Source organism: Salvia hispanica, chromosome 4, assembly GCF_029641045.1.
Source record: "Salvia hispanica isolate PSC_SH4W2 chromosome 4, Shi_PSC_v1, whole genome shotgun sequence".
In the NCBI taxonomy this organism is placed as follows: Eukaryota; Viridiplantae; Streptophyta; class Magnoliopsida; order Lamiales; family Lamiaceae; genus Salvia; species Salvia hispanica.
In genome coordinates, this window is record NC_142695.1 from 21,861,796 (window position 1) to 22,005,974 (window position 144,179).

Here is a 144,179-nt window from a genome sequence, read left to right on the forward strand (position 1 = left end):
ATACACTATATAGACAGTTAGTTCCTAAACCTTAATTTGATAGTTGTTATTTATTTTTAATTGTATTAAAAAATAAAAAATGAAACTACACATGACAATTTATAGGTCATTAGATCTCTAAAATTCATAATCTTAAATTAATTGTAGTTAGAAATTGATCACATCTCACAAGTCTATAATATAGTTATGACAGTACAAAGTATCGCATCCACAAAAATAAAAAATCTAATTTTAATTATTATAACTAAAATTCTTATACTGTCAAGACTACCTGATTAATTATTAACTACGTACTCCTTATAAATTGAAAGACAAATTGTCGTTTAAATCATAACTTTTGATTGGCTTCTGGTCTATTCCATAACTTATAAAATTAGCTCATTAAATTATAATTTTTGCACATTTCTCAGTGTGTCTCCGGTGACGCCCTTCCCACTAGGACTTCCCACACAAACTTCATGCCACGTCATCACTAGAACTTCCCATTTCACTAGGACTTCCCATTGCACTAGAACTTCCTGCAATAAAATTAATAAATTCACAATTAAAATTAAAATTTACGGAATTAAAATTTCGACACGAGCCGTATTTATAGAGTTTTTTTTTTTTTTTTTTTAAATTAATTTTCGGTGGGACGTCCGAGTGAGACGTCCTACCCACGCCACAGTGGCGGACGTCAGGTAGGACGTCGGGCTGAGGGGCGAGGACATGGGACGGACGTGGACGCCCTTCCCCTTCACTACGGCGGACGTCGGGTAGGACGTCGGCGACGTCCTATCCGACGTCCGCCATTGGATCCGCCATTGGAGACACCCTCAATTGTCACGTACAATTAATAATATGATTACAATTAACAATATGATGCTTAATATCTGATACTAAATTAAATTACAAGAATAAAAAAGACAAAGAAAGAGATCTATAGTTCAAACTCATCGTTCTCTTTCTACAAATAAAAAATATAACTATGATTAAACATAGAGATCTCCAAATAAATTTCATTGTGAACTGTCACATACAATTAATAATATGATTACTGTTGGTTTTTAGGACTTACAAGAAGGAATACAAGAGCTAACTGAATCGAAATTACAAAAGAGGATTCGAAACCAAATAAACTGTAAAACAGGAAATGGCCGAGTCGAGGGTCCTCTTTCCGCGTCATACTGACGAGGTGGCATCCCGCTTGGCTCGCTGACGTGGAAACGGTGGTGGTCTAAAAAGAACTAGACCCACTAGACTTGGGCCAAGCCCGCAACTAGGCCCAAGCACCAAGCCCACGACCAGGCCCAAAGAACAGCCCAAAGACCACCCAAAGACCAGTTGCCAAGATCCAAGATCCAAGTCCAAGTCCAAGGACACGGGCTCGGGCTCGAGGCTCGAGGCTCGCGGCACGCGGCTCGCGGCGGGACGGGCGGCGGCGGCGGCGCGCGCGTGTGGGCTCTACAGCCCATCTTAGTCCACTATAACTATTCCATGTAATAATCCTTCTTATTAAATACTAGTTTAATAAGGTTGTAACTTCCAACGTGGGATAATTAACTCTCTTAATTATTCCCTAAGCTTCTCTCATAGCTCATTAAGTTTGCAATTTTGCACAACTTTAATCCCTTATTTCTCACTCACCGGGAATCAGATTTGAGAAAATGAATATACCACGGTCATCTACTCCGAACGTAGATCGACGCTATATTATTTAATTTCATAAAATTAAATATCTCGTTGAAATTATAATTGGTCAAAGTTCATTGACCGCATAGATTCCAACAATCCCCCACATGAGTGGAAATAGCCAAATGCAAATGCATGCAGACACAAGCTCAACCCTTGAGAGGTATGTAAGCATAAGGATATGTAGCTTTTAGCTTTGAACCTTCCATAGTCAACGCCATTGGATACACAGGCGGCCTAGTAGCGCGATGCTTTGAACTAGTCCCCCACGGCGTGCACCGAGACAATGGTGTTAACACTTAAACACCTCAACCTCATCCGTTCTCACGTTTTTGTGTCCTTTGCGGCCTTGGACACCACTTTGGATTTATAAGTGTGTAATTTGAAGCGGCCACACTTCACACTTACATAGGTGATTCCTACTCGAGTATCTTGCCCTACTTGGTCTCTTTGAGAACTCAATCTCCTTGAGATCCTTAGGAATCATTAAAAGTCATAGACTTATCCTCACCACAAGGCAAGTTTTCAAACACTCTATTGCTCTCTAGGGAATAGATGTAGATGAGTGTTTCTCTCGAACTCTCATAGCTTAGTTTTCCCATTGAACCAAGTTCTTGGGATCTCCAGTCATCATGGTTGGGTTACCACTAAGACAATTCTTTAGTTTGTGGATTTCAAACCCATTCCCACTAGCAACTTATTCATTTGATCACGGTTTAACCCTTTGGTTAGCGGATCCGCTAGATTATCTATTGACTTCACATAGTCAATTGTAATCACGCCTGTTGTGATCAAATGTCTTACGGTATTATGTCGTCGACGAATATGTCGAGACTTACCGTTATAGAAGCCATTATTTGCCCTACCGATAGCGGCTTGGCTATCACAGTGAATCAACACTGGAGGTACTGGCTTACACCAACCTGGAATATCCTCAAGGAAGTTCTTAAGCCATTCGGCTTCTTCCCCAGCTTTATCTAAAGCTATGAATTCTGATTCCATAGTTGAACAAGCTATACATGTCTGTTTCGTGGATTTCCACGAGATAGCACCACCCCCAATAGTAAAGACGTATCCACTTGTTGAAAGTGAGTCCTTATTGTCGGATATCCAATTCGCATCACAGTACCCTTCAAGTACCGGGGGGTATCTCGAAAAGTGTAGCCCATGATTTCGAGTATGTTTTAGATATCTCAAAACCCTTACAAGAGCTCTCCAATGCTCTTTGCTTGGATTACTCGTGTAGCGACTCAACTTGTTCACGGCACATGCAATATCCGGTCGAGTACAATTAGTTAAGTACATAATGCACCCAATGACCCGTGCATATTCTTCTTGTGCAACGGGTTCGCCCTTGTTTTTGCTCAAGTGAACATTGAGTTCAATTGGAGTCTTAACCGGCGCGCCATCATAGGCATTGAATTTCTTCAATATCTTCTCAACATAATGAGATTGGGTTAAGATGATTCCATCGGATGTTCTTAGAATTTTCATTCCAAGAATTACATCGGCTAGACCCATGTCTTTCATGTCAAAGTTTCTCTTTAACATGGCTTTTGTCTCGTTAATCACTTGAGTGTTACTACCCATGATTAACATGTCATCAACGTAGAGACACACTATAACGTACCCGTTATCAGTGCTCTTAATATAGACACATTTGTCACACTCGTTGATTTTGAACCCATTTGATAACATCACATTATCAAACTTCAAGTGCCATTGCAACGGCGCTTGTTTTAATCTATAGAGGGACTTAACCACTTTGCATACCTTCTTCTCTTGTCCGGGCACTACAAACCCTTCGGGTTGTTCCATATAGATTTCATCCTCTAGTTCACCATTAAGAAACGCAGTCTTAACATCCATTTGATGAATCTCAAGATTGTGCAATGCAGCAATCGCGAGGAGCACTCGGATAGATGTAATCCTCGTTACAGGTGAATAGGTATCAAAGAAGTCATGTCCTTCCTTTTGTTTAAAACCCTTTACAACTAGTCGGGTTTTATACTTATCCACTGTTCCATCGGCCTTATATTTTCTTTTAAGCACTCATTTGCACCCTAAAGGTTTGGCACCTTCGGGCAAATCAACCAACACAAAAGTGTGGTTTAGCAAAATTGAATCAATTTCGCTTTGAACAGCTTCTCTCCAATGTAACCCGTCTGGGCCATCGAAGGCTACTTTTATTGACGTTGGCTCTTCGTCCAACATAAAAGCAATGTAGTCAGGACCAAATGTTTTTGGTGTTCTGACCCTACTACCACGTCTTAGTACTGCATCACTTGGATCAGGCCTCACTCGCTTGATTTAGGCTCTTCATCCGCAGATTTAGAACTAGTGGCTTCATCCACTGTTTTAGAACTAGTGGCCTCATCTTCAATTCTTGTCTCAGAATTGTTTGGGACTTCTTCTTTGTCCTTGCAGGAAAATGTATTTTCGAGAAATACGGCATTCCTTGACTCGATTGTTGTTCCTACTGTGATAGTCGATATTTCAAACTTGTGAACAACAAATCTATATGCACTCTGTTAAGTGCATATCCAATGAAGATACAATCGACTGTTTTATGGCCAATTGTAACTTCTTTGGGTGGGGGAACCATCACCTTGGCCAAACACCCCCACACTTTGAGGTATTTGTAGGATGGTTTCCTACCTTTCCACAACTCATAAGGAGTGATGTCTTTTCCTTTGGGTGGAATTTTGTTTAGGATATAGTTGGCTGTCAAAATAGCCTCTCCCCCACATGTTCTGGGGTAATCCTGAACTTAGTAGCAACGCATTCATCATCTCTTCTCGAGTTCGATTTTTGCGTTCTGCTACACCATTAGATTGTGGTGAGTATGGAGCAGTTGTTTGATGAATTATACCACTTGCATTGCATAACTCCTCAAACGGGGCTACATACTCGCCTCCTCTATCACTTCGAATCGCTTTGATTTATAACCAAGTTGATTCTCAACTTCGTTCTTATAATTTTTTAACGCTTCAATTGCTTCATCTTTACTTCTTAAAAGATAAATGTAGCAATATCTTGTGCAATCATCTATAAAAGTGATAAAGTACTTTTTACCACCTCTAGTTTGCACCATCTTTAAATCACATACATCCGTGTGAATTAATTCAAGGGGTTTTGTTTTTCGTTCAACTGAGTGAAACGGTAACTTAGTCATTTTTGCCTCAAGACATATTTCACATTTGTCTTGGGTATCTGCTTCAATTGCCTTTAGTAAATCTAAATTTACTAATCTTTTTACGGCTTTTGAATTTACATGTCCCAATCTACAATGCCACAAATTTGAAGACTCGGTCAAATAAGAGGAAGTAGATGCTTTATTATTATTGTTAGCCAAAGGCTTTGGAACAAGGCGCGTATCCACACTAAGCTTGAAAAGTCCGTCGGTTACATAACCTTTTCCGAGGGACTTCCCAAACTTGTACAAAACAAACCTATCGGACTCGAATACAAGTTTAAACCCCTTATTAACTAGTATTGATCCTGACACTAGGTTCTTGCGGATGTCCGGGACATGTAGCACATCCTTCAAAGTGATCGTGACTCCAGATGTCATCATGAGAATCACGTTGCCAATGCTGAGGACCTCGGACGATGCTTGATTCCCCATGTTGATCTTCCTCCCTTCCACAGCAGTGTAGGAGGCAAACTTGCTCCGATATCGGAGCAAACATGAGCAGTTGCGTCGGTGTCGATGTACCAGCCGCCCTTGTTGTCAACAATGTTGACTTCTTCAGTGACCACGGCAACGAGGTCATCTTCATTCCAATCCTTGAACTCTTTCTCAACGACGTGGGCTGCCGGCTTCTTCTTCTTGATGCGGCAGTCTTTGGCAAAGTGGCCAATTTTGTCACACTTGTAGCACTCGCCTTCAAATTTCTTTGCAGGCTGCTTGCCCTTCCCCTTGTCCTTCTGATTTGGGCGAGGGCGTTTGTTGGAGGGACCGCCCCGCTCCAACAAGTTGGCTTTGGCATCAAGTGGGCTAAAGCCCTTAGCCTTTTGATCGATCCTGCGCACATCCGCTTCAATGTGCAGCTTCACGATCAAGTTTTCAAGACTCATTTTCTTTCGCTTGTGCTTGAGGTAGTGCTTGAAGTCCTTCCAACTAGGAGGAAGCTTCTCAATGAGTATGCACAGCACAAAGTTGTCGGGCAAATTCATCCCTTCAGCCGCGAGTCCGTGGATGATCATTTGGAACTCTTGAACTTGTTCCATGACCGGTCTAGAGTCGACCATTTTGTAGTCCGTGAATTTGGATACTACAACGTGTTCAGTACCTGCAGCATTATCGATACTATACTTTTTCTCTAGGCTTTCCCACATCTCTTTAGATGTGGTTACAAGGGAGTATACATTGTACAAACTATCATCTAATGCACTTAGAATAAAATTTTTACAAAGATAATCTCCTTTGCGCCATGCTTCATAGTCCGCCATGACCTCAACACTTGTCACTTGATCACTTGGCGCGGGCGGCTCGTTCTCCGTGAGGAAGTTAGCGATGCCCAATGTTGTCAAGTAGAACAACATCTTTTGGTACCACCTCTTGAAGTCAGCTCCTCCAAATTTAGGTGGCTTCTCGGCGGGTGGCATCATTCTAGGTGCCAACGGTGCCGCACTTGGTCCTTGGAATGAACCATTCATGTTGCCCCCGAAGGAGCCAACAACATGGTTGGGCATAAGGCCCCCACCATTCATGTTGGGCATAGAGCCCGTCATGGTTGCACTGGTCCCCAAGGAGCCAATACCCGTGCTGAACCCGAAGGTTCCAACACTCGCATGAGACCCGAAGGCCCCAGCAGTCGCGTGAGACTCAAAGGTCCCAGCATTCGTGTGAGACCCGAAGTCCCCAACCCTCGATCCATTAAAGGATCCGAAGGAACCACTAAATGTGGAACCAACCGACCCACTCGAGGTGGATCCACTAGTGAGCCCATGGGTAGTAGTATGCACCCAAGGGGTTGTTGATGAAGATGGATAGAGCTCGGGAGTTGGCATCATCGTGGTGGATGCCATGGTGGAGGAAATGATGGCGGCGGTGGTGGCCGGAGTGGTGGAAGCGGCAGAGTTTGATTCGGTCGACATCTCCAGCAAAGGTGATTATAGTTTCGAAAGTTTTAGTTTCAGTTTTAGGTCCAGATCCCTTCAAAAGCAAGTTATATCTCGTCTTGCGATTGCTGGTTTTTAGGACTTACAAGAAGGAATACAAGAGCTAACTGAATCGAAATTACAAATGAGGATTCGAAACCGAATAAACTGTAAAACAGGAAATGGCCGAGTCGAGGAGTCCTCTTTCCGCAAGACGAGATACGCCCCGGTAGTGCTCTTCGGATTGGCGTTTCGTCCCCAAAGATAAAACGGCTACGTCTCTGGTGAAGCAGTACCGCTATCAACAGAGCTCCGGCGAACTGGATGGAGGAGAGGGCAGAGTTTCGACAGAAGAACAATGCAGAGGGAGGAGAGAGTGTATGATGCAGAGTGGATTCTAGTTTCTGATATGAGAATGCTAGAATGGCTAGCCTATTTATAGGCTCGGTCCACTGCAGGGGGTCAACGGCCATAATGGCCGTCATTAATGCAAGGACAAGGACACGGGCACGGGCACGAGCACGGGCTCGGGCGCGGGCTCGGGCTCGAGGCTCGCGGCGGGGCGGGCGGCGGCGCGCGCGTGTGGGCTCTACAGCCCATCTTAGTCCACTATAATTATTCCATGTAATAATCCTTCTTATTAAATACTACTCCCTCCGTCCCGGCTAAGATGACACATTGCTTAGCCGGCACGGGGTTTTAGGAATTATTGGTTAAAGTGTTTAATTGGAGAGAGAAAAGGTGAGTGTAAGTATTAAAGTAGAGAGATAAAGAAATATGGATATTTTAATAGGAGTGAGAAAAAGTGGTTGAGTGTATTAATTGGAGAGAGAAAGTTACCAAAAAAGGAAATGTGTCATCTTAGTTGGGACAAACTAAAAAGGAAAACGTGTCATCTTAAGCGGGACGGAGGGAGTAGTTTAATAAGGTTGTAACTTCCAATGTGGGTTAATTAACTCTCTTAATTATTCCCTAAGCTTCTCTCATAGCTCATTAAGTTTGCAATTTTGCACAACTTTAATCCCTTATTTCTCACTCACCGGGAATCGGATTTGAGAAAATGAATATACCACGGTCATATACTCCGAACGTAGATCGACGCTATATTATTTAATTTCACAAAATTAAATATCTCGTTAAAATTATAATTGGTCAAAGTTCATTGACCGCATAGATTCCAACAATTACAATTAATAATATGATGCTTAATATCTGATACTAAATTAAATTACAAGAATAAAAAAGACAAAGAAAGAGATCTATAGTTCAAACTCATCGTTCTCTTTCTGTAAATAAAAAATATAACTGTGATTAAACATAGAGATCTCCAAATAAATTTAACTGTGAACAAACGTAAAGTAGTTTAAAACTTTAAAAGAGTCTCGGAAATATATATATTAGAAAGAAGAAGAAGAAAGGTAGTTGTGGACTTTGTTAGACCATCTCCAACCATACACCAAAACTCATTTTTGGTGTAGATAATTTCTTCAATCGTATACCAAACGCAAACCCATTTTTGGGTTTTTGAATGGATTAAGACCAAATATGGTGTTTACTCCAAAATTTTGTTAGACAAATACTCAAAAATGGTGTAAACATAAATATGGTGTAAATGGTTGGAATAAAACTACTTTTTGGTGTGACATATACTCAAAAATGGGTTTGAGTTTGGCGTGAATGGTTGGAGATGGCCTTAAGAACGATATGATATATGGTTCATTCGAGAGGCACGTGGGCTTTGTTATAGGTGATATAATTTGACAGGCTTTACGCTCTCCGTGCACTAGTCCCTAACATTTCCAAGGTAACCAATGTGACCGAATTTCTCTTCTAATAGCATAGTCTTTTTTGATACTACGTAACATTGATAATTTCATTGAGAGGCCGATGACTCAGAGTGGTGGCTTGTGTAAAAAGCCATTCGTGACCAACAAGGACGTTGGAGGATTTTGTTTACAAACATAGTTTGGTGATGTGGTTGGACACAGCCTCGATCCTAGGGGATGCGATTGCGTATGTGAAGGACTGCAGAAGCGGAATTCGGTCGGTTCCGTTTAGTCGGTTAACCGACTCCTACATTTTTCCAAAAATTGAGAACCGAACCGAAATGCTCGATGATCTAATTAACTAGGTAATCAATGATGGCAGCTGTTGTGACAGAATAGAGCAATTGTGTAATTGAGACAAATAGAAACGTAAAGAGACACATAATTTACGTGGTTCACCATTGTTGTGTTGGCTACATCCACGGGCAGAAACAGAGAACAGATGTTATTCAAATTGTTATTAGATTACAGAGTTATGTGCCATAGACTTATCGTTCAACTAGTGGCAAACTATACAGATTCAAGACATACTAACAATATCTTTTTTTTCCTCCGTAAAGTTAATTGATAAACCAGATAGAGAAAGAGAGAGAGCGCGAGCCGTTCTAGATTTGTAAAATAGATTTTGGGCTTACTTGTGTTTATAAGGAAAGTGATGATATATACTCAACGCACGCTAATCACATATGGAGTAGTATTTAAGAATCTATCTATCCGCTACAGCTTTTATGTTTGAAAGAATGAAATAAACCATTACTTACAAATAATTTTCCACTAATTATATTTCTAAATTTTGCAATATGCTTGTATTTAGGAACTAAATTACTTATGATCACTCTTAAGTTATAATTAAAGTGTAGGCAAAGCAAAGTATATAGAAATCCTTGTACTGATGTATTTTATTTCATACTAATGCATTTTGTTTCATCAGACTCTTTACAATTTTTTATTTTATTAGGTCTTTGTATCAATGAATTTTTATTTAAGAGATTCTTTGGTTAGATATTTATTTAGCAACATAAAAGTTAATAAACTTTTTTGTGCTAATTAAATTTATTTATTTATTTATTAGTAGTTACTTATTTATTTTGAAATTAATTTTGTTGCAATATCGACTTAAAAATTACTGAAAGATTAAAAAATTTATAAATTGTGAATGGGAAATATCAATAATATTTTTTTTTTTTTAAGTTCTTGAATCGATAATGTAACGGAATTAATTTAAAAACATAGAAAAAATAGAGATTTAATAAATTAAATTCTGAAGTTCGTTAAATAAAGATTCAACCAAAATAAAAATAAAAGTATAAAACATCTTCAATCAAAATACATTAGTATAAGGACATAATAAAATAAGAATTGTAAAACGATATAATAAAGCAAATCTATTAGTACAAAAATCTAATTTTGTTTGTAAAATAGCTAATGAAATAAAATGCACTATTAATACAAGATACATGTGAGAGTGATCAATTGATAACTCATCATTTAATTGCTAACTACAATTAATTTAAGACCATAAGATTTTAGAAATCTTGTGGTCTACAATTTGCCATGTGTAATTTCGTTTTTCAATTTTTAATATTAAAAAGCTAATAGCAATTATCAAATTGGGATTTAGAAATATAATGTCAATACATTGTATGAAATACATCAACACAAAGACATGACAATGTCAATACAATTTCATATTGACATAGTACAAGCATTGTATTGACATATTATGTGTCGTGTATTGATATAAATCTGTTAACGAAATTTATGAAAATTTTTATTAAAAAAATTCAAATTTTTAAATCGGAACATATGCAAGTGAGATCTCGTTAGAATCCTTATGAAATTATCTTTAATTTGATATATGTTGTGCGAAAAAATAATTTAAATCGAGAAAGTTATATGCGTTTTAAAGTTATGGGATATTTTTCAAAAGTTAGTTATAACAAATTTATTGTAAATTGACCGTAATACCATTATTGGCATTTTTTTTTATCGCATTACATTCTAGGGCTATGATCTAAGCCCTTGATTTGAATATCTAATGTGCTATTATTTAATTGAAGTTAGCAATTAAGTATATATTAGGTTAGCAATATAACATTCCCCTTGATACATGTCTATGGATCTTTATAGTTTTAAATTATTTTACTAATTACCTATTGCTATTTGGTAACTAAAATATTAAGGCCGCGTTTGGTACACGGAATTGGAGGTGTAGAATTGGAATTGAAGCCTTCAATTCCAAATCCATTGTTTGGTATTATAAAAATTCATGGATTTGGAATTGAATTCCAATTCCAAATCCTCCAATTCCACAATTTGAATTCCATATCAAAAGTAGTGGAATTCCAAATATTCACACACGCTACACATATTTCACACATTTCACACACTACACACATTTCACGCATTACACAATTTCATACATTTCAAACACTACACACACAACACATATTTCACACACTACACACACTTCACACATTTCACACACTACATACACTTCACAGATTTCACACACTACACACATTCCAATTCCAATTCCAATTCCAATTCCATGTACCAAACGAAACCTAATAGAATTATGCTATTAGTAATTTGCATACTTTAAATTATCTTTTTTGTACATTAATTTTCTGAAATACTATATTTATACACAAATCAATTCCTAGCATCTTGTCTAGTTATCTTATAAGTACTACTCCCTTCATCCCACAAAAGATGGCATACTTTCCTTTTTAGTTTATTCCACAAAAGATGTCACATTTCTCTTTTTGGAAAAAAATTCCCTCTCACATGAATATAAAAATTATATTTTCTCTCTCCATTTAACACACAAAACAAAACCTTCTAAAATCTCGTGTTATCCCATAAATGTGATATCTTTTAGAGCATCCACAATGCCGGCTAGCCAATCGGCTAGCCGAACCATTGCAAGCGGCCAGCCCGAAATCGGCGAGAAAATCGGCGTGGGCTAGCCAATTGGTTGGCGCTGGCCGATACGCTGGCCGCCATTGTGGCGTGCCGATCGGCCAGTGATCTGCCAGCGCCCTTTTTCATTTTTTTTATAAAATTTTTGAAAACCTATATAGACGCGATTTTAATTTCATTTTCATTTGCACCACTTGTTTTAACGAGTTTCCTCTCTCTCTAAATTTCTGTACAAGAGCATCATCGAGCGATGGATCACAACAACGAGTCCAGTCTAGCGACGAGTGGATCTCAGACTCCCCACGGTACCCGCGGGATCTGGATGGGACCAGATGGGCGGGCAGATGGGCCCAGGGTTTAACGTCCCTTGCAATCAGTTGATGGGGATGATGGCTAGAGCGCGGGGGGGGGGGGGGAACCGGGGGGATGCCATGGGGGATGTCGGGCGGCGGGCAGGCCGACGGCGGTCAGGGGTGGGGAGGTATGCCCCAGATGCAGCAGCAGATGATGCATCAAATGATGGGGATGATGCCTGTCTGGCAGGGAGGGATGCAGCCCGGGATGCAGGGGTCACCGGGGGGGGGGGGGGGAAGGGAGGGGGGACACGGTCTATCGTCCCTCTCTGGATTTTTTGACCGCTTCGTCTCACACGTCGACCCAAGTGGAGACACAGTTCACTGGCGATGACCTTTTGTCATTGCATTACATGGGGATCGATCTCGGGGATCCGGACACTCCCGTTCCAGCGGGGTGGGCCGCGGCGAAGAAGAAGAAGAAGACGAAGGGGAAGGCCAAGACGGTCGGCGAGTCGTCGCAGCCCGATGTTGACGACACCCCCGCTCGGAGGAAGTGGACGGAGGATGAGTACGCCGGGGTGGCCAAGACGTGGTTGACGGTGTGCGATGATCCGCTAGTTGCGAACAACCAGCGGGTCGTCAACATGTGGGCAGAGATTAGAGCTGCCTACAGGAGGAACTGCCCGCACGGGAAGGACTACAGCGGGGAGGAGTGCCGGAAGGGGTGCGAGCGCATCAGGGCCGCGGTCGGCCGTTTTTCGGGGTTGTACGCCAACGCCCTCCGTCAGCTCACTAGTGGGCAGAATGAGGATGACGCCCGGAGGATAGCGGAGAGTCAGTTCCCCTTGGCGGGGAAGTATAAGGATTTCAACTTCTGGGAATGCTATGTGTTGCTGAAGGACTCCGAGAAGTTCCGGACGGGGTGCGACGCTGGGTGGCCGAAGAAGCAGAGCTGAACTATTCCGGCGACTACAGCGGCAACAGCGGCAGATCCCACGACCTCCCCCCGGATGCTGAGGAGTTTCCGTCCCCTCCATCCTTTGCTCGTCGCCCTCGCCCGGTTGGACAAAAGCGAGCGCAACGGGTAGCGTGGGGAGGATCCCCCCTATCGCCCCAGGAGGTCATCTCGGCAACCCCCCCCCCCCCCCCCCACACGCGAGTACACCTCATTCTCGCGTCAAAAAATGGAGGAACGGATGTACAAGGTCTTCCAAGAGTGGAAGGCCGTAACTGATCCCACGGAGAAGATGTTTCTCCACTCGATGCTCGAGAACATGCGGGTGGATTTGAATGCCTTGAGGGCACTGGTGGGGGGTTCCGACGTGGGCTCAAATACCCCGGGTGACGGCGACGACGACGAGGAGTAGAGAGTGGCGGGGCTCGTGTGTGGAAGCCCTTTTTTTTAAAAAAAAATCATGTATTTTTTTTTAATCTTTGTACTTTTTTTTAATGAAATGAATTAATTTTCCCGTATATGTGTCGTAAATTTAATTCCGTAATTTAATCGTAATTTTAATTCCGTAAATGTAGTATTTTTTGAATTATTTTTTATTGCAGTTGGCCTATGGCTGGCCTAAATCTGATGTGGCAGGTGAATTTTTAGTGCTGCTGACGTGGTAGGGAGAGAGAGTGGCTGACCTATGGCTGACCTAAAGCTACTATGAATGCTCTTGTGGGACGGAGGGAGTACTTATTTTTGAGACCCATGGACTAGCTAGTCAAGTAGTCGGTCGGCTCACTTTTATTTTTTCGGTTTTGTCTAATTCGTTTTTATTTCCACTTATTATTACTTATCTTGTTATTATAGGAGCTTCAGAAATTGACAAGTTTCATTTCGACGTGTTTCAATTATTTTTATTTTCTAATAGTATTGCAATGAATATATATGATCCAAGTAAATAGAATGGTGTAAATATCTTGAAATGCACATTTCTAAATTACTAAATTATTAGTATATTAAAATGATGATTTTAGGTGCCGTACTAAATCACCGAGTGACAAACTCGTGGTTATATGTGCTGGGGTTTGGTGCCCCTTGCACAGTGAAAGACTTGTACAAAACAAATAAATCAGACATGGATTTATTTGACCGATTATGTGATTAATCAATTCACATGTTAAACAGATAATTGCATGCTAGAACGCAAATAATTCATGCTTAGAAAAAGTAAATCCTAAACATGAATTCTATGGTTTAGAGTTACCGATTTGATTCTCCAAAGAATCGTCGATTGCTCGCGCCTTCTCCACGTGATGATCTTCAATACTAGACCACAGATCTTCTGACTGGTTCCCGAACTGTATCCCGATATCAGGGTGGGCTGATCTTATCAAAATACTAGGACTCGAATAAAGAAGACAGAAATTCCTCACGGAGGAGGAGCTGAAATTATCACGGAGGAGAAAATCAAATAAAAAATTTCGCCCTCCTTTAGAGAAAAGGAACGAAAATTATATTATGAGAATAATAATAATTCTGTCTCATTTATTCTCCTATTTATATTAAGTTCATATTGGGCTCAGTCAGGGATCTATGGAAGGTTTTGGATATGGGCTCCCCCAATTATTTTTTTACTAATTAAATTAAACCCACAATTTAATACAAACTTATATTGGAATATTACGAGCAGCCACTACAGAAGTAATATTGCACTCCCCATCCAAATCTGAAATTACAAGTAATCCGGGTTTTCATTATTTATATTATTTATTTCCCGCGCTTAAGATATAAATGTCCATTAATTAATTAATGTCTGCTATGGACTTAATTAATTAACATCTTATTAATTCCAAGAGTGGACTTAGCAAGAAACACTTATTTATTATTCATAGAGTAATAAAACTCCAACTGGCCAGTTTCCCGAATAATAAAACCTTGTTCGAGCTCCTCTTGAGGACATTATCAAACGAGACTCACCTCGCGCACGATTCAACATAATAGCAATCCTAGCACCGCTAGATATTAATCACCACTACCCAATATATCAGGATTATTGGGTTGCGAAAAACCCGCACCATTTGATAAGTCAAAGTAGTGCATAATCAATACCGTATGCTCAATGCTAACGTATGTAGATTAAGAAATAGTTATTTATCAAGACCTAGTCTTTCAGTAGATAGCATAAAGACACGTCTTGCTGTTAGATCCATTCAGTGCTATACCACACCAACGTCATCTTGTTTCAGTAAGGCTTAGAAATAATCGGACTGACATTGCAACCTTTCACGATAGGTAGTCTAAGCCTATCTGGGTTGTGAAATTCTTCTTTTTCTTTTGCAAAGCATTGCATAGAACCGACTGTGTTACCTTAAAGTGGACGACGCCCACAACTAGTCTACTAAGCAAAAGACTTAGACTTTCTTTGCTTCTTATACATTTAAATGTTTATAAAACATCTTATAAATGCACAAGCAAACACAATGTAATAATATACTGATTCTATTCGTGCGAAATTGCGCGAATAATACTGAATCGGGTTAAAAGTGGATTATAGAGTTTTACGTATACAAGCAAGATTCTATTCGAGCGAAACTTGCTCGAAACATGCTTTTCAGTATACCAAACCTAACAATATGGATGTTCGGAGATGTTGTAATTTTACGTAATCGATGACTTTTGCTGCATTAGTTGATGTTGGAGTAATATTTTTTTTTATATCTATTGAATATTAGTACTTTATTAAAATGCTATGACATTGCATGTGCACAGGCTACACTTTAAGCCTTTTTTTTTTGTTGAAGTGGTTAGATCTCCTTGAAAATAAAACTCACAAACCACTTTTAAATCAATAATGCATAAAATAAATTGCATAATTATTAGTAATATTCAAACTCTAAACAGTAACTCAAGATTGGGTTGTATAGGTTGTATAGAGATTTGAAATCAAAAGTGAACAATCTTCCAAATCGTACGTTTGTACGTAGTACTTGAATTAGGGTTTAGACTTTAATTCGGGCAATTTGTTGGGATCATTTTTACTTTCGCAAGAACTCAATTACATCTTTTTTTTTTTCCAAATATTATCACAAATTATATGAACACGAAGAGATCCATAGTTTTATTTAAAATTTTGAACTGGTCGTGATAGATGAGATTGGGTTCATACTATTACAATCAATTCTATAATTTACGTGTAAAAGTTTTCTAAATTAGTTACTCCCTCCATCCCCGATTAGGAGTACCCGATTAGGAGTAGCACTTTGACCGGACACGAAATTTAAGAAATGTAAAGAAAAGTTGGTTGAAAAAGTTAGTAGAATGTGGGACCCACTTTTTTATATTAGTTTTATAGGAGTAATAAAATGTGAGTGAAGTGAGTTAGTAGAATGTGGAACCTACTTAATATTTATGGTAAAAATAAAGTGTTACTCTTAATCGGGGACGGACCGAAAAGGAAAAGTGCTACTCTTATTCGGGACGGAGGGAGTATATATTATCGGATACTTAGTTCTTTTTCTTTTATTCCAGCCACTCACACATTTCTCGTGCAATGTGAATTTATGACTGATTAAAGTAGCTCGTTTAATCTTTAATGTAATTAACCCCACACGATTTAATAAAGTACTACTTAAGTACTATAAATACATGTCCCTATGTCTTGAATTTTGCATCACACAGAAATCAAGAAATCTTAGGAAAATGGGCATCACCAAAACCATAGAAAACCAACCCAACACACCATCATCAGATGAAGTAAGCCAAGAATGCAGAGAATTGCTCACCACACTCCCAAAAGAGAGAGGGTGGAGAACTTCAAATATCTATCTATACCAAAACTTTTGGTGCCAACCAAAAGAAATTGATGCCATAATCTCCATGCAAAAGCACTATATAGCAGAAGACACAGATATCATAGTCTCCACCATCCCCAAGTCCGGCACCACGTGGCTCAAAGCGCTGTGCTTCGCAATCGCCAATAGGTGCCTCTACGCCCACGACTCGACCACCCACCCCTTGCTCACTTCCAACCCCCATGTGCTGGTCCCTTTCCTCGAGTATAAACTATTTGCAAACCAGGAGATCCCTGACATGTCGCGTCTGCCAAGGCCCCGCCTCGTGGGGACCCATGTCCCACTAGGGGCCTTGCCAGAGTCTGTCATGGAATCCCAGTGCAAGATTGTATACATGGTGAGGAACCCGTTTGACACATTTGTTTCCATATGGCACTTTATGAGTAAGTTGAGGCCCGACTCCTTTGGCCCGTTGTCGATCCAAGAGGGTTTCGACATGTATTGTCGGGGAACCATAGGGTTCGGCCCGTACTGGGACCACATGTTAGGGTATTGGCATGAGAGCCTAAGAAACCCTAACAAGGTTTTGTTCTTGAGGTATGAGGATGTGAAAGAAGACGCGGGCTTCCAACTGAGGAAGCTCGCGGATTTCTTAGGGTTTCCTTTTAGTGCTCAGGAAGAGGAAGAGGGGGTTGTGGAGGGAATAGCAAAGATGTGTAGCTTTGAGCAGATGAAGGAGTTGGAAGTGAACAAGAAAGGGAAGGGTGCCATTGTTGATTTTGAGAACAAGAATTTGTTTAGGAAAGGTGTGGTGGGAGATTGGGTGAACCATTTCACACCAGAAATGGTGGAGAGATTGAGCAAGATCATGGACCATAACCTAGCTGGTTCTGGTCTGTCCTTCAAGATTTGATTAAGTGTCATACATTATTCATATTGTTATATGTTGTATCGGTGTATCCTCTATCATATAATAATCAAATTAAATAAATTGAATTTCTTTCTCTAGCGTGTTATATTCTTAAACACCACATTAATTGATTAGTTCTTTTTCGGATCATTGTAACACGCGTGAATTAACGATTAATTAGTGTCAATCTATATCGTTATCATGTTCGTGCCCTTATCGGATTGATAGGATAAGAACACGAAAATTTGGTTCATGTTGGGATCGGGTTAAATTTGGATCAGTTAACAGATTCTTGCCGTGTGTGGGTTGTGGCGTTGTGCCTGGGTTTTCGTTGAAGCAGGTCAAGTTGATTGAAGATTTTTTTAATAGATTACGTTTGAATTTGGCCTTACTAATTGAGTCATTATGTAGTTCATAGACGTCGGCGACGCCGAAAATGTACAAAAAAACGTTCTATGTTAGAATTACTTGAAATTCGCATGGTGCTTGTGAATCGGGCTAGAAATCAAAACATGATGTCGCAATGATAGACGGTGGATATTGTCGTAAAAGACAATATACTGTTTTTTGGGTTCAATTTTAATTTTATAGCTTTTGTTTAGTTTTCTTTTTTTAAGTTTTTAGGATTTTATAAATGTTTATAAATAGCGGATGTTTGTTTTGACTATAATTTTAATTTTATAAATATTATTTTCGTTTCGAGGAATAAGGATTTATTGAAACTTCCTAGACGTTCAGTCATTTGTATACATCTCTTTCGTCATTATATATCTACTTGGTAATGAATTAACAATATGACCTAGACGATTTGAAAGCGAAGGATGGAACGTGAAATTTGTAATTTCAGCCAAAATAGTGTAAATGGCATTTCTATTTTCTGGAAATGCTGGAATATCATAATGTCAACACCACTCTACATGTATTAATTATTGGCGTTAATATGTTAGGTGATTATACCCACCATGTCTTTTTAAAAATTTAAATGAGGTGCATTTATTAATGGTCGTTTACTTTTTAAAAAGCTCTTAACAGCAAATTTATTATATAATAAAAATTGCATTATTACGCGACTATTCTTTGTTCCCCACGTAGTATTTAATTATTGGATGGCTTTTTAATCAACTATTGCAACCTTTGCAATGTACCCTCGTATCCACGAGAGACGCCTTCCTATTAATTACTCATTGAAATTTGAAATTTAGATAGTTGCGTCGGTTCACTTTTTAATACTATTATTTATATGTGATAATAATTATTTAAATTATGAAATTTGGACAAATTTTGATTTATCCTATAAATTTTGAAATTAAAATATTAATCATAAGGTTTCAATATAATTTTTTTAATTGTCACATCAATATACAAATTGACATCTTTTTGTAATGTTAAAAATGATAATATTCAATAAAGTAAAAAAGATAACTGAGAAAATAAAGAAATGCAAAAAAAAATATTTATTTATAATGAAACACGTCATTTTGAATATCATTAAAAGACATCATTTTATGCATGGATAAGATAATTGAGAAAAATTGAAACTTCATGCTTTAATATTTTAATTTCAAAATTTATAGAACAAACTAAAATTTAACAAAGCTTCATGATTTAAATCATTATTAACCCTTTTTATATTTATATGATGAAAGGCGGTATAATTTGGTAAACTAAAAGTACATATGTTATTCAAGGGTCATGTTAGATTGACAACTATCTTAAATTGATAACTGGCAACTATATCAACAACTTATGCTATGAATGTCAATACGAAAGACATTTGTATGTCATACTATGTCTTCTGTTGACATCTATATTTACATGTGTACAGAAAACATACGTATGTCAACTATATTTAGTTGACATACAGATACATTCAGTTAACATCTACAATATAGATTATTGGCATAATTATCAATTATTAATTTAAAATAGTTATCAACATACCATATCCCTGTTATCCAAAATAATTACACTTTTAATAAAGTCGCAATTTAATATTTACAAGTTATCCCTTCTTATTGATTATTATTCGATTAGCTATATACACCTGGTCCCACATAAAATAGGGATAACGATGTTTGAGCCTATTTTAACATTATCAATGGGCTCAATATTGAACGATGCTCGTGGCAATATTTTTATAGGTAAATAGATTAACATTACAAATATACTCGTCACTTATTCAAAATTCCGGCCAACTAAAGTTGACATGATCATTGGAAGCTGATTCAACGTTCAAAAGATTATATGTGAATAAATATAGTGTATAGGGATGTCAGTTCAGTCTAAATTCAATAAGATGGGCCAAATAACCCGCTAAACTTAGAGGATTAGGGCTGAAAAAATTGCAACCAGATAAGCAATTGGTCCAATCGAGCCAGCCCGCTTGATTACGAGATACTCCCTCCGTCCCAAGATAAGTGACTCATATTCCTTTTTGGGACGTCCCAAAATAAGTGACTCTTTTTTTTTTTGTTCTCTCTCTTACTTTTTCTCTCTACTTTATTAACTCTCTTACTTTATTCACTTTCCACTTTACTACCAAAACCTCATTTCCTTAAATTTCGTGCCGAAAAATTTGTGGTTACTTATCTAAGAGAGTATTAGGTTTCAATATTTTTAGAACTTTTTTATTCGCTCTTTCCAATAGTTTGCGATACATATACTAGCAGCCGCAGGAGGTCACTTTTACGTAACTCCCCACCTCCCTTACTTTTCTTCAACCGCAAACCCAATTAGTGAAGCAGTTGCAAAGTTATAATATCCGCACATACATTGGATATTGGCAGTGGCGGACCGTGGAGGTATGGGGTTCCCAGCCATTTTGAGCTTTAGTATATACTTGTATCACCCTCGTGCCATGCACGACCCATATTATTTTTCTCAAAATATGAAAAATATATTTGATATAAAAAACCATAAGGATGTATTAAAATGACAACACTCGTTATTATGACACCATACCACAACCATTGGATCTGAAAATCGTGTGCTTGTCAAGCTGCCATGTGGCAGCGTTATGCTGAATCAATTAAAAACGCGGAGGGGTAAAATAGGAAATCTTTAATTTTTACATTACCAGATTGCAGTGTTATTCATTGAATATTGCAGTCTTACCACAACAATATTGCATCTTACCACGACTGCAATATCTAGGTGGCGTTCGGTTGCCATGACTAATTATCATGAGACTATCCATTTAGGATTAAGTTGGAGGATTATTTTAGTTGGAGGGGGGAGGCTATGACTAATTATCATGAGACTATCCATCTAGGATTAAGTTGAAGGGGTCGATCTTATGAACCAAACATGATACATATTTAATCATGAGATTTAGTCTTGCCAACCGAACACCCCCCTAATATACTAAGTAATATGTAAGAAAAAAATTGAGTCATTTCCTTATATGATAATTTTTTTCTCTTTTTTTATACTTTACTCTCTCTTACTTTATTGTCTTTACTCTATTCATTTTATACTTTATTCTCTCTACATTTTCCTCACTCTTACTTTTTTATCTATTTCCAATATTCATTTTTTAAACTCCGTGTCAAAAAGTTTTGTCTCAACTATGGCGAAACGGATGGAGTAAGTAATATGTACTCATACATTGATGAGAAAAGAGCACGGGCGAAGCCAGGATTATAAATGAAAGAGAGCAAATTATATATATAAAAAAATATTTGAAAATTTGATAACGGGCAAATATAAGAAAATTTCAAATTTTTTGCAACATGGATGTTGAAATCGACCATTATGCTGTTCTAGGACTGCCTTCAGGTGAGGAAGGTGCCCAACTATCGGACCAGGAGATTACCAAGGCTTATCGGTCTAAGGCGAGGGAGCTGCATCCGGACAAAAGACCGGACGATCCTGACGCACATGCTAATTTTCTAAAGCTTCAAAACTCCTATCAAGTTCTCAAAGATGAAAAGGCTAGAAAGTTGTTTGATGATCTACTTAGAATTAAAAGGGAGAAGGTTCAGCGCCAAGGACACCATGATTCCAAGCGCCGGAAGATGATGTCAGATCTTGAGGAAAGAGAGCGGTGTGCTTTTTCTGTTGACCCCACTATGAAAGCTCGAGAGGAGGGAGAGAGAATATCTCGGCAGCTGAAGCAGGAGATTGCTAGAATTATCGCTATGCATTCCAAGCAAGATGGAGCAGCAGATGGTGGGTTTAGGGTTTAGGGTTGGACAAGGCCAAGGTTCTCAAAGTTTCATGGGAGAAGACTGGTGAAGGTTACACTGCTCAATTTTCAGAGAATTTGGTTTTGTAGAAGATGTAGTCATCAAAAGTGCTAAGATTGTAGTTATGGAATCAGAAGATGCTGCCATTGCTCTCTCATATCCTCTCCTTGTAGTGCCTCTTCAACCTGCTTCGTCACCAGCTGTATTTAGTGCTGAGAAAAATGAGCATGAGGGCCCTAAATTGGGCAATCTTGTTGGTTTTGAAAATTCAGTGTTGGAAAAAATGAAAAAGGTTAGTTTCAGAATCCCCTCTCCTTTGTTTGTTTGTTTGTTTGTTATTTATATCAACTGGATACGCTAGTGTAATACTGGAAACTTTAAATCATATGAAATTTCCATGTAATAGCTTTATCATTTTTTGGGTATCGCAGGCTGCACAGAAGCAAAAATGGAAGAAGAAGAATTACATTGTGGAGCATTGAGAGGTTGCGTCAAACCTACACTTCTATCTGTTTCAGTCTCAGACAGAAGGTAAGTAGTTTATATGTCTTCTTAACAGTTGGGTAGTGTTGTAATGTAATGATATGCTAAGATCTGAGAATGCAAACGCCGAGTTCCTATTCTTAGGGTGGTTGATGAATTGCTTGTTTAACACTCTGATATTTGTTTCTTTTCTCTTTATTTGAACACAAAAGCATTCCAACTAAAAAAGAGAAACAAGATAAGTCTTTGGAAATCTATTACTACAAGGCAAATGTTACTGACCTGACAGTTAGCCATTCAATTCAACAACTAAATCTTTATGAACATGTATAGTATTGGCTGGTGATGATCATGCTATTGTCTGAATCCGATGTTGATTGATTATTGGGGTCCTGGCTACGCGTTCAATTTGTTTCCATCTTACATAAGAGGGACTATTCAATACAAGTATATCACACGCTTGTTAGTCCTTCGCTTTTGTATTAGGACAAACAGCTAACTTTAAACTCATTTCATTTTTAAATTTTTGATCACTTACACTTTACAGAGTCTGTGATTTATATCCATTCAGATAACTTTCTCTCTTTTATTTCGCTTATGAATGGCCTATTTGGGTGGGGTAGGGCTAGCAACAGATGGTGGCTACGTGTGGCTCTATTGTAATCTTAGTAATAGAGGCTAATCATTTAATGGGTAGAAGAAATAATCCTTTAAAATGCATCACATGGCGTCATAACAAAAAATGTCATGATTCCGACAACACAATGGATTAGTGCCACAAGCTGCTTTTTTTTTTTGAAAATTCATACAAAACTTTAGTAAGTTGTTGGATATGATGTGATATATGGAATGCATTTTGGCCAAAGAAAAACATAGGGTGTTAATTTGGACAAGATGAACTTTATTAGCACAATTTTGACATTTTATAAGTTGAATTGAAATGCATATTATTAAATATTGTGATAATTTAAAAATCAATTATTTAATTTATATACTATAAGTTGTTGGTATGATGCAATGGAATATGAGTCCTATTTTTATTCTATTCATTTGTTAGGTATGATGAAATCAAGAAGGGATGAAAATAAAATGTAAAGAAATAGTCATTTTATTTGTATCTTCATTCCATTCCAATTTCAATCTCTCAGCATACTTGACTGTAAAGTGAGGATGCTATTACTATCTAATCACGGAACCACTTGTATCTTTGGGCTGTTTTTTCTTCTTGACAGATATCTACCTGATTTGACAGATATACCCTCCAATCAATGTGCTGCCATCCTTGTCTCGTGTAATGAAGGTTGGCAAACGTGGCAGTGTTTATTATAGTATTAATCTATGTTTGAGAAATTTTCTAGCATTGCTGCTGGAATATGTTGTAGAGTGCCATTGGTGAGGGAATGACACGTCTCTGATGTATCTCACCAGGTTACTACTTCCAAAAGTTTGTTTCACTGACTCTGGTTTCCCCAGACTGGCCCAAGGATAACACTTGAATTCACACTAATTTTGTTTTCTTCCACTATTCTCAGCTATATGCAAACTATGCCATTGGGAAGGATGTCCAGGCAATGAAAGTCGTGATTGGAGTTGGAGAGAAGACCTGGTCTGTACATGTACATGGCTACTTGTTGTATTAATTCTCACTGGTAACTAGTTTTGTTACTAACTCCATATGGTTGTACAGCTGTATCTTGATAAATTCGAGACGAAGTTTGTGTCACAAGGAGCCTCCTATGTTACTCACAACATCTTCTAGCGCGTGCAGGTTTTAAGAAATATAAAGGAAAGTTGGATGAAAATTAGACCATTATTTAATAATAATCCTTTAACATTTTGACAAAAAGATCATACAAATACAAGCTATTCACAAATAAATCGAATCATAAGAAGAATAAGTAAATAGGTTTATACATATGCTATTTTCACTTACTACTGACAAATCGAGTCTCGTGCTGCTGGCATCAATGCCCCTTGTGGCGCATATTACAGCAAACTGACTGGTGATTCTTATTGCAGACCACTGTAACTGGATTTCTTCTGCAACGCTAATGAGCTTTTTTCATCAACTTTTTCAATGCATATATGTAATAATGTTTCAATTTTCGCACGTACGATATTATGAAGGCCAATGTTTTCAGATTTTTGCTGAGATTTAGCAGCTTCTTGATCCAAGAGTTCCAACTACGCTCATTCTAAACAAATTGGAATCAAAGTAGCATGAAACAATCGAACCTCCAAGGACCAAACCGCAACCACTCTCCGATTATATTAGCTCATTTAGAAACTCCGGGGCTTATGGAAGGTTGTTGTTCTCTGGAGTATTGCTCCTGTTGGCAAAAAGCAAACTATCATTATAATCCTACAACCACTCTCCAATTATATTAGCTAGTTTAGAACTCCGGGGGTTTGGATCCCCTGCTGTGGCACAGTGGATGCTGTGGACATCACAGCCCCCATTCATGAATAAAAGGAAATAATCTAACTTACATAAAAATCAATGAAGGGTTGTGATGTGCACATCATTCCCCATGGTGTTAGAATTCAAGGATAACTATATAAGTTGATAACCTTGATGCTTATGTAGAAGATAAGAGGAAAATGGACATTGATTTCTTAGGTAATTGAGAAGGGAAGGATAAAAATATTAAGCTGAGCTCAAAACAGTTAGAGAAGCAAGAATGTATATAGTTTGGACAAGACTGGACCAGGCTCATTAGCTTCAACTATTGCAATGAATTCAAATTGCAAAAATAAAATGAAGTACTTACAAAGACCTCACAATGGAAAAAATCATATTTCTTGACTCAATTCCAAGGGTTCTAGGTGCCTTTGAAGCTGAATAGCAGGTGAATGCCGTGAATTCCCTTTCTCCTCCAACGGAATAAGTTGTCCGGCAAATAAGCACTTTATGATCCAGTAAACCGACTGCATAAGATTAAAAAATCATGTGTCATTATCCCTGTGGGCATTTCCTAATACGTCCTTTTCATTTTCCTAATACGTCCTTTTCATTTTCCAATTCAAATGAGAGTTATTGCAGCATGAGATGAGACCGATGGCATCAATAACTAACCGTTACATGTATATTCTGGTCCATGGCACATTGTCTCAAGTGACGAGAAGCACAACTCTCCTCCTCAGCAACAAGTACAGCCATTGAAATTTTCCCAGTCTCAAGAGTCTGTATCAAACCTTGCAGAGTTTTGAAAATCTGCCCACCACCATGCTGACCAGGATACAGATCAAATAAGGATAGAGCCATGAGTTTTCCGTCATGAAAATGAGATAGTAGCATCTTATCATGCATGAGTAGATAAACCACATTCAAATTACTGCCAAATTATGAAGATGAACAGATTTATGCTGTTTAAACCTTATGGACCTACTACGAGTAAACAGAAAAATGAAGGAATCTAATATCAAGAAGGAATATATAATTGTCTAGGCAATGTTGTCCATTAGTATATTTCGGGCAATTACTTCCCCAATCCCACCATACAATTTCACAGGATGTCGTCGGCGACAAAAACATAAAAATTACAAGAATCCAAAGCTCTTTGGCATGCATATCGTTTCAAAATAATAGTATACAAGCATATGTATCATACCTTGAGAATGGTAGTAATGTTTGTAAAATATTTGGTCTTTCCATGAAGCATGACTCCAAGATTGTTAAAAACAAGAGAATGAGTGTTGTACTTGACAGCTGTATAAACTTGGTCATTTCTGCTTATATTCATGGGCAGGATCATGTACCTGAAATTTGAAACATCAGAACATGATGAAATGAAAAAATGCAAAGAAAAATTAATAAAGAAACCATAAACAAATTCAGAACGGACAAAAAGTTAAGAACCTTAACAATAAGGGATTGGTGGCACGTAGTAATTCATAGGATACATGTCAAATTGATTAAGATTGAGGGAAAAGATACAAAAAGTTTATTAGTTACACAGCCAAAGCACTAAACCCTATACCCTAAAAGAAGAGGATAAAAGCAAAACCTTATGTACATATAAACATAAGGTATCCGATACTAAATAGCATGCTGCTTAATAAGATGGGCCAAGTATAATTATGTCCACTGCTATTCATTGATAGGTGATAGGTGAGTGAGTATCTACTCAAGCAATGTACAGAATGCATAGGTTTGTAAGGAAAGTTGAAGCAAAGCCTCTTAAGTCTTAAATGTTTAATCACTCGACATGTCCATTTGTGGAATGTCAAAGTGCACAAACCTACATACCTTCTCATTTTGAGAAAATTGTCTAATAAATTAGCAATGTTATTTTACCAATAGATATACTGTGCACAGAAGGCTTCCTACTAATTTAGAACATGTAATATATTTTATGTCAATTTTAATTATCCTACTCCGCTGATCATGTGTCTACTATAAATTCTCCTGGAGAAACAACTTTCAGGATCAGAAAAATACATATAGATGCAGCAATCAAATGTCATTATTATTTGGTACACTGAAGTATTTACCTGAAAGAAACATGAAAGGAAATATTACTCTTAACAACATATCACAAACATACCTGTTTGGCTGCACGACAAAACCTGCTGCAATGGAATCAATAAGCCAATTAACTCTGAGTACATATGCATTCACAGCACATCCATACAAAAACTTGAATGATTGTATCTGAGATAGCAAAAGAACAAGAATTAGACATTTCCACACTGCAAGAGAATATTAGCAATTACTATCTCCGTCCTTTAAAATTTTTAATGCACAATTGGTAAAGTAAGAGAGAGATGGAAAGAAAAAGTGATTGAAGTATTATTAGTGGATAATGGGTCCACCTCATTAGAGAGAAAAAAGTTGCATAAAATAGAAAGTTTCTAATTTTAAGACATGAACCAAAATGGAAATAGTTATATTTTTAATGGACGGAGGTAGTAGTAGCCATCTTTTAGGTGTAGAATAAATTTATAATACAATGTAAAATGCAACTCAATATTTATGAAGGGCAATATCAGGTTTTGTAAAGTAGATACCTAATGTAGGAACATATTCTGCTTTCGAATAAAACTTGTATGCCACATATTAAATGTCAAAAGACAAAATAACATAGTTTTGCATTCAAATAGTGGCCATTGCTCCCAATATTATTACTTAAATTTTGCAACTAGGAAGAAATATCTAATACTCAAAATGTATAGAAACTAAGATGTTGAAACAAAACAGAACCAGGTGCTGAGTCCTAGTTCAGCAAACTCAACTTTCACTAACTCCTCTTCTAATTCTAATCCAGAAATATGAGCTACATTTCTAGTTACCAATTGTAGGAAAGACATTTAATAAGAAGTTATGAGCCTCTTCGTATGTCATGATCCTTATAATGCAGTTTTTCTGAGTTCATCATTGAGAAACTCCCCTAATAATTTCCCCCTCGACTCCTAGTGAAATGATTAATCTACAAACCAAATTTATGTCCTTTGAAAGTTTGTCTTCTTTTCTTGATATTTGATGGGCAGCCTTCCAAACGATGGGATGAAAATTTACGCAGAAAAATATATACATGCTTTATATACAGCTGAAGATTGAAAGAAACATTAAAGTCGGCCCTAACCTTCTTTAAACATAAAACAACTGGAAGGGCCCGAGACTTGGACCTAGAGCTTCTCTTTCCCTTTGCGTTTGCAGATGGAATTTGAGAGAGAACTATGCCACCATATTTTCTAATGAGACCATCAATTTCCTTTTCCTTTTGCTGAGAGAATCCAGTAAGCAAAAATTCCATATGCTGAAATATCAACCTTTTTTTCTTCTTATCCAAGTTCACTCTTAAATATCTGTCCATCTGTTGAGCTCTAGACTCAAGATGAGCACTGGGTCTAGTTAACCTTTTCGCAGCTTTAGTAGAATAGCCTGCAAAGATGTTAAAAGTCGTTAATATAGAACTATCAGCGACTCAAATTTATGAGTCATTTGGAAGTCAGGGTTTTAATCTTACAAGGTTTTGATGCAGTTTGCAACTTCCGAACTTTTTTGTTGTCTGGAATGTTTGTTTCCTTTTCAGAAAAGTGAACTCGTTTCCGCGTTGGTTGCTTTTGGGTACTTTGATTTTCACATTGTAATAGCTTTGGCTGCAGTTTATCACAGGGAAAGTGCTTCACCAAGCTTTCTAGTTGTGTTTCTTCAACAAAATTTTGCCTACAATAAATAGAATCCTGGAAGTGGGATTCTGTTCTATGGCCAAATACAGGAGATAGACTTTGAGCAGTATTTTCTTTACTTAGAATTTGTAGGTCAGCCCCAGCCTTCACCTCTATCAGAAATGAACATTTCTGAAGACTATCTTTTCCAGAAAGAATAGTGTGACTGGGCAACGACACACTATAATCCCTAAGAGAGGCTGATCGCCTAGAAACTTTATCCTCTGAGACATCGTTATCAGCTGTTTGCCTGGCAATATTTTCTTCTTCAGCTGGCATATTGTAAATATAAGGGGTATGTAGCACATTGTCTTTCTTAGGTTCAATTGTAATAGGAACAACTGGGTCTCCATAGTTTAGATTTGGTAAAGAACACAGATTTTCAGGAATACTAGATGGCACAGCTGAGCAAAGGGGGTCCACCAAGGATGCACTTGAAGATCCTACATCTTGAGAAAGCAACATAACATCATTTGCTCCAGAAAAATTTTCGCTGCGTATGCTCAGCTGAGAAGCTACTAAGGCCTGTTTACCATGATTCTGGACAAATGAGTTCACATCTGGAGCAGTATATGCAGATTCTGACAAAAAGCTAGTTTGAGCAACAAAAGGTTTTGGAATGCTGCATTTCTTAGTTGCACACTTCACTTCATTCTGCAGACATAGATGTACATAATAAGAAATGCAAAAGAGGGAAGGTCAAAACTAACTCACAGATAAAAAGAAGAGACAAACAAACACACTAATCATTTTTGAGAAAAAAAATAGAGATGACTTGTCACTCTCCTATTACCAAATTGTTGCTTCAGTTTTACCAAAGCATGTCTTAAGACTTTCAGTTCAGATTAGTTAAAGTTTTTCTTGAGGTATTAAGAGCTTGTTATACTAATTCTATTAAGTTTTTTGCTAGTAAATCATATACTACATGTTACTATAGGGATACCAAAAGAAAAATTGAGTTCAGATTAGTTAAAGTTTTTCTTGAGGTCATTAATAGCTTGTAGTTCTAATTCTATCAAGTTTTTTACCAGTTACTAAAGGAATACCGAAAGAGAAATTCAGACGATTTATTTAAGGTAAAACATATTAGAAGGTACTAAGTGAACACTGGCAAAGTACGCAAAGTGCTTACGTGCTAAATAAATTACTTTAAACCAAAAAGCACTTAGTAGAGGAGTTTCTTTAAGGTTGTGCAAAGTTGTTCCAATAGAAATTTTTTATCATATTAATACATGTATCAGAAATCGTAATTTATTAATAATAGTTTGATGAGACAAAAATGCAACATCAACATTTACTTACATTGCTTGACCATCCACCAAGCCAACGGCTCTGGAACCTTTGTTGAACAATGTTTGGTATACAATAATCGTTTTCTGCAAAGAGAAGAGAATTGACTAGTTGTGCTCGGAGTTGTTTTCAAACGAAATAAAAGAGAGGGAATAGGTAAAAAGAACTGTACCCCTATCTCGAAGCCTCATAATAGGAGAAGAGCTCACATAACTTTTATTTGGATTGCTTTCTGGTGTGAGTGTATTGACTTCCTGAAGATTGGACAAAACAGTAATCAGTGCATTGTACAAAACTAAAGGTGCTGAAAGTTTACATTAGCATTTGAAAATTTTATAAATAATTAAATCACATTTAAACAAAAGGAAAAACTCAAATGCAATCAAAATTTATTTAAAACATCACCACAGAACTTTGATGTTATCAGGAAGATGCTATGCTTCCAGCCCATTGCGTACAGTTTTATTTTAAGTCTCAACAAACATTTGAGCCTATCAACAAATTACTAACTAAAATGCATAAAGTTACTATGCAACCCAATGCCGATGATTGCCATGGAAAACCAGGATAGCTGCAGCCAGTGGGTTAAATGGCAATGCAGAAGCTAATGTTCAGTATGCATTGAAATTTTCAGAAGTGACAACATTTACTCAAAACTGAAACCTACTCTTCAGAGGCTGCGGATCAAAAAGAGAAAAGGAAAAAGTCATCTGGATCTTGTGAGGCAGGATAAGTTATATTGCCAGGGAAACTTTCAACGCTACAGCTACACCAAGTGCATGTGCATCGGAGGTGTTTCACCAAAACAAATAATTCAGTTACACTATTATAATGTTTTAATATGAATCTTGCCAACAATAAACTAAGGAAAAAAATTGTGGGAACAGCCTGTGTATACGAATTCTCATTTTGATATCATATTGCTTTACTGTGTTATTGCCCTCCCCTGAACTTTACAAATCAATAGCCTGTCTAACATGCAATGCATATGGTTTATTGAAACATAGATGGAAAATTGTCAACAGAGAAATTTGAATCAGGATTACAATTTTCCGAACCTCTGCTGAAACTGAAGGAATGCAGTTTTCCTGAAATTTAACAGCCCTCGAGAAATCATTGCAGTGACCAGCATCAGTGCCCACATCACAAGATAGACTACAATTTACCATCTCTTGTGCATCACTGCCACTATATACGGCAGCAAAAGCCTTTTTCAATTGTATGCCATTGTCAAAATTATAGTTACCTGAATTTTCACAAACAGAAGCACTAGTATTCTTGTGTTCAACTTCATCATTATGCTCAGATTCCAAAGTATCCTTAACTCGAGATACACTTAACTCATTTCCAGGCAACTCACTGAAGTGAATACCAGCATCTTCATACACAATTTCCATAGTTACATCATCCAAGTCAGATAAATTATCCATGTCACTTGTCATGGAAAATGAGTGAGCAAAGGTGCTTTCCCAAACTTCCAACCGTGCTTGCTTTAGCTTAAGGGAAGCTTCAAGTATAGCTGAAGCTGAGGAAGATTTTTCAAGTGAATCACTGTTGATTAATTCATTAATGACCAGTGCTTCAGATGCTGCAATACAAAGCTCTACGGCATCAGATGCAGCTTCAGAGAAATGTACATTGTCATTAAACTTCAGCAGTTCGATCTTTTTATCATCCCTCTCCGACTCTTCCATTAGAGTGCAATTTACTGCACCAGCATCCGGATATGTACTTAAATTAGCATCCTTCCGAACTTCTAAAGTTCCAATAGGTTGAGCCACAACAGGATAATTACGCTCTGTTTCACATGCATCATAACTTAGAACTGCATTTTCTGAATCACTATCTGATGACAGACAAAGACAAAAGTGTTCTACCTTCAGAAAGAAAAGACATAATGTAAGCCAGATTCTGTACATAATATGTTTTCAACTGGTAAAGAATGTACTGTAAAGCATAGATTTCACAATAATGGACAAGAAAAAGGTCCTAGGATACAGTCAAAAAGTGTGCAACAGCTCGTGGGACAATATGAGGAAGATAGCCACATTACGATTTCTCAGTTCAATAGTTACCAATGTTTCTTGACCTTATTTATTTTTCACTAGAAACAGCATCATAACTTGATAAGCACAAATACCGTTTTAGCATTATGTATGAAAAATAATATAATGTCAGACGTAGTCATAGTTACAGTCTAGAACATTTAGAATCACGAACAAACACTCTATTTATCATCTAGCTTAAGCTGGACAAGGGATAGGTACATAACATTTTCTAACCTATTCAAGCAGCCTAAAATAATGCATCTTTTTTGGGCTAGTTAATGATGATGATGCATTATTGCATAGATGCCATAACAGAGAAAATAGAGGAAGAATAGGAGAATAAAAGTTTCAGTGTAGGATTATCATTCATCATTAAATGCACACAAAGTCTACCTCTTTACCACTTTCTTTAAATAGATTTCGAACATAAGATTGGGAATATAAAAAACTCACAGTCACGGACAAATCCCCATCTATCTATTGTAACGAAGGTAAAGGAAAACTGAATCCATTTTATCAGATGAAACTTACATCATTAGCAGAGTGAGCACAACTGAAGGGAGAACTATCAGTTCCAGAGATAAATAATTGACCAATATCACATCCACCTTTGTCCCTCAACGAATCTCCACTGTTAAAGTCTCTAAATTCCTGTTAAATACATTCATGAGATTATGGCTCCAAGAGATAAATTTTCTAGTAGAATATGACATAAATAATTTTCACTGCATAAGTAAAAGATATCTGGCATTTGTCTCCAGCAGAAACAACAAGCTGAAATTGGTTGTACACTACTTCTTTTAAGTAGCAACAAAACCATTTAATTCCTGTCCATGTTTTTGCTCCCCATTTAAGCATTTCAATACTGACTGCCGCCTGATCTGATAAACTCCCCTATTGCAACAGCAACTTCAACAAATAGTATACACTTCACATGTACATTTTAAAAGTTGATCTATATTACTAAATCGAGCTAGCATTGACCAAATGAGAAACAAGTGAAAACACCTAGTATATGCAGCACGAAGTTTAACAAAACATATAAGAGAAATTCTGCTTTTACCATACCTCAACCCGCTTCTCAAATGTTATGTAATCTTCCTCCATGGTCTCGGCATCGAACCCTTCCTCATTGCATTGCTGAAGCCAGACAGGCAACCACGTATCCTCCTGCCATATGCCCAAGATAAGAAATACGAATTCGACCATACAGAAAACTAAAAATAAATCACAATTTCGCAGAAAACATAGATTGCAGTGGCGAAGCAAAGGGGATGGAACAATTGAAAATAAATAAATCTTACCTCGGAGAATTGTGGAGGGCGAAAACCAGCTAATCTTCCCATAGAGTAATTTAGGCGAAAGAGAGATTATTATGCCCTCCTAAAAGTGCAATTCCGGCGATTTTTTGGCGCCAAGGGTATTGTTTCCCGGGAAATTAAGTATTGAACACAATTTATATTCATTTTCAGCAAAAGAATTTAGAAAACAAAAATAAAAGTGGAAAAAGGCCCAGCCCAATAACTAATTTAGGGCAACCATTATGGGCTGGGAATCAGGTGACAATTCCAATCTTTTTCAAAAATTAAAGAAGAGGATGTAGGCCCAGCCCAACATCCAAATTTTTATTCTTATAAATCGCGTAATCAATTAAAATTAAGTGGATAGTAAAATATAGTTACTCAATGGATGATAGATGAAATTGAAATTTAGTGGATGGTAAACATATTTAAATACTTTTATTAGATACTCACTTCGTTTCGTCCCTCACTAAGTGATGCACTCCTTTTTGACACGAGATTTAAGAAAATGAAATTTTATTAGTTAAGTGGAAAAGAATAAAGTATGAGAGTGAATAAAATATAGAGGAAAAAGCAAGAGAGAAAATGTCAAAAAAAAGGAAATGATGAATTTATCTTGGGAATTTCTAAAAAGGGATATGTTTTAGTTTTTCAGCCCTAACTGTCTAATTTTATCGGGCTAATCAGACTAGTTCATTAAATTTGGGTTGAATTGACGTCTTTATATTTTAGTACTTCTTCTGTCCCATAATAGATGATATACTTGGTTAATGATAAGAATTTTAGGAGATATTGTTTTGGGGGAAGAGAAAATAATAAGAGTATATTTATACTAATGTGAGAGAAAAATTTAAAAAAATACCATATACATATAACATTTTTTATGTGATAATTAAAAAGAAAAGTGTAAAGTGCAGGAACTCTTGTTTAACGGACAGATTGTGTATATAATTGCAGCTAGTGCATGTATTCCTTGTCAAAAGTTTCTATAAGTTTTAATTTCCCGCAATGCTCAAAAGATAAATTAAATAAATTAAGGTGGTGTTCAGAGTTCCTAGATAAAATAGTACTCATTTTCATGTTATTTGAGGCGTTTCTTTTCAGTACGGGATTTAAGAAAGTTGTGTTTAATGAGTTAAATAAAGTAGAAGAGTATAAAGTAAGAGAAAAAAGGGAGAGTAAAGTAAAAGAAAAAATAAAGTAGGTGAGCTTAGATGTTTTATTTTTAGCTAAAAATAGAAATGACTAAGTAACTTGGGACAATCCAAAATGAAATACGACTCAAGTAACTTGGAACGGGAGGAGTATAAAGATATATGTTAAAATTTTAAAATCTTGTCCCACATCGACTTGATGATGATTCTAACTTTTCTATATAAATATGGACAACTCTTTCCCTTATAAGGTCTTTTAAGAGGTAAGTGACTCATTTCTAATAATACTACAATCTAAGATAAAATTATGAGATTATTTTAATTAAAAAGTTTATTATGATTAATTATCACATGATTATACATCTAGAATTGAATTGCAGGATTTAATACGGTCTAGGAAACCCATCAACTCATAAACGTACTTTGCATAACTTTTCCGACAAAAGCAAATAACGAAGACCCCATTTTGGATCCTATTTCTGGAAATTTTCTGTCGCAATGTCCGTCACGCTTTTAAAGCTCTTTTTGCCAAAAAAAGGTGCTTTAATAATTTATACATAGTGCATTGCGTGCAGCGTGAAACTCGTTTTAGGAGATCAAAAGTTGAATACTCCCTCCGTCCCAACCCAAGATAAGTGATTTGTATTCTTTTTTGGGATGTCCCACTATAAGTGACCTATTTCCATTTTTAGCAAAAAGTCATCTCTCTTACTTTATTCTCCACTTACTTTATTCTCTTTTCTCTCTCTCATACTTTTCTCTCTCTCATACTTTTCTCTCTCCACTTTAACTTATTAAAATACTATTCCTTAAATCCCGTGCCCAAAAGAAGTAGGTCACTTATCTTGGGACGGAGGGAGTATAATTTATTACTCCCTCCATCCACCAAAAATAGATCACTTTGTGTATGACACAGATTTTAATGTGGAATTGGTAAAGTAAGAGAGAGGATGAGAAAAAATAGGTAAAGTAAGAGAGATAGGGAGAAAAAGTGAGTAAAGTATGTGAGAGGGAAGAAAAAGTGGGAAAAGTATGAGAGATAAACTTTCCATTTTTAGAAAGTGATCTATTTTTTTGTGGACGTCCCAAAATTGACAAAAGTGGTCTATTTTTTGTGGACGGAGGGAGTATTTGTTATATAGTTAATTTAGAATTTAATAAATAGTTAATGAGGATTATTATTTCATAACTATAATTACTATCTAAATTAGAACTCATCAGTTTAATATTAGGATTTATTAATTCATAACCTTATTAAAAGGAGCTGTAATTTCCGGCGTCTCCCCCATATTCACAGTCCTTCATTTTATTTTCCTCATTTTAGACTAATTAATAGTAGTATTAAGATGTTATTCTAAACTATTACTAATTTCCTCCACTATTCAAGGTCTTGTCATTTTGAAATGTCAATAATTACATATTTTAATTTATACTCCACTTATTATTTTTGATAACTTATAATATTCAATTAATTTAAATCATTCATATTTTATTATAAGTTTAATATAAAAATAAGATTTATCTTCCATTGATTTTTTCCGCTTACTTTTTTACAATTTTTAAAACCTGTATGAAATCAAATTAAGACATTAATATCAAATGAAGGGAGTATTATGTTGTGTATTTTATCATAAAATTATATTGATCAAGCAATCGCAATAGCTAATTTTATTTTTGTAGAAAAACGGAGGCTAGAATACCCTTGACATTATATTTATATAGATGAGTTTCACTATTATCAATGATTTCTTGAGATTTTGAAAAATAGTGGAGTACTTGTAAATTCTTTAAGTAGCCCAGGATCCGATGTTTAAAAAGTAAACTTAGTGAAGGGGGTGAGATTATTAGATAATAACCCAATTATATAGGCCGTCTTAATCAACCAAATATATTATTCAAAAATCTTTTGTACTAGTATTAATTTTTACAGTCTTAAATAATTATCATAATTGACTGAGGAAATGTGAATCCTCTTTGAATGGATATAGCAGTAAGTGGATCCACATACCTAACAAGTTGAATTATGATTTGTGTTTTATAAAATGAGACATATTACAATATATCCAACTGTAAAATGCATTTGTCATGATTAAATTATAATTATAAGTACTAATTTTTATTTGCAACTGTTACTTTAAAAGGAAAAATTACGTTAACTCACCTTCATATACATAATACACAGATGGATGATGCACAGGGGTTTACTTTTGACTTTTGAGAAAATAATTTGTTTAAATGGTTTCATTAATAGAGACATCTTTTTTAGCATGAAAATTAAGAAATAAATACACCCACTCTGTCTCAAGGCAGTTGGATATTTTTTCTGGCACGAGATTTAAAAAATTTACCATAAATAAATATAGACTAATTTTTTATGACAACCAAAATTAGAAAAATAAAATTAGTTTTTTATGGAGAGATGTCGTACTAAAACAAATTATTTCTCCGAACCCTTGGCGTTGCCCGTCGATATATATGAAGGTGAATTACGTAATTTTTTCTCCAATAACAGTTTCAATTAAAAATGTCTTTTTTTCCTGGAAGACTATATTCCTTCCAAATGGAGTAACATTTTAAATTTTTGTGTTTGGAAATTGGAGTTATAAAATTACATAACAAAATGTAGTAGTAATAAGCGATTTTGCCATTATCCTTACCAAATGTACTTTCCAAATCTATACCGAATCTCATAATTAATACAATTCAACTAAAATAATTTTTCCACAAAACCCAACACGTGTCTTGAAATCTCTCTTATATATGTATAATTAATTAGTTATTAAGTTCATTGTTAACTATACAATTTACCAACGAAATTTTCCGTAAGCAATTACAATTTTCCCATTGGAAATTTTTTAAGCTGCGGATTACCAAAATTCCGTCGGTAATCCATCAAAATCGTCGACTGTTATCCTTTGGTACCATCAGAAGGAATCGGCCACAGTCGATAATTACATCAGTAATTCAACTTTATTTAGTGATAAGACTCGAATAAATATTAAGTCAATAAATCACAATGTTCTTAATTATCCTTTATCAAAATTAATGGAATCGATAAATTGAGCTACTAAGTTCCAACAGTTAGTACTAACTTTAGCATAACTTTTTTGATATTGGTTCACCTTTAGCAGATAATGAAGGCCCCAGTTTGAATTCCATATATCTTCACTATGGTTTGTCGTTTCAGGCTTTAGGCTCTTTCTTGCCGATAAAAAGGGGTCATATAATCATTCCAATACATATGCGTGAAACTCGTTTAAGAGTTAGTCACTATTTAATTAGGATTTATTAATTCAAATTTAACTAATTATTTATAATAGTTAATTAGAAGTTAGTCAATATTTAATTAAGATTTATTCATTTTCAAAAATATAGTTTAGTGTTCAAAATCAGAAATATTTAGTTACTATTATAATTTATTAATTTATAGTTAGAGTTTGATAATTCATTTGAATGCTTGAACAACAGATACACAAATAAATCAATTTTTTTGCTCCATCTAGTTTGAATCATATAAGGATTCAATAAAAATACAAAGCGGTAGATATTTGTGAATAAAAAGCTAAAAAATGTTCCTCTTTTCTACTTGCATGTAGCATTATAAGTTTCATTTGATCTCTTTCTCTTTATCCCTCCGCCCCAAAGAAGATAACCCGTTTTCTTGGATGACATAAGATTTTATGCAATTTATTTTATATTTTAAATGGAGAGAATAAAGTATAAAAGAGGGAATCAAGCAGAGATAAATGTGCTTCCATTTTTAGTAACTCCCTCCGTTTCTCAGCAAGTGAGACATACTTTTGGGCACACCTTTTAAGAAAATAGAATTTTGTTAGTTAAGTGAAGAGAATGAAATAAAATATATGAAAAAATAGAGAAAAAAAAGTAAAAGATAATCCAAAAAAAGAAATGACTCGCTTACTTTGGAACACCCCTTAAAAGGAATATGAATCACGGAAAGAATGTAATATAACCTTAATTCTTCTCTTTAAGCATGCGTATTGTGGATTACACACCGGACCAATTCTTCATAATGATTATGAACACTGCAGTGAATTATTCGATCAGGCCAAACAATCAAAATCATTAGGAATATGAATAATCCTAATAAAATAAGATATAGATATTGAATAATTAATCAAAATATCATTAGAGTTAACTACTTTTGAATCTTAAAATTCAAAGTATTTAACTATTAGTAATAGACAAATAAACTAAAATAGACAAATAAACTAAAACAATTATAAAAGCGAAAGCATGTTTAACATAATTTTGTACTCCATTTGAATAATTCAAACTAATTCGCTCAGTTAACCACCCACAAGAAGTCAATTATTCCCAATCCAAATAATAAGCTTGGGTTAGTGACGTGTGTTTATTTAATAAGCTGTAGATAAAGTGTTACTTTCGCAACCCATGGTGCTGTCACGTTATTAATAAACTAATGCCCTCTTAGTTTTATAGTAATAGAGTCATTTTGTCATTTTTGTATGTTCCATAGTAATAGAGTCATTTCCTCTTTTAGTAAAAGTCAACACATTTTTCCACACCTACTTTACTCTTTCTTACTTTTTTCTCTCTTTATTTCTCTACCTTTTTCATTTTTCACTTTATTATCTATTTACTTAATTCACCTAACACAATTTTTCTTAATCTCCGTGCCAAAAAGAAACGTCTCCATTACATGGAACGGAGAGAGTAGTAGTTATAGGAGTACATCTTATAACGTCATAAACTCCAAAAAAATTTAGTGAAATTTAATGTTATATACTATAGGAGTAGTAATTATATTCCACTTTATTTCATATCATCAAGCAAATGGTGTACAATAGTCAGTTGACTATAATACGACATAAATAAAATTTAAAAATAAAACGAAATCATGGTGTATCATATCATAATCACCTATATAAATTTAGTCATGCATTCTCAAGCAAAACAACACACATCCATTTTCTTCAACATCTAATCTTCAATATACTACTATATCTACCATGTCGCAAGAGAGAAAAGTGGTGGAAAAGATTTCCGGTTGGCTCCGAATATTCGACGATGGCACGGTGGACCGGACCTGGACCGGTCCACCCACGGTCAAGTTCATGATGGACCCCGTGCCGCCCCACAACGACTTCATAGACGGCGTCGCCGTCGCGGACGCCACCACCGACTCCGGCCTCAAAGTCCGCATCTACCTACCCGAAAAGAAGCCCGACGACCCCGAAAAGCTCCCCCTCCTCGTCCACTTCCACGGCGGCGGCTTCTGCCTCAGCGATGCCGACTGGTTCATGTACTACACCGTCTACAAGCGCCTGGCGCGTGAGGCACGCGCCATCGTGGTCTCGCCCTACCTCCGCCAGGCCCCCGAGCACCGCCTCCCCGCCGCCTGCGACGACGGCTTCTCCGCCCTCGAGTGGCTCGCCCGGGCCGGGCCCCACCACCCCTGGCTCGACGGCGCCGCCGACTTCGGCCGGATTTTTCTCATCGGAGACAGCTCCGGCGGGAACATCGCGCACCAGGTGGCGGCGCGTGCGGGGGACGCGGGGGTGAAGCTGGCCGGGGCGGTGCTGATGCACACGGACTTCTGCCGGACGCAGCGGAGCAAGTCGGAGATGGAGAAGGCGGAGACGCCGTTTCTGACGCCGGAGATGATGGACAAGATGCTGGAGATGGCGCTGCCGGAGGGGGCCACGAAGGAGCACCCGATCACGTGCCCGATGGGGGAGGCGGCGCCGCCGCTGGAGACGGTGAGGCTGCCGCCGTATCTGTACTGCATGGCGGATCATGATCTGGTGAGGGATAGGGAGATGGAGTTCTATGAGGCGATGAAGAAGGCGGGGAAGGAGATTGAGCTGTTTACGAGCCACGACGTCGGCCATAGCTTCTACCTCAACAAGGTCGCCGTTGATTCAGACCCCAAAGTGGCAGAGGAGACTCGGAAGCTGTTTGAAGTGATCACTCGCTTTATCAACACCCATTGACTTTTCTTGTCCGTTTGTCTTCTTCTTGTTGTTTGCCTGCTTTCTTTGTGTGGTTTGTTTGGTGTTGCTTTTTATAATGCATGCATGCCTTATGCATGTGTGTATTTTCATGATCATGTTATTGTGAATGTTTGTTTTCATGTTATCTGGTGGTTGTTTAATCCACATATTCCAGTTTGTTAGTTTGCGTGGTCATTTAATAAACTTAATGTTAGTAATCTATCTTCACTGGCTTGAATAATTAGGTGACTCGTCCTAGTAACTCTATAGTCGTTGTTTGGATGTCTTAATTGTGTTTTAATTAGATTAAGTAGCAAAATCATATCTCTAAATATATCTTGTATCCTCTTATTGCAACATCTGTTTACTTACTTTAATTTGTTTAATTTTAGTTACTACAAACCCCGAAACCATGTTCCTCCAAATAGTATATGGGGTTGAGTATGTGGTGGTCAATCTGTAATCATATTCCTCATGTTGGATATTTGGTACTGACTTTTGTTATAGTGTGTTCCGTACATTGTATATTTGCAGTTAGTTTTAGTGCTAAAAAAAAGTGCATCAATATTGCTCGATGTCTTCGTCTATCCTTTCAATTTGTTCATTGCTAATCTCGGGCTCCCCAACAATTTAAAATTCAAAAGTTTCTTAAATAATTATTTCTTAATAACTATCATATTTTTACTTTTTTTTCTCTACTTTAAACTTCAATATTGTCCATTAACTAAATTATACTCCCTCCGTCCCACTTTAGTAGTTCCGGTCACTTTTGCACACTCGTTTTATAAAAATCATACTAATATATAGTTAAAATAGAGAATAGTATTAAGAAGAGTCTTCAAAATCTAGGCTCATTGGTAAATTCATTATTCATGAAGGCAATAACCGTTCACGCTAGTTACGTATCACACCATTTTTTGAAGACACGGTAACCACGTACTCATTGCCAATTCCACGGGCCACTCAGAAATTCTAAGAGCATCCACAATAGTGGACTAGCGCACGGATTGGAGCACGGACTAGCCGCTCGTCCGTCGCGCTAGTCCACTACTGCGACCAGCTAGCAGGTGACGGACGAGCCCGATGGACAACCTCTTGTCCGTCGGATAAGGAGCTAGTCCGCTATTGTGGGCTCCCGACGGACTATCAGTTTTTTTAATTTTTTTATTATGTAATTTTTTTTTAAATTTTTATGTATGTTTTTTTTTATAATTTATTTAAAATGGTTGCATTTTCCCGTATTCATGTCGAAATTTTAATTCCGTATTTGTGAATTTGTGAATTTATTTGTTGGGATGTCCTAGTGCTAGTGCTAGTCCTAGTGCTTGTCCACTATTGTGCAGTGAGATGTCCTAGTGATTTGACAGTGCAGTAGCTAGTACTAGTGACGTGGCAGAAAGTGTTTTTGGCTAGTCCTAGTGCTAGTCCGTCGGAATATCCATCATATTACGGATGCTCTAAATGACAATGCAAACATATGAAATTCTCATTTAATAGGCCCTAACTACTCCTAAATGACAATCCTGACACCTCCTCATTATACTAAACCCCCCTAAACCCATAATAGATGCTATATGTTGGTTTGTGTGTTAAATTGGGAGAAAATCTATAATTTTACCTGTTGATATGTGAGAAGAACTTTTCTCGAAAATGAAATATAATATTTTTTATGGACAAACTAAAAAAAAAAGTCCATCTATTATAACATGGAAGGAGTACTTTATTAGATAAAAAGTATAGTAATATAGCATATAAACACTATGTCAATAAATTATTTCATATATAAACATATTGTGTATGAATAGGACTACACTCAGATTATTCCCAAGATTTGTTCTCGTCTTGTAACCAATTGCGACATTATCAAAAACCAGTGTTAACCCATGTCCATTGCGCACTTAAAATATTTTGTACTATTATCTTGATATCATGAATAAATAAATTAAAATAAGTGACAATATCATTACATAAGATTAAAAAAATATAGGAGTATATATCAAGAGTATATAATCTAATAAAATATTGAATATACAAATAAAATATTAGGGGGCAATAATATCTTCTTAAAACGATAAAATGATGAATTACAGAACAAATAAAAAGTATAAATAATACTCCCTCCGTCCCACTTTAGCAGTCCCATTGACTTTTCTGCACTCGTTTTATAAAAATAATAATAAATAGTTAAAGTGAAGAAATGGTAAAGCAAGAGAGAGAATAATGTAGAGAAGAGTCTTATTTACATTATTCTTTCTCTTACTTTACCATTTTTCCACTCTAACTATTTATTATCTTTTTTATAAACGAAGACAGAAAAGTCAATGGGACTACTAAAGTGAGATGAAGGGAGTAATAAAACTAAACATTAATAAATAAGAGATTTGATCACATGGGCGACGATATATGAGCGACTGCCAAGTGGAATAATATTTTTTTTAATTTATTATTCGTAATATTCTCTCTTCAGATTCTTCACCATTTACTCAAGTCTGTCAAAAACAATTCCCAGATCTAATTCATCTTCTCTCTCTACAGTTTCGCACAATTGCTCTTTTTTTCCTCCGTGTCTAACTCTCCATCAACATTACGCATAACCCAACAATTCCATATTTCATGATTTCATTCTCCAAATTGAAATTCCTTAGTACATTAGCTTCCGATCTCTTATTTCTTCCAAAATTTTAGAAATCATAAAATTGCGGAGCACGAGATGTAAAACCCCTTCCACTCTCTTCCTCCTCCTAAAATTGCATAATAATTGCAGAGCGTGACAACAAATTTCTTATATCCACTTATCCCTTTTTCGATTTATGGGCGTTGGGGATTTTCATTTTTGTTTAGCCACCGCCCAAACTTGAAATCAATCAAAAAAATTTGATGCGGGAGTGATAAATTCCGCAGGGATGATGTTTGGGAGTATTTGAAGATGAATCAAAAAATTTGTGATGCAGGTATTGTCCATACTTCGGAATATGTAGATAGGTTTGTTCACGGCCGTGGATCCTTGATAGAGATGATATTACGTTTACATGGTAGAGAAAACATTAAGAATAATAAATAAATAAGTTATTACTCCACTTCGGAATATGTAGATATGTCGCGCATATATAACGTCGCAGAGGAGATCAAATCTCAGTAGATAAAATAATAATTCTTATATTTGTAAACAACCGTAAAAGTACATTAATAAAAATAGCAAAATAAAAATAATAAAACAAAAATTCACAAAACACTCACCATCAGCGCATTGTAACTTCTTTCCCCTGCTTATTTATACCCGAAAGGCTGAAATTATCTTTGACTCTTTACCTCAGTCTTATTTTCCTCTTTAGTCTCCAATTTGATGATTTATGTACGTGGTTTAGTCTCCAATATGATGATTTATTTTCCTCTCTCCTGCTTATTTATACTCGAAAGGCCGAAACTATCGTTGACTCTTTACCTCAGTCCTATTTTCCTCTTTAGTCACCAATTTGATGATTTATGTATGTGCGCATAAAGAATGTGGTATTTTATGTTCTTCGTCTTCTTTGCTTCCTTTCACTATTTCGTTGACTTTGGGTGTTTTCTTTGCATGAAACCTATGGAAGTAATAAAGTTGGCGACAAACGTACAATTTTAGCTTCCAAATGTCATAGATAGTCAGCTTTTGCGATTTCTTTATTTGAGAAAAAAAAACTATTATAGCTAAGATGAAAAATATTTAAACAAAATAATAAAAAATAAAATAAAACAAAATAACGTTAAAAAAAACTTAACTACGAACTAAAACACTCAAATAGAGAATGATCTTCAAACTATTTTCTTTTCACCTCCTCTTACACGACCCTCTCTCCACAACATCCGACTCGCGTCTTCGGCTCTTCACCTTTTACAGGACTATATCTCCACCGCCTCCATCTCCATTAACCGTTGCAGAAGAGCTCCTGTTGTCAACCGCTGAAGTTGAATCTTTGACGAAGCAATTTTGAAATTTATCTAATGTTTAAACTGAAAAGATAATTCTATGATGAAAAACATGTATTTATAGATAAAAACTAAAGGCCACCAATAATTCCTCAAACGTTTTAAATTCCACTAAACATTATAGAAATAAAAATGCATTTTCTAGGTAATCAAAAATAATTAAAATGAATATTAATTTATGATTTAATCAATTGGATACATTTAGTAATAGATTTGAAAAATCAATTGGATATATTGAAAACTCCTCATAAATCATTCAATTAGCTATATCATAATCACACTATAATGATTGGCCATATGTGATTGTTATTAAAACATTATGTAATATTACAATCATCACCCGAAGTTTCTAAATTTTTAGAATATTGCCCAATACTTATTATATTCAAAATAATGGCCAAAACTCGATAATTAAAGCCTTAACTTGTTCCAGACGTTCTGTTTTAGAGTTAAGCAATCGTTTGGATTAAAGATTTGATTTTAATAAAGGAATACATACTTGCTATATGGAACATTTACTTCATAAATAAAGCCGCAACTTCATAAAAAAGCGTTAAAATCCAAGACGTGCGACGATTATTTGATCCGCTTAATTTTGAATTAAATCACTAACAAACATTTTTAGATACGAATTTATCATTAATTTTGGATTCAAATTCATTTAGTCCCTCCGTTCCATTACAAGTGAGACGTTTCAATTCAGACGCTGTTTTGCTAATAAATAATTAGAATGGAGTAAACAAAGTAAGAGAATAATATATATATAACTATCTTCTATATTATTCTTTCTTTTACTTTACTTTCTCTTTACTTTAATTATTTATTATCATATTCGCAAAACAGCAGCTGAAAAATGCCTTACTTATAGTGGGACAGAGGAAGTATTTAATTCAACATGTTAACTTAGTTTTCACATATTTTTATAGTAAGATTTTTTAAAATTCCAAACTAAAGACAGTAGTGTTAGCCATTGAAACTAAAAATTAATGATAAATTCGTATCTAAAAATGCAACATTTGGATTTCGGCACGAGATTTTATGCAGTGTTGTTTTGTGAGTTAATGAAAAGAGAGTAAAGTAAGAGAAACGAAAAAGTAGAGATAGTGTTGTTTCAATTTTATGAAACGTTTCATTTTTATTGGGACAACCCAAAAGGGAAACGTTTCATTTCTAATGGGACAGAGGGAGTATATTACAACTATCTCACATTGATTGGTGTACAAAGATAACAGAAATCAATATATAAATCTCACCATAGATTTCTATCATGGTATCAGAGCGGGTCACCGACTGTGGGTCAAATAAACCCAGCAGTATATCTGGGTTGAAACCGAGAAAATGACTGACTCAGCAGTATATCTGGACTTCTTTAGTGCACAACCCATGTTCATTACTCCCTCCGTCCGCGAATAGGAGTCCCGCTTTTCTATTTTAGTCCGTCCGCGAATAGGAGTTCTGTTTTACTTTTACCATAAATGGTTTTAAGGTTTCACCTTCCACTGACTCATTCCACTCACATTTCATTTAAAATTAATATATACAAGTGAGACTCCTATTTCACTAACTTTTTTTTCCATCCACTTTTTTTAACATTTCTTAAAATCCGTGCAATCAAGAAATGAGACTCCTAATGGCGGACGGAGGATGTAATTTTGATAATTCACACCCATAGTACAACCTTATTCACTCACTTGAGGTAGAAGACTAAAGAAATTTAAATCTAGTTTCATCTTAATAACATGATATTAGTAAGCTTGCTAATTGAAATAATCAATAAATTTACAACAACAACTAATAATTAAGTATATTCTTTACAGGAATACACGATCATCAAATTAGAAAACACAATCAAAATGGAATCGAATGGCTCAAAATCTCCAACAAAGCTGTATAAGTACCAACTAGAAGCACAATAATACCAATCACTATAATCCCACACAACACAATCAACTCGCTCCCGATTCTAACATAGATCCCCGAGATCTTCATATAGCACAAGCAAGGCAGTATGATTGAGGCCGTGACGCTCAGAAACGCCCCCACCAGTGACATTAGATACCCGAAGAAAGGCACAACCAAGGCCACAAATATCGTGCTCGCCACCAATGCAGTCCTAATCAATATGCTCCACCGTCTACTACGCCCCACCAAGAATCGCCTCTCGAGAGTTTTCACAATTGGACACACCATCAAAGCATACTTAGCCAATGGATTGACCAACGTAGTATAGATGGCTACTTTGGAACTGACCAGGTTAGTAGGGAGATTCAATGTCACCTGAGACTGCACCTTTGACCCGAACATCAGATACCCTAGGACAGCCATCGAACCATAGCTCATGGTGCAATAAAGGAAGCATACGAGCAAAACCTGCAACCATCATATATGTCAAGATCAATGACAAAAGTACTACCGTTGTTGGCGCCAAAACTAACTGTTTCATAACCTAACCTTAGAAAATTGCTTTTGGTTTCTCATGGAAGTGTACAACGTTGGAAAAACCGGATGTGCGCAGTAACAGAACGCATATAGGCTAATCGCGGTAGGGATTCCTCTGCTCTGAAACATAGTGCCCTGCTCCTGAAATCCGATGCCATCAAAAACAGCAGACCACAAAACAGAAGCGATGAGCAAAAAGGAAGCGACTACTCCAGTGGCGGATATGTAAGAAAGAATGGCCATGTTGTCTAGCCACACAGTAGGTAGCACGATGAGTCCAACGATGAGAACGAACGCCTGTTTCCCGGTTACAAAATCTCCTCCAAAGGACGGAAATAAATTTTGTTGATTATCGCCCTCAAGAATCACAAAACCGGTTGCCACAAGATACAGCTCCATGTTCATTGTTACTACTACGAACATCCTCCCATTCAACCCGAATGCTCGCTCCCCTATATCGGGGTAGCTTCGGATGTTTGTGTCCAAGTCCATGCATCTTTTGATTAGTAGAGATGTGTAGTAGGTGCAACCAGCAATGAGGAAGAGCAGTATCAAGCTCAACCATCCGCCTGATGACAGAGCATAAGGAACTGATAGTATTCCTACGCCTGAAAAAAATAAAATTTTGGTCAAAATTCGTAAACAAGAGTATTCATTAGAACTTGGACAAAGGACTAGAACAAAAAAGAAAATTTGTGTCAATTAATAGGAAATGGATGAAATAATACATACATATATATATTTTTTTAACTATAATTAAACATCCTTAGACATTAATATAATATTATAGGAAGTATTTTTGCATTTTCTAAAACTTTTTTGATCTAAAATATTCCCAAACTATAAGAGTTACTCCCTACGTCCATGAATAGGAGTCCTTTTTTTTTTTCCGTTTTAGTCCGTTTATGAATAGGAGGTCTGGTTCACTTTTAACATAAATGGTAATAGGGTTCCACCTTCCACTAACTCATTCCACCCATATTTCATATAAAACTAATATATACAAGTGGGACCCCTTTTCCTTCCACTTTTCATAGCATTTATTAAAACTCGTGCCGCTAAGAAATGTGACTCCTAATAGCGGACGGAGGAGTATCTTTCATATGAGAGAAAAAACGGTCACCTTGATTGCACTTAACTCATTCATTCCTGTTGAATTCTCTAAAAAAATGAATGAACTAGATGACTGTTCTCTTACGCATGAAAAAAGATACTCCATATATAATTCTTATAGTTAAGCAGTGGCGGATCCAGAAATTTTAAATCAGAGTGCGAGTTTTTATTAAATGAATACTTACCACATTAAAAATAAATAATACGGTATTTAATGTATATCTTAAACAAAATTCATTTTTGAGGTCATATAATAATAACTAAAATAAAAAATAAAATGCAAAGTAATATCTAAATAAAAAATAGAAACAAATTCAAATTCATACAATTCTAATAAAAAATAAGTGGGATAAAATATAAAAAAAATAATAAAATAATAGTACTCCATAAACTACCTATGTACGACTACTTAAAAATGTAAAATAGAAAGAGCATAAATGAAAAACTAGATGGAAGCGGTTATATTACTCTGGTCAAAGGTCAATGGCTTAGAAATAGCATAATCTTGTATTTTTTGTGATTGTCAAGACAATGAACGTAATTAAAAATATATATGTGTAATGTATGACACAGCACATCCGTCCTACTCAAATGGATAAATGAAAGGTTAGAGATAAGAGTGTCAATATGTAATGCACGTCTAGTAATCCATGCATTTCATATAGATATTAATTAAACAGAGTTAGTTGTATACTTTCGTAAGAAAAGGACAAAACGGCTGCCACCAATATGGAGTGGTTAGGAAAAGATTAGTAGGATAGATAACTTATTTATTTTAATTTTATCTGATAGTATAAAATATTACTCCTTTTATTTATAAAAAATAATTTTATTTGTGGATGACATATGTTTAATAAGAAATTAGTCTAGTAAGAGAGAATGATAGAAAGTGGGTAAATTAAGAGAGATGAGAAGAAAAAAGTGATTAAAGTATAAGAAAAAGGGAGAAAAAGTGATTAAATTATTTGATAGAAATTTTTCATTTTATAAAATGAGACTATTTTTTATGAACATCTCGAAATGACAAAATAAGACTATTTTTCGTGGAAAAAAAAAATAAAAAATAATTAAAATGTGTAATTATATCATATTTTGTTTTTTGTTTTTTTTTTCTTCTAACAAACTGCTTTATCGTAACATACTAAATACTCAATAGTTGGATCTAGTACAAACTTAAAACGTAGTACTAATATTTTAGTCGGAATAATATATAGCATCTATAAAATTGGGAATATATATTTGAGTAACAATAAATAAAGAAATATGGCCTAAATTTTGGTTCATCCCACATTTTCAAAATTTAAAATATATATCATGAAAATGTGAATTTTTTAAAAGTACACGTCGGTTTAACATGTTTTAAACCGAAAACTCGAAGGATGGCAAAATTGAAAAAATTTCTAACTATTGACTTTGTGATTAATTTTTTTATTTATTTTGAAAAGCATGAGATAGACCAAGAATTTAATAATTATTAGAAAGGAGTCGTTTAATCCTTCAAAGTTCTCGTCAAAGGAGGTTTATCCACACTTCTATATAGATGTTAAATAAGATCATAACTAAATTAATCTTGGATAGAATCAAAGGATTTTAACACACCCCGCACATGTGGGCCGGAATGAACATTGGACTTCAATCACACATGAAGTAGACAAGAATAAGAGAATTATCATCGATGTGACCCTGAATGAACATCAGACTTCCATTCGCGAGAACTGAGAAGATAATATAAACATATTAATAATCAATTTGGCCCCTCTTAAAAACTTTAAAAGAGGAGAGGTCTAAATGTTTTGTGATTTATTTGACAATTTGGCCTAATTTTCACACACTTCAAATGAGGAAATATTTAAATCCAGTCAATGAGAAAATTGGAAATAAACATGTGTCAAACAAGAAAAAAATATTAGAAAAGGTACTGTAGTTAGAAACCTGATAGAGCATTAACGCCGTTGAAGCATGTTTTGAAGAAAGATGTTGACCCCGAGCCGGAGTTGTGGCGGCGGAGTTGGTGTTGGTGAGCTGACTCAGCCAAAAATGGTATTCCGAACGACAGGTCGTCACCGTCTGCTGCAGCCGTCATCGGAAACAGCTGCCTTTTTAGGTGAGCAAATTTTCTATTTTTAATTTTTTATAGGAATACCGAATTAGCGAAGATGTACATGCATTTATAGAAACAAAACGTGGAAGAGTGATTGTGAGAAATAAGAAAGTAAGGGTCGATTTTGGGCTTCACCGTAATAAAAAAATTTGGCCTAGTTATTATACTAGTACTCCATGTATAAATTCCTCAATTTTAAATGCTAATGAAATAAAGTGATGGGCATATAGTGACGAAAATGGTTGACTTTTACTATTCATTCAGACGAATTTTTAATAAAATGGTAATTTATAATGCCATAATTAACATGTGTAATTGATTATTACATCTGACTGTTAGAACTAAAATAATCAGAATATAATAAGATAACAAAAATTAAGTTGAAAGTTCTCATTTTAATTACTTGATTTAGGTGACGGTACAATTGTACACAAATTTTCTATTTTGTAATGAACCATTAACTAAAATAAATAGCTATTGGGAAAGATGGAGAATTATTTCTTATACTTGTGACGGACCATTATTAAAATAAGTAGTATAGGGCTGAGATGGAGTATTAATTTGTTATGCGGATTTAGTTACATGTGTTGATAATTAAAATTTACAAGAATAAATTAAGATTACGTGTAGATATGTTTTAAAAAAAGTGGTTCACAAGTTAAAGTATAAATTTAATCGATTTATAAATTAAAGCGTTTTAAATGTTTTGGATAATTAGGATAACAATTGTTCGATATAAAAGACTCTTGCAACAACACGACACTAATTACTTTGATGCCACACTGACAACTTTAACCGTTGGTGCCCAAATATTAATAGTTTTAGAATAAACGTATAATATCGAATTATATCATTAATTTTAACACTAACATTCTAATACAGTTGTGAGTTGAGATCGAAGCTTGTACGAAACCAAAACGAGAAAGAAAAGAACACGGGCGATTACGTGTTTCGGCTACGTTCATGGGCAGAAAACTAGTGTATGTTGTATTTGATCACTCAAGAAAGAATTACAAAAAGCTTACAACTCTCAGTGTTTACAAGATGAAGAACTATCTATCTCTCAACTCGCTCGAAGAAGGTGACTTCCAGAGCACTTCGCACAGTTGGAGAAAAAACCCCTTGCCTCCACTCTTTATCCTTACTTTGCTAAATAATGAATCTTCCCAACCGATCAACCAATATTTATTTATGGTTAAATGCATCCAAGAACCAACCCAACCAACCTCAACCGTTGCTCCTCAACTCAGCTCCAAAAGTTAGTTATCCCAACGGCTACTTCCCAAAAGAGTCTTCACTGTTCCAACTGTCATATTGAATTTTGGTTAGCTCAATTACTAACAATAATACATGAACAATATATACATTTGTGATTTGTGTATGTTAGCCCAGAAATAGAATAATTGAAGTTAGGTAACACGTAATAAGTCTTTAAATTATAATTAGAAAATAATAATACATATATTTTTAATATCATTATACTTTCAGTCACTATGTCCATACATATTATTACAGAGGTGTGATCAATTACTAACTCACCCCTTAATTGCTAACTATAGCTAATTTAAGACCATGAGAGTTTAGAGATCTAATGGTCTATAAATTGTCATGTATAATTGTTGGGGTTTGGTGCCCCTTGCATAGCGGAAGACAATGCATAAACAAATAAATCACGCATACAGATCTATTTGACTGATTATGAGATCAATTAACCACATGTTAAACAATCAATTGCATTCAAGAACGCACATAAATTCATGCTTAAGGAAATTAAACCCTAACTCATGAATTGTACGGTTTAGGATTACCGATCTGATTCTCCAAAGAATCGACGATTGCTTGCGCCTTCTCCACGAGATGTTCTTCGTACTCAACCACGAACCTTCTAATCTGTATCTTGAACTAAGAATCTGACCTTTGGGTGGGCAAAGCTTGTCAGAATCGAAAAGGGCTTGACTAGACAGAAGACATAATTCCCACCAGAAGGGAATGAAAAATTCCGTCTACTCTAGAGAGAGGGGGCAAGAAATTTTAGGCTTAAAATCATTGAATTAGTCTTCTATTTAGTCTCCTTTATATAGAGTTATGATGGGCCAAATTAGGGATCCATTGAGGTCGGACTTGAGCCAAACCTGTTGGACTTTCACTAATTAAATTGAGCTCCAATTTAGTTCAAATCCAACAGAATATTATTACCATCCACTATAGTATAATAATATTGACTGCCCATCCAATTTCAAATTACGAGTAATTCGGGATTTACCTCTTTAATTTATTATCTCCCGTGTTTAAGATATAAATATTCATTAATTAATTTAAGTATGCTATTTGAATTTAATTAATTAATATCTTTTTCCAAGAGTTGTCTAGTTCAAAATCTTTATTTATTATTCTGGAATAAATTCCAACCGGCCGAGTTTCTGAATAATAAAACCTTTTTTCGAACACCTCTTGAGGATATTATCAATCTGGACTCACCCATCACACGATTCATTGCAATAACAATACTAGTACCTCTAGACATTGATCACCACTACCCAAGATATCAGGATTCTTGGATTGCGAAAAATCCGTACCATTTGATAAATCAAAGTAGTGCATAATCAATATTGTATGCTCAATGTTATATCAACAATGATTAAGAAATAACAATCACCGAGACCTCGTCTTTCAGTAAATAGCAAGAAAGACTTGTCTCAACTATTAGATCATTCAGTGCTATACCACACAGTGTCGTTTATTTCCTAAGGTAAGGAAACATGCAGACTAACACTGCAACCTTTCACGATAGGTAGCCAAAGCCTATCTAGGTTGTGAAATTCTATTTCTCTTCTACAAAGAACCGACTGCGTCACCTTCTGTGAACGTTGTTCACGACCAGTCTACTATGTAGAAGAATTAGACTTGTTTGCTTCTTATACATTTAAATGTTTAAGAAGCATCTTATAAATGCACAAGCAAACACCAATGCGATAAAATTACTTCTTCTCGCCTTGGGTTAAAAGTGGATTGTAGAATTTATTGTATATAAGCAATTCTATCCGTGCAACATGCTCGAAATATGCTTTTCAGTATACTAATCCTAACAATAATTTCATTTTTTTATTTTTTAATGTTAAAAAGATAAGAATAACTACCAAATTTAGGGTTTAGAAACATTCTATCAATATAGCGTATTAAATATGTTAACACGAATACATGAAAATGTAAATACAGTTTCATATATACATTATCCATGTATTATATTGACATATTTTGTAAGTTATATTGATATAATCTACTGTACGAATTATATGAAAATTCAAGAAAGTATTATTAAATTTTGACACGAAACATTTGCATTTAGGATCTTGTTTTAATTTTTATAAAATTATCTTTAATTTCATGTATTACGTGACGCTTTTTTTACTAGTAGTTCAAATTTGTGAAGAAAAAATAATATTTGCACGTGACGCAATTTAAGCGGTTTGATCATCCTAATCTAATAATTCTAGTTTATTCTTAATTTGGATATAAAAACAAGTTTTGATATCTTCCATTCCCTAGAATAATACTATGTATATTCACAATTAATATTAATTTTATAAGACATAATTATTATTATCTTATTGCATAATAATATGGTTTTCAATAATCATTATAATTACATAAAAAGTGACATTAAATCCCACAAAATGCAACGTGAGTAATAGAGAATCAAGAATCACTGATCTTATAAAGAAATTATGATTGGCATTGACATAAGAAGACATAATATAGATTAAGGTAACAAAATAAATAAACCGAAGAAGGAAAGCAAATTAGCACTTCACACCCTACTTCCGGTCAATTAACAATTTGTCTTCACAGTAAAGTTGTCTACAGCCACGAAAACTTGTCCACAATAGGTAGCCATCTCCAAGGCATAGCCAAAAAAAAAATTCTACCACTAGTCACAAAAAGTTGTATACAACCACCACGAAAACTTATCCAGCCTAATAGTGGATGCGTCTACAACCACAAATCACATTTTTATCAATTGTTGGCATATTTTAATTTAAGTTGAATAAAAATTATCAGACTAAAAATTTGAAAAAAAATTTATTTAATTAAATAAAATTAAAACCAAAACTTTGTTGTATTATAAAAAGGGGGAAATTATACAACGAGAATTATCGACATCACACAAACAACACTGCCTCGTATATCATGATGTACCTGCTCACGTACGTGCCCAGATCTCTTCAACCAAATTGGCTTGCAGTTGGGTATGAGTTGTTTCCCTCCGCATATCGGTGAACCGTTGGATCAAGTATTGATCACTGCGTGGTACACCCATCTATATCGGCGCGGTGACAACATTGTGACTTGAACTAGCACCCTCGTCTGATGCCCAACGCCCCGCAACAAATCTTTCATCCTCTATTATCATGTTATGCAATATCATACACATACATGATATCGCCGACATCATTTTCGTGCCAAACTCGTACCGGGCACTATATAATGGTCCATCGCGCTTGGAGCACACCAAAAGCTCGCTCAATATCCTTCCTATCACCCTCTTGATGTCGCGCGAAATAGAGTTTCTTCGGACCAACCGGATGCCGGATTGTCTTGACAACTATGGGCCAACGAGGGTATATCCCATTTGCCAAATAGTATGCTCTGTTGTATTGCATGCGGTTGGCCACGAATCTGACCTTCGAAATGTAACAACCCGAGTTTTCGTGCACCTATTTTGGGGGCAATAAAAAAAATATTGGACAAGGAGACGATTGGATTTATTATGATGTTAAGTTGGATTTCATCTTAAGTGAAGGACTTTTGGTTTGGTTCTTTTGCCTCATGGAATTAAAGTTCAAGGAATTTCAAATTTATGAGCTACAATTGTTGGAAAGTAGAAATGCTAAGTATAATTATTTGAGTCCTATAACCATGTACTACACACCTACTTCTATACATATAGAGACTTCCTACATCTTTCACACAAAGAGATTCTAGAACCACTACTTTACAAAAGTCCAAAGTTCACAATTTAGAATTTACTGCTTGTAGTAAGGATCAAAAGAGGTGATTTGGTCAAATCTTCCTTTTTCTCTTCTTTCCTTTTCCTTCGGTTTCTACAGTCACGACACTCCGAGCCTTGCATCTCAAGACTCCCTTTTGGACAGCTAGGGGTGTCGAAATGGGTACCCGCGGGTACCCGCACCCGATTTCGGCCGAAATGGCAGTCCCGATACCCATCCCGCACTAAGTCGGGTATAACCCGATACCCGAGTCGGGTATCCCGCACCCGACACTGCGGGTACCCAACCCGCAACATGTTTTTTTTTTAAATCTTCTTTTTTATTATTTATTTAATTGATATAATTTGCACACTTCCAAAATACCAAAGCTCATATGAGCATCTGTACAACTAACATATTGTATCTGTGCGGCTGCATCACATATTTAAGTTTAGACATTAATGTAGTTAACAATAATATAATATATTAGAAACTAAAATATGCTCCATGATCAAGACAATAGTATATTATAAAACATACTACAGATTATTCACATGAGTCGCACAAATACTAATTTCTTAGCAAAAAATTAAGAAATGCTACAGAAACTAAAATATCATAAAAATACGCTTAACACAAATTACTAATAAAAAAATATAGTATATTCTAACTTGAGGTATTAATATTTAAAATAAAAAATCATAAAATACTTATATAAATATCGGGTATTTCAGGACTAACGGGTATACCCGAGCGGATATTGGGTATACCCAATACCCGCAAAACCCAAAATATGAATACCCGACCCTGCCTCGTTTCCCGATTCCGTCGGATATCGGGTACCTGCTACCCGGCGGGTATCGGGTTGGGTTGGGAATTACCCGTTACCCGCTACCCGTTTCGACACCCCTATGGACAGCCATACCTTCAACAAGGTTACACAAAAATGGAATAAGAGTAATGCCCAATAAAGACCCAAGAGTACCAACAATTCCTCAAATAACATGGTGATGGCTGAACGAAAATCCCCAAATATCTCAAAAGAGAAAAAAAAGACAAATTGAAACAGAAACATGAACTTATTGGAGAGCCCCAAAAGGGGACAATCTGCAGAGTCAAGATCATATAGGATCAGCCTATTACATGAAGTGCTGAAAGTTTAATGGCCAGCGAAAGAGTGTTTAAAATTAAAAACCCTCGATCCAGAAAATCCTCTAGACACTGGGTCTAGGAACTCAGAGAATCTTGAGCTGCTTGTCGTTGGGCACACAATCATTACCTTAACTCCCCCTTCAAAACCCTCAACCCACTTTAGCTAAGAAAATTAGTACAGGGAAGTAGGGATCGAATCCACAGAGATGAATGCGTAAGTACACATGTTCAAAGACCCACAAACTATTTTTGGTTGCTGCCACGCAATTTTTGGGGTTGAGATTTACTTCCTAGACTTGGGAATTTAAAGAACTTATCCTATCAGCTAGATCTAGACGGGATCTTTTAAGCATGCATAAACCAGAATAAAGCAAGACAATTACTAGACCGAGCGAACAGTTTCCTGAATTAACCTAGACTTGGGAAAAAATTAGACGTGGGGACCATTCTCCGAAAAGGCAGAGTACGACTGAAAAGCTGCAAAATAACTAACCTAAGGACTAACTAACAACGACATCATCTTCTCTAACTTTTATCATAGAACAACCAGTGAAAAACAGAGCAAAACGAAGATCGAAGCAAAGTGAACGAAATTAAACCGATAGAAACGAAGAACAGGTAAAACTAAAGTAGATCTACGACTACTAGACAAGGCAAAACAAGAATGCAGAATCTAAACAACAAAATCAAGCGAAAACAAGCAGATCCATCCACCGGACGCTTAATCCACTCCGGATCCAAGTCATCCACAACAATCAAACATCATTTCCATCTCCGATCCTCACAAGTTTACGTAGATTCAACCGATCAACAACAAAATTTTCACAATCCAACTCCAAACTCAAATCAACCAACAATAATCAGCAAATCAAACCAACAACATAACGATAAGATAAACGAAACAAAAGTAGCGATATCCATTGCAAAGTACGAAGTATCCAACGATAATAACGAAACAGAGCCGAGCCTCGAACAGCGAGGACTCGGAAAATACGAAAGTAAACATGAAAGCAAAAGATAATTGTTTCTTCGCCTCCGTAGAGACGGTGTTGCGACACAATCAAAGTGAAACGTGAACCCCCGCACCAATTCCCATGAAAGTGTGTGTAGAGAAGTGGAAAGCTAAGCTAAGAGCCGAAAAGTGATAATCCTTCATGTTAAGCGCATGCTCTTATTTATAGTCGATAGAGCTTCTAGACTATTCATGTGATCTCCATTTTGCCCTCCGATTTGATGCTCCTCAGTCTAGTAGCTCTTCCTTTTTCTGCTTATTTTTCCCGCTAGCTTCTTCTCCCCGACAATCTTCATCTTCTTCCTGGGGCTAGCGATTTCTCTACACACCTGGCTTATAAAACCTTGTTAGACCCATAAAATCACAGAATTTTACCCCATAACCAATGCATGAAATTAGCCTTATCAAACTGCTCACACTTAAAACACACTTGTCCTCAAGTATAAAGACAAGAAAAAAGAGAAATAAGGCGAATTTCAATGGACGGTTATTCCCTGACCAAAGAAAACTCCTAGACCTAGACACTAACATACGAAAGAAAAAGGAAAAGAAAATAACACTTAAGGAAATAAAACACATAGGCATGAACTAGTTCAAATTTTTAAGCAGCCGTCCCCACAAGCTTAAGGTCGATCAAATAGTCTACACACTCCAATTCCTCCCCTTGCCTTTATCTACCTAGTCGGTTTGTCAGCTTGTCCAGATGGCCTATAGCTTGCTAATTGTTGGATTTGCTCGATCACTCATTCCTCACCAGGGATGTTAGGATCGATCGCTCTTAGTTAGTTCCTGCTACTGATGCTTCGGGTTATGAGAATTTCTCTTTCTATCATCCTTTCCTAATATTTCTCTCTTTTTCCCTGGACTTCGTCCAGCTTATACCTCCTATTTTCCTAGACTTCGTCCAGCTTATACCTCCAGATTATTATTATTATTATTATTATTATTATTATTATTATTATTATTATTATTATTATTATTATATTTTCCTCCTCTGGACTTTGTCCAGCTTATACCTCCAGGTTTGAAACCCTTTTATTCTCTTTTTTATTTTCTTTCTAAATTCTTCTCCCTAAGCATCAGGTAGCAGCCCCTTTCATCATGTTAGCACTCAGTGTTAAGGCTTTTAACTCACATCAGTAGTGGGGCTTCACAATTAGGTCAGTTAAGACACCTTCTATCGTTCTTGCCTCCTCCAAACCGATTTCAATCTTTTAAAAGGAAGAGGCCTCAAAGTTGCGTGCATCCTATTCTCAATTACTTTTACTAAGGGAATCTTGCCTTATTATTATCACCAGTTCATGCTAACACATAGATCCTAAAAAAAAACTAATTCCTAGACTTAGAGACTCTAACACATGCTGAGCACACACTGCACGAACTCTCCCACCCCCTCCCACTTCACTCCAGCTTGTTCCCAAGCTATCCTAGTGAAGGGGGAAAATGAGGGAGTTGGTGTACACAATAAAAAAAACAATAAAACTTTTCACACTTAAACCGAACAACGGGCTAAGTGGGAGAAAGCAAAGACATAAAATAGGAAATAACATACGGAATCTAAACAACAACTTCTCACACTTAGACCAAGAATTGGGCTAAGTGGGAGATAACCACCTTATCACAGAGAAAAGAAAAACATGCTGAAGAAACACATAAATTTTTCATGCTTAGACCAAAGATTGGGCTAAGTGGGAGAACCCACAGGAAAACAATTTCACATGCTCAGCACAAGCAACATGGATATATATAAAAAATAAAATAAAATGAAATGACTAAAATATAAAATTTACTTGGTCAACTGGGGGAATTCAATTCTGGGTCCGGCTCCCTTGGGAGCCAGACTTGGGTGGTACGTCGGGGCGGTTCACTTTCACTTTCTTCTTCGCCGGCGACACCGGCACTTCCTCTTCAGACATTACAGGGGGTTTTGACAGGGGTTTTCTCACAGAGACAGACGCCAGGGCTGAAGACACAAGCGGGGCTACCGAAGGCTTGGAGGGGGTGGAAGCTGCTGCTGGGAGGAACTTCCCGGACCGGGCTGCCGGACCATTTTGCTAGGTCCAGAGGGCAGCTTCTGCTGGATCTGGGGAAGTACCTCTCCCAACCATTCTGTCATTCTCTTCATAAGCTTGACCGCATCGGTCATCCTCTCATTCTGGGCAGATGATCGTCCGGCCAGGGTATCCAGACTCCCCTTCATCTCTTGTAGCGCCTTCTTGACTCCCCCAATTTCTTCTCTCACCTCAGCCATCTCCTTTCGTAGCTCTGCCACATCCACAGTCACCACATCTTCCACCAGCTCCGGTTCACGCTTCACTTTGTCCACATTGGCCCCTATGTTATAGAAGCACAACTCCTGCCCTTCCATGTGTAAGAGCCCCTTGTTGAAAAAGTACTCCAATGCTGAATAGCTCCGGGGGCTCACACATTGTAGCACTCGGCTCTGCCTTCCCAATCTTCATTACGAAGTTGCGCTCTATGTAGGCGCCTAGAAGGTGGCAGGTGTACATGTGGCGGGAAGGGTTGGCAGTCATCTGATGGTGGTGAACTTTGATGCGTTTAGACATGCACCATGTAAAGTAGAGCACGGTGGTGGTGATGCTGGAGCTGGCCGTGCCCATCAGATTGTACCCGATGAATTCTTGGGTAAAACGGAGGAGATGGTCGGTGATGTGAATCCCTTTTGATACGCTGGTTTTGAAAATCCCACTCCTAGCGTATGTCAAATATTCTCAGGCAGTTTAAGATGAGAATCCAGGGATGTCTCTCGGTGGGCCGTATACTCTATCATCCCAAATTCCCTCGTCATTCTCAGCATTTGTAAATAGCCCCATCCTAAGAGACCACTCCCTTACACTCATTGTATGCTCGTTGGTGAAAAGACGGAAGGAGATGGAGTTCGCATCCGGATCGGTAGTTTTCTTGAATCTGAAGGTGGAGAAAAATTCTCGGGCCGCTTCCACTGGCACCTCCTGTTCGCTATGGTTCAGGAGCCACTCAAAGCCTATTCCCTTGATGTGGCTAAGGAATTCTTCCTCGGATTCTATCTGCCTCAGCGAGTCCCTGTCACATCTCTTCCCCAATTTGGCCAGTTTCCCAATTGCATTTCGATCCTTATGCGTATGTGTCCTCTTTGGGTCGTTGAACTTAGACATAGCTCCCAAGAGTTTCTTCGTGATCCAGATCTCCTCTCGCTCATAGTTAGGGACCTCCTCTTCTTCAGACTCTTACTCTGTCTCACTGTCGGCTTTACCAGGTCCAGGAGCTTTAGGCAACGCACGAGGAGATTCCCTGACTGAGTGGAGCCTCTGTGAATTCCTAGGCCGATGAGTAAGGGTTGTATTTCCTTTCCTCTTGCGCTCCTTGGCCATTCGACGCTCTTCTGCGGCGTCCACTTCCTCCTCGGACTCAGGAGTTTCTCCCTCCTGCACAGTCGTTGCTCCTGGGGCCAGGAACCCTGATCCCCTCGACTGGTTGCCTTCATCGATTTCATCTAGCATGCTTCTCCGTGCTATTCTCCTTGACTCCCGCAGATCAACCGGTGAGTCTTCGGGCACCTCCTCCAGATCTACTACTTCCAACGGCCCGTCCTCCCTGGGCCTCTGTCCTATAACAATAACGGGGACCTCGTCCCCTCCAGAATTCCTAGGCATTTCTCCCTCAGCACACATAATTGGGGTTTCCCCGGTAGATTTATTCGGAGTCTCCTCCTCAGGTATGTTAGGGATTTCTCCCTCAGACACAATTGGGGTTTCCCCCTCAACGAGCAGAGTCGGGGTTGCCCCCTCAAAATCAAACGGGGTTCCCCCCTCCACATATAAACTTGGGGTTTCCTCCTCCACATTCTTAGAAACAGGGGTTAAACAGGGGTTTCCCCCTCCACAAATTTAACCACAAGGGTTTCCCCCTCCACCGATTGTAAAGCAGTTGCGTTACCTTCCCTTGCGACTCCATCCAAAGAGTAATCCACCGCCATCCTGTCAATTTCGTCTGCAAATCCGCTGACGTTTTCCTCCTCGAGGCCGCTGCCGCCTTTCCCCTGTTCTACAATGTCTGGGCTCGGCCCAGTTTCTGCATGTGTTGGATCTAGGATTTTGGAATCCTCTAGGTTTGAACTCGGTGGTTGCGCCACTGATTCTTCAGGAATTGCCTGCGGTTGCTGGCGGAACATCGAAAATCGGGAGAAAAGTCTCTCGGCCTCCTCTTTACTTCTGAACTTCTCCTCCAACTCTTTCAAGAATGCTTCCTCATCGGAATTTCTGACGGCAGAAGAGTCTGGAACACGAATCGGGCTCCATTCTGAGCGTATATCGAGCGCAAAGAAAATCGGCTTAGCCGGCGGTTGTCTGGACGACTCGCCGGACGGTAATTTGGCGGCGGGGTCTCCCTTCTTCACGGTGGTATCCTGTGCTTTCTTCATGGGTACCTGCAAAACTCACAATTTCTGGGGTGGATTTGGTTAGGGTTTGAAAAACAAATTTTGGAGAGTAATTATTGAGAGAGAGAGTTGTAAAAGTGGAGAGAGAAGTGACCGGTTGAAAAAAATATCTTTGGGCTTTTCAGAGTGGTAGGCGAACGGTTGCGACATGATGTAAGCAACCATACATTCCTGGAAAAGCGGAATTCGAAATTCCAAAAGCAACCGTCTTTCCTCCAATTTGCAAGACTCTTCCTCCCCCTAGTAACAAAAGAAATGAAACACCAAATTCTCGGGTCGGAGATCATAAGTGACAAAACAATTTCCCCAGGGTTTTTGGTGCTTTGAAAATGTTTTTGGGAAAAACTTTTTTAATTTGTTTGGGTTTTCTTATGTTTGAAAGCAACTGAACTATTTACATAGCAAATGAGTATCATCAAGATTTCCTAGGTCAGTGTAAAAATAAATTTTCGTTCCCCACTTTACCTGACCTAGGAATTCATTGAGGATATCCACTTGCCAGACCACCTTAAGAAATAATAGCAGATGCATGTAGTGGCGTCTCTTCCACCACATACAGATGTGTATTATCTCTGTATACCTTCACTCTGTGCCCATTTACTAGGAAATGAACTGAGTTTGGGGCGCTCCCTTAAATCTCTACTGCTCCATTTGCTCGAAAGCCAATGATCGTGTATGGCCCTATCCACTTGGATTTCAGCTTACCAGGAATTAGCTTTAGTTGAGATTGAAAAAGAAGTACTTTCTGCCCTACTCGAAGTTCCTTGACTCGGAGGTTCTTATCATGCCAGAGTTTGGTTCTTTCTTTATACCACATGGCCGAGTCAAATGCCTCCAGTCTTAGTTCTTCCAATTCCTGTAGCTGCAGTTTCCGTTCTTCTTCATAGGCCTGTGCCTTCATGTTCATCTCTTTAACGGCCCAGTAAGCCTTATGTTCCACCTCCACGCGTAAATGGCACATTTTCCCGAACACCAATCTATACGGTGACATCCCGATTGGTGTTTTGTAAGCAGTCCTGTATGCCTAGAGAGCATCGTCGAGGTGCTTACTCCAATCTTTCCTTGTGGTGTTCACCATCTTTTCCAAGATGTTTTTGATTTCTCTGTTCGAGACTTCCGCTTGACCATTCGACTGGGGATGATATGGTGTAGATAACCGATGATGTACACCATATTTTCTCATCAAAGCTTCTATTGTGCAGTTACAAAAGTGCGTTCCCTGGTCCGAGATGATGGCTCTGGGCACCCCATACCTATTGAAAATATTGGTTGGCAGAAATTTAGCTACCTCCTTTGACTCGCAAGTGGGCGTAGCCTTTGCTTCTATCCATTTGGATACATAATCTACTGCAACCAAGATGTATGTATTCCCATATGAAGATGGGAAAGGGCCCATAAAGTCCATGCCCCAAACATCGAAAATTTCACAAACTATTATCGGATTCTGCGGCATCTCATCTCTTCTAGAAATTCCCCCGATTCTTTCACAGACTTGACAAAACTCAAAAGAGTCCTTGTTCAGAGTCGGCCAATAAAAACCACTATCCAAAACCTTCCTGGCAGTTTTCCTAGGCCCAAAATGACCCCCACAGGCTAAGGCATGGCAGTGGTTTAAGACATCTTTATGTTCCCACTCTGGTATGCATCGTCGGATAACCTGGTCTGAGCACATCCTCCAGAGGTAGGGATCATCCCAGAAGTAGTATTTGGCTTCACTCTTCAGCTTCATTTTCTGGGCCTGGGAAATTTCGTGGGAACCTGGCAGTTCTCCAGTGACTAAGTAATTAGCCAGGTCAGCGAACCATGGCTCTGCATTCATCGGGCGCTTCCCCCTGTCTGATGTTCCTAGACCTGTTACTGTCAACACTGCTTCCCAGTCAATAGATCTAGCAGACTTCCATATATAATAAAGTTGTTCCTCGGGGAAGGCATTAGGTATAGCTTTATCCGTATCCCCCCTGGAATATTAGGCTTAAATGATCTGCAACTTTATTTTCTGTCCCTGTCTTATCTTTTACCTCACAATCAAATTCTTGCAGCAACATCACCCATCTAATCAACCTTGGCTTAGACTCCCTCTTGGCCAGGAGATACTTAATCGCAACATGATTAGTGTAGACTATTACTTTCGACCCTAATAGATACGGTCAAAATTTCTCGAATGAGTATACCACTGCTAACATCTCTTTTTCTGTGGTATCATAGTTCTTCTGAGCCTGGTTGAGGGTCTTCGAGGCATAAAAGATGACATAGCTTTTCCCGTCAATCCTCTGACCTAGGACCACTCCCACTGTAAAAATCACTTGCATCGCACATTACTTCAAAGGGGTAATTCCAGTCTGGTGCGCGGATTATCGGGGCGGAGACAAGTCTATCCTTCAACATTTGGAATGCCTTCTTGCACCCTTCATCAAAATCAAACTCCACATCATTGTGCAAGAGATGCGTAAGCGGTTGGACAATTTTTGCAAAATCCTTGATGAACCTCCTATAAAAGCTTGCGTGACCCAGGAACCCTCTAACCTCCTTCTGATTCGTAGGGTAGGGAAGTTTAGAGATTACATCCACCTTGGTTTTATCCACTTGAATTCCTCTCTCAGAGACTACATGACCGAGGACTATTCCTTCGGGTACCATGAAATGGCATTTCTCAAAGTTTAGGACTAAATTCTTCTCCTGACACCTTCTCAATACCAGATCCAAATTGGTCAAGCATGTATCGAAGGAATTCCCATACACCGTGAAATCATCCATAAAAATTTCAAAAGCTGGAATGTACCCATTGCATTGCATAATCCAAACGGCATTCTTCTATACGCATAAGTGCCGAACGGGCAGGTAAAGGTTGTCTTCTCCTGATCTTCAGGATCCACATATATTTGGAAGTATCCACTGTATCCGTCTAGGAAGCAAAAATATTGCTTTCCAGCCAATCTTTCCAACATGTGGTCAATGAAAGGCAAAGGGAAGTGATCCTTTTTGGTGGCTTCATTAAGCTTCCGGTAATCAATGCACATTCTCCATCCAGTCACCAATCTAGTAGTCACCAACTCATTCTTTGGTTTCAACAACTTGTATTCCCGACTTCTTTGGCACCATGTGAACTGGGCTGACCCATTCTCTGTCTGGAATGGAGTAAATAATCCCTAAGGATAGCAACTTCAAAACTTCCTTCAGAACCTCTAACCTCATGTTTGGGTTTAGCTTACGCTGCGGGTCTCTACGTGCCTTTGCTCCCTCTTCCAGTCGGATGTGGTGCATGCAAAGGCCGGGGCTGATTCCCACCAGGTCGGAGAGCGTCCACCCCATGGCCTTCTTGTTCCTCCGGATTACTTCCAGTAGATCGTTCTCCTGTTTCGCTGTCAAGTGGCTGTTGATTATCACTGGGAATGTTTCATCTTCCCTAAGGTAGGCATACTTAAGGGTCTCGTGTAGTTTCTTCAACTCTTTCTTTGGTGTGATGGCTTCCTGGGGCATGAGGTTTTTCTCTAGACCTCTTGTTGCCATTTCACCCAAGTCGGTTTCCTCGTCTGAACTCCTCACTTGAACATACCCCGTAGACTCGAATGACAGTGGTTGGTGGCAAAATGCCATGACGCTTCATTGATTTGTTCGTCTGTCAGGTTCCGAGTTAATAGGGTTTCACACCATCCAGCTACTTCCTTGTCAACAGATTGACTCAACTCCGAATTTTTAAACTATTCCTGCATTAATTCAGCCTCAAGATATTCCTGGACCAGGGGGTTAATGATATCGACAGAATGCAAATTCTCAACATCCAATGGCTTTTTCATAGCTTCATCAATGTTACATGTGTATTTTTCCCCATGATAGTCCAGGCATATTGTTCCATCAAACACATCAATAATAGTCTTAGCGGTGCGTAAGAATGGCCTTCCTAAAAGCACTCCGCTAGACTCAGCAGATTCATTATCTCTCATTTTTATTACATGGAAATCGGCTGGGTACAGGAAATCATGCACTTTTACTTTCATATTCTCCAGCACACCCTCGGGTGAAATGCATGTTCTATCGGCTAACTGAATTACTACCTTCGTATCAACCAGGCTTACCCCTATCAACTTCTTATATATCGAAAGTGGTAACATATTTATCGAGGCTCCTAGATCACACATCGCATGCTCAATTTTTATGTCACCTAGAGAAATGGGCAAAGTGAACATACCTGGGTTTGTGCATTTCGATGGCATCCTCCTCTTCTGTATTCTAACTGACACATTTTCACCAATTACTATCTTCCCGTCGAGCTTGGTTTTTCCCGCTATGAACTCCTTGATTAATTTACTGAATGTAGGCAGGTTCAAAGCTTGTAGGAAGGGCAGGTTGATCTCCAGTTTGCCGAAAATCTCCATGAAGTCTTCGGTGTCGTCCTTCTTCTTTTTGGCTTCCCCCGATGAGGGAATGGCTTCATGCATTTCAACGTTCCTGCTGGACCTGGGGCTGACGATTCTCCGACTTCTTTCCTTCCTTCCTCAATCTCCACTCCAGGCTCTGGGTCTAAGAAAAATGGATCAGCCATCCGAGGTAGTGGTTTCTCCAGATCCCCTTTTTGAAGACCGTCTTCTACTCTGAGATTCCTTACCTCAGTATCCTCTAGGTCAGGAGTTCCGCCTTCCTTGCTCGTCAAAAAAGGTGTACTCTCATCTTCTTTCATCACCAGACCTTCATAGCCCCGTCCTGGCCTCAAAGTTATCTGACTGATATTTGCCCGGTCGGGTGGTTTTACTGAAGCTGGTATTCTTCCCTCGTGTCCTCTCATCTCATTCAATGACGTGGCCAATTGCGACATTTGCTTGGCCAACATATCCATGGCAGACTTCTGCTCCTGTTGTGCATCTTGAACTTTATGTACCACATTGATACTCTTGATATTTTTAAACTGCGTGCACAATAAGGAATGTCAAGCTTCCTGGGTCCAGAGAATCCACTAGATCACAGGGTCTAGGAACTCACGGAACACTGGAAGATCTCGGTCGTCGGACACACAGAATATCTTTTCAAAACCCTCAACCACGTATACTAAAATTACTATAGAGAAGTAGGGATCGATCCCACGAGGACAGATGCGAAAGTACGCATTTAAAGGAGTTTTGGGTGGTATGGCTGCTGCCACGCAACTTGGGGTTGAGGAATTTATACTAGACTTGGTAATCGAAATTTGCTACGCTAACAACTAGATCTAGGCAGGAACAGGAAACATGCATATAAACTGGAACAAGCGAGACAATTACTAGATCTAAGAAAATTATTCCCTAAATTACCTAGACCTAGGAAAACAACTGAAAGTGGGGACCATTTTCTGAAAAAAAGTAGAATACGATTAAAAAACTGCAAAATAACTAACTCAAGGACTAACTAACAACGACATCATCTTCTCCAACATTGGCATGAAACAACCAGCAAAAACAGAGAGAGGACGTAAATCGAAACGAAGAAGACTGAATTAAAAGCAATAAAACGAAGGACAGTTAAAACTAAGGCAGATCTACGCTACTAGACGAAGCAACATGAAAACGAAAACAGAAAATCAAAATCCATGCACAACTCAGTTTCCCCCGTTCAGATGCACACTTCGGATGCTAAATCCACTCCGGATCCAAGCATCCGAACCGAAGTACGATAAAAACCATCTCCATAACTACAGATTTGCCGAATCACCACAGATCAACAACATATTTCCCAGATCAAGTATATAAACATCGAAACAACAGAAAATAACCATCAACCTTCGAAATAAAACTCCCCAGAACATAAAATCAACGTAGATCAACACAAATCAACACCATCATGACATAAAATAAACTTCATAGAATAACGATAAGTAGCAACGAGCAGTCGACTTCCAAAACGATGAAGTTCGACGGAAATCAAAACGCAAAAACTGAAAAGTAAACGATTGTATCTTCACCCTCCGTGAGGACGGTGTTGCAACAGAATTTTTCCGAAAATGAAACCTCTAACTACCCCAGAATCCCCATTCTCCCAAGTGTGTGAGTGTGTGTGTGAGCTAAGAGCTAAATCATGTATGTATCGTGTGTTGCATGCTCCTCTTTATATAGGCGTGGAAGTGGGTCCAGCAGGGGCTCTTTTGTGTGAATAGTCTTCTTTGCCCTCAGCTTTGGACTTCCTTCGTCTAGCCATTTTCTTCCTTAATTCTGCTCACTTTTCGTTTCTCTCCTTCGCTGGTCCGCTGCCTTCAGTACTTCCTGGACCTAGCGAATTCCTTCACACACCTGGCTTAAAATTTGTGTTAGACCCAGTAAATGGTGACTTTTCATCACATAACCGATGCATGAAATTAGCCTTATCACACATCATTGTTTGCCTGCATATTGTTCTGCATGTGTTGTTGAGAGCTGACTAGGTCGTGTACCATATCATCCAGATTCCTCGGAGGCTTATAGTTCGATTGATTTGAACTTGACCCCTGATTGTTGCTCGGTCCACTCCCCTGATTTGGGCGATAATTACCTTGACCTCCTTGATTGTTGCCGAACTGGCTTCCTGACCCTTGATTTCCCTGGTGTGTATGCTGGAAATTCTGATTGTTTCCAGTGGCGTTCCTCTGGTGTGGTGGCACATAAGAACTCCCTTGATTACTTTGGTTCATGTTGTTCCAATTGGACTGATCCCCTTGATTGCGATAACTTCAGTTATTTTGCCCTTCCTAGTTTTTCCCCTGACCAGTTTGAATTATGCTGGGGTACGTCCTGACTGCGGTTAGGCCAGTTCTGCTGGACCTCTACTGGACCTAGGTACTGTAGCTGGAGCTGTTGGTTTCCGTCTGCCCACCTAAAACAATGGTTATCTCTCCATGGTGCCTCCTTGATCTTCCACTGATTCCAACTTGTATTCTGATTATTTTGATTCCAATTCCCCACTGCATTTACCTGGGCTTGGAATTCTCCATCTGGCGGTGGACCGTAATAGAGCTGGAGTTGATTTTCCTCTGGACCTGGCGGTTTCTCTTTCTCCTGCGAGGTCGGGGTATTCTTTTTCTCAATTGCACTCAGACGTGCCTTCTCCAACCGATCTATCCTGTCCCCAACTCCTTCTCCTTATTGTTCCTTGATTGCGTTGGTTGAACCTCTCCTCATGATACGTGGGTGGTCGTATGCCTTCTTTGCGTCGATCAGCCTTCCCAAAATCTCAAGTGCTTCACTTGCCTTGTTCTTTGTAAAATTCCCCCCGCTCGAGGAATTCATTAAGTCCTTCGACTCAGGATTAGCTCCTTCATAGAACTGGTAAAAGGTCTCAGCCTCCATCATCCTGTGATTGGGACAGGCGTCGAGCATCCCCTTAAAACGAGACCAGTACTGACTCAAGGACTCATCGTAGTCCTGCTTGCATTTCTGAATCTCCTTCTTTAGGGAATTTGTTTTGTTGGACGGGAAGAAATAGTCCAGGAATTCCAGTTTGAAATCCTTCCATGTGTTGATCGAGTTTGGTGGAAGCCTCAGCAGCCAAGTATTAGCCTCGCCCTTAAGGGCAAATGAGACTGCACGCTGGCGGTAGTCCTCTTCAGTAGCCTCGTTGGGTCGCTTTTGGATACTGCACAACTTACAAAACTCGTTTAGGAATTCGGAAGGACATTCATTCCTTCGTCCAGAGAATGTAGGTAAAACACCCAGCACATTTGTCTTGATATCAATAGACCTCTGGCGCTGGTTCGAGACTATGGCATGGGCGGGTTCACCGTCCAGATGCGCGGTGAGTGAACCTATCTCCGGGTCGGGATCCTCCAGGTGTGCCATATCTACGTCTTCCTCCTCCTCGGTTTCGGAGTGCTCTGTTTCTGTAGACGACTTCGGGTCCTCTTCTCCTGACGAGTTCCACTCCTTCTCACTTTCTGATTCGAATGGAAATAGATCTACTGTCGTAAACCCTGATCTGGTGGTGATGGTAGATGTTGATTCCTTAACCTGCCACCTGACTTGAGCGTCCCTTAACCCAGACGGGGTTCTCCAGTTCCCAAATCGTGAGCCCTTGCTCATAAACTGTCAAGAACAAAACAAATAACAGAAATTAAAACTATATACACCAAATCCTCATCGCCGGCAACGGCGCCATTTGAAGTGCTGAAAATTTAATGGCCAGCGAAAGAGTGTTCAAAATTAAAACCCTCGATCCAGAAAATCCTCTAGACACTGGGTCTAGGAACTCAGAGAATCTTGAGCTGCCTGTCGTTGGGCACACAATCATTACCTTAACTCCCCCTTCAAAACCCTCAACCCACTTTAGCTAAGAAAATTAGTACAGGGAAGTAGGGATCGAATCCACAGAGATGAATGCGTAAGTACACATGTTCAAAGACCCACAAACTATTTTTGGTTGCTGCCACGCAATTTATGGGGTTGAGATTTACTTCCTAGACTTGGGAATTTAAAGAACTTATCCTATCAGCTAGATCTAGACGGGATCTTTTAAGCATGCATAAACCAGAATAAAGCAAGACAATTACTAGACTGAGCGAACAGTTTCCTGAATTAACCTAGACTTGGGAAAAAATTAGACGTGGGGACCATTCTCCGAAAAGGCAGAGTACGACTGAAAAGCTGCAAAATAACTAACCTAAGGACTAACTAACAACGACATCATCTTCTCTAACTTTTATCATAGAACAACCAGTGAAAAACAGAGCAAAACGAAGATCGAAGCAAAGTGAACGAAATTAAACCGATAGAAACGAAGAACAGGTAAAACTAAAGTAGATCTACGACTACTAGACAAGGCAAAACAAGAATGCAGAATCTAAACAACAAAATCAAGCGAAAACAAGCAGATCCATCCACGGGACGCTTAATCCACTCCGGATCCAAGTCATCCACATCAATCAAACATCATTTCCATCTCCGATCCTCACAAGTTTACGTAGATTCAACCGATCAACAACAAAATTTTCACAATCCAACTCCAAACTCAAATCAACCAACAATAATCAGCAAATCAAACCAACAACACCACGATAAGATGAACGAAACAAAAGTAGCGATATCCATTGCAAAGTATGAAGTATCCAACGATAATAACGAAACAGAGCCGAGCCTAGAACAGCGAGGACTCGAAAAATACGAAAGTAAACAGGAAAGCAAAAGATAATTGTTTCTTCGCCTCCGTAGAGACGGTGTTGCGACACAATCAAACTGAAACGTGAACCCCTGCACCAATTCCCCGTGAAAGTGTGTGTAGAGAAGTGGAAAGCTAAGCTAAGAGCTGAAAGGTGATAATCCTTCATGTTAAGAGCATGCTCTTATTTATAGTCGATAGAGCTTCTAGACTATTCCTGTGATCTCCATTTTGCCCTCCGATTTGATGCTCCTTAGTCTAGTAGCTCTTCCTTTTTCTGCTTATTTTTCCCGCTAGCTTCTTCTCCCTGACAATCTTCATCTTCTTCCTGGGGCTAGCGATTTCTTTACACACCTGGCTTATAAAACCTTGTTAGACCCATGAAATCACAGAATTTTACCCCATAACCAATGCATGAAATTAGCCTTATCAGTACACCATCCCCAAAACCTTCACAAATTTAGCATAAGGAGCCTTGTGAGTAAGCACAAAAGTTAGGAGAAACTCTAGCTCGAAATGGGAGGTGTGAACCCCAAGGGGCTGTCACAAGAAGCCAAGGTTAGTGGCTATATAAAGGACCATCACCACTCTTCTCCCACTAGACTCCAACACCCTCTAAGTTTCGAAAATCAGCAAGGAGTGGAGAGGGGAGTAGTGGCAGCAAGAGAGCAGCCCCAAAATATCACCTAAGTTAAGGGTATGTCCGCGAGTTAAGGGTGGAGTTAGGAGAATTCAAGTTAATGAATTTAAGCAAACGAGGTGGGCTTTATATTAAAGTTACAGTTTTTGCGAGAAGTATTTTGTGGGCTTTTGAACTAAAGTACTTTAATGAGCTTTCAGTTTAAAGTATGCTTACAGTTTTTATGAGAAGTATATTCTGTGGGTGTTGTGACAGAATAGAGCAATTGTGTAATCGAGACAAATAGAAACATAAAGAAGACACAGATTTACATGGTTCACCAACGTTGCGTTACCTACGTCCACAGCAGAAACGGAGAACATATTTTATTCAGAGTGTTTTCGGATTATGGCTACAGATTGGATCTGATTGGATTTCAGATCACAGAATTATGTGCCCTACTCCCATATAAATAGGCACACATGAGACAGACTAGGCCTAGGAAACATAATCCTATCCTAATTAGGAAACCTAATCTTATACAGATTCAATGCCAGATACATCATTACAATGCCAGATACATCATTACAATGCCAGATAAAAAGACTTCTCATTTCTTGCCTCAGATTTGCCATAAACCGAATTCACCTTGCAGATGCATCGTTACAATGCCAGACGAACAGACTTCTCCTTCCTTGCCTCAGATTTGTCGATCTTTACGTTCAGAGCAGACATGTTGATCGATTTAACACAGAAACCGTAATAGATGCGGAATTCAAAACCCTAGTCCGAAAACCAGACTCTGATAACAGTTAGGATCGTCGACTGCAACAAACGTTTGATATTATCTGCTTTGGGTCAAGCTCACACGGATTTGTTTTTGGGTCACTCCCAAAAGGCCTCAAACTAATTGGGGTTGGAAAGGAATTATATACACCTTCCAACTTCCCTCAGACTCCCGATGTGGGATGGAGTTTGTACATAACAGTGGGCTTTCCTATCCTACATATAATTGTGGGCTTTATGTTTAAAGTACAGTTTTTATGAAAAGTGCTATCGTGATATGATATTACGTGGGCTTTCGAACTAAAGTATATTTGTGGGCTTTCGAACTAAAGTATTTTAGTGAGCTTTCTATTTATGATAAGATGCTACTTGGGCTTTCTGTTAAAAGTACAGTTGTTACGCAAAGTATTTTATGGGCCTTCGTAACTAAATATTTTACGAGCTTTCTATTTAAGATATGATTGAGGGCTTTCTTTTAAAATTCTTTAAATAGCTTTGAAGTGTGATTTCAGTTGTTTACGTTACCAGTATGCGTGCAATTATTTACATAAAGTGAAAGTGATGTGATTTATGTGACATTATATGTTACTTAACGAGTGCTTAATTGTCATCCTTTGTTGATATTGTGTTCGGCTTTCAGCGATAGAAAAACGAGTTTATGTTTCAAAAAAAATTATGAGGAAAAAGAAGTTTTGAAAGTTATGTCAAGCCATGTTTTGTTTCGAACTTTTCCTATTTGATTGTCTAGCAAGGGCGAGATGTCCCTACTGGGCAGGAGTTTCGTGAATTCATTTCACTAGGATTTTGTGAATTCGTTTCACCAGGAGTTTTGTGAATTTGGTTCACCAGGAGTTTCGTGAATTCATTTCACCAGGAGTTTTGTGAATTCCGTTCATCAGGAGTTTCGTGAATTTGTTTCACCATGAGTTTTGTGAATTCATTTCACTAGGAGTTTCGTGAATTTATTTCACCAGGAGTTTGTGAATTCGTTTCACCAGGATTTTTGTAAATTTGTTTCACCAGGAGTTTCGTGAATTTATTTCACTAGGAGTTTGTGAATGATTCACCAGGAGTTTTGTGAATTTGTTTCACGAGGAGTTTTGTGAATTTGTTTCACCAGGAGTTTCGTGAATTTATTTCACTAGGAGTTAGTTCAAATACGACATATGTTCCAGGAAAATAGATCGGCATATCGTTTTTTATAAAAGAAAAGAAAATTGATTTTGTGTTCTCGAATCTTTTACTTAAAAGCCAGAGTTTACTCAGGAGTGACTTGACAAAACTAGTTTTTATGAAAATATATTTCGGCACGTATCCACTGAGTAAACCAAGTACTCAGCCCTGCATATGTTTTAAAAATGTGCAGGTTGAGTAGTGATGACGGTGGACAGTGTTGAGCACAAGCGATGAAGATCCTTTGATAGAATAGTACTTGGATGCGTTGTATCTCCATACACGATGTCATCTGCTCTAGACTCTTCCGTTACAATGTAAAAGTCGTGATTTCATTCTCTTGTATCATGCACTCTGATATATCATTCGATTTATTAAGTGTATGTTAAGTTGTGCCACAGTTTTTTCCTTTCTTCCCCGCTTCTTTCATCCTCCCCTAGTCGAGATCAACCGGACGTTCTATCTGTAGAAATTGCGGTTGTGACACGGACCCTCAACTCGGCACTCGTCATTGAAGAGATGTGATGTTTGCTTTTGAACCCTGTAATGAACTGCCCTTTCCATGCCCTTGGGCAGTTCCTCCACTCCTAGTGCATGCAATCGATGTTGTCCATCATCCTAGGAAAACCGTGCACACTCCCGTGCATTTGTAGCAGTCTCTGGCGGTCCTCGGCGGTTGGCTTCCGTGGATACTCTGGACCGAAGATGTCTTGGATGCCCTTACAAAACTGCCTCGAAACCTATAGGCTTGTCGTCTCACCCATCTGCAGGTATTCCTCGAACTTTTCTGTTGGCCTGACATATGCAAGTTGTCTAATAGCTGCGGTGCACTTCTGAAACATCGAGAGCCCGATCTGGCCGGTCGCATCACGTCAGAGGGTGAAGCACCTGTATCGCCCAACCAATGACGTTGCTATATGAGTGAAGAGTCGTTGCGACATTCTGAAACATCAACGGAAAACCTCTGGTGGATAACCGGGGGTTATCGCCATAATAGTCAACCCTCAGCCGCCGGTTAGCCACGACGTGGTCATAACGGATTGTTCACCGATGATGGATCAGACGAAGGACCGCTGTCGGTGTCTCTCGCTCCGCTTCCTCATCAGCTTCCTGCTGCACCTCTTCAACTAGAGAATCAAACGCTTCATCCCACACTTGTTGATAATCGTCATTATCCATTTTTTGAAAGTGAAATATAGAACATTTTAGAAGAGTGGATATTAGAATGGTGTAAAAATAATGAGAGGGAATGGGTGTATATATAGAAATAAAGAAGAAAAACAAAATTTGAAAAACGTCGACGGCCGCCGAGGCTCTCAGGGCCGTGCAATAGGACGTCACAGCGTGCGCCGAGCTTCCGGTCCCACCACCTCTTCCGCACCGAGTAGTCGGCGCATGGCCTACATGCCCACCCGCCATGGCCTTTGAACATAAACAGTCTTTGGACTTTAAAAATATTGTTGGAAGTCCTGAATTTAGCGTATAATTACATCCATGGTATTTTTTCACTATTTAAGCTAATTTCCGACCAAAAATACCTCCAAGGGCATGAAGGAAATTTTTAAATTTAGATAGAATTGGATTGGGGCAACACTGTAATTTACTATCTCTCAATTATAAAATAAAATATTGTTACACAACTTTATACAATACTATAAGCCATATTTGGTTGACGTGAAAGTAAAGTTGACAAAGAAAATGATTCACAGAAAAATGAATCCGGGAATATAATTCCTAATAACTTACTATATTTGATTTAATTCACTAAACTAAAACTATAATAACTACTTTCTAAATAAAATAATAATAGTAATATATTCTCAATAAACTATTAATTAAAAACATAATGATAATAATTATACTAGTATTATATTTATTATTATGATGCATAATTTAAATGTGAATTATCCATCATAATAATAAATAGTATAATATAATTATATTTATAGTGATATATTATATATTTATAATTATAATTATTTGCTTGAGTAATATTTAAAATTTAATATTTCACTATGACTTTATTGATTACTTATTAAAATTTATAAATAATAATAATAATAGTAATAATAATAATAATAATAATAATATAACTCATGGTTTAATTAATTACATTATAATCATTTAAATAATGTTAATTATTATAATTATAATTATAAATATAATAATATTATTAATAATATAGGTTTTACTATTATATTTGTAATTGTAGTTACCGATTATATTGAAATTAAGTATGAGTTCAAATTTTAAATTATTTTAGAAAAATTTAATTAATTAGGGTTTCCCTAAATCCTAAATCCTAAATTTAATTAATTAATTAATTATAACAATAATCATAATAATATTGATAAAATTATATTTCATTCCATTAAATACCTTAATATGTAAAAATCTTACAACTGGGAAAAGAATAACGAGAAATAGTTAGGGATCAGAATTCCTAGAAATTGTACTACTCCCTCCGTCCCACAAAAGATGACACACTTTCCTTTTTAGTTTGTCCCACAAAAGATGTCACATTTCCCTTTTTGGAAAAAGTTCTCTCTCACATGAATATAAAAATATATTTTCTCTCTCCATTTAACACACAAAACAAAACCTCCTAAAATCCCGTGCCATTTTCAAAGTATGCCAACTTCTCTGGGACAGAGGGAGTACTATTTTTCTTATTTTCAAGATTTTAATTACTCTCTCAGTCTAATTAAAAATCAAAACAAACACAGAAATTTAATATTTAAGGAATAAGATTACTTACCAGACAGAATCTTGACAGGTAAATATGGCCTAAGTTATTTGTTTAAGTAGGTTAGTAGTTCAAATTATTTTATTATTACTATTATTCTGATTATGTTTTATTAATCCTTATTAGTATATCACAGTACTGTAATATTTACCTAAGTTATTTGTTTAAGTAGGTTAGTAGTTCAAATTATTTTATTATTACTATTATTCTGATTATGTTTTATTAATCCTTATTAGTATATCACAGTACTGTAATATTATTTGTTATTCTACAAATATTATTGTTATTACTCCTAGCTTGACTACATAAAATCAAATCAATGAACCACATTAATTATCTGTCAATTAATTAGATTGTGCTTCTCAAAATTTTGAGAGATTTGCATTAACAAGCTAAACATATGAATTATTAATATCATGTTCATGGTAACAAATAATGTTTGAGATTATGTGTAAGAGGTGCTAGGGAAGTTGTAAGGAGTTACAATACTCACAATTTGTAAGCGTGTGGAGCATAGAACCATTAATCGAAATCTGGACGATCTACATAGTGTTTAAGGTGATCGTCAAATTTAACTACCCAATATTTCGACATTTTTCCTCTTTTAAAAGTGGTTTGTGTTTTGTACCACAATCACTGCTAATCCTATTTCAAAATTCAACGTTGCCTCCATCATAAATCAAATTACCTAGGTAAAGTTCGTGTCTTTTTTATGCACACCCATCTTCATTAATTTTTGCACTACTATATTCATTCACACAAGCTACATCAAGCTAGAAAACTAAAGAAATTTAATAAACCCTAAACCCTAATCACATGATATTCATTAGCCAGCTAACCAAAATAATCAACACATTTACAAGAATAAGGAATAATTATATCCATTATAGTGAATACACAATCATCAGATTAGAAAACACAATCAAAATGGAATCAAATGGCTCAAAATCTCCAACAAAGCTGTATAAGTACCAACTAGAAGCACAATAATACCAATCACTATAATCCCACACAACACAATCAACTCGCTCCCGATTCTAACATAGATCCCCGAGATCTTCATATAGCACAAGCAAGGCAGTATGATTGAGGCCGTGACGCTCAGAAACGCCCCCACCAGTGACATTAGATACCCGAAGAAAGGCACAACCAAGGCCACAAATATCGTGCTCGCCACCAATGCAGTCCTAATCAATATGCTCCACCGTCTACTACGCCCCACCAAGAATCGCCTCTCGAGAGTTTTCACAATTGGACACACCATCAAAGCATACTTAGCCAATGGATTGACCAACGTAGTATAGATGGCTACTTTGGAACTGACCAGGTTAGTAGGGAGATTCAATGTCACCTGAGACTGCACCTTTGACCCGAACATCAGATACCCTAGGACAGCCATCGAACCATAGCTCATGGTGCAATAAAGGAAGCATACGAGCAAAACCTGCAACCATCATATATGTCAAGATCAATGACAAAAGTACTACCGTTGTTGGCGCCAAAACTAACTGTTTCATAACCTAACCTTAGAAAATTGCTTTTGGTTTCTCATGGAAGTGTACAACGTTGGAAAAACCGGATGTGCGCAGTAACAGAACGCATATAGGCTAATCGCGGTAGGGATTCCTCTGCTCTGAAACATAGTGCCCTGCTCCTGAAATCCGATGCCATCAAAAACAGCAGACCACAGAACAGAAGCGATGAGCAAAAAGGAAGCGACTACTCCAGTGGCAGATATGTAAGAAAGAATGGCCATGTTGTCCAGCCACACAGTAGGTAGCACTATGAGTCCAATGATGAGAACGAAGGCTTGCTTCCCGGTTACAAAATCTCCTCCAAAGGCCGGAAATAAATTTTGTAGATTATCGCCCTCAAGAATCACAAAACCGGTTGCCACAAGATACAACTCCATGTTCATTGTTACTGCTACGAACATCCTCCCAGTCGACCCAAATGCTCGCTCCCCTATATCGGGATAGCTTCGAATGCTTGTGTCCAAGTCCATGCATCTTTTGATGAGTAGAGATGTGTAGTAGGCGCAGCCGGCGATTAGGAAGAGCAGTAACAAGCTCAGCCATCCGCCTGATGATAGGGCATAAGGAACTGAGAGTATTCCTACGCCTGAAAATTAAAAGTCAGGTCAAAATTCGTAAAATCGGATGGACATTTGCGATTTTAAATAGTACTCCGTCCCTACCCGATTAAATGAATCACTTTGATTCGTCACTGGTTATAATAATTTATTTGACTTTGTGATAAAAATGATCGAAAAAAATAGTGAAATGTGTGACCCATTTTTATATAGTTTTATACTACATCCGTTCCTTCATAGTTGAGTCATTTTTGCATTTCAGGAAATTCCCTCATAGTTGAGTCATTTCCATATATAGTAACGTTTTCCTCTTTCTTACTTTACTCTCTCATACTTTATTCTCTCTACTTTATTCACTTTTTACTTTATTCTCTCTATCTTTTTTCTATTTCTTACTTTTATATCTATTTATTTAACACATCCAAGATTCATTTCTTAAATTTCGTGTCGAAAAGTTCCGCCTCAACTATAAAGAAACGGAGGGAATAATAAAATATGATAGTACTCCCTCCGTTTCGCCATAGTTGAGGCGAAACTTTTCGGTACGGAGTTTTAGAAATGAATATTGGGTGTGTTAAATAAATAGATAAAAAAGTAAGAGAGGTGAAAAGGTAGAGAGAATAAAGTATAAAGTGAATAAAGTAGAGAGAATAAAGTAAGAGAGAGAAAAGTAAGAAAGAGAAAAAGGTATATAGAAATGACTCAACTATGAAGAAACTTCCTGAAATAGAAAAATGACTCAATTATATAAAAACGGAGGAAGTAATAAATTAGTGAAACGTGACATTCACTTACTAAAAATGAAGAAAAAAAAAGTCAGTGGATCATTTAATTGACGCTATAAACTTACAAAATGGGTAAAGTAATCATGAAGAGATGTATATATTTTATAATTAAATTACAGACATACTATTGTTCAATAAAATTTGGATATTATGAATTTTGGCCCAGAGTACATCAGTATATTGGCATCTAGCTCAGAAAAATTAGAACAAATGAATACGAACAGAATATAGACCTGAAAAATATTTTTCCAATTCTAAAAGATCATCAAACTATTGTTATTTTGCTTGTCTTGGAAAAATCACCAAACTATTGCCCCACCAAGATTTTTTTTGCCTCCATAGATCAACTATATTTTGAATAAAGCCCAAAGGACATTATGTAACCCAGACTATGTGATGGAATAAACTTGGCATGTGATCACATTCCACGTTTGTTATGCCTAATGGTAATGTGACCAGTCCACTCAGTGTCGGTGCCCCATTCTCTATTTTATCCTATTTAATGGTTGATTGTCTAATGCATATAAGCATTACCAGACTATAGATAGAGCAACATAGACCAAGTTAATATAATTAATGCTTCTTTTTTAATTTACAAATGCCTCTCTCTTTTTTAGTTGATTGACTCTTTATTAGTAACTTTTTATTCCCATTTAATAACCGAGATCATGGAAGTACACCAAAAAAACTAACTACCAATTGTTAAAATATTAGTACTGTCTTAAGCTTTTAAACAAAAACAATAAGCATTAACCAAATCGGAGTTATTCTAATTTCTTCACCAATCAATTCGATCTGAAACTGATAATTTAAAATTTAAATGATTAACAGAGGAAGTATAACTTTAAAGTGTGTCAAGTAGTATGGAACAGAGAAAACAGTGTGGAACAGAGGAAGTATAACTTTAATCTCAATACAAGATCATAAGACCATGTTTATTGGTGGAGACAGCTACATTTTTTTCATAGATATCGCACTATATTATCATACTTTTTTTGAACTAAAATACTTCCAAATCCAAAACTATAAGATCTACTATTTGTTTATATTTTTTTCATGAGAGAGAAAATCGACACTTCAGCTGCACTTGATAAATTCATTTTTGTTGCATTCCTCCAAGAGAAATAAATGAACTTACTCATGGAAAAAGAGAATACTCCATAAATAATTCTTATAGCGTGTAAGATATTTTAATTCAAAAAAATGCAAATGTTATTCCAATAGTATTATACCAATGTTAAGTTGACGTTTCCTAGTATTCTAAGAAATAGAAACCACAGATGGTATTAATGCAATATCTAAAAATAATAATATTCTCTCATAAATATTATGATTGTCATGACAAAGAAATATAATGTTATGTATGACACACAGCACACCCATCGTACTCAAATGGATAAATGAAAGGTTGGAGATAAGAATGTCTACCTAATCCATGTAGTATTTCATAATGGGGCTTAACCGGACAGAGTTAGTTGTATACTTTCGAAATTAAAGGACATATTCAAGAGTCAAGACTCAAATGTTGAAGCTACAAAACTGGTTCATCCCAAACTTTTTAAAAGCCAAAAAGTAAATTATGAAAATATGAATTTTCTCGACTATCCTTTCCTTTTGCGGCACATTACATGTTGGAATTGTAGTCAATTTAAAGTACGTTGGTTTCAAACTTAATTAGCTATTTTTATTTTGTCCAGTGCCGTTTTACCAACTTGTTTTAAACTAATTGTCTGTCACATCAACATGCAATTAGTGGGAAATACGCTGAAAATGGAAGGATGGGAAAGTTGAAAAAAAATCTAATTTTCGTGATTTATTTTGAAAAGTAGGTGATTATCAAGAATTTGACAATTATTAGAAATTGACCATTCGCTCCTTAAAATGTCTCATAATAGGGGTTATCCTAAGCCAATGTGAAATAGAATTTAAGAATTTTAATACGTTCCCAACACATGTGGGCCTCATAATGAACATTAGACTTCCACACATGGGTTGGACAAGAGAAAAGACAAGAGAACCATCATCAATATAGCCCCAAATGAACTTCAGACATTAACTCATGAGATAGAAGATAAACAGATTCATTATCGACTTGGCCACTTTAATACCACATTGCAAATGAATAACTTATTCCCTTAAAAGGGCCAGTAAGAGGGACGAGTTATCCACATTTGTATAGACAAGACAAGATCATCACCAATTCGATGTGGAACGGAATTTAGAGATTTTTAACACGCCTCCGCACATGTGGGCCGGAGTGAACATCAGACTTCCATACGTAGTTAGACAAGACAAGAGATAATAAAAACACCATTATCGATATGGCCAGAAATAAACATCGGACTTCCACTCAAGAGGTAGTTAAGACATAAAGAGATTCATCGTCGATTTAGGTCCAATTTTAATATCATACTATTAGGAATGGATCACTCACCCCCTAAAAGACTTTATAAGAAGAGAGGTCCACAATTAAATGAGATGAGATCGTGACCGAGCTAACGTGTGACTGAATTTAGAAATTTTTAACAATAACCTTGGCAATTTGGCCTATATTTCACATACTTCAAACTAGGAAATATCAAAATCCAAACAAAGTTCAACTTTATGAGAAAAGTAGAAAACAAGAGAAAAAAGGTAACTGTAGTATAAAGAACCTGAAAGAGCATTGACGCCGTTGAAGCAGGTTTTGAAGAAAGATGTTGACCCCAAACCGGAGTTATGGTGGCCGAGTTGGTGTTGGTGAGCTGAATCAGCCTCTCCATTATCTGCCAACAATGGTATTCCGATCGACAGGTCGTCGTCGCCATCTACTGCAGCCTTCATCGGAAACAGCTGCTGATTTAGGTGAGCAATTTTTTTCTATTTTTATAGTATTATTATTTATGTGAGAAGCGATATATATTACAAATGCATTTATTATTTATAGAGACACGAGAGAGTGAAACAAAACGTGAAAGAATGTAAGTAAAGGTCGATTTTATTTATGCTTCACGCCTAATAAATAAATTCGGCCCAATTAAAATTGGTTATGTTTGTACTGCCTATATTTTAAATGATAATGATATGAAGTGATGGCCATACAGTCACGAAAATAGTTGACTTTTATTACTCATTCGGACGAATTTTTAACAAAATAGTACTCCTCGCACCCAGATATTGTCTCATTTTGACCCATCTCATAATAAAAGTCACATTTTATTTTTATCATAATGTTCCACATTTCATTCACTCACATTTTATTACCATAAAATTAATATAAAAAAGTAGGTGACATAACTTTTCCAACCCAATATTTTTTAATACATTTCTTAAAACTCGTAACCACAATAAAAATAACTCCTATTGTGGGATGGAGGAAGTAAAATATAATAACCACAACATAAACATTTATAATGGTTAAATTTTATTGCACCCTTGGTCCCCAAAAATTTATCATCATTTAACCTAACAGTAGTGTTTTAAAAACCGGACCGGATCGACCGGTTTGGCCGCGAACTGGTGATCAGTCCGGTCCGATTCAAGCATATAAACCGTATGCACGTTGGGCCGTTTTAGACCGATAAAACCGGGTGGTCTGGCCGGAAACCGTGAACCGGTTTGGCCGGTTTTACTATTTTCTACTCTTTTTTTTTCCGAAATTGAATTGTTGCTGCCAAAAATCTCTCTTCCCCATCCCATTGGATTGCTATAAAATGGGAAAAAATAGGAGAAAAAAGAGATTGAGCGTGAGTTATGCCGTTGTTGCTTGTCGCCGGCGAACCAATAGTATCAGTTCGAAACAGACAAAAGAAGAGAGGAAGTGAGGAAAAAAATGTGTAGTGAAATTGAAAAGAAAAAGAGAGAGGTGGAGAAATTCTAATTCTATGTAATTGAATGACAGTGAGATAGGGAGAAAGTTCGTGAAGAGCAATGTTTTAAAAACCGGACCGGCAAGCGAACCGGCGAGGCTACTGGTTCACGGTTCAACTAGTACAACCGGTCGAACCATCGGTCGAACCGTTTTACTATAGCATTTATATATATATGAGTATATAATTAAATACATATTTATTATAAAACACTTGGTTTCAAAACATGTAAATAAACAAGCATTAATGCAATATATAATTTAATTTTAAATAATATATAAATATAGATAAAGCATATATATACCAATTCTTAACGAGTAATACTAGTAATGTAAAAATACATATTCATATGTTTATTATACTATGTATTAATTTTCATGGTATGAACACTTCTCCCATTATATATTCTTATTATTTTATTTTCAATCTAAGCATTAGTAATTAAAACTATATTTTGAAAGTTAATTAAGATTTATTAATTTTAGTTATGATATAAAATATGTATATAGCTTTTAATTATACATATACAATTAGTATATAATTGATAGTTGATATATTATGAAGTAGTACATATTAATAAAACAAACTACATCCCACATTGAAAAAGTAAAGGCAAAAGATTGTAAAAGATGACTATAAAACAAGCTTTTCATTCCACATTGAAAAATGAAAGAACAATCTTGTGAAATACTTCTATAAAGAAAGACACAAATGATTTTTTAAGCTAGTTTTTATAAATTTCATAGGCCCAATACAAGTATGAGCTAATATGTAATGAAAGTTTAGTCTTAATTTTTTTTAAATTGATTTTTAATTCATTTTTAAAAATAAAAAAAATTTGGTAACTGGTTCGACTGGTTCTCCGTTTGTGGTCTAATCGGCCGGTTCACCCGGTCCAAAATGGTTCAATGCTCTACTGGTTTTATATGGTGAATCGGACCGGAGAGGTCACTGATTCACGGCCGAATCAGTCCGACCGGCCGGTCCAAACCGATTTTTAAAACACCGGTGAAGAGGCTGTTGTGAAATTAAAAAGAATGAGAATTTGAGATATCAAGAGAGCAACCATTATTAATAAGAAAGAATAAAAATTAAAAATCGTCCACCTCCTCAGCTCCTCCTGCAACCTGCAACAGAAGTGACAACCATTGACCACTCATCTTCTACCCATAAAGTGGAGAGTCACGTGACTCACTTTGTCAAATACTAGTACTATAATAATTACTCTCTCCGTCCGCGAATAAGAGTCCCGTTTTTTCATTTTAGTCCGTCCGCGAATAAGGGTCCCAGTTCACTTTTACAATAAATGGTAATAGGGTCACACCTTCCACTAACTCATTTCACTCACATTTCATTTAAAACTAATATTTACACGTGGGACCCGTATTCCACTAACTTTTTTCCACCTACTTTTCTTAACATTTCTTAAAACACGTGCCGCCCATGAATGGGACTCCTAATGGTGGACGGAGGGAGTATATCTTAATTTAATATGTACTCCCTCCGTCCCGGCTAAGATGACATATTGCTTAGCCGGCACGGGATTTTAGGAGTTATTAGTTAAAGTGTTTAATTGGAGAGAGAGAAGGTAGGTGAAAGTATTAAAGTAGAAAGATAAAGAAAGATGAATATTTTAATAAGAGTGAGAAAAAGTGGTTGAGTGTATTAATTGGAGAGAGAAAGTTACCAAAAAAGGAAATGTGTCATCTTAGTTGGGACAGACTAAAAAGGAAAACGTGTCATCTTAAGCGGGACGGAGGGAGTATATTAAATATATAATATAATAAAATATATTTAAATAGTAATACGGTTCGACCGGTGGTTCAACCGGTCGGACCAGTTGAACCGTGAACCAGTAGTCTTGTCGGTTCGCTCACCGGTCCGGTTTTTAAAACATTTTACGGATTTTAAAAATATAAAAAAATGGGGTTAGAAAAAAAGTTAATGAAATGTTGATCTTACTTTTATACTATTTTTTTTTAAATTTTATAATAAAATGTGAGTGAAAATGAATTAGTGGAACGTGAGGTTCAATATAATAATAAAAAAAAAGTGAAAAGTGACAAATTTTCAAGAATAAATTTTTTTAATCATTATAGTTTTAGAATATTTAATAAATAATGTAAACATGCGTCAATAAATTTCTTAATGAACAAATTCGAGGAGATACTATTTAATCATAATTTGTTACAAAATAATCAGCAAAAAATTACTACCTTCATATTTCTATCACTATTAAATATAATGGCAGTTTAATAGAAAAAGAAAGATAATATAATATAATAAAAACATACTTAGTATATAGTTAGTTATATTTTGTCATACAACTCTATGAATTAATGAGTTATCTACTCTAAAATAAATTAGTGTATGTAGAGTTGTGATATATGCGAAGTTCAATTTTATTGCAGAGTATCGAACCAAAAATACAAATGTCATTTATAGTTATCACGATGGTTATTATTATTATTTTTTTTAGTGATTTTAGAATGATTACTTAAATTTATCTAAAAATAACCTCAAATTTAGAATTTTTTAAAATGATTTAAAAACTTAACATTGACATATCCATATGTGATAGTAAATAATTTTTTATCATCAGATTGGCAAATCCCATGATTAAGATTTGGCCTACGTTTTGGTATTAAGATCAATTCTTATTTCAGATAAATTTAGAATAATATGATAGGATTAAAATGCATCCTAATTTTATATCAAAACTAAGGTCAAATATGAACCTTTATATATAAAAATGGATGGTGGAATCTAGAGTTTTCGCTCGACATTAATTACATGTGAATACAAATATTAATTAGTAAAATGGTCCGATTGATAGTTGTACTCCCCTGTTCCAGAAGATGACACATTTTCTTTTTTAATTTGTCTCACTCAAGATGACTCATTATTAAAAATAGAAAAAACATATCTCTATTTTATTCACTTTCTCTTACTTTATTCTTTTCACCTAACATACAAAATAAAACTGCATAAAATCTCGTGCCGCCCAAGGAATGAGTCATCTTTCATAGGACGAAGGGAGTATTATATATGCATATAATTCGAAAACACATATTTTATTGGCATTACATGCACTGCACTTAAGACATTACTCCCTCCGTCCCACTTTAGGAGTCCCGGTCACTTTTGCACACTTATTTTGTTGCACACTGGCACAATTCGACGCTAATCCTGTTTCAAAATTCAATGTTACCTCCATCATAAATTAATTATTATTAAGTAGTTAAGGTTCGTGTTTTTTTTAATGCACAATTCACACAGGCTACATCAAACTAGAAAACTAAATAACTTTTATTATTAGTTTCATCTTAATCACATGATATTCGTTAGACTGCTAACCAAAATTATCAACAAATTTACTAGAACAATGAATAATTATATCCATTATAGTAAAATACACGATCATCAGATCATAAAACACAATCAGGATGGAATCAATTGGTTCAAAATCTCCAACAATGCTGTATAAGTACCAACTACAAGCACAACACCACCAACCACCACAATCCCACACAACACAATCAACTCACTCCCAATTCTGACATAAATCCCCGAGATCTTCATATAGCACAAGCAAGGCACGATGATTGAAGCCGTGACGCTTAGAAACGCGCCCACCAGTGACATTAGATACCCGAAGAAAGGCACAGCCAAGGCCACAAAGATCGTGCTCGCCACCAACGCAGTCCTAATCAATATGCTCCACCGTCTGCTACGCCCCACCAAGAATCTCCTCTCAAGAGATTTCACAATTGGACGTGACATCAAAGCGTACTTAGCCAACGGATTGACCAACGTAGTGTAGATAGCAACTTTCGAGCTAACCAAGTTAGTAGGGAGATTCAATGTTACCTGAGACTGCACCTTTGACCCGAACATTAGATACCCTAGGACAGCCATCGAAGCATAGCTCGTTGTGCAAACAAGAAAGCATACGAGCAAAACCTGCAACCATCATATATGTCAAGATCAATGACAAAAGTACTACCGTTGTTGGCGCCAAAACTAACTGTTTCATAACCTAACCTTAGAAAATTGCTTTTGGTTTCTCATGGAAGTGTACAACGTTGGAAAAACCGGATGTGCGCAGTAACAGAACGCATATAGGCTAATCGCGGTAGGGATTCCTCTGCTCTGAAACATAGTGCCCTGCTCCTGAAATCCGATGCCATCAAAAACAGCAGACCACAGAACAGAAGCGATGAGCAAAAAGGAAGCGACTACTCCAGTGGCAGATATGTAAGAAAGAATGGCCATGTTGTCCAGCCACACAGTAGGTAGCACTATGAGTCCAATGATGAGAACGAAGGCTTGCTTCCCGGTTACAAAATCTCCTCCAAAGGCCGGAAATAAATTTTGTAGATTATCGCCCTCAAGAATCACAAAACCGGTTGCCACAAGATACAACTCCATGTTCATTGTTACTGCTACGAACATCCTCCCAGTCGACCCAAATGCTCGCTCCCCTATATCAGGATAGCTTCGAATGTTTGTGTCCAAGTCCATGCATCTTTTGATCAGTATAGATGTGTAGTAGGTGCAACCGGCGATGAGGAAGAGCAGTATCAAGCTCAGCCATCCACCTGATGATAGGGCATAAGGAACTGATAGTATTCCTACACCTAAAAAATTAAAATCATAAATAAATCATTTAAGCATGTAGAATTGCTAAATGGCAAGAAAAATTATCTAATAACACTTTGAAATTTAAAATTCAAAAAAAAAAAAAAACCGCCAAGATTTTGTATGTTTCTATCCCTAGACACGAATCAACTCTCTACAACACAAAAATCTATTATTAAGATAATTTTTTGTAACAAAAGCCAGAAAGAGGACCACGTATTATGGAAGCAAGACTATGATGGATTAAAATGTAGTGGAGTAATAATTTCAGATAAATATGGTAACGACTAACGACAACACATTACACGTATCAAATGGTGATTCGACTACCACCCATACTCTATTTTGTCCTACTTAATGATTGATTGTCAAGTGCATATAATGATCAATTACATACATACTGTAGATAACCTTCACCGATATAGTGATAATGATCAATTACGTACATACTAATATACTACATCTGCTTTATTTCTAATCAGATGGACATGGTAAAGAAGCAAAACACAATTTGTACTAAATGAATTCGGATGCACCAAATATAGAATGTTAGGTATGACACAGCACATCCATATCAATCCTACAAAAAATGATAGTACATAAAAAGGTAGAGATAAGAATGCCAGCTTTTTCTATTGCATACTTTCGGAATTAAAGGACAAAATATTGAAAACTTAAAACGTAAAATAGCATCTATAAAAATGAGAATAGAGAACAATATTAATTTACTGATTTATTAATATTACTCCTAGTTAATATAATAAAACATATCAGTTGCTAACTTTCAATACGAACTAATATTAAGTCATGAAGTGATATATTTTATAATATCAACTAATATTAATTATTCAGGAATAAGACCTGTATATTTAACATATTTCAAACGGGAAAACATTTAAATTCCAAGTAAGTTCGTCTGAAACCATCATTTATGATAAAAGTGGAAATCGATATGTATCACCGTATGATAAAAGTGGAAACCTGATAGAGCGTTGACGCCGTTGAAGCAGGTTTTGAAGAAAGATGTAGAGCCCGGAACTGAGTTGTGGCGGCTGAGTTGGTGTTGGTGGGTTGACTCATCCTCTCCTTTATCCGCCAACAATGGTACTCCGATCGACAGATCGTCGCCGTCTGCTGGACCCTTCATCGGAGGCAGTTGTACACAAAATTTTCTATTTTTGTAATGTTATGTAAGAAGAGATATGTATTGCAAATGCATTTATAGAGACAAAGGAGAAGGAACAAAACGTGTTATAGGGGAAAGAGAGGAACAAGTTAGTGAGATTATATTTTGGGCTTCACACTTACTAATGTCCTCATTTATAAGAATGAAAATGGTGTGATGGATATTTAGTAACGAAAATCCAATTGATTTTTAAAAAAAATTAATAATGATATAACACAAATTCTTAAGAGAGAGTAAAGTAGGTGTGAAAAAATGTGTTGACTTTTACTAAAGAGTGAAATGACTCTATTACTATGGAATGTATCAAAATGACAAAAATGACTCTATTATTATGGAATGGAGGGAGTATTAATTATTATGTCTGATTTTTAAGTCTTAAAAATCAGAATATAAGAAGATAATAAAAATTAAGAGGAAAAATCTCTTTATTTAATGTACTTACAAGATTAATTGAATTGGTTTTATTTCTGACTATATTTTGAGTTAAGAAATTTCGGCGATCCGAGTAGCAACACAAAAGTTTATAGTATATATAGTATGATATTTGTGATGGACCATTAATTAAAATGAGTATTAGAGCTAGATGGAGCATTAATTTTTTATACGAACTAAATTTACATGGGTTGATAATTAAAATTACAAGAATAACAATTTTGTGAATATATGTTGTGAAAATAGTGAAAATATAGAAATTTAATTGATTATTAGATTGAAGCTAAATCTTCAAAATGATTAGGAATATAATAGTTCGACGTAAATTTTGTGGGATGGAGATTTAATAAGGTTACAAGAATCATTATAATTGCATAAAAATTTGATACTTAAATTACACAAAATGCAATGTAAATGATAGAGAATCAAGAATCACTAATCACAATCCTTTAAAGAAATCATGATTAACAAGGCTATCCTATAAAGAAATTATGATTAACAAGGCTATCCTATAAAGAAATTATGATTAACAAGGCTATCCTATAAAGAAATTATGATTAACAAGGCTATAACGTTGAGACACCTCAGAAATGAAATAGCGAACTATTATACGATCGTAGAATAGGGGGTGTTCGGTTTGCAAGATTGTATCCGGGATCAAATTTATAGTGTGTTTGATTCATGAAATTCAACCTCGCAACTCAATTCTAGATGGATAATCATGGGATAATTAGTCATAGCTAACCTCTTATGACTAAAATAATCTCACAACTCAATTCTAGATTGTATCTTGATATTATTTTGAAGTATCTTGGAAACCAAACACCATAATTATATTGACATAAAAAAATAGTAGAATAAAGATTAAGGTGGTAAGATAAATAAACTGAAGAAGGAAAGCAAATTAGATCTTTACTTCGTACTTCCGGTCAAATCAGAATTTGTCCTCATACTAAATTACAAAAATATTGGAAAAACTTGGAAAATTGAAACTGCTCATTCCTCATTGTAACCATGATGTTGGAATTATTAAAATTAGATAGATTTCACATATGACTATTAGGATGTTAGGCACGACACACGAATAAAATTAAATATTTAAAATTAAAATTTACTAATACTGTTTATACCAAATTTTTTTTACTAATACTGTATAAATATATGAAATTAATATTACTATTTGTTATTCTACAAATATTATTGTTAGGGCAAATTGTTACTAAAAAAATTATGAAGTTTAATTAAATTCTATTCAATCTCGCAACTTTAAAAACTAACCAATTATTATATTATAACTTTAATATTTTTCTCAGTTCTTCCATGGCATAAAATTCCATTATGCTAGGTTCTGAATTTATCAATGTAACACATACATGTGTAAAGTGTAAACATTAAGGACACAATTGACTAAGTATATTAAAAGACATTATTTAAGTAGTCAATGTTGAGTATAACGAATCCTACATCAGGAGTCTGAAGGAAGTTGGAAGGGGTATATAATATCTGTTCCATCCCACTTAGTTTGAGGCTTTTTGGGAGTAACCCAAAAACAAATTCGTGTGGGCTCAACCCAAAGCGGACAATATCAAACGTCTGTTGCAGTCGATAATCCGATCAGTCGAATATTTTGTTTGCATAGTATTTAATTTTTAGTCTGTCAAATCATACATAATTTCTCCAAATCATGGGTCATGGGGAAATCGAGGAAAAAAAATGTCAAAATTATGATATACTTGATATTTTTTAAAATTAAGAGATTAACTAGAATTTGACCAAACTTCATAATTTTTTTTTAGCAATTTCCCCTTATTGTTATTGCCCCTAGTTTGACTATAGAAAGTTTTTTTTAGAGAGACTAGTATTAACATAAAATATAATCAATTATTGTTATTGCCCCTAGTTTGACTATAGAAAGTTTTTTTTAGAGAGACTAGTATTAACATAAAATATAATCAATGAATCAAGTATGTTTGAGACTATGCGTAAGGACGCTATTGATCTTAGAAGTTATTTGGAGTTACAACTTACAATACTCGTGATTTATAATAGTATCAAGTTTGTAGCCAACAGTCATAACAGAAGTTGAGTGATATTAGTGATTGTCATAGTAAAACCGACTCATGATTGAATATTAGATTTATAAATTGAATCACATGAAGAGTAAATGAAATCAAAATCCAAGAATTCATTTATTTGCCTGATCACAAAACCTCGTTATGTATTTGCCGCCTTTATCTTTTTTTATTTATTTATATAAAACCAATCAAAATCTCTATGGTGTAAATAGTGTTTTTAAGTTATACTACTATTGTATTTAGAGTGAGAATAATACTCCATGGATAATTGGATACGAATACGATACTCATGTTAATAATAGTTGTAACTAGAATTGCATTGTCCAATATTGGAGTGCTAATTAAAGTGGATCGCTAATTCATCTCCGTTCTTACTATTTATTCAAAAAAAATGGGGCCTTGGGTTTCGTGGACTGAGCTTCTAGTTTTGATTGAAAAGCAGCTCTTCTAATCCTCATTTTTCTCCCTTCAACTCTTTGATATTTGGTGTGAAATTTGGACATGAATTTGAGAAGCGGATTGTGGATGTGTATAGCGTATAGCGTGAGAGGTGAGTTTCAACTTAGGGAGATGAAAGATAAACTGAAATTGAGGTTTTAATTTTGTAACTTTTGATTGCAGAAAAACGTCTAGGGAAGAGCAGAAGTCTCGCGACTCTTGGAGGAAAATAAGGATTGGGCTCAACAAAAATTATGATGTATTTGGGCTTCAAAATTATGTTTGGGCTCACATAAAATATAAATTGTTTTAATTCAAGTAAGCTCAAATAAATAGCTTCCTCATGGAAAGAATTGGGTTAAAGAGAGAAAAACAAATACTGCTCCCTCCGTTTCATAGTATTAGGGGCGTTTTTTCATTTCCGTTCGTTCCATAGTAATAGAGTCATTTCTCTTTTTAGTAAAAGTCAACACATTTTTTCACACCTACTTTACTCTCTCTTACTTTTTTCTCTCTTCATCTCTCTACCTTTTTTATTTTCCACTTTATTCTCTCTTTACTTAACTCACCTAACACAATTTTTCTTAATCTCCGTGCCGAAAAGTTTTGCCTCCATTACTATGGAACGGAGGGAGTATAAAATAATTATTCAGCCAAAAGATTGTTATTTGATTTAGTCTCTATTATTCAGGTAGTGATAAAATGCAAACTCTATACATCGTACAAACTCCAAACTTATCAATACAATGTCAATACAATGTAAAATTTCAAGATTTTAATGTCAACGCAATGTCAATACCATGCCAACACAATGTCAGCACGGTGTCAACCGTTGACACTGTTGATATTTTCTATTGCTGTTATTTTATCATCTGTTGACATTTTCCAACGATCCAAATCATAATTTAGAATTTATATGATATTTAGAGTTTGCATTTAATTACATTCTCGATCATTTACAATAAACAAACCTAAATATGCAATGATTTGAACGATTGTTAAAATACAACACCAAGCTATTAGAAATTTAGAATCCAGCCCACGTTGAACATTTAAGCGTCCAAATATAAAAGATTGTTAAAATTACAGTTTTATGTAATACTCCCTCCGTTCCATAGTAATAGGGGTGTTTTTCCATTTCCGTCCGTTCCATACTAATAGAGTCATTTTTCTTTTTAGTAAAAGTCAACACATTTTTCCACGTCTACTTTACTCTCTTTTACTTTTTTCTATCTTCATCTCTTTACCTTTTTCATTTTCCACTTTATTCTCTCTTACTTAACTCACCTAACACAATTTTTCTTAATCTCCGTGCCGAAAAGTTTTGCCTCCATTACTATGGAACGGATGGAGTAGGTTTTAAAGACGGATGTTAATGGAATTCCTAACATTATCTTGATTGTTAACTTGGAGAATAAAAAGGTACTCCCTTCGTCCCATTCCATCTGTCCTACTGAAGACGATTCATTTTCCTTTTTGTTTTGTCCCTATCAAAATGATCAATTACTAAAAATGAAAATTCTTTTTATCTCAATTTTATTCATTCTCTCTACTTAACACACAAAATAAAATTGTGCCGCCTAATAAAGGGGTCATGCTCCTTGGGACATAAGGATTACAAAATAGGAGTTAATTGCTTTGATTATTCTGTCATATTTGAACTTTTACGTACCAGAATACACTTTCTACTTTTTCAGTTGTAGTCTAATTAGTTAGAGAAAGTGGTTGAAGTTTGATTGACAAATGAAGTCAGAGCTAGTTTACTACTCCCTCCGTTCCTTCATAGTTGAGTCATTTTTCTATTTCGGGAAGTTCCCTCATAGTTGAGTCATTTCCATATATAGTAACTTTTTCCTCTTTCTTACTTTACTCTCTCTTACTTTATTCTCTCTACTTTATTCACTTTTTACTTTATTCTCTCTATCTTTTTCTCTTTCTTACTTTTTTATCTATTTATTTGACACACTCAACATTCATTTCTTAAACTCCGTGCCGAAAAGTTCTGCCTCAACTATGAGGGAACGGAGGGAGTATTTTTTCTTGTTTGTCACATGAATATTTTGTTGACATTCCAAAGTTTAATTGTGTAATAGTCTGTCCAGTATTCCAATTGTAGCCAACTGGCCAAATTTAGCTGCAAAAGTCAATTAATCCTTTAGCTTCCATTTCAATTAAGTTTGAGCTGCAAAAGTCAATTAATCCTTTAGCTTCCATTTCAATTAAGTTTGAGTTTGTGGGTTAGTCCAATAGTTTAGGGAACCCCAGCACCAATTTGAAGCAATTATTCCTTATGGGATTGAACCTTATTTTCATTTGCTAAATTAATACTTCCGCTGTCCTTGAAAAATACTCCATAAATTTTTGGTTGACCACATGTTTTAATAAATAATTGGTATAGTATAGTAAGAGAGAAAAAGAGAAATGATAGTGGAAGTAGTGTTAGTGGATAATGGGTCTACATTATTAGTAGTGTAGTTGGATTTCAATATTAGAAAGTTCTTAGTACTTTTCAGGACAAACTAATCAGGAAATAGTTCATATTTTTCATGTACGGTTGGAGCAATATTTTTGGGTTAAGGAGTATAAATAACTTGAATCAAGTTTAGAGTGCAACCATTTGTATTGGCTTGTGTGTTTGTTAACATTCGTATTTAGCTAAGTTAATATAGGTGATTATAAACACTCGCACTTCAACCATCGAAGCTGTTAGTATGCCTTGAATCTGTATAGGATTAGTTTTCCTAATTGGGATAGGATTATGTTTCCTAGGCCCAGTCTGTCTCATGTGTGCCTATGGTAGTAGAGCACATAATTCTATAATCTTTAATCTGAAATATGAAATCTATAGCCATAATCCGAAAACACACTGAATAAAATCTGTTCTCCGTTTCCGCCCGTGGACGTAGCCAACAACGTTGGTGAACCACGTAAATATGTGTCTTCTTTACGCTTCTGTTTGTCTCGATTAGGGCTGGCAATTTTTGACACGACACGATAACACGACACGAACTGGCACGAAATTAATGGGTTTGGGTAAGAGCTTATTGGGTTCGTGTCCTCATCGGGTCGACCCGTTAAGAACACAAAAATTTTGTGTCGTGTTCGTGTCAGGTTCGTGTTATCCATTAACAATACGTGTCCGTGTTGTATTCGTGTCGGGTTCGTGTTATCCGTAAACAAATAATATTTAACATTATTAATTCTTATTATTTTCATTTTTAAATATTTATTAAATTGACTCTCATAGTCTCATACGGTCATATCTCATACGGTCATATCTCATTTAACTCATTTAAATATTTAACCATTTTCCAATACGTGTTGCTATCGTGTCGTGTTGACCCGAAGTGGTTTGTGTCGTTAATGGGTTCGTGTCGTGTTCATGTCATGTTCGTGTCTGAGGGTAGCAAGTCGTGTTCGTGTTTGGGGTTTTCTTAATGAGCCGTGTTCGTGTTTGTTGTTATCATGTTCGTGTCGTTATCATGTCGACATGATAATGACTCGACACGCACGATTTGCCACCCTTAGTCTCGATTACAAAATTGCTCTATTCTGTCACAACAAACTGGCATGAGATCCTGGTTTTCGAACCTAGGGTTTCTGAATTCCGCATCTGTTTGAGTTTCTGAATTTTGCATCTGTTAGGGTTTCTGTGTTAATCGATCAAGATGTCCGCTCTGAACGTGAAGGTCGACAAATTTACTAGGAGAAATAGTTTTGGTCTATGGCAAATCAAAATGCGATCTTTGCTGAAGCAGCAAGGGTTGTGGGCGCCGCTAACTGCAAAAGGAAAGGCGAGAAAAGGCAGACGAGAAAGATGACGAGTGGGTAACCCTAGATGAAAAGGCTAACTCGACAATCATGTTGTGCCTGTCTGAAGATGTTATTATCGAATCCGCTGATCAGGAAACAGTGGCTGCCCTCTAGACGAAGTTGGAGAGTCTATACATGACGAAGTCTCTAACAAATAAGTTGCTCTTGAAGCAACGTCTATTCCAATTATGCATGCAGGAAGGTACCCCCCTTCGAGATCATCTGGAAAATTTGAACAAAATTTTGCTGGATTTGCGTAGTGTTGAAGTTAAAGTAGAAGATGAGGATGCTGCTTTAATTCTGCTAGTTTCTTTGCCTGAGTCGTATGAGAATTTCATTGAGTCTTTTATGACTGGGAAAGAAACTCTGTCTTTGCAAGATGTTCGACCTGCTCTCCACATCAGAGAAGATCGCCAACGGGCAACTAGTTCAGCCACAGAAAGTCAAGCGTCAGGATTATTTGTTACGGGTATGTGAAGAGTCAGAGAATTGTGTAGTGCAGTTTTGTGATATCTCTCAATCTAATAGGTCCAGAGGATTCAACTAGTTCACAAAGGTCTAGAAGATCATGAAACTATCAGACATGGGTCGTTGGATGCACTCTATTTCTTCAAAACCTCAACCCACTATACTACAACTAGCACAGGGAAGTAAAGGATCGATCCCACGAGGACGGAGGTGTTATGAAACTGCATTTGGGATGTTTTGGGAAAGGGGGTTGGCTGCTGCCACACAATTTTTTTGGGGTTGAGAACTTAAAACTACTGGGTCTGAGAGATTTAAAAAAACTACTTTACTCTACCTACTGGGTCTAAGAAATGAGAACGTACGGATCATGCATGACTTTGAGATACGAAATATTCGAAAGTTCTAAGACAACTGGAGTTAAATTGACTGGAACGACTTTCCTAATTTAGACAAATATAAATTAAGCAAATAGTGGGGACCAATTTCCTTAAACGAACAGGGTCTGGAAAAGCATGCAGAAAAGTAAAAGACAGGCAGAAAGTACTGACAGGGTCTGAGAGTACATGCAGAAAAGCAAAAGTACATGCAGAAAGTACTGACAAAAGCAGATCTGATTCTAACTACCAACAAACTTCATCTTCTTCATGAATCAAACGAAAATATCAGAAAGAACAGAGCATTTAACACCATAAAAACAGAGCAAACTTCACATCTAAACTTAAAACGATAAATTAAAGCCGAACTAACAGATCTACGCTATTGGACCTAGAAAACCTGGGGAGGAGCCCTCGAATGCTAGCCAGGAGGACACCCAAATGGCAATAGGGACAGTATCAGCAACGCCGACTGACCAAGAGGAGATTACTGACAAGGTGGTTGAGGGTCTGGACCTCGCATCAGAGTCAGTAGGTCAGGAGGAGGCAGCAAGAAGTGATACTAGTGCCCGCATGGTGGCCGAGCCTACCGCCCAGGAGAACACTTCAACACAAGCCGACGAGGAAGCAGAGGCAATGGATATCGAGGAAACCAAGTACATTCAAGAAAGGAAGAGGAAGGGGAAAGCCCCTGTCAAGAAGAAACAAGTCATGAAGAAACAGCGCACTGCCAATGCAAGCATAGTGATCAGAGAGCCAGAAGAGAAAGAGAGATCAAGCGACACCGACTACACTTCCAGCGAGTATTCTGACTCAGAGAGTGATATCTCTCTGGAAGGAGAAGACTATCATGAGCAGCAGCTCCCCGACAACCACCTTGAACTAGTCCATCCTCCGGTAGAGAGGATCGTGTACCGGCGGTGGAGGGTAACGCTCACTGATGAGCTTATGGAGGACATGAAGCACTACGACACCAAAAAGCTTCAAGATGCATTTGACGACAAGGATGACAGTAGCAAGCAAGTCAAATGCGGAAAGGTACTCCATATACCCTCTTTGGATGAGTTGTCTGTTCGTGATTCCTTCCTGGCCAGTATAGAAGCATTGGGTTTTGAATGGCTGTTAGAGAATAGGGACCCAGAGATATCTGTGAGATTAGCGAAGGAGTTCTTCACCACGTTTAGGTTCCAACTCACTACGGACCTAGACGAGGTGTCAATTTCCTTTAGGATATTCGGTGGAGAACTGTCGATGAGTCTGATAGAGTGGACTGTGCGATTGGGTATGTGTAGCCTGGAGGAGGCTATAAGTCCGGACTGGAGAAGCCGTGAGAGGGGGGTACCGAGGCGACATATAGAATTTGAGCCCCAGGAAGCCTGGGAGGAGCTAACCCACCCCAATGCTGGCCAGTTCGCCTCCACAAAATCCAGATCCACCCACTTCAACAATTCCATGCTGCGATTGGTGCAGCTCTACTATAACCTACTGGGGCAGAGCAACTCCGCTGCAAGAACGTCCATGACCGAATTGTACTTGGTATGGTGCGCTAAGCATGGAAGGAAACTGCACCTAGGGTTTTGGATAGCCTACCAATGCCACCTGATAGCCACCTACCCAGCTAGAAACTTGTCGCTCTGCCACATACTAGGAGCCTTCGTGCGCAACAACATCATCATAACAGAGGCAGAGGACCTGTCTCCAATGTACATGGTCGACGCTCCTGGCCTATTTGATATACCCTTCTTCGTCCGCACCAACTTGGTATACTACAGATAAGGTGTACCACAGTTCTACCCAATGGGAGAAGCCCCTGGAGGAAGGGCACAACAAGGCCAGGAGGTGCAAGTTGCCCAGATCGACCAAGCGCAGAGGCTGAGGCAAGAAAATCTGGAGCGGGCAGTGACTGAGCTGGCTGAGGAGAATAGACAATCGCGGGCTGAGATGGCAAAACTGACAGCCCTAATGGAGAGCGTCCTAAGGGAGTTGGCAAGAGGGAAAGCAAGCAGTGGAGCTGGAACAGGCGGACATGGAGGACAGGAAGAAGAACCAACCGGACCTGAGGAAGAAGACGGTGATGAACAATAGGAGGATGATGACAACCAACCCGGACCTACTGAAGAAGAACCAACGGACCCACCTGCACAAAACCCTGCCCCAAGAAGGAGCAGGAGGAACATCTGACCGAACCACCCCCAACTGACCAGTTAGTTTTCTTTTTAATTTTTAAGTTTTTCTTTTGTTTATGTTTTCGTACTTTTATTAAATAGGTAGATTTATGTGTTTTAATTGTATGCAAACCCCATTCATAACACTTAGCCTATTTAATAGTCTAAGTGTGAGAAGTAAAAGGTTTGCTACTTTGGTGCATATGCTTATTATGTTTTTCTTTGTGTTTTTTCGTGGGCATGTTACCTCACACTTAGCCTACTGCGTAGTCTAAGTGTGAGGAGTTTATATGTTTATATTTCATGTTTGTCAATATTTTGCTCTGTTTTGTTTATAATATATCTGAAACTCTCCCACTTAGCCTATTGCATAGTCTAAGTGTGAGAAGTTTTTAGATATAATATGTGTTTGTTATAAACGTGTGTCTGTCATACTAGCCATTCCCAATTTTCACTTCACAGCCCGTATCTGGGGCAGACACTTGTGAAGTGAGAGGGGGGGGGGCAAATGGCCAGTATGACATGTATATATGTGTCATTTGAGTCAGTGCATGTTAGTTTTTTTTTAGGTTTGTTTAGGTCTAGGAATTATGTGTTATGTTTTATGAATGGGCTTAAAACTCAACTGCCTCGAACTGACGGTGAGGGGAATTGAGGGAGATAAGGCATGCCGGAAAACAGAAACCACCCCCTCCAGTAACCCCTAGTCAGTATAGATGATGCAAGTATGAAGGAAAAACCCATCCCTTAGGTCAGACACGAAAGCCCTCTTAAAAGGTGAGTTAGAAACCCCAAAGTGGAACTACTTTCCACTAAATACTGAAAAAAAAAAAGAGAGGCTACCACATGATGTCTGGGGCAAGGTTACCGCGTGTAGCAAACCCTGAAGGCAGTAGGAAACCCCCTTTAAAAAAAAAAAAAAAAAAAAAAGAAAAGAAAAAAACCTACCCTTCGAACCCCATTTTCTAGCCTAACTTATACCTCGAAATAATCCATCAGCCACTGGAACTGTGTGCGTGCAAGGCATGAGGCAAGCAAGCAACTGCCCAGGAGGACATACAAAAGGGACCAGCTGAAGAAAAGAAAAACAAAGAAAGAAGGAGAAAATCGATCTGAAGTTTCCAGATCCAAAAAAATAGAAGAAGGAATAAGGGTGGCAAAGCCACAGAAAGGAAAATTGAAGAAAATGGTCGCAGATACTTGACCACAAAAGAGAAAGGAGGAAGAAGGAATAAGGGTGGCGAAGCCACAAAGAAGCTACTGACCAGTTGGAAGCCAATGTCAGAAATTGTCCAGCCGAAGAAGAAGCCCTAGCCAGAAGCCCGAATGCACACAGTTCTCCCTCATAAAATAAGTAGTTAGTTTTTGAACCCTAGAGCCTTAGGGACAACTACCCCAAACACTACAAACCACTAGCCCCATTACAAGCCTTAAAGACCTTCAGGAGCTGCATGTGAGATCTGAGTCCGAAACATCTGTGGTTTAGCGTTGAGAGAAAACAGTCCTAACATCCCCTGTGAGGAATGAGTGACTGAGTGAACCCAGTGTTTGGCCTAGGATTGGGTGATCCTGACAAGCAGATATACTGACTGGGGAAGAAAAGGGGGGCGGCGGAAGTTCAAGGCTGCCTAAGGCCGGATTGCACCTGATCTCGAGGGGAAGGGTGGTTGAAAATATAGCCTGTTCTATGTGTTTAAGTTAACTATATGTGTTATGTGTTTGTGTCGTTGTTTTGTTTTCTTTTCTTTTGCGTCAGAGTCTTGAGTCTAGCTAGGTAGAGTCGGTCAGGGGAGTAACCAGGCTCGAATGCGACTTATTTCTTTTTGTTTGTCTTCACGCTTGAGGACAAGCATGTGGTAAGTGTGAGCAGTTTGATAAGTCGTATTCTAAGCCTTGGTTACTGGTCAGTATGTCGTGAAATTCATGTATTATCTGCAAAACAGTTGCTTAAGTGTGCAGGATTGAAGGATCCAAGTCAGTAGGAGACGATTCAGGTGACGCAAGTGAAAAGGGCGCCAGAAGGGTGCGATGCTGACCAGGATGCATGCCAGAGAAAAGGCTCGAGATGGAGAAGGAGGATAGCTGGGATGATCATTGACAAGGGCAAAAAGGTCAAAACGCGGGAGAAGTCTACCCTAAAAGCAAGGGCAAGCCTCCCTATAAAAGAAGCCACTTGGAGAGAGAGAAGGAGTTCGATCAACGCCCCTTTAGAGTTGGTTCCTAGAGTTCGGCCTTTGGTTCGCAGTTCGACAATCACACTTAGTAGAATTCTCTCTAGAAGATCGATCCTTCAGCATTATCCTACCTCTCGTTCCTCGCCACAGCCATGGTCACTTGACGTCCAAGAGTTTGCCGGAGAAGTCATCAGCCCGCCATTCCAGCCAGTTATCGTAGCAGTGTAGTAGTATCATCGCCCGGAGTGGCACAAACAATCTTAATCGTTTTCTTAGTTTAAAGTTTACTTGTTTTCATCGTTAGTTACTTGCAAACACTCATCGCTGTTGCTCATTAGAAGTACTTTGTTATTTTCCAACATTTACGTTATGAATTATCTATTTCGCATGTCACTTTGGTTCGAGTTTGCTTCATTCTGCCTAGGAAAGTTAGATTTAGTTATTGCTTTCAATTTCTAAGTGTTTTCTTATCGGGAGTTGTTGATTCACAAGTTGTAGCTATGTTTAGTCAAGTTTTCGTGCATGAGTTCTTTTCTGCGTTGTGATTACCACCTTGCATGTCAGTCAGTAGAAGTAAAGTTGCAGTTTACCGTTTAATTTAAGTTTAAGCATTTTAATCGATGGATCTTGAGTTTGAATTTATGAATCTGAAGTTTTAGTTATGGTGTCTGTGTTCATATGATTTTTGTCAATACTTGGTGAGGAAGAAAACGTCAAAATCAACTTTATTGGACCACTTTTACTTTTAAGTTACTTTTGCTTTTGTTCCCTACTTTTCAGATGTACTATCCAGACCTGTCAGAAAGCCCCCAGCCATCAGATATATCTTGTTGTCTAAATTTCCCCTTTTAGTAACTGTCTACTTTCCATATGTCTCTGATACACCTTGTCCCCTATTTTCACGAACACTCCCACATGTCTGTTATTTTTCCGCCTACTAGTCAGTAGAGTACCACCTTTATTTCCTGTCTAGGTAAAATCTCAACCCAAGCGTGGTAGCTAACCAAAACACCCAGGAAAGTCACCACAGTTATCAAAACGTGTCCATCCTCGTGGGATTCGACCCTTACCTCCATTATACTAGCCAGTAGAAGTGGGTTGAGGAAACTTGTTTGAAGCCAGGTCCCGGTTATCGTACCAACGACTCAGCTGGGTCGGGAATCTCTTCCTGATCAGTTGGATACACTCCAAAATTACATATGATAAACCACAAAACACCCGAAAGAGTGGAAAGGAACCTAGGCACCTTCAAAATGGCGCCGTTGCCGGGGATGGATGGCGTTCATACCTGTTATTGTGTGTGATCTTTTTGGTGTACATACTGTTTATAATTTTTCTTTTCTTTTTGTTTTCAGTTTATGAGAAGTGGCTCGGCTCCTGGCCAGTGGAGACCAAGGATACTTCCCCGAGGAACAATACTCGTTACCACTCGTACTGGCCTGTCGACAGCACTGTCCGACCTAGGCACGAGTAGCGATGAAGAAAAAAAGGAGCTAGAGTACCAACTCCCGGAGCTTCCACACCAGCCAGTAAGAACACTAGTGAGGATGGCTGACCATGGTGAGGACGATCCCGAGCCCGCAACACTTACCGCACACGCCGACGGAGATCCCCCACAAGCCATAGTGGTCACCCCAGGCCAGACCGCCTGTGATGTGAAACCCCACGTTATCGCAATCTTACCGACTTACTGTGGGAAGAGCTACGAGGGACCATACGAATTCTTAAATGAGTTCTGCAAAATCTGTAAGGCACAGAGGCGGCCAGCAGGAGCGAGCGAGGACGATTACAGACTGAAAGCCCTGCCCTTTGTCCTGAAGGGAGAGGCCAACACTTGGTTCATGCGCCTGCCAGCCGACTCTATCAATACATGGGCTGATTTCAAGTCAGTTTTCCTAGCCGAGTTTTTCCCGTCTTCGAAGACGAGTGCATTGAAGAGGAAAATATCGTGCATAAGGCAAGAATATGATGAAACCCTGAGCGAGTATTGGGAGAAGTACATGAGCCTTCTGGAGTCATGCCCCAACCATCGCATGAAGGAGATAGAGGTGCACCACACCTTCTATGAAGGGATGAACAAGGAAACCAAGAATCTGGCGAATTCATCATCTGGAGGCGATTTCACCCAGTTGAGAGTAAGTGAAGCCAAGAAGGTGTTACATAAGCTGTTGAATGCAAAGAAGACATACGACAACGCTAGAGATGGGTACAGCAGAGAAAGGGTAGCGAGTGCTTCAGCTACTTACCAGGAGGAACGGATGGACTTGAAGATGGAGGAATTAAAGAAGGAATTGCTGACTGCAATCAAGCAGAACACTCCACCACCTTCTCCAACTGGAGGCCAAGAAGCCCCAGCACTACCATATGATCAGCCGGAAAACTCGCTGGACGTGGAGCAAGCAAATGCCGCAGGATACTACAATTCCAACGGCAATTGGATTCCGGGAAAACAAAGGGATGCACCGTGGAGGGACCACCAAAATTTCCGATGGGGAGATGGAAATCAGAATCAGAACCAAAATCAGGCTCCAAATCAACCCAACCCCCAACCGAACCAATATCCCAACCGTGGCCCAACAAACCCTGACTACCAGTCTAACTGGGTAGGAAGAAACCAGCATCCTCAGAACCAAAGCTCTCAAAACCAGAACCCGAACCCTACCTATGTGCCACCCCATCAGGAAACTCTCAAAACCAGAACCAAAACCAAAACCAAAACCAATTTAACCCAGGGCCTCAACATAACACCCACCACCAAAACCAAAGTCAGTACCAGCACAACCACGACCAGTATAACCCTCCTGCCCAGTATAACCAGTACCCACCGAACCAAAACCAACAAAATTTCTCAGGCTACCAGTCAAACCCACCACCTCAGTATAACCAGCACCAGAGCTCAAACCAATTCCATCAGCCAAACAGGTCGAGGAGGTCTATGGAGGACATGATGGGGGAGATGCTTGCCTCGCAGCAAAGCATTAAAAATGACTTGCAGTCCAGTAATGAAACAATGCAAGGGATGCAAAGTGCCCAGAAGGAGCATAGGGCAAATATGGACATGATGAACAGGCAGTTGGCCCAACTCGCTAACTCGGTGGGCGAAATGAAAGGGAACTCAGGGAAACTCCCATCTACAGTCCATGTACCTGAAAAGGCAAATGTGAGCAAAATTACACTGCGGTCCGGGACAGCCTATAATGGACCTCAGCTCAAGAATCCTGTTGGGGAGTCTAGTAGAGAAGGGGTGCTGAGCGACGTCATCTCAGCGGAAGAACTCAAGAGGCCTCTGCCTCAGATGGAGGATCCGTTTTTTCTAAACAAGGAGCCTATCGTGGAAGGAAAGGAGGGAGAAACACAACCTGGAAATGAGCAGCCGGGAGGAGTGATGCCTACATCGGAACCTCCAACCCAGGAGAAGCCAAAGGGAATTCCACAAGGACTGACTGGAGAGGCTAAGGGAGAAAAACCGTTTCCATATCGGTTTGTGACGAAGAGGAAGAAAGAAAACCCTGTAGATTTCATGTCGATCTTTGGGAAGCTGGATGTCACCATACCATTCCTCCAAGCCGTGAGACTGCCCCCTCTGGGGAAGTTTATAAAGGAGTTCATAGCCGGGAAGGCCCAGGAGGATGGAAAGATCATGGTGGAGGGAATAGCGTCAGCCATTGTACAGGAGAAGCTACCACCCAAGAGAGCCGACCCAGGTATGTTTACCCTACCCATAACAATTGGAGATGTGAAAATCGAGCATGCAATGTGTGATCTAGGAGCATCTATCAATGTTATGCCGTTATCCATTTATAATCGGTTAAAAGAGATAAAATTGTCGAATATTAGGGTGTTGATCCAACTAGCTGATAGGTCATGTATCAATCCTGAGGGCGTGTTAGAAAATGTATTGGTCAGGATACAGAACTTTACTTATCCCGCTGATTTTTATGTCATTAAAATGAGTGAACCAGAAGCTAAAGCTAGGGAGTATAGCGGGATATTGTTAGGAAGACCATTTTTAAGAACGGCTAAAACAATTGTGGATATGGCCGAGGGGACAATATGCATTGACTTTAATGGTGAGAAATTTGTCTTTGACATCAATGAAGCCATGAAAAAACCAATAGATTCTGAAAATCTATGTTATGTTGATGTAATTGACCCCTTAGTCCAAGAATTTCTTGAGACCGAATTATTGCAGGAAAAACTCCAAGCCTTGGATGTGTATGCCCAGGTTGATGTGGAAGCAGCTGCATGGTGTGATCTGATCAGTAGCCGGGGGTTAACTGACGAAGAGATCGAAGAAGCAATTACGAAATTCTGTCAGAAGTCAGAACTAGCAGGATCCGTAGGGGCCGTGGTACCGGCCAGTATGGAGGAAAAATCAGATGCTGAACAAGAACAAGAGGAGGATTCAAAGAAGAACCCTCTACCTACAGAAACACTACCCCCGCAAGTGGAGTTGAAAAAGTTGCCAGCGAATCTTAAGTATGCCTACCTAGGGGAGGAAGACTCATTCCCTGTAATCATCAATAGCGGGCTGACTGAAGAGCAAGGGGCAAGGCTACTCACTGTGCTGGGCAAAAACAAGAAGGCTATTGGATGGAGCCTTACGGACCTGGTAGGTATAAGCCCGGACGTCTGCATGCACCACATTAGGCTAGAGGATGGAGCCAAGGCGCATAGAGATTGTCAAAGAAAGGTGAACCCAAACATGCGAGAAGAGATACTGAAGGAAATCTTGAAGTTGCTCTCACTGGGCATTATATACTCGGTGCCAGTCAGTGAATGGGTTAGCCCAATCCATATGGTCCCCAAGAAGTCAGGGATCCAGGTGATTAAGAATGAGAGAAATGAGCTAGTGCCCACCAGACTAGTTACCGGGTGGAGAATGTGCATAGATTACCGGAAGCTGAACAATGCAACCAGGAAGGACCATTTTCCCCTGCCATTCATCGATCAAATGCTGGAGCGACTGGCTGGGAGGAAGTACTTCTGCTTTTTGGATGGGTACAGTGGTTACTTTCAAATCTATGTGCACCCGGAGGACCAGGATAAGACCACGTTCACTTGCCCGTTTGGAACCTATGCGTATAGGCGTATGCCATTTGGTCTATGCAACGCCCCCGGTACTTTCCAACAGTGCATGATGAGCATATTCTCGGATTTGATTGAAGATTGTATAGAGATCTTTATGGATGATTTCACTGTCTATGGAGACTCTTTCGACTCGTGCTTGCAACATTTGGATGTGGTGCTAGAAAGGTGTCACGCAAAGAGTCTGGTCTTTTTGAGAAATGCCACTTTATGGTTACAGAAGGAATTGTTTTAGAACACGTGGTGTCAGAAAAGGGGATCCAGGTGGATCAAGCTAAAGTGGATGTCATATCCAAACTACCCTTCCCTACTGATCAGAAAGGAATAAGAGGTTTCCTTGGCCATGCTGGATTTTATCGAAGATTTATCAAGGATTTCGCCAAGATTGCCCAACCTCTTACCAGGCTTCTCCAGAACGAGGTGGAGTTCGTCTTCGATGAGCATTGCAAGGCTGCTTTCAACCTCCTTAAGGAAAAATTGATTTCTGCACCGATCATTCAGGCTCCTGACTGGGATCAACCCTTCGAGATGATGTGCGATGCTAGTGACTATGCAGTGGGGGCCGTACTGGGTCAGAAGATAGATGGGAAAAGGTACGTGATATTCTATGCATCAAAAACCCTGAATCAAGCCCAACGGAATTATGACACCACCGAGAAGGAGATGTTGGCGGTTGTCTATTCATTCGAGAATTTCAGGCAGTACCTACTGGGATCCAGAGTCATCGTCTATACTGATCATGCGGCGATCAAGTATCTCATTGCGAAGAAGGAGTCAAAGCCCCGACTAATCAGATGGGTGCTGCTTTTACAAGAATTCGACTGGGAGGTAGAAGACAAGAAGGGAGTTGAGAACAAGGTAGCGGACCACTTGAGCAGAATAATACAAGAAGGGAACAGTGAAGATGTAAGGGATCGATTCCCGGAAGAGCATTTATGTGAAGTAATTTTCTCCACAAGGAAGATCGATTGGGAAGAAGTGATGAGACTCACTGGTCAGGACGCAACAACCAAGGGCAAGGAGAAAGAGGGACAGGAACCCTGGTATGCGGACTTGGCAAACTACCTAGTAACAGGAGAGCTGCCAATGGTGCCAAACGTGAAAAAGGCTCAGAGGATGAAGATCAAGAGCGAAGCAAAGTATTATTTCTGGGACGACCCATACTTGTGGAAGGCAGGAACGGACCAGGTCATTAGAAGATGTGTTCCTGACTGGGAGCAACGGGATGTACTGACGCACTGCCACTCCTTGGCATGTGGAGGACATTTCGGGCCAAGAAGACTGCCAGAAAAGTGTTAGATAGCGGACCCTGAATAGAGATGCATACGAGTTCTGCAAGGGCTGTTACTGTTGCCAACTGACCGGTGGGATCTCCGCGAGAGATGAAATGCCGCAAGTTCCAGTAATAGTTTGTGAGGTGTTCGACATCTGGGGTATGGACTTCATGGGTCCTTTTCCCTCATCTTATGGGAACTCCTACATCCTGGTGGCAGTTGACTACGTGTCAAAATGGATAGAAGCCAAGGCCACAAGCACTTGTGAATCTAAAGAAGTCACCAAGTTCCTCAAGAGTCATATATTCAGCCGATTTGGGATACCAAGGGCAATCATCTCCGATCAAGGGACTCACTTCTGCAACCGAACGGTCGAAGCATTGATGAAGAAGTACGGAGTTCATCACCGCCTATCCAGTCCTTACCACCCTCAAGCCAACGGGCAGGCAGAGATCTCAAACAGGGAAATAAAGAGCATTTTAGAGAAGACGGTCAACCCCTCCAGAAAAGATTGGAGCACAAGGTTGGAAGATGCTCTGTGGGCATATCGGACAGCCTACAAAACTCCTATAGGAATGTCCCCCTATCGCATCGTCTTTGGTAAGATGTGTCACTTGCCAGTGGGGATTGAACACCGAGCATACTGGCCAGTACAACAGGTTAATGTGGATGCTAAGGCCTGTGAAGAGGAAAGGAAACTACAACTTCAAGAGCTAGAAGAACTCAGATTGGAGTCGTTCGACTCGGCCATGTGGTATAAGGAGAAAACAAAGATGTGGCACGACAAAAATCTGAGAACCAAGGATCTCCAAGTTGGTCAGAAAGTACTACTCTTCCAGTCAAGACTGAAGCTAATGCCTGGGAAGCTCAAATCCAAATGGGCAGGACCTTACATTATCACTGCATTACGTGTTAATGGAGCGGTCGAGATTTCAGGGAGTATCCCTAACTCTGAACCTTTTGTCGTTAATGGACATAGGTTGAAATTATATAGGGAAAATGAAGAAGTGTGTGTAGTGGAAGAAATTCCACTACACTTTAAGAGCATCTAAATGACCAGTAGGAAAGGGATTTGAAGTTCCACCTGGTCAACGTCATATGTAATGTACTTACTGACCCGGTAAAGCTTCAAATACCCTTAGTGATGATGTAAATATTGTAAATATTTGGTAAATTAATTTAGGGTAAAAAGAGAAAATAGCAAAAAGATTTTTTCGGATCTTAAATATTAATTCAGAACCCATACTGACCACGAGGATACTACTTGGGTGAAACTCTGAATTATATTAAAGACCCATTTATTTACTTTTTTTCTATTTCTAGCTAATTGAGAAGAGAGAGTTGAGTAAAGTTTGAATTTTGGGGTGTTGCAGCTTTGCAGGCGAGTACAAAGGCTGGGAGACGCGTGAAGCAAGGACGTGACAAGCAACGTCCAATCAGCTGTCAGCAAGCGCAACCGCCTTCCACACGAAGCGTCTCACCGGGCGACTGCCTACAACCGGTCAAAACCCTCAACTACCCACCCCTCTAAAACACCCCACCGCCTACTACCCTTCACTTTACAAACCCTTACCTGCATTCTCTCACCCACAACCACCACCCTACTCCGAAAACCACCACCCACTACAGAAACCACCGCAAACCACCACCGGTACAGTCATGGCAAAGAGAAAGGCAACCAACAACCCGGCATCTACCACCGGCGAAGCCTCGTCAGATCTCCAGCCAGCAGCCGAGTCGCGGCCGCCAAGCCCACAACGATCACAACCACTGCCGACAACACAAATTCCGGCGATGGTTCCTTTAGACGCACTGGCGGCGTTTCTAAGGCAACAAGACCCCAACAGAGACTGGGCAACAACCCTAGCCGGATTTAGCCTAACCGGAGGAATGCCGGCGACATCAAACCCTACCCCAACTGCAACCACAGAAAACCCACCCACCACCACCCCAAAAACCTCAATTCCAACGTCCGAAAATATTTCCCCAACAATTGCTGCACAATCAGAACCCTCCCACCCTTCTCCCATACACCAACAAACAGAGCCGCTGGACGTCAGCCCTCTTTCCGCCTACCAAGATCCCAACTGGGGAGAAACTGAAGATAAGGAAAGTGGAAGGAGAGCAAGCGAGAGCGAGAAAGGTGAAGCAGAGGAGATTAGGGCCACCGAAACAAAAATCGATGAAGCGGAGAAGGAGGAGATAGATCTGAATGAGACGGCCAGGAAGCAAGGGTTAGTGACGGATGATGAATTCCAAGCGATTTTGGGCAAAGGGGATAGGATCGTGGTAAACCCTGAAGGGGTGGCTGAGGTACTGAACCTCGCATCCCAGGCAGTAGGGAAGGGGGAAGCAACAAAGGAAGCGGAAAAGTCGGAAGGGGCAGTCCACCAATCAGTGGAGGAGAGGACAGACGACCAACCGGAAAAGGCAGAAAGACCTGAGGAGAAGGGGCAAGAGCCAGACACACATCAAAAGGAAGCCTCAGTGGTAACTAAATCCAACCCAGTAAAGAGGAGGCTAGTGTTGAAAAACGACCCCAAGGCAGAAAGACAGAAACCCCAAAGAGTGTCACAGAGATGTTTGGGAAAGTGGACGTCCAACAAGGCAGGAGGAAACACCGTAGCCGATGCAGTGGAGGTTTCGAGTGATGACGAGAAGACTACTCCTACAAAACCTGGGGAGGAGCCCTCGAATGCTAGCCAGGAGGACACCCAAATGGCAACAGGGACAGTATCAGCAACGCCGACTGACCAAGAGGAGAATACTGACAAGGTGGCTGAGGGTCTGGACCTCGCATCAGAGTCAGTAGGTCGGAGGAGGCAGCAAGAAGTGATACTAGTGCCCGCATGGTGGCCGAGCCTACCGCCCAGGAGAACACTTCAACACAAGCCGACGAGAAAGCAGAGACAATGGATATCGAGGAAACCAAGTACATTCAAGAAAGGAAGAGGAAGGGGAAAGCCCCTGTCAAGAAGAAACAAGTCATGAAGAAACAGCGCACTGCCAATGCAAGCATAGTGATCAGAGAGCCGGAAGAGAAAGAGAGATCAAGCGACACCGACTACACTTCCAGCGAGGATTCTGACTCAGAGAGTGATACCTCTCTGGAAGGAGAAGACTATCATGAGCAGCAGCTCCCCGACAACCACCTTGAACTAGTCCATCCTCCGGTAGAGAGGATCGTGTACCGGCGGTGGAGGGTAACGCTCACTGATGAGCTTATGAAGGACATGAAGCACTACGACACCAAAAAGCTTCAAGATGCATTTGACGACAAGGATGACAGTAGCAAGCAAGTCAAATGCGGAAAGGTACTCCATATACCCTCTTTGGATGAGTTGTCTGTTCGTGATTCCTTCCTGGCCAGTATGGAAACATTAGGTTTTGAATGGCTATTAGAGAATAGGGACCCAGAGATATCTGTGAGATTAGCGAAGGAGTTCTTCACCACGTTTAGGTTCCAACTCACTACGGACCTAGACGAGATGTCAATTTCCTTTAGGATATTCGGTGGAGAACTGTCGATGAGTCTGATAGAGTGGACTGTGCGATTGGGTATGTGTAGCCTGGAGGAGGCTATAGGTCCGGACTGGAGAAGCCGTGAGAGGGGGGTACCGAGGCGACATATAGAATTTGAGCCCCAGGAAGCCTGGGAGGAGCTAACCCACCCCAATGCTGGCCAGTTCGCCTCCACAAAATCCAGATCCACCCACTTCAACAATTCCATGCTGCGATTGGTGCAGCTCTACTTAGGCTATAACCTACTGGGGCAGAGCAACTCCGCTGCAAGAACGTCCATGACCGAATTGTACTTGGTATGGTGCGCTAAGCATAGAAGGAAACTGCACCTAGGGTTTTGGACAGCCTACCAATGCCACCTGATAGCCACCTACCCAGCCAGAAACTTGTCGCTCTGCCACATACTAGGAGCCTTCGTGCGCAACAACATCATCATAACAGAGGCAGAGGACCTGTCTCCAATGTACATGGTCGACGCTCCTGGCCTATTTGATATACCCTTCTTCTTCCGCACCAACTTGGTATACTACAGATAAGGTGTACCACAGTTCTACCCAATGGGAGAAGCCCCTGGAGGAAGGGCACAACAAGGCCAGGAGGTGCAAGTTGGTTACCCAGATCGACCAAGCGCAGAGGCTGAGGCAAGAATATCTGGAGCGGGCAGTGACTGAGCTGGCTGAGGAGAATAGACAATCGCGGGCTGAGATGGCAAAACTGACAGCCTTAATGGAGAGCGTCCTAAGGGAGTTGGCAAGAGGGAAAGCAAGCAGTGGAGCTGGAACAAGCGGACATGGAGGACAGGAAGAAGAACCAACCGGACCTGAAGAAGAAGACGGTGATGAACAATAGGAGGATGATGACAACCAACCCGGACCTACTGAAGAAGAACCAACGGACCCACCTGCACAAAACCCTGCCCCAAGAAGGAGCAGGAGGAACATCTGACCGAACCACCCCCAACTGACCAGTTAGTTTTCTTTTTAATTTTTAAGTTTTTCTTTTGTTTATGTTTTCGTACTTTTATTAAATAGGTAGATTTATGTGTTTTAATTGTATGCAAACCCCATTCATAACACTTAGCCTATTTAATTGTCTAAGTGTGAGAAGTAAAAGGTTTGCTACTTTGGTGCATATGCTTATTATGTTTTTCTTTGTGTTTTTTCGTGGGCATGTTACCTGCGTAGTCTAAGTGTGAGGAGTTTATATGTTTATATTTCATGTGTGTCAATATTTTGCTCTGTTTTGTTTATAATATATCTGAAACTCTCCCACTTAGCCTATTGCATAGTCTAAGTGTGAGAAGTTTTTAGATATAATATGTGTTTGTTATAAACGTGTGTCTGTCATACTAGCCATTCCCAATTTTCACTTCACAGCCCGTATCTGGGGCAGACACTTGTGAAGTGAGAGGGGGGATCAAATGGCCAGTATGACATGTATATATGTGTCATTTGAGTCAGTGCATGATAGTTTTTTTTTAGGTTTGTTTAGGTCTAGGAATTATGTGTTATGTTTTATGAATGGGCTTAAAACTCAACTGCCTCGAACTGACGGTGAGGGGAATTGAGGGAGATAAGGCATGCCGGAAAACAGAAACCACCCCCTCCAGTAACCCCTAGTCAGTATAGATGATGCAAGTATGAAGGAAAAACCCATCCCTTAGGTCAGACACGAAAGCCCTCTTAAAAGGTGAGTTAGAAACCCCAAAGTGGAACTACTTTCCACTAAATACTGAAAAAAAAAGAAGAGAGGCTACCACATGATGTCTGGGGCAAGGTGACCGCGTGTAGCAAACCCTGAAGGCAGTAGGAAACCCCCTTAAAAAAAAAAAAAAAAAGAAAAGAAAAAAACCTACCCTTAGAACCCCATTTTCTAGCCTAACTTATACCTCGAAATAACCCATCAGCCACTGGAACTGTGTGCGTGCAAGGCATGAGGCAAGGAAGCAACTGCCCAGGAGGACATACAAAAGGGACCAGCTGAAGAAAAGAAAAACAAAGAAAGAAGGAGAAAATCGATCTGAAGTTTCCAGATCCAAAAAAATAGAAGAAGGATAAGGGTGGCAAAGCCACAGAAAGGAAAATTGAAGAAAATGGTCGCAGATACTTGACCACAAAAGAGAAAGGAGGAAGAAGGAATAAGGGTGGCGAAGCCACAAAGAAGCTACTGACCAGTTGGAAGCCAATGTCAGAAATTGTCCAGCCGAAGAAGAAGCCCTAGCCAGAAGCCCGAATGCACACAGTTCTCCCTCATAAAATAAGTAGTTAGTTTTTGAACCCTAGAGCCTTAGGGACAACTACCCCAAACACTACAAACCACTAGCCCCATTACAAGCCTTAAAGACCTTCAGGAGCTGCATGTGAGATCTGAGTCCGAAACATCTGTGGTTTAGCGTTGAGAGAAAACAGTCCTAACATCCCCTGTGAGGAATGAGTGACTGAGTGAACCCAGTGTTTGGCCTAGGATTGGGTGATCCTGACAAGCAGATATACTGACTGGGGAAGAAAAGGGGGGCGGCGGAAGTTCAAGGCTGCCTAAGGCCGGATTGCACCTGATCTCGAGGGGAAGGGTGGTTGAAAATATAGCCTATTCTATGTGTTTAAGTTAACTATATGTGTTATGTGTTTGTGTCGTTGTTTTGTTTTCTTTTCTTTTGCGTCAGAGTCTTGAGTCTAGCTAGGTAGAGTCGGTCAGGGGAGTAACCAGGCTCGAATGCGACTTATTTCTTTTTGTTTGTCTTCACGCTTGAGGACAAGCATGTGGTAAGTGTGAGCAGTTTGATAAGTCGTATTCTAAGCCTTGGTTACTGGTCAGTATGTCGTGAAATTCATGTATTATCTGCAAAACAGTTGCTTAAGTGTGCAGGATTGAAGGATCCAAGTCAGTAGGAGACGATTCAGTTGACGCAAGTGAAAAGGGCGCCAGAAGGGTGCGATACTGACCAGGATGCATGCCAGAGAAAAGGCTCGAGATGGAGAAGGAGGATAGCTGGGATGATCATTGACAAGGGCAAAAAGGTCAAAACGCGGGAGAAGTCTACCCTAAAAGCAAATGCAAGCCTCCCTATAAAAGAAGCCACTTGGAGAGAGAGTAAATCTAACTTTCCTAGGCAGAATGAAGCAAACTCGAACCAAAGTGACATGCGAAATAGAAACTTCATAATGTAAAAGTTGGAAAATAACAAAGTACTTCAAAAGAGCACAGCGATGAGTGTTTGCAAATAACTAACGATGAAAACAAGTAAACTTTAAACTAGGAAAGCGATTAAGATTGTTTGTGCCACTCCGGGCGATGATACTACTACACTGCTACGATAACTGGCTGGAACGGCGGACTGATGACTTCTCCGGCAAACTCTTCGACGTCAAGTGACCATGGCTGTGGCGAGGAACGAGAGGTGGGATAATGCTGAAGGAACTGATCTTTTAGAGAGAATTCTACTAAGTGTGTTGAGAACCGAGAACTTCGAACCGAACTCTTAGGAGGCGTCTATCCAAACTCTTTCTCTCTCTCCAAGTGGCTTCTTTTATAGGGAGGCTTGCCCTTGCTTTTAGGGTAGACTTCTCCCGCGTTTTGACCTTTTTGCCCTTGTCAATGATCATCCCAGCTATCCTCCTTCTCCATCTCGAGCCTTTTCTCTGGCATGCATCCTGGTCAGTATCGCACCCTTCTGGCGCCCTTTTCACTTGCGTCACCTGAATCGTCTCCTACTGACTTGGATCCTTTAATCCTGCACACTTAAGCAACTGTTTCACATATAATACATGCATTTCACGACATACTGACCAGTAACCAAGGCTTAGAATACGACTTATCACGTATGCAGTCCAGTACCCGAGGTGGACATTCACATTGTTCAACATGCACCACATAAAGTATGGGGTTGTAATAAAGCATTCACATTGTTCAGCATGCACCACATTGTTCAGCATTGTAATCAACCGTTGCATCGCATGAGCATAAGCTAGGTGACTCGTCCTATCAAAGTAATAACTATGCCAGGGAAGACAATTCACTTTGGAGTGATATGCGTATGCAGTCCACTACCCGAGGTGGACATTCACATTGTTCAGCATGCACCACATAAAGTATGGGGTTGTAATAAAGCATTCACATTGTTCAGCATGCACCACATAAAGCATGCACCACATTGTTCAGCATGCACCACATTGTTCAGCATTGTAATCACCGTTTGCATCGCATGAGCATAAGCTAGGTGACTCGTCCTATCAAAGTAATAACTGTACCAGGGAAGACAATTCACTTTGGAGTGATATGCGTATGCAGTCCAGTACCCGAGGTGGACATTCACATTGTTCAGCATGCACCCGAGGTGGAGTGATATGCGTATGCAGTCCAGTACCCGAGGTGGACATTCATATTGTTCAGCATGCACCACATAAAGTATATCTCTGGAGTGGTGAGGGTTGCTCCTACTTGACCCAGGAGATTGTGCCGAATGTACACTTGCGCCAAGCGGAGCATTGGGTCAGTGATATGTATTCCCTTCGATGAGCTCGTCTTGAATTTAGCCACCTTCTTGTGGGAAATCATCCTCCAGGCCTCCTCAGCATCAAAGCCCTCTGTATTCTTAGGTGCGCCGATCTCTCTTTCATTCCAGGTCTCCTCTTCATCCTCCTCGGGCGTGAGTAGCCCCATCCTCAGTGACCATTCCCTGATACTCATTTCAATATCTTCATTAAACAGCCGAAATGAGATTGAGTCTGCATCGAGATCTGTAATTGCTTTGAATTTGAAGGACGTGAAGAACTCCTTCGCCAGAGCCACCGGTACTTCTTCACAGTGGTTCAGAAGCCACTCGAACCCAATGCTCTTGAAATAGGAGATGAACTTCTTCTCTACTCCCAGATCCCCCAGGTCTGAGAGACACAGTATCTTTCCTGATTTGGCCAACTTCTCATTCGCGGCGCGTCCATCACATGCTTGCTGCAACTTAGGGTCCTCAAACTGGACCATTGCCTCCAGCAACCTCTTGGTCCCAAGGACCTCCATTTTTTCAAACGGACCTTCTTCCGCATTAGGTATCTCCGTCTCTTCGTGCACTTTCTCTTCGGTCTGATGTGCAAATAGTACTCGGATCGTCTCCGGGGCGGCTTCGTTAATCACCACAGTTGTGGATGCCTGGCGAGATTTCTTCTTTTGGGGTTTAGCAGTGTGCTTTCCCTTTCGCTTCCTCTCTGCTTCATACCTCGTTTCCAAGGCCTCCGGAGAAATATCCCTTTTAGCCGCCACATTCTCTTGGACCTGGGGAGTGTCGTCCCCTTCTTCCTCTACGTCCTCCAGCCTTAGTCTCTTGGACCTGCTTGCCAATGCCTTATCATCGTGCTTCTTGTTCCTACGGGACTGCCTCCTTGTGAACCTCTCGTCCGTCGGGGTCCCTTGGTCATCAGTAGTGGTGTCGTCTACCACGACGATCTCTGTCTCAATTTCCTTCCTCACGTCCACGGCCTCTCTTTCATCGCCGTTTCTCTCTCCTTCCTTCTCAGTAACTTCCTCATTAACCTCTGCCTCTTTCTCAGCAACATCTTCCTCCTCTTCACCTAAAATTTCTGCCTAAAATCAGAGGAACTTGTTTATCAACTTTCATGTCTAAAACAAAGAAATCGGCAGGGAATATGAAGTCATCAACCTTTACTAACACATCCTCAATTACCCCCACCGCATTTATCGCAGTGTTATCGGCCATCCTTAAGCAGGTATCTGTGGATTTGAGCGGCCCGATGTTGAGCTTCTCGTAGTACTCCAATGACATTATGTTGACGCTAGCTCCAAGATCACAAAGAGCCTTGTCTACCTTGCCATTTCCAATGGAACAACGAATGATGAATTGGCTGCTTGACAGTCCTTTGCTTTTGGATGATATCACTACAGTGAAGAGGTAGCTTTAGATCAGATTTCTGGAGCTTTTGCTTTTTCATCACCGCTTCTCTCAAGAGCTTGGCATACTTAGGTATTACCTGCAATGCATCAACAAGAGGGAGGTTAGTATGACAATTACAAAACATATTTAAGAATTGTCGGAATTGCTCTTCAAGCTTGAACGGCTTCCTCGGCTGGAAGGGGAGTACAATCCCATTGTGCCGCACGAGTTCCTTCTTGGCGGGCGCCTCTGCCTCTTCAGTGGCGGGCCGCTGCGGGGTTTGCGGCGGTCCGCCAGGCGTCGGGCAGGATCCAAACTGTGCCCCAGTGGCGGCCCGCTGCAACGTATGCGGTGGTCCGCTGGGTGTCGGACAGTCCCTAAAACTCATTCCGGAGGTGCTGGCTTCATCCTTGTTGGTACCGACAACCTTGGCAACAGCTTTGCCTTTATCCTCCACTGCCTTCTTTTGGAATTGATCCATTTGCAGGAATTGATCCTATTACCCTCCTCTTCGATAATCTCTTCTTCATTCGTAGAAGGTTCGGCAAGGGGTTCGGTCTCTGTTTGAGGAATAATGTCTGAGGGGCGTCTCTTGGGTCGAAACTTCGATTTGGGGGTTCTGAATTTTGGGGTCTATCTCATGGGTTAGGGTTTCGGGTATAATTTGGGGGTTTTCTAGGTATGTGGACATGTCTTGTGATGTGGGTGTTTCGATCAAGGTTTGGGGTCTCGGTGGGATTGTGAGTGGGGTTAGGGCAGGAATTACCTCTTCTTGCTTCCGGCACGCCTCCGACATCTGAGCAAAGAACTTGCTCGCCTTCAGTCCCTTGTCATACTTCTCCATGAACTCCTTTATTACTTGCTCGGGGTCCGGATCTTCGTCATCGGTCGCCGTGGTGGAGGGAGTAACCTGAGTGGTAGGGTTGCTCTAACTGACGTTTGGCTGTGGTTGAACTACGGCTGGCGTGGGTGTCGGGTCTTCTTCGGGTAGTGGTGCCGGTGGTTTCTCGACAGTAGAGTTTGAACTCGTCGCCTCTGTTGACGCTTTTCTAGCCCTCTCCTTCGGTAGATTTTTCCCGCGGGTAGAGCGCGCCATCGGATTCCTCTCCATTTTGGTTAGTGGCGGTGGTTTGCGGCGGTAGATTATCGGTGGTGGTGGTGGTGGTTTTCGGAACTGCAGAGAGAAAAAGGAATTGTGAATTTGGAGTTGTGAGGAAATTATTTTAGGAGAGGGAAGTTAATTAGTTTTTAGGGAAGTTATTTTAGGAAAATGGTAAATAAAAGAAAAGAAATAGAAGAAAAAGAAAAAGAAAAAGAAAAGAAAATAAAACAAAATATCATGACTGGCTGCAGCCGAACAGTCGCGTCCTGACGCAAGCAACCGTACGCTTCGCCCAGCTTTTTGAAATTAAAATTTCAAACTTCCCCCTAATTTTTCTCCGCTTCTCTCTGACCAGTTAACTTAAACACTTTAAAAAAACGAAATTTTCTGAGCATCTGGGTCAAAGAGATGAGCTTTACAAACTTGTGTATTTTCCAAGGATGCTCAAAATTTCAAAAAAAAATTTGGTTTTTAGAAATTTTTTTTTTTTTTTTTTTTTGCATTTGTCATAAAAAAAAGTTATTTGGGTTATTTACACCTTGGTGTTTAAATATTCTTGGGAACTAGCTGGTTCAGTCATTTGATTGAAAAATTTTATCCTATCTACCTAACCCAGGAATTCCCGAAGAATATTTAAACATGACTTTTTAGGCAATAGTGGAACTTGTGTGGAGTGGAATTTCTTCCACTTCACACAATTCCGAACTATCCCAATACACCTTCACTCTATGACCATTAACAAGGAAAGGAACAGAGTTAGCATTGACTCCCTAAATTTCCACAGCTCCATTTGCTCGAAAGCCAACGACTGTGTATGGGCCTATCCATTTGGACTTCAGCTTTCCAGGCATGAGCTTGAGCTTTGACTGAAAAAGGAGTACTTTCTGCCCGACCTGCAGTTCCTTGACCCGAAGGTTCTTGTCGTGCCAGAGTTTGGTTCTCTCCTTGTAACACATGGCTGAATCATATGACTCTAGCCATAATTCCTCCAGCTCCTGCAGTTACAGCTTCCTCTCTTCCTCACAGGCATGCGCCTTCATATTCATTTCCTTGATTGCCCAATACGCCTTGTGTTCCATCTCCACGGGCAGGTGGCACATTTTTCCAAATACCAGTCTTCTCCAGAATGCTCTTGATTTCTCGGTTTGAAATTTCAGCCTGGCCATTTGACTGGGGGTGATATGGAGTAGATAACCGATGGTGGACTCCATATTTTCTCATCAGTGCTTCAATCGTCCTATTACAGAAGTGAGTCCCTTGGTCTGAGATGATCGCTCGGGGCACCCCATATCGGTTGAATATATTGGTCTTCAAAAACTTTGAAACTTCCTTCGAGTTGCAGGAACTTGTAGCCTTGGCCTCTATCCATTTGGACACGTAGTCCACAACAACCAATATATATGTATTCTCGTATGAAGATGGGAATGGGCCCATGAAGTCCATGCCCCAAACATCAAAAATCTCACAGACTATTATCGGAGTCTGTGGCATCTCGTCTCTCATAGAAATCCCTCCGGTCAGTTGGCACCTATTGCAAATCTGGCAGAACTCATAAGCATCCCTATTCAGCGAGGGCCAGTAGAAACCGCTATCCAGAACTTTTCTCGCAATTTTCCTTGGGCCGAAATGGCCACCACATGCCAGTGCATGAAAATGGTTGAGCACGTCTTTCTACTCCCATTCAGGAATGCATCTCCTTATCACTTGATCTGAATCCATCTTCCAGAGGTATGGGTCATCCCAAAAGTAATACTTGGCTTCACTTTTAATTTTCATCCTCTGAGCCCTAGTGATTTCCTGTGCAGTAGGTAGTTCTCCAGTAACTAGATAATTCGCCAGGTCTGCGAGCCAGGGTTACTCATTCGGCTTGCCCTTTCGTTTCTCTGACTCCTCAGGGCCGGTTAATGCTAACACTGCTACCCATCTGATGGGGCTAGTAGATCCCCCTAAGTAGTACACATGTTCCTCGGGATATGCATCGGGTACGGCCCCCTCATCTTTCCCTTGGACAATTCTGCTTAAGTGGTCAGCCACTCTATTTTTGGTACCTTCTCTTATCTCTGACTTCCCAGTCGAACTCCTGAAGTAGCAGGACCCATCTGATTAGCCTTGGCTTGGACTCCTTCTTGGATAAAAGATATTTAATGGTTGCGTGGTCAGTAAATACTATTGCCCTCGACCCAAGTAGATATGGTCAGAATTTTTCAAATGAGTATACTACAGTCAACATCTCCTTCTCGGTGTTGTCATAGTTCTTCTGGGCCTGGTTGAGAGTTTTCGAGGCATAGAATATAACAAAACTTTTTCCTTCAATCCTCTGGCCCAAGACCGCTCCTATTGCAAAGTCACTTGCGTCGCACATTACCTCGCAGTGACCAATCGATCCTTAAGTAACTGGAAGGCTTCTTTACACTTATCATCAAACTCAAATTTCACATCGTTCTGGAGAAGAGTCTTGTCAGGGGCTGGGCAATTTTTGCGAAATCCTTTATAAACCTTCGGAAGAATCCAGCATGCCCCAAGAATCCTCGAATTTCCTTCTGATTCGTTGGGTGTGGAAGTTTAGAGATCACATCCACCTTCGCTTGATCTACTTCGATGCCCCTTCGCATGTCCCAGTACTATTCCCTCCTTGACCATAAAGTGGCATTTCTCGTAGTTTAGCACCAGGTTCTTCTTCCTGCATCTCTCCAGAACAACATCCAGGTGCCTCAGGCAAGTCTCGAAGGAATCTCCATATACGGTGAAATCATCCATAAAAGTTTCTATGCAATCCTCCAGCAGATCTGAGAAAATGCTCATCATACATCACTGAAATGTCCCAGGTGCGTTGCATAGACCAAACGACATTCTCCGGTAGGTTTATGTTCCAAAGGGGCAGGTAAATGTGGTCTTCTCCTGATCCTCCGGATTGACATAGATTTGGAAGTATCCACTGTAGCCATCTAGAAAACAGAACTATTGCTTTCTCACTAACCTTTCCAACATTTGGTCGATGAAGGGTAGCGGGAAATGATCCTTGCGTGTGGCCGCATTATGTTTCTGGTAGTCTATGAACATTCTCCACCCAGTGACTAACCTTGTGGGCACAAGCTCGTTGCGGTCATTCGTGACTATTTGTATTCCTGATTTCTTTGGCACCATGTGAATATGACTCACCCACTCGCTATCGGAAATGGAGTATATGATTCCCAGGGCCAGCAGTTTCAATACTTCTTTTAAGACTTCGTCTCTCATGTTGGGATTGAGTTTCCTCTGGAGATCCCGGTGTGCCTTGGCTCTTTCTTCCAAACGGATGTGGTGCATACATAAATCCGGGCTGATCCCCACTAGGTCAGATAGAGTCCACCCTATTGCTTTCTGCTTCCTCCCCAACACTTCCAATAATATTATCTCCTGCTCCTGGGTCAGATGGCTGCTGATTATAACTGGCAGAGATTCGTCTTCGTCTAGGTAGGCGTACTTCATATCAGGAGGAAGGGTCTTTAACTCTTTCTTTGGAGGGGGTACTTCAGGAGGCAACGGGTTCTTCTCCATACCTTTCTTGACTAGTTCATCCAACTCTGGCAACTTCTCCACACTGGCTAGTTGGATTGATCCCTTGGACCTAGGGGATCCTGATTTGCCACAGAATTCCATTATCGCCTTTGTGATTTCTTCATCAGATAGCCCTTTCTTAATAACTGCTTCACACCATCCCGCAACTTCTTTTTTCATAGATTCAGTCATCTCCGAGGCATCAGCCTGTTCCTGCAATAGTTCGGTCTCAAGAAACTCCTGGACCAGGGGGTTAATGACATCAACAAAATGGAGGTTTTCCACGTCAAAAGTGGTTTCCTCATAGCCTCATCAATGCTGAAAGTGAATTTCTCTCCATTGTAATCTAAACAGATGGTGCCATCAACAACATCAATTACAGTCCTAGCGGTCCTTAAAAATGGTCTTCCTAAAAGAACGTCACTAGGCTCAGCAGTTTCACTTTCACTCATCTTTATCACATGAAAATCAGCAGTGTACAGGAAATCATGCACTTTTACTATAACATTTTCTAACACTCCCTCGGGGAAAATGCATGATCTGTCAGCTAACTAAATTACCACCTTTGTATCGGTCATTCTTGCTCCTACCAACTTTTTATATATGGAAAGCGGTAACACATTAATAGACGCACCTAGATCACACATAGCATGCTCGACTCTAACACCTCCTATAGTGATAGGTAAGGTAAACATACCTGGGTCAGTCTGCTTCGACGGCATTAACATCTTCTAAATTACTGCAGATACATTCTCCCCGATCACGATCTTTCCATCGGATTTTGCCCTGCCCGCAATGAACTCCTTAATGAATTTGCTGAATGGGGGCAGCTTCAAAGCTTCCAGGAACGGGAGATTGATTTCCAATTTGCCAAAGATCTCCATGAAGTCCACGGGGTTATCCTTTTTCTTCTTGGCATCTCCGCGGTAGGGGAAAGGTTTCACCCGCTTCACTGCGTTGGTGGGATCTTCTTTAGAAGGTTCTTCAGTCTCTTCTTTCACCTCTTCAATTTCCACCTTAGGCTCTGGGTCCAGGAAAAATGGGTCAGCCATTCGAGGTATCGGTCCTCCCATATCACCAGCTTGGATGTCATCCTCTGCTCTGGCTTCTTTTTTTCTCGTATCTTCTTTTTGCTGGACCGGGTGGATATCATCCTCGCTCATTGGCACAGGTATCTCATCATTTACTTTCAACTTGGGTCATACATATGCTTTTCCGGATCTCAGGGTAACCTGGCTGACATTTGCCCTGTCTGGTGGCTATACTGAGGCTGGAATCCTTCCTTCATTTCCTCGCATATCGCTAAGGGACGTCGCAATCTGAGACAATTGCTTCGACATCAGATCCATTGCAGCCTTGTGTTCCTGTTGAGCATCCTGAAGCTTGTGGACCACGTCATTGTTGGCCTGTAAGTTGTTCTGCATGTGTTGCTGAGAACTGACTAGGTCGTGAACCATATCATCTAAATTCCTCTGGGGTCTGGAGTTCGATTAACTGCCACTTGGTCCTTGATTGTGATTAGGTCTACTCCCTTGGTTACCGGGCCCTTGATTCCCTTGGTAGTTGTTATTGATGCACTTTTTATTAGCACTAAATAAACCTGCAAATATACAGAGTATATATTGTATAGCTAAAGGTTAGTACCGGATATCGAACACGGGGAAGACGAACACAAAGTGTCTATCCTCTACTAAGACTCAAATACTATCTGGAAAAACAATTGGGTTTTGAAAACTTTTGAAAAACTAAAAACAATAGAAAGCATAGACCAACTAAAAAGCAAATAAAACACAGAGAAAGACGATAGAGATAAGGGAATCCCAGGGATGTGTGTTCACAGTTATGGTTATAAAAAATTCAACTACAATACCCTAGCACAGTTTATACTTTGAAAGGATGAGTCAACTAGCTTATGCTCATGCTATACAAATGTTGGTTACAAGATTAGGGTTGTCAATCCTAACACGTAACTCCAAAAGCTCCTAAAACCCTTGAAAAGTCTTCACTCTCAATTAACAGTGCCGTTTTAAGGGAAGCTAACTGTAGTGTCTACTAAGTGAATCTAACTCGCTAGAACTCTGTCACAGTTATGAAGCAAGTTATATTAAATCATACACGATTGTGTCACTCAATCATGCAACATCAAAACTATTTAGGGAAGAGACAAAGTAAAAACAAAACGGATATTAGATAGAAAAATGAATTTGTATAACCAAAGTCGTTACTAACACATCCCTAGAATCCTATGAGTTTAGTTACACATAATTGAATAAGCTAAAAACATAGATTGAAGGGAAGACAATTTGAACATAAAACTAAAGCAAATAAAACCTGTGGGTTGAATCCTTGTCGTTCTTGATGTTCTTGAAATCCTTCTCCAACTCCTTGCACCAATGAAGTACTCTAAGTCTTGATCTCTATGAAGTATTTTGCAAGTAGAAGTTCTCTCTTTTTGATGAAGCTTGAGGCCTTATTTATAGGGAAAAACCATGCCTTGTTGTAGAAGGAAAAAATCTCCAAAATATGGTCAAACTAGGCGCAAATCTAGGGCTTCTCGGATTCGCCGCCTTTCTCTGGCGGGCCGCCGCACCTTGGCCGGCGGTCGCCGCGTTGGAGTCCAGAGAGTCTGTTCCCTCGGCGGCGGACCGCCGCACATCTTCCGGCGGTCGCCGGACGAGACTTCTCTTCCAAGCACATTTTCCGAGGCGGACCGCTGCATTGATCTGCCCGCCGGGCGCCGGCGGTCGCCGCACACATCCGCGGCAGTCGCCGGTCGCCGTTTGACTCCAGATTCCCAAACTTGGCGTTTTGGCTCCCTTTTTTGGCTCGTTTATGCACATTTCTCACAAAACACGTCAAAACACCAAAATAGACAAAATATGCAAATAATAGACGTGTAGAGTGACTTTGACATCAAAAATGGACCAAATAATGGCCTTAAAATAGTGCAAAAACCGAGTGTATCAGTTATTCCTCTGGTGTGGGGGTACATATGAGTTTTCTTGGTTATTTCGGTTCCTATTGTTCCAGTTGGACTGATTTCCTTGCCCTCCTTGATTCCAATTGAATTGTCCTTCTTGATTCCTCCCGGTCCAGTTGGATTGGTTTCCTTCTGAATTTGGATTCTGTAGTTGAAGGTTTTGATTCTTATCAGACCATCTGAAGCATGATTTGTCTCTCCATGGAGCATCTTTAATTTTCCACTGGTTCCAATTACTGCCCTGATTGTTCTGATTCCAATTCCCCACAGCATTCACTTAGGTTGGACAATCCATCATTCCTTGAGAACCGTAACAATTGTATCCATCCTCCGGGCCTGGTACATGCCTATCTTTTTCTATTGGACCCGGTGAGTTGTTTTTTTCCAAGGTCGTCAGAATCGTTTTCTCTAGGTGCTCCATTTTAGCATCCATCCTTGCGTCCACTCGAGCATCCATCCTATCCTCACTCTGCAAAGTTACTGCATCCACACTTCCTCTTCTCAAGATGGTTCGAGGAGAATCGTATGCCTTCCTTTGCATCAATTAATTTTCCTAGAATCTCCCAGGCTTCGCTCACCCTTTTATTAGTGAAATTTCCTCCACTCGCAGTATTCATTAGGTCCTTAGACTCAGGTTTCGCTCCTTCATAGAACAGATAGAAGATCTCGGTGTCCACCATCCTGTGATTTAGGCAGGCATCGAGTAATCCTTTGAAACGTGACCAATACTGGCTCATGGACTCATCATAATCTTGCTTACATTCCAGAATTTCCTTCTTGAGGATATTGGTTTTGTTCCAAGGAAAGAAGTAGTCTAAGAAGACCATCTTGAAATCTCCCCAAGTGCAGATGGATTCTGCTGGCAGCATTAACAGCCATGTGTTGGCCTCTCCTTTCAGCGTAAATGGAATCGCGCGCAGGCTGTAGTCCTCCTCTGTTGTATCGTTGGGCCTCTTCTGAATACTGCAAACCTTACTGAACTCATTGAGGAACTCGTAGGGGCATTCGTTCCTCCGCCCTGAGAAATTAGGTAGAATGCCCAGCACGTTCGTTTTGATGTCAAACGCCTTTTGGCCCTGGGTAGTAACAATCGCCTGGGCAGGCTCGCCATCTAGATGGGCAGTGAGCGAGCCTATCTCCGGGTCATCGTCGACTGCGTTGGCCATATCTTCGACGCTTTCTTCCTTTGTTTCTGAAGTTGACTCTGGTTCCTTCTTAATTTTCGAGGCCGACTCCTTGTCACTCTCTGAACTCAGGTGAACTGGATCCCCTGTGGTAAGCCCCGATCTGGTGGTAACTGGGAATATGGTTTCCTTGACACGCAAACTTGTCTGGGCGCTTCTCCAACCAGGTGAGTTGTTCCAGTGTCCGAACCTGTAGCTCTTGTTCATAAACTGAAAAGAAAAACAAAAACAAAAGAAAACATAAAAAATAAACTATTTACACCAAAACATTCATAAACACACAAATAACACCATCCATCCCCGGCAACGGCGCCATTTGAAAGAGTCAAAGAATTGTGCAGTGCAGTTTTGTGATATCTCTCAATCTAACAGGTCCAGAGGATTCAACTAGTTCACAAAGGTCTAGAAGATCATGAAACTATCAGACATGGGTCGTTGGATGCACTCTATTTCTTCAAAACCTCAACCCACTATGCTAAAACTAGCAGAGGGAAGTAAAGGATCAATCCCACGAGGACGGAGGTGTTACGAAACTGCATTTGGGATGTTTTGGGAAAGGGGGTTGGCTTTTGCCACGCAATTTTTTTGGGGTTGAGAACTTAAAACTACTGGGTTTGAGAGAATTAAAAAAACTACTTTACTCTACCTACTGGGTCTAAGAAATGAGAACATACGGATCATGCATGACTTTGAGAAACGAAATGTTCGAAAGTTCTAAGACAACTAGAGTTAAACTGACTGGAACGACTTTCCTAATTTAGACAAACATAAATAAAGCAAATAGTGGGGACCAATTTCCTTAAACGAACAGGGTCTGAAAAAGCATGCAGAAAAGTAAAAGACAGGCAGAAAGTACTGACTGGGTTTGGGAGAATATGCAATAAAGCAAAAGTACATGCAAAAAGTACTGACAAAAACAGATCTGAAAGAACAAAGCATTTAACACCATAAAAACATAGCAAACTTCAGATCTAAACTTAAAACGAGAAATTAAAGCCGAACTAACAGATCTACGCTACTGGACCTAGAGAATGCAGAAACAAAAAGTAAATAGCCATAATCATGCAAAACGTAAACAACAAACACCAGATCTACGAAACTCCAACTCAAATCCACCACGATTCAACAAATCCAAACATCTCCATATGTAAATCCACAGCTTCCAACAACAAACCAACGGATCTCAGCTCCAAACATCCAACAATCAACAAGGACGAAAGCGAAAAGCAAGAAATAAACATCAACTCAGCGAGATCCAACAAAAACCAACATAAACTTCCATAATAACAAGAAATAGGTTCGAATCCAGCAGATCAAAGTCAGAAACTAGAGTCACGAAACTTCAAACCAACAAGTACTTGAAACGGAAAGCAAACTAAGCAAGCGAAAGTAAATATTGTTTCTCCCCTTCACAAGGCGGTGTTACACGACAGCAAAGTGATGAGAACCACGACGACGGCCAGAAATCACCCCATCTCCAAGTGCGCAGCTAGTGAAACGAGAATTTTGAAGTGTGAAAAATAGAAAAAAACGAGGAGCCACCAAAGCGAGCTAAGAGAGTGTGTGTAGAAGTGGTCGAGACTCCCCTCTTCCTTAAGGTTGAGCTCTTTATATAGGTGAGGCTCTGATCCCTAAGGCATCCTTTTGGTGATTTGAGGCTTGTGCCCTTAAATAAGATGCTCTAAAATATCTGCTATTTGTTCATTTATGCTCCTGCCGCCAACTTCTGATCCTCTAGGTCTGAACGACGACATCTGAATTTCACCTCAATCTTCTCTCTTTTGCATCTACCAGGTCAAGTACACCAACTCCTAGGTCCGGCAGATTTACTACGCACCTGAACTCAGAAATATAGCTTAGCGCCCCAAATGCACAGAATTTTAACCCAAAACCAATGCATGAAACGAGCCTTATCAGTATGGGTCAGAAGAAATATGGATAGAAGAAGTCGAAATCAAAGGGGAATCAAAAGGACCCCAACCCGGCGACAGCTGGCGCTGGTTGCAGATGACTAGCCACACAACAACGATGTGTGGATTTTTTACTCAGGAGCATCGTACCATCTGTGTTCACACATGGAGTATTTCACCACTTACGAGCAGATAGATGGAGGCAATGTTACCATGGCCAACAGTGTACCATCTGTGTTTTTGGGAAGCTTCATCACAACAAGTTCCTAAAGAAGGTTGTTCATTGGACCTAGGAGACGCTCGACTACATTCACATGGATTGTTAGGGTCCATCACGTGCTGAATCTATTGGAGGTCACAAGTATTATTTGTCAATGATTGATGACTACTCGAGGATGACTTGGGTGTTCATGATGAAGCATAAAGGTGACGCTTTCAAGAAGTTCAAACAGTGGAAAACGTTGGTGGAAAATCAGACAGGGAAGAAGATCAAGCGACTGAGAACTGATAATGGTATGGAATTATGTTCGTCTGAGTTCAACGAGTTCTGTAAGAATGAGTGGATTGTTCTTCACAACACTATTAGACATACACCGCAGCAGAACGGTGTGGCAAAACGCATGAATCAGACACTGCTGGAAAGAGCGCGATGTATTCTTTTCCATGTTGGGTTGACTAGGAAGTTTTTGGCAAAAGTAGTAAACATGACGTGTTACCTGATCAACCGTGGACCTCACACCAGCATTGACTGCAAGACACCTTATGAGGTATGGTCTGATACACATGCAGATTACTCGTTGCTGGGAGTTTTTGGAAGTGTTGTTTACTATCATGTGAGTGAGGGTAAATTGGAATCAAGAGCTAAGAAGGGGGTATTTGTTGGTTATGGAGAAGGAGTTAAGCGGTATAGAATTTGGTGACCTTCGGAGAATAAAGTTATTCACAGTCGGAATGTGGTGTTTGATGAGAATTCTATGCTTAACTCAGTTGTGAAGACTGTCGGTGCAGAGGAGTCTGGTAGTGTTGATAAACAGGTGGAGGTGCAAGTCACTCACAATGAGAGTGAATCACAACTCCAAGATGGAGAAGATCAACACACTACTGCTGAAACTATTGGTTCTGATATCCATCCGGAGGCTCGTCAAAGGAGCATTGCTATTAAATGAGCTAGGAGGACAGGTGTGAAGCCTCCACAGAAGTACGGTTTTGAGGACATGTTGGCATATGCACTACAGGTTGTCAGTGAGGTGGAAGATGAACCATCCACTGCAAAACCATCCACATACAAGGAACTTGTTTCGGGTGGTGAACGTGCTAGACGGCTCGCTGCAATAGGAGTGAAGATGGAATCACTATGGAAAAATCTAATCTGGGAGCTAGTCAAACGGCCGAAGGGGAGAAAGGTTGTTACTTGCAAGTGGATATTCAAGAAGAAAGAATGGACCACAACAGATGAGGGTGTTAGATACAAAGCTCGGCTAGTTGCAAGAGGGTTCACGCAGAAGGAGGGGGTTGACTATAATGAGATATTCTCACCTGTGGTTAGACACACTTCCATCAGAGTGTTACTTGCGATAGTTGCAATGATTTGGAGCTTGAGAAACTAGATGTGAAGACGGCTTTCCTACACGGACTGCTCGAGGAAGATATCTGCATGACTCAACCACAGGGATTTGTGGTTCTAAACAAGGAGGATTATGTTTGCAAGCTGAAAAAGTCCTTATATGGACTAAAGCAGTCTCCGAGGCAATGGTATAAGAGATTTGACAGCTACATGATCCAGCTGGGATACAACAAAGTCCGTATGATTGTTATGTACTCCCTCCGTCCCTCATAATTTATCACCAATTTGACCAGGCACGGGTTTTAAGAAATGTAGTAGAAAGTAGGTTGAAAAAGTTAGTGGCATGTGGGTCCTACTTTTATATATTAGTTTTATAATAAAATATGAGTGAGAAAGAGTTAGTGGAATATGGGGTCCACTACCAAAAATGGTAAAAGTGAAAGGTGACAAATTTTTAGGGACGGGCGGAAATGGAAATAAGTGACAAATTTTCAGGGACGGAGGGAGTATATCATAACAAAGCTGATGATGGTTCCATGATCTATCTTGTTCTGTATGTGGATGATATGTTCACCTAAATACTGAGTTTGATATGAAGGATTTGAGTGCTACAAAGAAAATTCTAGGCATGGAGATATATAGGGATAGAACAAAGAAGAAACTTCCCTGTCACAGAAGAGCTACATTGAATATTTTGTCAAGATTTCACATGTCTACATCAAAGGCCATTGATACTCCAAGTGCCATAAATGTTCATTTGTCATCTGATCAGGCACCAAAATCTGAAGCTGAGGAGTACATGTCTCGAGTTCTGTACTCGAATGTTGTTGGGAGTCTGATGTATGTTATGGTCTGCACTAGACCAAACATAGCACATGTTGTCAGTGTTGTCAGCAGGTTCATGAGGCAGCCTGGAAATGAGCACAAGCAGGCTGTAAAGAGGATCTTTCGTTACTTGAGAGGTACGTCTGATGTTGGTCTCGTTTATGGAGGTGATACTCGTTGTTCTGTGATTGATTATTCTGATTCTGATTATGTTGGAGATGTTGACGGGAGAAGATCTATGACTGGCTATGTTTTCACTCTTGGTGGTTCCATTGTTAGTTGGAAAGCAACTTTGCAGGATGCAGTTACTTTTTCTACGACTGAAGCAGAGTAAATGGCATTGACTGAAGCTCCTAAAGAGGGGTATGGCTGAAAGGGCTAGTTGGTGATCTTGGTCTACATCAAGAGCAAGTTGTTGTGTTCTGTAATAGTCAGAGCGCTATCTGTTTAGCCAAGGATCAGGTCCATCATGAGAGGACCAAACATATTGATGTGAGGTATTTTCTGAAGAATGAGCAGAGAATTGAGGTGAATAAAGTAGGTACTACTGATAATCCTGCTGATATGTTCACCAAGCCGGACCCACAGAGCAAGTTTCGACATTGTTTGGACTTGCTTAACGTCATGAGCTGTTAATTGTCCGAGGAGGGAAAATCTGAGGCAAGGAAGGAGAAGTATGTTCGTCTGGCATTGTAATGATGCATCTGCAAGGGAGAATTCAAGTCAAGGTGGAGATTTGTTAGTATGCCTTGAATTTGTATAGGATTAGGTTTCCTAATTGGGATAGGATTATGTTTCCTAGGCCCAGTCTGTCTCATGTGTGCCTATATATATGGGAGTAGAGCACATAATTCTGTAATCTGAAATCTGAAATCTGTAGCCATAATCCGAAAACACTCTGAAAAAAATTGTTCTCCGTTTCTGTCCGTGGACGTAGCCAACAACGTTGGTAAACCACGTAAATATGTGTCTTCTTTACGTTTCTGTTTGTCTCGATTACACAATTTCTCTATTCTGTCGCAACAGAAACATAGCTCATTGTGTAAACAACAAAGCATACTTGCAAAACATGCACCAATCATATACTTCCTTCGTTCCATATTAAATGTCTCTTATTTCCTTATTTGGATGGTCCCTAATAAATGTTACATTTTTACTTTTACCATTTTTAGTAGTGAAACCTACATTCCACTAACTCATTCTCGCTCACATTTTATTATAAAACTAATACTCCCTCCGTCCCCAAAGAATATGCACTTTGGGTTCGACACAGGTTTTAATGTAAAATTGGTAAAGTAAGAGAGAGGTAGAGAGAAAAAGTAATTAAAGTATTGTTATGGCTTGATTGATAGGGGTTAAAAGCCCCCTTTAACCTCCTTCTCCTTCGTTTAGTACAGCTCTATTTTATCGCAAAACCCGGAGAAAAAAAAACAGATCTGGTTGAAATCGCGATTACAATCTGCATTTGAAGCATTTCACTATCAGAGAAATTTGGTGGTATTATTTTTTCTCCAGATCTCCGACTATCTGCTTTGCGTCTTTATGCCTAATTTGTCCTCCCACTCTTGCACGTCTACAGGCAACTACTCACAACAAGCCGCCCGGAAGCCCTTATTCAAGACTCCGAATTCAGCCTTCCGGCCACCACAGTTACGTCGGCATCTCAATTTTGTGCAACATTTTTACACGAAAAACGATTTAATTGATTTTTGCACTCTTTCACCAACTGAAATCAAAACATTGGCGTAGAACCCCCAAAAATGTATCGCTTCCCGCACCGGAAGACAAATTCTATGGGTTATATACTGGTATAACCTTCCGACGGCACTGCATCCACTACAATTGAATCATCAAATGTTATGGTATTGATTATTGTTGAGATCTTTATTCAATTTTTGTGTTGTGTTTGATATGTAAAAGCTTTAGGTGGGGATGATTTCAATAATACTACCTAGGAGTTTGAGTACCATTTGGCATGTATGGGTTACTCATCCCTTCTTTGATGTTGAACTATGTTTGAAACCATCATTTTGTGATGCTCTGGTTTGTGTCGGATTACATGGTTGTGTGTTAATGGTGGATTTGTGGTGAAAGGAATGTGTTAATGGTGGATTTGTGGTGAAGGGAATGAACGGAGCACGTACTTACATGGTGGGAATGTGGAGAAGATGGTGCCAAAATGACAATGAAGTGGTGTCATTTCGCAGGCATTTGTAGGTCAACGGAGGGTGATGAAGACTTTTTCATTCCCTAAAGCAGGGAGATATTTGTCATCACAAGATTTAATCTTAAGTTGGGGTGAGGAGTCATGGAAGGGATACAACGATACCACTAGGACTTCCCTCGTTTGTGATCTTTCGTTGTCCCTTCGAAGCCATCATAACAAATGCAATGGGAGGATGGTTTTCACTGGGAGTGCGTGATGAAAGGATGGTATGGTGCACATGCTTATATGGAGGAAGGGATGTGGAGATGGCGCGAATCACGCAAATTTTCCGCGCCAAGCTGCAGAGAAGCAAGGACGAAGGAGGGTAAGGGTGACCTTTCTCTTCAAAAAGTAAGGGCATAAATGTCTTCACAATGTTTAATACAATTAGTCAGCATAATGTTAAATGGCTACCACACAATGGAATAAGCCACAAAACATTACTACCAAATGCCCTTATAACAAAGATTAGTTATTTAAATATCTGGGAAAAACATTAATCTGAGAACTTAATGAAATCCCAGAAATGCTACCAAATGTACCCTTAGTGAAGAATGGGTTCCACCTCATTAGAGAGAGAAGAGTTTCCAAAATTAGAAAGTGCATATTCTTGTGGGACGGAGGGAGTTTATAAAAGTAAGACCGGCATTCCACTAACTTATTTTACCCACTTTTACTAACAAAGTCAAACAATTTCTTAAAACTCGTATCGGTCAAATATGAGACATTTAATGAGGACCGAAGTAAGTAGTATTAAGATCAATGACAAAACTAATATAGTACCATGCACAAAACTAATTGTCCATCGTATAACCTAAGAATAATACTTTTGGTTCATCATGAGGACTCTTTCACTTAGAGCATCCGCAATAGCGGACTAGAGCACTGACTAGCGGGAAGGGCGTGGGGACGTCCATTATAGCGTTAGGCTAACGCGACGGACATCCCGAAGTAGGACGGGCTCTCATCCGTGACCTAGCACCATTAGTTGATCGCTAGTCCGCTATTGTGCGGACACCGATCGGCTAGCCGATTTTTTTATTTTTACTTTTACTTTTTTTTATTTATACTCTATATTTACAACTCATTACACTTCATTTTTTTAATATTTCATAAACACCAACATTTAAAATGAATTAATCGTATTTGTCAATTTATTTGCTTGGCTAGGGCGTCGGCTAGTCCTAGTGCTAGGCTGTGTGAAGTCCTGATGATGTGGCAGGCTGTGGGAAGTCCTAATGACATGGCATGAGGTGTTTTTGGTTAGTCCTAGTGCTAGGCTATTGGCTAGGATGTCCTATTGCGGATGCTCTTAGGCATACCTGGGGAAGGATGAAATAAAACTAAATGAAATTTGAGGGAGGTATGGCCCACAAACATAATTGATATGATGTTCATTGTTCAGTGTGTGTGATTTTCCTCAGATTCGAAAAGAGAGAGCGATCATTTCTTAACAGAAATGACGAAAGTAGCCCCAATCATTCTTAAGGGGAATCGGTTTGTGGCAAGGGTAAAAAAGTCATTCTGTGATGGATCCTCTGCAAACTGATCTCCACAGATACTTATATCCCGTTTTTGAGAAAATTCATTCTAGGCTATTGATAAGGCTAATTTCATGCATTGGTTATGGGGTAAAATTATGTGATTTCATGGGTTTAACAACGTTTTATAAGCTAGGTGTGTAGAGAAACCGCTAGCCCTAGGAAGAGAATGAAGATTGTCGGGGAGAAGAAGCTAGCGGGAAAATTAAGCGGAAAGAAGGAAGAGCCAATAGACTGAGGAGCATCAAATCAGAGGGCAAAATGGAGATTGCAGGAACAGTCTAGAAGCTCTGTCCGCTATAAATAAGAGCATGCGCTTGACATGAGGATCATCACTTTTCAGCTCTTAGCTTAGTTTTCACTTTTCTACACACACACTCACGGGGAATTTGGTGCGGGGGTTCACATTTCAGTTCGATAGTGTCGCAACACCGTCTCTACGGAGGCGAAGAAACACTTATCTTTTACTTTTCTATTTACTTCTCGTACTCGCCGAGTCCTCGTTGTTCGAGGCTCGGCTCTGTTTCGTTATCATCGTTGAATACTTCATATTTTGCAATGGATGTCGCTACGTTTGTTTCGTTGGTGTTGTTGGTTTGATTTGCTGATTATTGTTGGTTGATTTGAGTTTGGAGTTGGTTTGTGAGAAATTTGTTGTTGATCGGTTGAATCTACGTAAACTTGTGAGGATCGGAGATGGAAATGATGTTTGATTGTTGTGGATGGCTTGGATCCGGAGTGGATTAAGCGTCCCGTGGATGGATCTGCTTGTTTTCGTTTGATTTAGTTGTTTAAGTTCTGCATTCTTGCTTTGCTCCGTCTAGTAGTAGTAGATATGCTTTAGTTTTACCTGTTCTTCATCTCTATCGGTTTAATTTCGTTTACTTTGCTTCGATCCCCGTTTTGCTCTGTTTTAACTGGTTGTTTCGTGATAAATATTGGAGAAGATGATGTCGCTATTAGTTAGTCCTTTAGTTAGTTATTTTGCAGCTTTTCAGTCGTACTATGCTGTTTTGGTGAATGGTCCCCACGTTTAGCTTTTCCCAGGTCTAGGTTAGCTTAGGAAGCAGTCTGCTTAGTCCAGTAATTGTATCGCTCTATTTCGGTTAATATGCATGTTTTTACGTCTCTGCCTAGATCTAGCTGTTAGAGTAGAATATTTCATTTACCAAATCTAGGAATTAAAGCTCAACCCCAAAAAATTGCGTGGCAGCAGCCAAAAATAGTTTCCGAGTCTTTGAACATGTTTACTTACGCATTCATCTCTGTGGATTCAATCCATGCTTCCCTGTACTAATTTTCTTAGCTAAAGCGGGTTGAGGGTTTTTTTTGAAGGGGGAGTTAAGATAGTGATTGTGTGCCCAACGACAGGTAGCTCAAGGTTCTCTGAGTTCCTAGACCCAGTGTCTAGAGGATTTTCTAGATCGATGATTTTCTTTATTAATTCTAAACACTCTTTCGCTGACCATTAAACTCTGACAAACAAACACTACTCTTCAGCTATCGTATTAACAATCGAAATATGATCAAAAGAAAAAATATCTATTTGAGAGGGCTTATATCTATTTGAGAGGGCTTCTTCCTATTAATGCCCAATTCATTCTTGTCAAGTAGAGACTTTGTTGTTGCAAGAATTCCTCGGGATAGAAACAAATTATTTTCTTTGAATTTATAGTTGATTTCAGTTAATGTTAGCTTAAATTAAGATTTTAATTGTTTTGGATAGGATATTTTATACTCTACGATTGAATGCAATATATATATTATTTAAAAATACTAAGTAATGCAATTATTGATAAAAAATTTAAAATTTTGCTATCTTAACTGGTGATAGGGTAGACAACATTTTTATGGATTTGAATTTAGATAGTTGAATGTTTTGAGATTCTCTTGTAAATTCAATTTACTTGTGTTATTTTGTGTCATTTTTATTAATAGAAGAAAAAAATAATTTTATCTACTTTGGGTTGGCATGATTCATGAAGGAGATGGACCCAGTGCACGACGCTGATGCGATTAGATTTCCAGATAGCGTACCCTTATCTTTTCTTTTATCTCCAATCCTCCAATCTTATGTCAATGTTAACCCATCTCCTTCATTTTTCTTTTTCAGAGACTCCCTCACACTCAGATAAATTTTCCCATTCCATTTTTTGGAGCGATCTTCCTTAGGATATATGGCTTGCATTTATAGCAGCTCAGTTTCTTCGATTTCCACTAAATTGAATTTCCCCTCTCTTTCTAATCACAAACCCAAGTTCGTTTGCTCTCTTGGAGGTAATCCTTTTTCCCTTCTCGTGTTTTTCTTTTTGAATTAATTTGGGAAAGATGTGATGTTTCTTGTACGACCACCGTTTACTTTTTTTTTCTCCCTCTTAATGTGGAGATTTGATGAATTTGATGTTGTACTCCTACCTAGTATAATAAAGATTTAATCTTGATGATGGGCTAGTTACTATTTTTATGCTTTTGCATTTTGAAGGACAATTCTGTTGTTTCTGTTGTACTGCAATTTCTTGGGCTGTTGGGCATAATTCTTATCCAATTGTAGCAAACATTGATTGGTTTTCTCTTATCCAGCATTTTACTCCCAATTTTGAGTTTATAATTTTATGGGAACCCCTTGCATTGTGCTCTTGATCATGAGCTTCGGTGCTTGTTATTGGTGGATGTTTTTCAAAATAGGCAAACTCTTACCCTTTTCTGGGTTCATATGCTGTGTTTGTAGGGGCTGTTGCTGAGCCAAAAGCTGTAAATGCCACCGAGCCATTGTTGCTTAACGCTGCGCGGGGGAAGGAAGTGGAGAGGCCACCTGTTTGGCTTATGAGACAAGCAGGGAGGTACATGAAGGCAGGTTTATATGGCAGATGCAACTCTTTTTATTTATCACCGCCTTTCTTAAGAAGCCGGCTATTGTTTTGGTTGCGAATTGTTTCTCAATTTGAGTAGTGTCTAGGGAATATGTAGTTTCGTATTTTGAAAAGAACTTTTCGGCTGGTGTTGTGGTTTGACTAGAGTTATGTGAGAGTAAGAACTCCTTAGGTTCTAAAACAGAATGGCACATTGTAGTAAACATGTGAATATGCTTCCCCCCTTCTCGCATATGGCTGATAGTTTGTGTGGTACCTGCATATAACAAGTGTAACTGCTGAATTCTAAGTAGTATCCTTGATTATCATATTCTCTGGGATTGGAATCTAAAGCTATATGCAAATGTTAAAGAGCTAACTTCTTTTGTTACATATTGTTGAAAATATCAATACTAGTTCATATTTATGACACATCGGTTTGTCATAATTGGTTGTTTTGAAAGCAGGCAATCTTCTTTCATTTTGATTGTTATTGTTTTGAGTAGTCTTTATATGTTATACTGAAATGGAAAATGTTTGATTGTTTTTGATAGAGTTACCAACAACTCTGTGAGAAGCATCCGTCTTTCCGTGAAAGATCAGAAAATGTGGATCTTGTGGTGGAAATCTCTCTTCAGCCATGGAAAGTTTTCAAACCTGATGGGGTGAGACGTCTTTCGCGATAAACTAATGTGAAACCGTCTGTATTACTAATCATTGATTTTTTTTAAAAAAATTGAAACAAACCTCGTCTCTTGATGTGTCTTGTTTTAATACTGAAATCACTATATCTATTCGTGTAATCTTTTTTATGTATTGCAGGTGATCTTATTCTCTGATATTCTGACACCTTTGACCGGTATGAATATTCCATTTGACATAGTGAAAGGCAAGGGTCCCATCATATTTGATCCAATAAGCAGCGCTGCTGATGTTGAGAAAGTGATTGAATTCACTCCTGATGAGTCAGTTCCATATGTAGGAGAAGCTTTGACTATCTTGCGCAAGGAGGTCTGACCATTCCCGACCTTGATTTATTGTTCATTTTTTGTAGCACGTTGTAGAGCAAAATATAAGTTGATGCTTGGTTTCTATTAAAGACTCTTCTATATACATTATAATATGCATTTTCCATGAATCATTTAGAAGTTTTGTTCGTCAACATTCGGATGACATATGGTTGCCTAAGGATAATCCGTCAAATCTAAATGGGTATAGTAAAATCTGAAGATGGTAATGGCCGAGATACTGTTGCTACAACGTCACTCCTTCGTTTATAATTGTCTGAACATATGTACTGTAGGTTTCTTCTCCAGTTCATGCCTTTTTTCTCATCAGATATGTAGTTTCTCCTCTCAATATTTGGCCATTATTTATGTGTCCGTTGCACATTTCCTTACCTTGAGCACTAAGAACAGTTTCATAGCCTTGTTTCATCAACAAATTTGTATCATTGTCAGGTGAACAATGAAGCAGCAGTGCTTGGTTTCGTTGGGGCGCCGTTCACCCTGGCTTCTTATTGCGTTGAAGGAGGTTCCTCAAAACACTTCTCGAAGATAAAGAGATTGGCTTTCTCAGAGCCAAAGGTAAGAGTTTAGATAACTCCATATCGATCACTCTGTGTATTCTTACAAATTTTGGTAATACCTATAATATCCTTGTGTCTTTAATAAGTATATGATAGTGTGTATCTGTGTATCTGTGTATCTAAACTTCTTCAATAGCTACTTCTTATTGTGAGAACTTTGCACTGAACCTATAAACTTACTTCGCGATATTTGCTGCGTTTAGTCCGTTACTTAATAGGTTCAATTCTCACAATAAGAAGTTTTTATTTGAACCACGCCATAGCTTTTATGTGCGCCACACATACCACATAGCTAGTCTTTGTGAATCTCGCGAATCTTTTCGTTTTCCATCTCATAATATAGAATGTTTGTTTAGGTCCTTCATGCTTTACTTCAAAAGTTCGCAACGTCCATGGCTAAGTACATCCAGTACCAAGCTGACAAGGGTGCACAAGCCGTTCAGATCTTTGACTCGTGGGCAACGGAACTCAGCCCCGTTGATTTTGAGGAGTTCAGCCTCCCATACCTGAAGCAGATTGTGGATACGGTGAAGCATACCCACCCGAACCTCCCGCTGATCCTGTACGCAAGTGGCTCTGGTGGCTTGATCGAGAGGCTGCCCCTCACGGGCGTGGACGTTGTGAGCTTGGACTGGACTGTCGACATGGCTGAAGGAAGGAGGCGCCTGGGCCCCGACGTGGCCGTGCAGGGCAATGTGGATCCAGGCGTCCTTTTCGGATCGAAAGATTTCATCACTGAGAGGATAAATGACACAGTTAGGAAAGCTGGGAAAGGGAAGCATATATTGAATCTTGGACATGGGATTGTAGTTGGTACACCTGAAGAAAATGTGGCTCATTTCTTTGAGGTTGCTAAAAGCCTTAGATATTAGGAGATCTTTGCTGTTTTTTTTGTAGGGTTAATCCTTTGATTGGTGTATTAGAGGTAGCTTCAAGATTAAAATATTTAATTTGAATATGTAATTGTTGGATTACGCCACTTTATATTTACTCCTTCCGTCTCCCTTAAGATGACATGTTTTCCTTTTTAGTTTGTCTCAACTACATTTCTTTTTTTAGAAACTCTCTCTCCAATTAATACACTCAACCACTTTTTCTCACTCTTATTAAAATATTCATCTTTCTTTATCTCTCTACTTTAATACTTACATCCATCTTTTCTCTCTCCAATTAAACACTTTAACCAATAACTCCTAAAATCATGTGCCGGCTAAGCAATGTGTCATAAGCAATGTGTCTGGACGGAGGGAGTATTTTATTATTATTATTATTATAAGTATAGATACAATCATCTATTACCACTGTCCCTTAAAAATATAAACTATTTCCATTTTAGATTGTCCCTCAAAAATAGAAACTATTTCCATTTTGAGTCGTCCCTTAAAAATAGAAACTTTCTATTTTAGGATGTGGACCCTACAATCCATTAATACTATTTTCTCTAGTTTTTCTCTTCTTTTTTCTTACTTTATCTATTTTTCTCCCTCTCTCTTACTTCAATTTTTTCTCTCTTATTTTATTTGTGTATTAAACCTGGTGCTGTTTCGAATGTTTCAATTTTTCAAGGACGGAGGTAGTAATATATTTTGAGAATTACATATAGCAAAAGTATATGCAGAAGGTGTGTTTTTAAATAATCCTAGTTTGGACCATTCATTCATACACCAAGAATAATCGGCTCATAAGGATGTTGACCTAACTTTGGGGGTGTTTTTAAATTATTTACCTGTGAAGGTTTAATAATGTAAAGTGAGAAAATGGGACAAGGGGAATTTCTAAACAATTTTTTTTAGCATTGCTATCTCCGTCTCTTAAAAATAGAAACTAATTTGTTTTGGTATATTCCTTAAAAATATAAATTTTCTAAATTTTCTATGTTAGGAAGTGGACTCTATAATCCACTAACACTACTTCAATTACTTTTTCTCTTCATTTCTCTTATTTTATCCAATTTTCTCTTCATCTCTCTAATTTTACCAATTCGTTTCTCTTACTTTATTAATTGTGCATTAAAACTCGTGTCATTTCAATTTTTATTTTTTCAAATATGGAGGTAGTATATTTATGCATTTAGGATTAAGTCAGTATGGAGTAATATTCATGAATTTCAATGCACCTTGTTCATTGTGGAGTTGATTAAATAATGAAAATATAATGTCTATATATATTGAAATTATTGGAAGTTTGAACATTCACTTTATTACATTATAATGCATATACAAGTACTAAATGTTATAAACGGAACATTCATTTACATTCATCACCTAAAATTGGTCCCCCAATTCCCACCACATTTGATTGATTATTTTCTTGCTTTTGGGTTCTTTTTCTCCTTGTTTGCTGCTCTCCTCTTAACTTGTGCCCATAATCTATCTTTCCACACTTATTTAAATCTAAGTACTTGTTTATTAATTTTGTGTTTGCTCCTTTTCTCATTAGTACCCAACACCCTTTTATGTAGTATTCAAACTTCCACACATGTAAAGTGTTAGATGGTTTTAGATCCTCCTTAAATGTACATTTCACAAGTATTAGATAGTGTTCCATCAAAAGTAGTAGTACTAGCTTTATACTAAACCATTTATATTTGTAACAAAACATTGGTTACAAAATTGTAACTTTTGAATCATTGAGATATTTTAAATATTTTCTTGAACATTGAAACATTGATTTTGGGACAGTCCAAAAGCAAAAACATGAGGTATTGAAGACTCAAATTAAAAGGTGAATAATATCTTCCTAATATGGATATTTGGGACGTTTGCACCGGCCAAAATTTGGATGCATGCATATATTTCAAATAATAATCTAGTACTACTATAAATCATTCAAATGTAATATTTCAATGAATCTCAATCAAACTCGAATTCCTTGCTGCATTAGTACGTACATAATCAAGCATTCTTTTTCTAAGAACAATAAAGCATTCTTAGGAAAATGTAGGGTAATCACATCATACATACAAACAAAATGTTTCATCAATGTTTTAAATTGATACAAAATATTTTACTAGTTTACATAAATTATACAAAAAGTTTTTAAGTATTTCAAGTTAATAAATTATCAAACAAAAAGTTAATAACAATAAACAAGAAGAAATATTTTAATTTGAAACATTTTGAAACTTTTTGTAGTATAATTAATATAAACTTAAAAATTTATGTATTAATTTGAAATATTAATTAATGAAACATTCTATATGTATAGTGCAATTACTCTTAAAATATAGTATTATTTTTTCATTCTTATGTTTGGCTGCAAGCTGAACCAAATATTTTATTCAATCAATTTTAATAATTTATATAGTACATTACTACTACACGAGGTATAATATTAAAAAATTGAAAAATATTTGTACATTCGGACATTTTCACCATTATTGACACTTTCTAATACACCTAATGGAGGATGGGTAGCAGATTCTCAATAATCTAGGCTGTGCATTAAAATATTAATCCCAATTGCAACAAAATATTTATACCCTCAAAAAGGATTTACTACTCTAATGTCAGATTAGCTGTCTCAACTAGATAAGCCACACCCTCTTAATGCAAGCTTTCCAAGAACAAAACAAAATGATATCTTGGCTCTTTGAAATGACAAGAATGCCCTCCGCGGAGGGTGAAAGACGCAAATCTTTGGGGGGCAGTTGCGTAATTTCAGATTAAGTTGGGAAATGCACTGTCTCACATGGGTTGTAATTAGTGTCATGTGATCACATGCCTAAGACTCCTCCCATGTTATTATGATCTCTATTTGTAGATTAAGAGAAGACTAATCTAATTTCTCTGACTAATCCTTGTCTAATAATTCACTTGCCACTAAGCACAATACACCCCATCAAAATTCGGACCCTCTATTATAAGTTAGAAATTCAAACATAGTCACATTATGAATATTTGAGTGAACAATTTATCAAAATTAGGACCCTTCATGTTTTGTATGTACTAAAAATATTTTTTTCTCTTTTCCTAAATATATTCATTATATTTGTAAATATTGTATCTTTATAGATGAGATATAACTATATACGACAACGGGAACAATCTAAAAAATGTCAGCTTATTAATTACCGGTCAAGGGGAATTATGGCTCAAATTAATTCCCATGCAGCTTTAACCAATAAGGGAGTACAATAATTATTTAATATAGTTTGTCTATATATCAGTGTGGGGGCCTAATTAATTACTCCGACTTAGCTTCATCACTTTATTGTCATCCACGTTGTAATCTTACTGAGTATATTTCACTCTTCCCCAAATATCTGATTTTTTATATGATACTCCATAATTTTGTCAAATTGAAGAAAAGTTAGCAATGGGATTAGTGGACAAACGGAGTACTTATTCATAACAGTAAGAAGTTTGTGGCAATCTAGTACTAGTAGTATTGTTTTTAATTTGAATAACTTTACTTAAAAAAGTAAATTCAAGCTCATCATTAGTTATAGCTACAATTAAACTTAACCCACTAAATTAAAACTAGTAGAAAAAGTAGGTGGCATTTTAACTGCCATTGATTTAATATTTTATCAGTGGCACTCATATTACTTGATAAATACCTATTGTTGAGAATATTTTAATCCATACAAAAAATAACATGGTATTCTATCTTTTGAGCTAAACATAAAGATATGGAGTAATAAATTTGTAATTAGATTTTCAATTAAACACTCCAATTGGATACTTAATTGATGGTATGATACAAATTATAATACATATCTAGTCGAATATCGATATTTTATCAAATGAAATCATATTATATATAGAAGAGTGAAACATAGTGGTAATTGTGAAAATAAAAAAGGAGATGTTTGAATAAAACTACTGGATAATAATGTTTAATGAAATTAAAAGGGGGTAATTGTTGAAAGGGTTTTTTGTCTTGTAGCTCACAAGGTGTCGATGTGCTGTCCCTAACACATTAAACAACCTCAGTCCATTTGTTTGTGATTAAGCAGACCACCCAACTATTTTTATTCTCACCGTCCAAAATATTTTTACTCCATAAATAAACATTACTCCAAAATAATCTTTATCTCGGTAATATTGTTGAATTCTATATGATTTGTGGGTGTCAAGTGACTAATGATAAAGTAAAAGTGAGACCTAATCAATGAGACTCGGCATAATGGTCAACCAGTATTCATCAAAATCTTCGTACTTCAATTCCTTTCTGCAAACTTTCTAGCTAGTAAATGAGCAACTTGTGATAAAATAATGGATGTGTATCATAACTACAAAATAAGTATATAACTCACAAGTGCTCTGAAATATTACCATTAGGATACAAACCACATTTCACCAAGTTGCAACAATATATAAGTACTACTCCAACTTTATTAGTAATAATGCCTTTTGGAGAGTTTCTCAACTCTCAAGAATAAATTCGTGAAGTTTTAGCCCAAAATAGATAATATCATTTTAATATACTATATCCGTCCCTTAAAAATTGAAACTATTTTCATTTTGAGTCGTTCCTTAAAAGTAGAAACTTTTTGAATCTTTCTATTTATGTAGCACACCCCATAAATAATCAACACTATTTTCATTGTCTTATCTCTTTCTCTCTCTTACTTTACTCATTTCTTTTCTCTATCTTATTTTACCAATTTTGTATTAAAATTCATGTTATTTTAAAAGTTACTCCCTCCGTTCCATTGAAGATGACTCACTTTCCTTTTTAGTTTGTCCCAATTAAGATGACCCATTACTTAATATGGAAACACCTTTATCTCTACTTTATTCCTTCTCTCTTACTTTACTCTCTCCTCTCAACACACAAAATAAATTTACGTAAAATCTCATGCCGCCCAAGAAAGGGGTCATCTTGCTTGGGACGGAGGGATAACTATATTTTTCTAAGACGGGTAATACTGTACTTGAAATACTACAACATCTTGTTGGTTGGAACCGTAAAGCCCATTCCATAACTTTTTTCTAGTACTATTTTTCTAGTACATCTTTCATTACAATTTAGGGAGTACTATATTATTGTAAATGAGTTTAGTGACATTAAAGAAAACATCATCATAATGAGAATGCGTTAAACGAACATCTCTCGACTCAACTCAACCCATGTTCACTCTTTATAAACCTCATGCACATTGTCCTTCCCATAAACTATAAACTCCATCTCTCTTTCTTCCATCTCAACCAGCCATCAATGGTATCACTCGAACCCCTCACCGACCCGACCCCCGTCCCCGCCCGGATCTCCTTCTCGGCCGACTTCCTCGACGACGCCAACTTCATCTCCATCTCCCCCAAGGACCGAGACCAAAAGGACACCCCAATAAGCCGAACCGCCGCCGACTTCGAGTTCCTCTCCGGCGACGCCAACCCCAACATGATCACCGCCGACGAGCTCTTCTCCGAGGGCAAACTCCTCCCCTTCTGGCAATCCCAGCCCCTCCACAAGCTCAACCTCAAAACCACCGACGACTCCGACTCCGCCGCCCCGCCGCCGCCGCAGACGGTCAACGCCGACGACGACCAGCGCCGGATCAGCTGGTTCCTCGACGACGACCCCTCGCCGCGCCCTCCCAAATGCACCGTCCTGTGGAAGGAGCTCCTCCGCCTCAAGAAGCAGCGCTCCTCCACGCTCTCGCCCTCTCTTTCGTCGTCTTCTTCTTCGTCTTCGTCGTCGTCGTCGGCCGAGGAGGAGAGGAAGAAAGGAGGCAGTAATAAGGCGGCGAGCAAAGTGAAAAAAGGGCTGGAGAGGACGAGATCGGTGAATATAAGGATTCGGCCGATGATTAATGTTCCAATCTGCACTGCGGCAAGGAGCACGGCGCTGCCGCCGCTCTTTCCGGCGAGGAGAGGAGGGAAGTTAGAGGGCTAGGGAATTCATTACATTACATTTACATGAGATTTTTTTTTTTTTGTATTTTTGTATTTTTTCATGTATTGATTTTTTTTTTTACTGTTCTATTTAGATT

The 144,179-nt window shown here is 38.7% G+C and overlaps 8 protein-coding genes and 1 pseudogene across 14 annotated transcripts in view; 5 read left to right on the forward strand and 4 right to left on the reverse strand.

The window, feature by feature from the left end:
* The first annotated feature begins 16,453 nt into the window (after positions 1-16,453).
* On the forward strand, positions 16,454-17,559 carry LOC125196879 (cytosolic sulfotransferase 15-like). Its single transcript, XM_048095539.2, has one exon. It carries the CDS (start codon positions 16,464-16,466, stop codon positions 17,466-17,468), a length of 1,005 nt encoding a protein of 334 aa, XP_047951496.1. The 5' UTR covers positions 16,454-16,463; the 3' UTR covers positions 17,469-17,559.
* A 3,580-nt stretch (positions 17,560-21,139) lies between these two features.
* Positions 21,140-23,861, forward strand: LOC125192294 (uncharacterized; annotated as a pseudogene). The gene is made up of 4 exons (XR_016129030.1): positions 21,140-21,944; positions 22,084-22,183; positions 23,388-23,563; positions 23,668-23,861. The product of XR_016129030.1 is annotated as an uncharacterized LOC125192294 (transcript).
* Positions 23,862-23,937: 76 nt separating this feature from the next.
* LOC125192293 (uncharacterized) lies at positions 23,938-33,075 on the reverse strand. Of its 5 annotated transcripts, none has more exons than XR_007171355.2 (14): positions 32,949-33,075; positions 32,713-32,814; positions 32,176-32,295; positions 30,655-31,473; positions 29,769-29,850; positions 29,609-29,682; positions 28,105-28,960; positions 27,721-28,019; positions 26,683-26,789; positions 25,747-25,894; positions 25,212-25,364; positions 24,907-25,063; positions 24,251-24,465; positions 23,938-24,175 (listed from the first exon to the last, which is right to left on the reverse strand). XR_007171355.2 is itself a non-coding variant. In XM_048089831.2 (14 exons), exons 1-13 carry the CDS (start codon positions 32,988-32,990, stop codon positions 24,929-24,931), a joined length of 2,853 nt encoding a protein of 950 aa, XP_047945788.1. In that variant the 5' UTR covers positions 32,991-33,075; the 3' UTR covers positions 23,938-24,465; positions 24,907-24,928. The 5 variants fall into 5 exon arrangements, 3 of the variants coding, with proteins under 3 accessions (XP_047945788.1, XP_047945787.1, XP_047945786.1); XR_016129029.1 differs by having other exon boundaries at positions 23,938-24,183; XM_048089831.2 differs by having other exon boundaries at positions 23,938-24,465; positions 28,105-28,755; positions 28,840-28,960.
* Positions 33,076-39,022: 5,947 nt separating this feature from the next.
* On the forward strand, positions 39,023-40,297 carry LOC125192643 (putative carboxylesterase 17). Its single transcript, XM_048090267.2, has one exon. The coding sequence runs from the start codon at positions 39,094-39,096 to the stop codon at positions 40,075-40,077; it is 984 nt and encodes a 327-aa protein (XP_047946224.1). The 5' UTR covers positions 39,023-39,093; the 3' UTR covers positions 40,078-40,297.
* Positions 40,298-45,817: 5,520 nt separating this feature from the next.
* Positions 45,818-49,723, reverse strand: LOC125196701 (amino acid transporter AVT1J-like). The gene is made up of 3 exons (XM_048095311.2): positions 49,528-49,723; positions 46,495-47,090; positions 45,818-46,413 (listed from the first exon to the last, which is right to left on the reverse strand). The coding sequence occupies exons 1-3, from the start codon at positions 49,676-49,678 to the stop codon at positions 45,892-45,894; spliced, it is 1,269 nt and encodes a 422-aa protein (XP_047951268.1). The 5' UTR covers positions 49,679-49,723; the 3' UTR covers positions 45,818-45,891.
* Positions 49,724-76,532: 26,809 nt separating this feature from the next.
* Positions 76,533-81,479, reverse strand: LOC125193537 (amino acid transporter AVT1J-like). The gene is made up of 3 exons (XM_048091360.2): positions 81,229-81,479; positions 77,223-77,818; positions 76,533-77,141 (listed from the first exon to the last, which is right to left on the reverse strand). Exons 1-3 carry the CDS (start codon positions 81,395-81,397, stop codon positions 76,620-76,622), a joined length of 1,287 nt encoding a protein of 428 aa, XP_047947317.1. The 5' UTR covers positions 81,398-81,479; the 3' UTR covers positions 76,533-76,619.
* Positions 81,480-85,795: 4,316 nt separating this feature from the next.
* Positions 85,796-88,364, reverse strand: LOC125192556 (amino acid transporter AVT1J-like). 2 transcript variants are annotated; one of them, XM_048090166.2, is made up of 3 exons: positions 88,045-88,364; positions 86,467-87,023; positions 85,796-86,385 (listed from the first exon to the last, which is right to left on the reverse strand). In XM_048090166.2, the coding sequence occupies exons 1-3, from the start codon at positions 88,208-88,210 to the stop codon at positions 85,864-85,866; spliced, it is 1,245 nt and encodes a 414-aa protein (XP_047946123.1). In that variant the 5' UTR covers positions 88,211-88,364; the 3' UTR covers positions 85,796-85,863. The 2 variants fall into 2 exon arrangements, with proteins under 2 accessions (XP_047946123.1, XP_047946122.1); XM_048090165.2 differs by having other exon boundaries at positions 86,467-87,062; positions 88,045-88,363.
* A 46,518-nt stretch (positions 88,365-134,882) lies between these two features.
* On the forward strand, positions 134,883-138,269 carry HEME2 (Uroporphyrinogen decarboxylase). The gene is made up of 6 exons (XM_048094198.2): positions 134,883-135,079; positions 135,531-135,652; positions 136,206-136,316; positions 136,474-136,662; positions 137,112-137,237; positions 137,596-138,269. Exons 1-6 carry the CDS (start codon positions 134,980-134,982, stop codon positions 138,109-138,111), a joined length of 1,164 nt encoding a protein of 387 aa, XP_047950155.1. The 5' UTR covers positions 134,883-134,979; the 3' UTR covers positions 138,112-138,269.
* A 5,012-nt stretch (positions 138,270-143,281) lies between these two features.
* The window catches only part of LOC125196712 (uncharacterized), a 971-nt gene continuing 73 nt past the window's right edge, over positions 143,282-144,179 (forward strand). The window contains exon 1 of the mRNA XM_048095326.2: positions 143,282-144,179. This exon is cut by the window's right edge and continues 73 nt beyond it. Within this exon, the coding sequence (XP_047951283.1) occupies positions 143,339-144,082 (744 nt within the window). The 5' untranslated portion in view covers positions 143,282-143,338 and the 3' untranslated portion in view covers positions 144,083-144,179.

Excerpts from the sequence above, each read along its gene's own strand:
- LOC125193537 (XM_048091360.2), bottom strand. The coding sequence starts at position 81,397 with ATGAAGGCTGCAGTAGATGGCGACGACGACCTGTCGATCGGAATACCA. Across the intron at positions 77,819-81,228 it reads CGGCGTCAATGCTCTTTCAG|GCGTAGGAATACTCTCAGTT; the intron begins GTTCTTTATACT and ends TTTAATTTTCAG. Across the intron at positions 77,142-77,222 it reads ACCAAAAGCAATTTTCTAAG|GTTTTGCTCGTATGCTTCCT; the intron begins GTTAGGTTATGA and ends TGATGGTTGCAG.
- HEME2 (XM_048094198.2), top strand. The coding sequence starts at position 134,980 with ATGGCTTGCATTTATAGCAGCTCAGTTTCTTCGATTTCCACTAAATTG. Across the intron at positions 135,653-136,205 it reads AAGCAGGGAGGTACATGAAG|AGTTACCAACAACTCTGTGA; the intron begins GCAGGTTTATAT and ends TGTTTTTGATAG. Across the intron at positions 136,317-136,473 it reads AAGTTTTCAAACCTGATGGG|GTGATCTTATTCTCTGATAT; the intron begins GTGAGACGTCTT and ends TATGTATTGCAG.
- LOC125192556 (XM_048090165.2), bottom strand. The coding sequence starts at position 88,210 with ATGAAGGGTCCAGCAGACGGCGACGATCTGTCGATCGGAGTACCATTG. Across the intron at positions 87,063-88,044 it reads CGGCGTCAACGCTCTATCAG|GTGTAGGAATACTATCAGTT; the intron begins GTTTCCACTTTT and ends TTAATTTTTTAG. Across the intron at positions 86,386-86,466 it reads ACCAAAAGCAATTTTCTAAG|GTTTTGCTCGTATGCTTTCT; the intron begins GTTAGGTTATGA and ends TGATGGTTGCAG.
- LOC125192293 (XM_048089830.2), bottom strand. The coding sequence starts at position 32,990 with ATGGGAAGATTAGCTGGTTTTCGCCCTCCACAATTCTCCGAG. Across the intron at positions 31,474-32,175 it reads GTGCTCACTCTGCTAATGAT|GTAGAACACTTTTGTCTTTG; the intron begins GTAAGTTTCATC and ends TTCTTTCTGAAG. Across the intron at positions 25,064-25,211 it reads ACCAGAATATACATGTAACG|TCGGTTTACTGGATCATAAA; the intron begins GTTAGTTATTGA and ends AATCTTATGCAG.
- LOC125192643 (XM_048090267.2), top strand. The coding sequence starts at position 39,094 with ATGTCGCAAGAGAGAAAAGTGGTGGAAAAGATTTCCGGTTGGCTCCGA.
- LOC125196701 (XM_048095311.2), bottom strand. The coding sequence starts at position 49,678 with ATGACGGCTGCAGCAGACGGTGACGACCTGTCGTTCGGAATACCATTT. Across the intron at positions 47,091-49,527 it reads CGGCGTTAATGCTCTATCAG|GCGTAGGAATACTATCAGTT; the intron begins GTTTCTAACTAC and ends TATTTTTTTCAG. Across the intron at positions 46,414-46,494 it reads ACCAAAAGCAATTTTCTAAG|GTTTTGCTCGTATGCTTCCT; the intron begins GTTAGGTTATGA and ends TGATGGTTGCAG.
- LOC125196879 (XM_048095539.2), top strand. The coding sequence starts at position 16,464 with ATGGGCATCACCAAAACCATAGAAAACCAACCCAACACACCATCATCA.